This window comes from Myiozetetes cayanensis, unplaced genomic scaffold (assembly GCF_022539395.1).
Source record: "Myiozetetes cayanensis isolate MyiCay16 unplaced genomic scaffold, myiCay2020 scf4, whole genome shotgun sequence".
In the NCBI taxonomy this organism is placed as follows: domain Eukaryota; kingdom Metazoa; phylum Chordata; class Aves; order Passeriformes; family Tyrannidae; genus Myiozetetes; species Myiozetetes cayanensis.
Window position 1 is genome coordinate 54,461,251 of NW_026087631.1, and position 121,896 is coordinate 54,583,146.

At 37.4% G+C, this 121,896-nt stretch overlaps 1 protein-coding gene across 2 annotated transcripts; it reads right to left on the reverse strand.

The window, feature by feature from the left end:
- Positions 1–16,491: 16,491 nt before the first annotated feature.
- On the reverse strand, positions 16,492–120,149 carry RFX3 (regulatory factor X3). 2 transcript variants are annotated; one of them, XM_050328513.1, is made up of 17 exons: positions 119,894–120,149; positions 70,818–70,942; positions 64,928–65,025; positions 54,359–54,617; positions 45,647–45,721; positions 41,571–41,752; positions 40,898–41,017; positions 37,369–37,490; positions 36,022–36,134; positions 35,228–35,343; positions 34,472–34,626; positions 29,604–29,701; positions 29,168–29,317; positions 27,519–27,727; positions 26,387–26,540; positions 24,295–24,337; positions 16,492–23,365 (listed from the first exon to the last, which is right to left on the reverse strand). In XM_050328513.1, the coding sequence occupies exons 2-17, from the start codon at positions 70,932–70,934 to the stop codon at positions 23,127–23,129; spliced, it is 2,250 nt and encodes a 749-aa protein (XP_050184470.1). In that variant the 5' UTR covers positions 70,935–70,942; positions 119,894–120,149; the 3' UTR covers positions 16,492–23,126. The 2 variants fall into 2 exon arrangements, with proteins under 2 accessions (XP_050184470.1, XP_050184471.1); XM_050328514.1 differs by lacking the exon at positions 45,647–45,721.
- Between the last annotated feature and the right edge of the window lie 1,747 nt (positions 120,150–121,896).

A 121,896-nucleotide genomic window follows, 5' to 3' on the forward strand; every position in this document is an offset into this window, starting at 1 on the left:
CCCTCGGCCCCGCAGTCCCCAGTGCCCTCAGTGCCCCCGGTCCCCTCAGCCCATACCCCAGTGCCCTCAGTGCCCCCGGTCCCCTCAGTCCCCACCCCATACCCCAGTGCCCTCAGTGCCCCCGGTCCCCTCAGCCCATACCCCAGTGCCCTCAGTGCCCCCGGTCCCCTCAGCCCACATCCCAATGCCCTCAGTGTCGCCAAATGTCGGGAAGAATAAAACTCTCTAACACTGTAATTTCAGGATTAGAAGGGGAGGCATTACTTTATTTCAACACCACCAGTGTGGGGGAATCACTCCCAACACATGCACGCGATGTTTCAAAGCTGTCATTTATCTAGGCAAACCATATATATATTCATTCTAAATTCTCCTTTCAGGAATTATTTACATAGATAAAACTGTACACCTTAATAGCTGGGCTTGCTCATACAATTTGGGGAATGGTCTTAAGAGGGTCTCTGGTGGTCATTTGGGGAATAGCCCCCACCTCACTTTATCCTTTCATGGTCACAAGTCGCCTGAGAACATGACTCTAGAACTGGCTCATGTCCTGCTGGCTTGGTTGAGCAATTTGTCTCCTGGGTCAGGAAACTTTTTTATGGTTTATTAAACTTTAAATAATGGGTCTCACTTTCTCTTGTCTCAGTTGAGATACTGCAAACAATATGCCTTTTGAGTATTTATGTCATCAGTTCCCCGCAGTCCCCTCGGCATCCCCAGGCCACATCCCAGTGCCCTCAGCCCCTTCCTGGTGCCCTCAGCCCCTGCCAGCCATCAATGTCCACAGCCCTCACCCCAATCCCCTCAATCCTCCCTTCTGCCCTGGCCATCCCACAGCCCCCAGCCTCCACCATTCCCCTGAGCCTCCTCGGGGACCCACCATCCCCTCAGCTTCACCGTCCATTCAGCGGCTCTCTGCTCCCTCAGTCCCAGCATCCCTAGGAGGACGGTGCCCTGGTGCCACCAGCAGCTCCCACTGCTCGCATGAGGGGATGGGGGGGCCCCAGCAGGAAGGGGTTCAGATCTAATGGGACCTGCAGAAACTGTTTGGCAGCCCCCGTGCCAGTGAGAGGGCATCACTGCTGTGAGCATGGCAGGCCTGCTGTGCTCACTCCGGTGAGGTGCTGAGCACCGCGTGGGCCGATGGTAGCACAGCTCATCGACCGCTCCTCAGGCGCAAAGATCACCTACGCCAGGTGCATCAGAGCATCACCTCTGTCTTGAAGCATTGCTGGTCAGTGACTGCAGATCCTCATTAGAGCAGGAAAAAAAAATAAGCAAGGAATATTCTGTGGCAGAACAAAGGGAATAGGAGTGAGATGGTCACCCTAAAATGGGTTAAGGGTCTTTCATAAAAGCCTCAAAGACACTTATGCTTTTGATTCAGAATGAGAAAGCAGAGTGGTGAAACATAAATCAGAAGCTGGTTTCAGTGTCTGGGGTAGAGTTATCTTAATAAAATGCAACACAATTGCTGGAATGCTGTATGGATGACTAATTGCCTCTGTTACCATGGCATATCTATTTGCTAGGTGCTGCATATTTATCTATCATAAATTACTCTGGAGCCATAATTATGAAATTATAAAGAAAGGCTCATAGACCCCTATTTTAATGCAATTGCTGTGGGTTTGGTAATCAGAACCTGCTTTTATGCCTTGATCTTCCAGATCTTAAATGGTTTTTGTTTGTTTTGTGGTTGGTGGTTTGTTTTTTGTGCCTTTTTTTTTGTTTTTCTTATTGTTTTATAGTTGTTGTTTGGGGGTTTTGTTGTTGTTTATGTTGTTTTTATTGTTTGGGGGTTTTTTTTTGGTTGGGTTTTTTGTTTTCTTGGGTTTTGTTGGTTTTTTTGGTGGTAGTGGTTTGTTTGGTGGGTTTTTTTTGCATGCATGCTGACTAATTTTGGGATCAAAGGTAAATTCTTTCCATAATATGGGGTATGGAAGAGACTGGCCTGCCAATATGTCAGTGAGACACAGTTAAGCCATTATTAGTCAAAAGAGGAACAGCCCAGTAATATGTGGGCAGTCTCTGGCTGAAATTCAGTAGAACCAAATTAACCCAGATCGACAAGAAGGTACTGAAGAGTGAAAAGTTTAATCCTTTGGTACAGTATTGCATGGACTTTGGGATCACTATCATCGCAAGTAGTTTGTCCTTCCAGCAGAAGAGGTCTATGTGCAAAATACACATGCGGTGGGGACAGCACGTCCACTGTCATCTGCAAATATTGTGGCTGTCTGCTCCATTTAACCTTAGCTATGTATAGTTGTAGGGACTGTGGGACTAAAGCTTACAGAAGAATATCTACCAAACAGTCTGCCTGGGCTAGCACTTTTGCTCTTACCCTGAAAAAACTGATTATTCCCTGGATTCACAGCAGGAAAATCAGACAAACCTGCATAAACACTGCTGACTGCTGTCCTCTGCTCTGGTTCCAGCCAGAGAGGGTGGAAGTTGGATAAACTCACAGATGGATTTTGGGCCAAGTGTGTATGATGATTTTGCCTGCAGATGTGGAGCAGGAGGTACAATGGCTCTACAGCTGGCGGGAGTGAAACAGAGCAGCAGCCAGCATGAGTTCCGGCAGTGAAATTTTACTAAGAACAATTGCTCTGAGTTTATAAACAGTTAGTCTGGCACAGGGCCAGTGCAGAAATGCAGCTTTGCTGTCCTTCCTATAAGCCATATCACACAGTGGCTTGCAAGTTAGAGCCCCACTGATGATCCCTGCGAAGTTAGTCAGGGAAAAGGGTTCAACTGCTTTGTGAGAAAGAGGCCTAACAAATTGTCAGAGGTCTCATAACACTATTATGTCATGCTGGCGTTCTCACACATGAGGGGTCTTTAACAAAATACTCACTTAAACAAAATAAGCAAACCGAGCATGGTCAGGCACACGCTGACATCTTCAAAGGCACTGAGGTGTCCATTACAATCATCTGGAAGCAATGTCTGAGACTTTTTCTAAGGGCTAATCAAAAATCCCTGATTTGCAAACTGTCTTGTTTGCAAATTGCTGCTTACTCAGGCAAATGCTTGGAAACTGATTGCACATTACTATGGTATAGCTACATTCAGATTTACCTGTGGAGGTCATTTATCACCTCAAATAGCTGCAGAATCATAACAGATGTCTGGAATGCCAAAATCAGGTTAATTTTACTTATACTGTAGTTCACAGCCTTTCAACAGTCCTTTCTTCTCACGTGCCCTGCTGCCCCTTCTTTGTCATTTTACAAGAAAAACCAGTCACTAGTCTAATGGCAGAAGGTTCCGAAAATCAACCTTCTTGTCATAACGAATAGTAAGCCACAGCTGTGTCATCCCTCAGTTTCTTCTATAAAATGGAGATCATTGCATTTTCTTATTTATTAAGGCCGTTAAGATGAATACAGGAAGGGGTGGAAACATTCCACTCAGGTGTTATCAAGAGATTGCACAAGACAACTATATTTTCTTGCTGCTGTACCAGTCTACATTTCAGAAGTCTGAACACATCTGAAAACCCCCCACTTCCACAAAGAACTTCCACTCTGAAAGACTTTGTGGCTATCCACATCTCTTGTACATGAGATAAAACCTCATAAAGATATGATATCAATAAACTTTAAGAGGTCATGATAATGCCTAGAGGAATGAGATCTAGATAAGGCATTGATCTAACTTGCATGGATTGCAAGATGTGGTTACTCACAAGCCTTGCAATGAAGTAATCCTTGGCATGGTCAGCCCAAGCCACACTCAGAGCATGCATGAGAACTACATGCTTGTCCTGCTGCTCTGCCTGTGCTGCTCCCACATCTCTTCTGACAACCCCTGCTCAGCCTCATCACTCACAGCTCCACATTTCCCCAGAACACTGCCTTCTGGAGAGTGACAGACAGGCTCATCTGTACTTGAAATGTCAGTATAAAATCAGTAGGAAAAGCAAGAATGGAGCCCCTTATCTCTCCTGTACCTTTGCCATTCTCCAGTGGACACTGCAGGCTGCTCCAAGCCAGGTCAGTGCCTGTGGTAAGGACATCAAAGCACGGTAACAAAGCCGATGTGTTGCGGTGCAATGCTCCCCAACACCTCTGCTGGACTTGCAAGTGTCTGCCAGGCAACACAAACTTTGGACACCTAAGGACAAGTAACAGGCAGCGAGATCCCACTGGGCAGCTGTAGCCGAAGCTCCGGCTGAAACTCCTCAAACCAAAGACAGAGACCGTGACCTGTTGGCCTTTGCTGGAACGAAACCATGGGAGCGGTAGACAGAGACCTGACAGGAGGATGAGAAACTGTGATATCGAAGGACACAAGGAACTGAGTTGCCCATCTGTGTAAACACTGTGGCTTGCAAACCTATAGCAGTTGCCAATATACTAAAACAGTAACTATATACAGAAAAGTACCGAGAAGGGTATAAAAGGGGAGCTTGCTGTATCAGTAAAGGTCTTCTTTTCTCACTGCATGAGGAGTCCACGTCATAATTCGCCACAGGCAGCTGCGTCGGTTGTGGTAGGTGCAGAGCTTAGGGAGGCAGTGACTCACACAGAGTCCCTGCACAAGTGGTCACTCGCATCCACCTCAGTTGCCATAGCAGAACCTAGATGCCTAAAGGACATTCACCTGCATTGCTCCACACCCCTCTGCTGAGGGTCCTTTTCCAGAACCTAGAAGACAACCAGGAGCAGAGCAGGCATCCTCAGCAGTGACACTGCCGCTCTGCTCTGTTTTGCCCTTCTCTACCCTTGCACAGACTCAAGAGGGCCAGTCCTACCAGTCTGCACATTTCACAACAGAGGTACAATTCCCCTCAGGAGCAGACTGCTGCCAGTTTGGCTCATATGAGATGCCCAGGGGATTTGGAACTAGATGATCTTTAAGGTCCCCTCCAACCCAAACCATTCTATTACTCTGACTATATCAGTGCTTTTTTTTTTTTTTTTTCCTGCACTGCAGACCCCAAATAGGATGTTTATTCAACTTGGAGATGGCTTTAGGAGGAACCTAACACCTCTGTGGAGGTCTTTGAGAAGATGGAGCCAGGTCCTTTACTGAGGTGGCCAACAGAAGAATGTGAGACTGTGGTATAGCTAAAACAGAGGGCCATTACCCCCATCAAAGCTGCACTAAACTGATATGGACTTCTTTTGAACTCAGACAAAAAGCACATGGATCCACTACAGCTGTATATGTGTCTTTTTATATAACCTGCAAAAAACCAGTATTGCCATTGGTATTAACTATCTACAGGTGTTAATGCAGACTATGCAAGGCTAGATATATATATATATATCTACATCTCCCTTTATATATATATATATATACACACACACTCACAGCCCTCAGAATTATTTTTAAATATTTGACATTTTGCATGAAGAATGAGGATTAATGACTGCCTCCCTCCATGTGTAAGGTCTAAACGCATAGATTGTTATTCCAAAAACTGTGCAGAAAAAAAGTGTTGGAATTAGTGCTGGATCAAAGCCAACTTCAAATTGTATCTAAAAAATCACAACTTCATTGTAAAAAAAAAAACCGAAAACTTACTCTGTATCTATTTCAGTTTACTTTAAGCTTAGTTGCTTTACTGTTTGTGAGTCTCTATGTTCAGGATGCTTAACTTTCTCAAAGAGACTCCTGCATAAAGTCTCAAACCCATTTGCCTGAAGTTATGTAGCAAGAGTCCTGCACAAAGTGAGAGCTCCTTTCTCACCTATAAAACCCTTTTGGAAAACCAATACACTTGTGGTAAGTTACTTTAAAAAGCTAAGAAATAAACTTATTACCTTCAAAAAAAGTCCTAGTTTCATCAAAATCTAGTATTGGAAATACAACAGATGCAGTGGCCGTTCATATGGCATAACTGATTAGGAAAACATCTTTTGAATGAATATTTACTCTGGAGAGTAAATATAATATTCCAAAGTATCACAGAATGATTTGGGTTGGAAGGGATCTTTGAAGCTCATCTAGCTCCAACCCCCCTGCCAAGGCCAGAGACACCTTCCACCAGACCAGGCTGATGAAAGCACCATCCAACCTGAACTTGAAAAGTTACTGGGTTTATATTAGAAAAAACCCGCCAACATTATGGATCTTCTTTTTCTTAGACTACTGCTATCTCAGTGGCAAATATCCTTCAACACTCAGAAGCATGCCTGTTTAAATGAAATTACAACAGCTGAAATAATGTTCCGTACAAATTATAACAAATTTCTTAAATTTATGAAACATAATGACTAAATGCAATAAAGGTTCAAGAATAAGAGGATATTAAATTAGGAAGAAATAAAAACAACAATTCATATGATAATTTTACATACTCACTTGAAACTAATTCTTCTCTCCATAACTTTTCCTAATATTAGATGATTGCTATTTAGTTAAAACATTTAATCACCAGAAAAAGGCATTTGCCTCACAGAGTAACTTATTTTTAAGTAAAAGCAGTCTTTCCTAACAGCTGCTGGTGTTTTCCTGCCAGTTTTCCTCATCCTCTCCATCAAGTCATAATACTTTTTTTCTGAGGTTTTCCTGGCCTTTGTGGTTAGGAAGAAGATGCTTAAATTAATGTTTACTAGTTACTACTAAACAGTTTTAGAACAAAGGTAATCTGGCACAGTTACCTACTCCTACATGTCTTTCAGGTTTTGTTCCCTACAACTGTATCACATTTTAAAAACAGTTCAGCACCTACTGCATGCAGGCAGCTCATGCGAAAAACAAATGTCCAAGCAGTTCACATCCTTCAACATCATCTTGTCTTTTGCCATTAATGAAAATACAAAATGAAAGAAATACAGCCTCACCAACAGTGGGCTTCAAATATGCCTGCTTACCTATCACTTACACCACACCACCTATTCCTTCAGCTCATTTGTGACACCCCTTCAAACACCAGACACAACAAAGAATGCTCACCCCATATGACTAACTGCAATGTAAACATCCCTCAGTAACAATTAACCAAGGCTGGTACATTCATAAGGAAAAACACATTTCCCAAAGACACTGACTCAAGCCTGGAAGTTATCTACAGGCAACACGTCTTGGGTTAGTGAGTCATCTGATCTTTGAAGGCACAGCTACTTGTTTCCATGCACCTGTCAGGGTCCTGGTCTGGTAGTCTCAAAACAGAGCTCTACTTTTATTTGTAGCCATGCAGCTTAACAAATAAAACATGTAAACACAAGCAGATGCAGAGTCACGGACTGCAAGCACTGTAAAAAGAATACTGCGGTGTAGAAAAATGGCTGGAGGTCCTGTGGAAAGATGTTTGGGGGTAAAATCAGAGAAAACTGAGAAGCTATTCCACATCCTAATGGAAGTTACAATGGTACAGAAACTACAGAATAAAACAGAGCTGCTACTCTCTGGATGAAATGTGGTTGGCAGCCCCAGGGTGATTCCCCATACAACAATAAGCATTTGCTATGGGGGATGGAATGAAGGGTGGAGTACAGTGGAGACACCATGGCCAGGCTCTAGAAATCCTTGCAGGGAGAGGAACTAGATAGTACTTTGTAGCTGATAAACCACATAGCACCTGTCAGCCAAGGGAGACAGGAGAAGATTGGCTGCTGGCAAAATCTCTCTTCTTGGATGAACTTGGATCATTAAAGCCTAACTGTACTATTAACACACACCTCCTTTCCAAAGTTACCCACTTCCAAGGTATAACCACCCCACACTTTACTTTTTTGACTGTATCTTTAAAAGGGAAGTGAGAGAATTTTATACCAATCAGTCATAAAGGTATGCATCACTAAAGTCACTCAGGTTCCACCTAAAGAAATAGTATGAAAGTAAGTTGAGAATGGGGGAAAAGTTAGGGAAGACTCCTCCATAACTGCTGGGATCAGCTGACAGGCTAAGCCTATCCTCCCTCCACAGGAACATCTACTATGTAAGACCCATACTCTGTGCAACCTGAATACCTTTATTGGAGATTACATCTTGTCTGTGTATTCCTCTGAATGCATTTTTGCAATCAGATACTATCACTGGTAACCCTTGAACCTTAACCTGTCACAATTTTGTATTAATAGTGTTATCCCATAACCCATTAATGTGAGTCCTCCACAGGCGCTGGCAACCACCAGCAGTGGGTAACATGCACAAATAAAGTGGGAAGACCCACTCAGGAGTCTCCCTTATATTGCTGGTGTATTTCCCTGAATAAGGCAACCGAATCACTGATCCAGTGGGACTGTTCGATGAAGGGTCCCACTGAATGGGACACTCACAGACTGGTTGGGCACAAGGGTCTCAGCTTGTGCACTGACAGACAAATAAAACAATAAGGGCTGAGGAAAACTCTCCACACTAAGGGTCAAGGAAATCTCCCCTTTTCACACGATGTTTTAAACAATTTTTAAAACAATTTGTGCCAATTTTAAAAGATTATTGCTATATATTCAGTCAGCCTCAAGACTGTGTCATGCTGCAATAACAAGTGACTAGAACAAGTTTCTTCTTGTAACAACTGATGTAACAAACAGACACATCCAAGTTTCAAAAGCATAACTTCGTTTATAAAATATCTTGAAAGGGAAGAACAAGTTTGTATTTCGAATTATGTGATCTAACATTTTCTGATACACAAGCCACCTCACCCAAACAACCACCTCTGCCTGCGACGTGGTCTGACACTCCATTCTGTACCTTCCCGGACGGAGCAGCTTCCGAGAGCTGAGCGGCGCTTCTCCACCGGGCTCGCCCCTTGTTCGGGACAGCCGTGCCGGGACAACGCCTGGCAGGGCCGCGATCCCCGCCCAACTCTCCTCTGCAGCCCCCGAGTGCTCCTCGACACCGCTGGAGCACCATCACATCCCCAGGCCGCCCCGCGGAGCCCGGCGCGCCCGAAGAAAGCCCCTCGACAGCCCCCGCTCCAAGGGCCGCACTGACCCCGAGGGGCCGCGGCTGCCGCTCCGAGCCCGGCGCTTCCCGGGACAGCGGAGCCCCAGGACTGCGCACACCGGGGAGACGCGGCCGCGGGCAGCACTTGAGGAAGGCGAGGGAAGGCAGCGGGAGCCTCTGGCACCGCGGCGGGGCTGCGAGGGGCCTTCCCCGCCGAGCCGTCAGCGCGGAGAAGTGCCCGGTGCCCTCCGGGACCAGCTGCTTCCCGGCGGGAAAAGCCGGCTGCGGTGCTCACTCGCGTGCCGCAGTCACGCCCTGCTCTCTCCTCTCCAGCTGCCCGGCGCTCTGGCCGGGGCTGGAGACCTGCGGCCCCGCCGGCAGCCCCTCCCTGATGAGGAGCATCCTCACCCTTCAACGCTGCGCCGTCCTCTGTCCCCCCTGCCCGTGTCACTCCGCCTGCGAAGGCAGCGGAGCTCGTGTGGCGGGGAGGCAGTGACGCCCTGCCACCCTCCCTTCGTCCCTTCGTCCCTCCCCGCTGAGCGCCCGCGGCCGGGGGGAAGGGTCGTGCATGGGCTTAAGGGCATCCCTGCATTGGCACGGAAACGCGAGGTTGGTGGCAGCGACGTGGGAGGAGGAGGTGCCCGAAACCCTGGAGTTTGGCTTCTCCCTCCGTGGCGTTTCCCCTTCAGCTTTATTTTCGACGAGCGTAAGGTGTAACTGTGATACCCAGCAGCGGGTGTCGCTATTTTGCTACAAAAGTTTTCGCTGGATTATTTGCTTTTTGTAGCGGTGAGGTCGTGCTCTCATTTTTCTTGGGGTTAGCTCGTGCTCCCCCCGTCCTGGTAAAAGTTAAAAGAACCCCCAAAATTAAACCAAACGCTGCCTGTTACTTTTGGTGTGTATGCCTCTGTGTTAAAAAGACACTGAGAAGGTTAATTAATCAGTATTTGAGAAGTGCTGTTGAGTTTAAAGGTACCATGTGACGTTTAAAAATCACTTGAGCTCATTCTGTTTCCAGACTTTTTTGTAGGATGTATGCCACCACTCTCTGGACCCAAATGGTGACTTGGGCTATCCTGTCTAGTTTTCTGGAAAGGAAGTAGATGTACCCACCTTGACTGTGTTCAAAGGACTATATGGTTGTTCAAAGAGAGGATTTCCCAACTACGCTGAGACAGCTAAATGAATTAGTGATTACAAAAAACCAGCTTAGGATATGAGAAGTGGTGTAACAAAGAACTAGGTTTCAATTTCACTGTCTTTTTCAGTTGGGCTGCTTTTAAAGCAGTTACAGTCCTGCTTAATGTGTTTAAAGGTATCAGATCTGGTGGTGTTAAAGAAGTTTTTTGCCTGGTGGATATCACAACAAGATTTGTCTATAATAACTACTTGATCACTTTTTTACTTTTTAAAAGAAGAAAATTCCACCCAATATCTAAGGCATTTTAAATCAATAAATACTCTTCAATAGGAAAAAGGAAAGCTTAGTTATGGCACATTATTCAGCATAGATATCATTAGGTATTCTGGCGAGATTTTCAGCAGAACCATCCCAAACCAAGACATTTTCTTGTCTAACTCTAATGCAGCTGGTGTAGTAGAAGCATGGATTTGGATTTGCCAGAAAGCAGATGGAGGCAAAGTGTACAGGTAGAATTATGCTTCCCACACAAAACGGATCATCTACCAGAGGTTCACGGGAAGGGAATGGCATCATTTATATGGTGATGATTAGGGCCATTTTTAACACGCTTCTCTCTTACACATTTGCTATGTTTATTGCACATTTCGATTTTGGCTGTTTGGCTTTCTTGGGTGAAACTGGAAGAAGGAGGGGAGTCTAAATTTTTCTTCGGCATCAGAAACTGTTGAAGACCAGGGAAATAAATGGATAAAGTGATTGCTACCACTCTGAGCAACAGTTACCTTGTCACTCACATGGAGCAGTAAATTTATTGCCTGTGTTGCAATGACAATGTGTTGTTATAGCAACTTCTTCAGCTGTTTCTGACATCTTTCAATATTGGTGGAAGACAATACAACCTAAAATTATGGATTCTGCAAAGGACTGCTTAGCAAACCCTTCTTCTGAAGTACCTACTAAAGGGTATTCACAATACTCTACTGCTTCCAGTAGCTCTCTTAAATTGTACTTTAACTCAAATATTGTCAATATGCTTCTGCCAGTAATACTTCATGAAAGAAGATAAAAATCCAAGCACTCTTGTGCTTTCAGCAAGCTAACAGGGCTTGCTAACCAACAAGTGTTTCCAGCAGCAGAGACAGTAATACAGACCACTTTTAGTAGCAGTTTGGGCTATAAACCAGAACTGTGGCAGGACTCCCTCTATTAGTGTGACTACATTGTGGAGAAAGGTAATATCCAGTTGCAGAGAAAAAACAGCTTGAAACAGCAATTGTTTTATACTGCTTCCATCTAGATCTCTGAAAGTATGTCTATGTTATTAACAACTAGTTTACTGAATAAATACTGACCTACTATGTCTGCTCTCAACTCTGATAATGAAAGCAGCAGCAGGCCTTGTGCACAATTTGCCTGTAGAAAATGCCTGTACACAGAGTTATTCTTATTAGAACAGTTCTGTTTATAAAATGACTAGAATAAACTCTCTGTAGTAGCAAATTTTAGTCAAGGAGGAGTTGTTCTGTTTTTTGAACAGAAAAGTCCTACATGTTCCCTTAATTCATGTATTGGGGAAGTACATGTACAATGAAATTTAGCAAATTTTTGAAAGAGATCAGCAGAATCAAGTAAGAAAAAAAACTCTCTTAGCTTACTGTTAACAGAGCCAAAAATGGATCAAGGTTTCTTCCTTGCCTTGGTTAGATGCCTTTGTGGAAAAATAACTGGCTTATATTTCATGTGGCTTTGAGCATAGACCTTGATATGGGATTAAACAACTGATACACGCTGGATTACTGCAGGCTCTATGCAATTTTACATAATAGAAGTCAATGCTTTAAGTAAGTAAAATTAAAAACAATTAAAATAATGCAACGTAGAATGTATCTTATTTGCTATCATTAACATTGTGCAGAAAATTACCTTACAGAAGTAATAAAAGTAAACTTCATTTATTATCCCTCTCACAGTCATGTTTTCTTACAGTACCCAGTATTTTAAAATTTCTCCTACATTTTAGCTATATTTCATTCTTTGAGGTCTGAGTTTAGTACTGTGGGATGCTGAACTGAACTTTCATTGCTTAACTAATTAAACCAGTGCAATTAATATCAACAGCAACAGAGGTAGAATTCTGCAGGGTCTTCCTGGTAACAGGGTCAGTAGAAAAGAGATGAGCAATGTAGGCTGCTGGCTGTATCTAGAGTTGGCTGGTGTGAGATCCCCCTGCAGGTTGTTTTCCTGTGCATGTATGCTAGAAGAAGACCTCTGTAGTCTCAGCAAGGCACCCGCTGGAGAAGGAAGACTCAGTTTCAATTAGCAAACCAATCAGGATTATTCTGTAAACATAGAATAGGATGGGAGAGCACTGTTAGGCAGTGATTTGATTGTGTTGAATTTGATGATGATGAAGATGATAAGGTTGGGAGCCTATGGGCAAAGACTGGGGGAAGGTCAGCAGGGTGGACGTCATGTTGGGGGTCTATTACAAACCACCCAACTACAAACAGACAGGTGAGGCAATCTACAAGCAGCTGGGAGAAGTCTCACATTCACCAGCCCTTGTACTTTTGTGTGACTTCAACTTGCCAGATGTCTGCTGGAAATACAACACAGCAGAGAGGAAGAAGTTCAGGAGGTTCTAGGAGTGCGTGGAACTGGTGAAAGAGGCCACCAGGGGAGGTGCCCTGTCAGACCTGCAGTTTGTGAATGGACTGGTTTTGGCTGTAGTAAAGTGAACTTCCTTCACTGTAGTAAAGTGAACTTCCTTCACAATGGCTGTGTGGACTGTGTTTTGGATTTGTGTTGAACACAGGGTTGATAATATGGAGATGTTTTTGTTGTTGCTGAGCAATGCTTGGATAGGGCCAAAGCCTGTTCTGCTTTCTATACTGTCATACTGGTGAGGAAGTTGGGGATGCAGGGAAAGTTGGGAGGAGACACAGACAGGAAGGTGACCCTAACTGACCAAAGGGATATTCCAGACCATGTGGCATCATACTCACTACATAAAGTGGGGGGAAGAGGGAGGAGTGATGGTGTTTGTCTTCCCAGGTCACCATTATGTGTGACTGGGCCCTGTCTCCTGGAGATGGCTGAACACCTGCCTGCCCATGGGAAGCAGTGAATGGATTCCTTGCATTGCTTTGCTTGTTTGTGCAGCTTTTACTTTCCCTATTAAAATGTCTTTATCTCAACCCATGAGTTAAGATAAAGTTTTCAACTCTGAGATGAGTTGAGTTTTCTGGCTTTTATCCTTCTGATTCTCTTCCCGATCCTTCTGGTGGGGGAGTGAGTGAGTGGCTCCATGGGGGTTGGTGGCTGGCTGGGATTTAAACCATGACAGTGAACTAAGAAAGACTAGTGGGTGATGTGGTGGTCAGTGGCCGTCTTGGGCAGAGTGACCACAAAAGGTTAGTTTTCAATATTGGGTAAAGTAAGGAGGGGCATCAGCACCCAATTCCAGTGGGCAGACTTTGGTTGTTTAGGACACTGATTGATAGAGTCCCTTGGGAGTCAGTCATGAAGGGCAAAGGAGTCTAGGAAGGCTCAATGTGCTTTAAAAAGGAATGGTTAAATTTTCAGAAGCAGGCTGTCCCCGCGTGTAGAAAGACAAGTCATCATGGAAAAAGACTGGCCTGATTAAACAGAGAACTCAGGCTGGAACTTAGGGCAAAAAGGAGAATACATGGTCTCTGGAAGGAGGGTCAGGTAATTTGGGAGGATTATAAGAATGTTGCAAGATCATGCAGGGAGAACATTAGGAGGGCCAAAGCCAAACTAGACCTTGATTTGGCCGCTTCAGTATTTATACAACAAAAGTTTGTATAAATACACTGGAAGCAAAGGAGTGTCTCCATCATTTGTTGAATGCAGAGGGTAGTGTAGTGACAGGGGATGAGGAAAAGGTGAGATACTTAATGCTTTCTTTGCCTTGGTCTTTAATATCAATACCACTTGTCCTCAGGGTACTCAGCTTGAGAAATTCCTAGAGCTGGAAATTGGTGATGGGAAGATGAGCGAAGCCCCCATAATCCAGGAGATGGTTAGTGACCTGCTATGCCAATTAGACACAAGTATATGGGTCCCAGGGGGGGAACTAGCCTAATCCTTCCCTCATCCCTAATGAGGGAGCTTGCAAAAGAACTTGCCAAACCACACTCAATCACCTACCAGCAGTCCTGGTTAACTAGAGAAGTTCCAACTGATTGCAACAGCAAATGTGACGCCCATTTACAAGAAGGGTTGAAAGGATGATCCAGAGAACAAGAGGCCTGTCAGCCTTATCTCAGTTCCAGGCAAGGTTGTGGAAAAAATCCATAACCCATAATACATTACACAGCACATGCAGGACAACCATGGGATCAAGCCCATCCAATATGGATTTATGAAAGGAAGGTCCTGCTTGACCAACGTGATCTCCTTCTATAAAAAAGTGACCCACTTATTAGATGAGGGGAATGCTATGGCAGTTTCTACTGGACTGCAGTAAAACCTTTGATACCATTTCCCACATTTCCTCCTAGAAAATATGTCTGCTTGCAGCTTGGATGGGTGGACTCTTTGATGAGTAAAAAAGTGGGCCTATAGCTGGGCCTAGAGAGGGGTGGTGAATGGAAATAAATCCAGTTGGTGGCTGGTCACCAGTAATGTTCTCCAGGGCTCAGTATTGGGCCTGCTCCTGTTTAACATCTTTACTGATGATGTGGACATGGGAATTGAGTGCACCCTCAGTAAATTTACTGATGACACCAAGTTGGGTGGCAGTGTTGATCTGCTGGAGGGTAGGAAGGCTCTGCAGAAGGATTTGGACAGACTCGATCAATGGGCTGAAGGCAATGGTAAAGGTTCAACAAGGCCAAGTATCAGGTCCTGCACTTGGGTCACGGCAACCCCAGGCAGCACTACAGGCTGGGAGAGGAGTGGCTTGAGAGCTGTTCATCAGAAAGGGACTTGGGGGTTCTGGTTGAACAGCAGCTGAACATGAGCCAGCAGTGCCCAGGTGGCCAACACAGCCAATGTCATCCTGACTTGTATCAGAAACTGTGTGACCATCAGGGCTAGGGTAATGATCATTCCCCTGTATGCTGCATTGGTGAGGCTGCACCTTAAGCATTGTATTCAGTTTTGGGCCCTCCACTTTAAAAAAGACATTGAGGTGCTGGAGCGTGTCCAAGGAAGGGCAACAAAGCTTGTGAAAGATTCAGATAACATGTTTTATGAGAAACAGCTGAGAGAGCTGGGTTTGTTTAGTCTTAAGGAGGCTCAGAGGGGACCTCATCGCTGAAAGGAAGTTGTAGTGAGGTGGGGGCCGCTCTTTTCTACAGTGCCTGCAGTGAGAGGACAAGAAGAAATGGCTTTAGCTGAGACAGGGGAGGTTCAGATTCGATATTATAAACATTTTTTCACCATTAGGGTGGTCAGGCATTGGAATAGGTTGCCCAGGGAGGTGGTGGAATCACCATTCCTGGTGGTGTTTATGAGGTGTCTGGATCTGGCACTGGGTGCTGGTTTAGTGTTCAGGGGTTTCAGTGTTAGTGCTGGGTGGATGCTTGGATTGGATGACCTCAAAGATTTCTTCCAGCCTCAATGATTCAATGACACTATAGGTGTGACTATGGGTCATTGCTGAAGTTATAGTCTTCTTTGGTAGGATGCATTGCAGGGACCAGTACTGTACTTTACTAAGCTTTTGGTCTTCATTTGAAATTAAAGAATAAGCAATAACTGGACCATAACTTACAGCTGAACTTCCTGAGAAAAGTGAGCTTTAGGATGCAATTTTTCTACTTTTACCACACTTCCATGTGAAATGCAGGTTTTAAGCTTGGTATCCAACAGCCATTTTGATGTTCTAGCATTTCCTCCCCAGTTAAAATTCTGCATTTCTTTATATGAAACTGTACCTGCAACTAGAGCCCTGTAAGATACATTACCCAGTAAGATTAGGCCTTCATCTATGTTTTGTGAAACTGTCAAAGCATCTAACACATTAACATATTGCAGAATATGTAGTGCAAAAACTGCAGAATATTTCGAGCAAAAATTGCAGAAATAGGTTCCGCTGGTAACAAACTGACATCACTAATTCTCAGAGGCCAAAGTCTGTGTGCCCATCACTGATAGCTGTTAACAAGCTAAATCTGTAATGGGAAATTACTGTTAATATTGAAATTAATAAAATATTACAGTCTATATTTACTGTGAATGTGACAGCTACTTAATTGAACTGACACTTCTGAGGTGACCCTGTCTTGGCAGGAGGGCTGGACTAGATGATCTCCAGAGGTCCCTTCCAACCCTAACAATTCTTTGATTCAAAATACTTGCTTCTTTTGCCATCTGAGACATACTTGTTACTTAGTTCTGTTGCTGCCAAATAAAAAAATGTGTTCTTATTTAGAAGGCATACATTGAAATTATTTTTCTCTCAAAATCAGTAGTACAACAATCCAAAATATCTGGCTATATAAAAACTGAAGCAATTCAGATATGTTTGTAACAAGAAAACAAATTTATTGATTTTAAAAGACAAGACACAATTTTGTTTTGAAAAACACAAGAAAGCTAGCCTGAGTTCAAGTCTGAAATATTCAGAAAAATCCTACTGTCTTTAGTATGTTCCAGTCATTTTTTTTAAACAACACACTAAAAGTTAATATATATTTTTATAATTATAAAAGGTCCCCAGTTATTGTACAGTACACAATACAAATTGCCCACAAACTATTATTTAGCTCCTGCCAGTTTTGAGAGGACATTATATACTAAAAGATTTAGCATTTGTCACAAAAATCACATCAGGAAATACGTATTTACAAAATCAAATACATTATACAAAAAAACCATCACGTTATTCTGTAAAGATGTCTTCTTTAAATAATTAAAAAGTATATTCAACTGTAGCCCAAAAACTGGAAAAGAACATTACATTATCTCACACATACAATCTACAAAAAGTTGCTTACCTCATTTACATAATATATTCAGTCAACTGGAAAATAAGTTTGAATATGTCCTAGTGTTATGATGTTTCTGTGCTGTGGGACTGGATAATGTAATCTGCCACTTACTAAGTGAAATTTAAATGATGGCACTTAAAAAAAATACAGTATAAAATAAATGCAACAAAGGAAGTTTCCTAGAAGGTAAGAAAGCCCTGAGTGATGATAAAATTACTGATTGGTAGCTCTAGAATTAACCTAATTAAAGTTTACCACCTCAGGCACAATTTTCCAAGTTTTTGAAAGGCACTCAAAGTTTCTTTAACAGCCTCATTGGTTATTAACTGTAAATCCAAATTTTCAGTGGGGATGAGTGGAGATGGGCAACTTGCTTTGGTACAAAGTGGTATTTTCCTAACATATTTTAAATTGCTTAACTGGGTTACTCTAAGATGGATATTTAATGTTTAAATACAAGGCAATCACTTTAATATTGTATGGAAGGAAACTTTAATTGGGGAACCCATTAAGTATTCTTTGTGTAAAAAGATTTTGCTGGTATCAGTCAGTCAAAAAAACCTTGAACTGAGTTCCTGGTAAATACCAATCCATGCAACGTTGTTCTTCTTAACTCTAAATTCCTTTTACAAAGACATTTATTATTTCAGAGTAAAATTAATCCAGAACTAAAACTCCTGTTAGATGTTTGCACCATAATCAAGAAAGTCCTTAAGAACAGACAAAGAACATTTTCCTGAATTAGTATTAAGTGAGGCTCATTTGATGCCCATAGGCTCGTTCTGGGCCTTGTTTTCTACAGTGAATTTCAGCCTTAATGAGCAATCTCCAAGAACAATTCTTACCAAATATTTAACTACTCAGGGCTTCCAATCCCAAAATGCTAATTTATTTTTTCAATACGAAAAGGAAAAAAAATCAGAATAAAACAACAGTTAAAATGAACATTTTCAAACTAAGGCGTATTTTACTTCAAACAAACACTAGGCAGTCACTTTGTAAGTGGCTTTTATTATTTCTTCTTAGTTAAACTGGTAAATTAAACTCAGGTCTACTGGCACATAAAATCACTAGCAGCAATGATCAAGGCATGCAAACTCAGAAGCATTTACAGTAAATTATGAATAAAAAAAAGTTGTTAAATTAAAACCCTTTGAGTATTGCATTTCTGTTATTTAATTATGCATTAATTTGCATTAACTGACTAAAAAATGTTACAACTTACTTGCACTATCCTACTGATGTAATTCCCTTAAATAATTTAAAATGATACCCTTTCTCCTTGCCCTCAGCTAGACTTAAATAAGTAAAGCTGCTTTAGTGTTTGCTGACTGATTGATATTGCAGGAAACCAGTAGAAAATGTATTCTCACTTAGTAAGGTGGCATCAGTATCTCTAAGTTAAAAGAATCTTTACTTGCTGCTATGCTTGTTCCCTTGTTCTTGTAAGCGGTAATTGTAAGAACATAGGGGCTTTCTAGAATATTTGCTTGTGCAATTTCTAGGTTGCTCTTAAAATTCTGACATTCAGCAAGGGCCATCCAAATTGTACCCTTGCATGTGAAATTTAACAAAATACCTTCACCTTTTAGCTAGTCATTATTGCAGTGACTGAGTTTTAAAAGGAATATCAATATAATTGTGCACTTTTTGTTCCTGTTTCTCAAAAACACTGACAAGAATTTCAATGCGAACACATCAAATATTCTGCAAAATTTATTATTATTACTAAGCCTTCTTTTAATCCTAAAGATTCTCTTTTACAGTACCAGAGTACTCCAATACTAACCTACCTCAGGAGATTTTCAAAATAGCTGAATATATTTTCTAAACCTTTATCTTCTAAAGGCATCTTAAAGTAGACAACTTTTTATTTGTAGAATCATATGTTTGATTTTCTTTATAAATATATGCAACTATGAAAACCAGGGAGCTGAAGTACTGTTTTCTAGTAGACAGTACACATCAATGGCAGTGAATTTTGCCTACATCTATTCAGCCTCCTAGTAATAAAAAACATCCCCATATAGTATGCAAGTATTTACTTAGACATAATTAAAAAAAGTTTACAACACTATCAGCTATTTCAAAGTATATGCTCAACGGACTAATTAAATTATCGAAAAATCTTTGTTCCCATCATGTTCCTTACAATTCTCAAAGGGTTAATGCAAGGCATTTTATCAAATTAATTTTCTAATACTAGAACTAAGCACTGTGTGTTTATGCTTCTATTCCAGTTTTTATTGGAATTTATATCTGTTAAATCACCAAACCAATTAGCAGAGGTACTAGAATTCTGTGTATTGATTTGTTTTAAACCATATGCAAAGACCATGTCCTGTTAGTGTGACAAGGGCCCAATTTTCAGAAATTCACACTGCTCTCTGAAATTAATATTTTAAACTCTGAAATTATTGTTGTATACTTATATTACTAATAGATCTTTTTTGTCAGCATGTTTATGGCTCTCAGTAGTTGCTTTTGTTTTGTAAAAGCATTCTGAATTAAACTGGACTGTAGTGCATCTCTAATATAAAGCTTTCTCTAAACAGTGCAGATGTAAATTGGTGGGAATGACAATGATATCAGATCATTTCTCCTAGGAAAAACAGGGTGAAAAAAGTGTTTCAGATATTTAAAAATACCTCACTTTAAATTAAATTTGTATATAGACCTATGCATTTCTGAATGACAGAACACTATCTATTTTCTTTTTTTTGACCTAAAGGCCTTAATGCTGTAATCATCATTTTATAGGCAAATAATTTAATATCTATATTCCAAATTTTTATGGGACTTTTTAAAATGAAGGTGCTTAGAGCATGCTACAGGACTGGAGAAAAAAAAATGGAAAAAAAGAAGAGGCTTTAAAACTAATTTACCATGAGGAAGATGGAAATGTACCAACAAATTTTAATAAATGTAAAACTTTTGAAAATTGGGCCCTGTGTTTTGAAAAGGTAGTTCAATAAGACCTCTTCCCCCACACTGTTCACTGTGCTATTTGTGCTAATGAGGGAAATGCCTCTAAAATAATTATTCTGGATTCTATTTCAAGAGTGGATGAAACACATAAATCATGTCAGCTCTCATAATGTCTACCCTGTGGACACATGCTACACCTCTCCACAGCACTGACAACAGACTCCAGAGCTGGTGTGGCAGTGCAACCACGTGCTACACATTATAGAAGACGGACTGAGGTATTGGTATCTCTGTAGTTCAGTGAGTACTAAAACCCAACTATTAAATAGCAAGAGTGTGCAAAATGTTTTATCTGTTTGATTAAAATTTCATTAAAAATAAAACAGGAGACCCCCAAATCTGTAAGTATACAATGCAGTTTACAGTAAGACAATTGCTCTAAAAAAATCTGGTAAAATCCTTTAGAATTTAAGCATAAGAATACAGACTCCAGTAAGTTCTCCAAACCTGGGATAGTTCCAATTTGTTTTGATAACACATTGTTTTTAGAAGCTATGAAATACATTCCCTTTTTTATTCAGATTTTGTTCAGTTTTGTTTTTCACTTTGTGACAGTGAACAACTGAGTGGAGTGGGGAGCTAAATAATGAAGATACTCAAGTCCCACCATATTTAGCAATCTAGATTTACCTTTTACAATCGTACTCTTTCCTCAGCAACAACAAATTCAATGTTAAACCAAGAAAGGTTAACAATAAAACACAAACCAATACAAAAATTTAAACAAGTACTATAGTATTAAAAAAAAGCTGAAAATGAAAAAAAGCGTTGAATTATTTCACTTTATTTTACTTGTAAACATCTTATAATGCACAATGAAGGGGAGTAAATATTTATCACAGCTTAGTTTTAGTATTTTTGGTGATAGGGTACAGATGTGCTGATTTCTAAGGAAAAATCAGGGCACACTGAGTGATATATGTGGCAACAAAATCTATAAGGAGGTTCAGTGCATTTATGAGTTTAGAAATAACGAATATAAACCTCACTTTTACTTTTTACTGAGGCAAAAGCCATCTACTGACATTAGTAGGAATTATGCCTACACAGAATGAGCTGTATGGGTTCACAATTCTGCAAAGGAATTAAAATTTATTTTCGTGCACCAATAATGTTAGGACATTTCCATTTATGTGCAGCTGTATTTGGAGCACATGTAAACTGTAGCAACAAACTTGTTTGCTATAAATACACTCACTGTTCCATTTTACATGCTCTTCTCCCATTTGGTATATGTGATTTTAAAGTCATTGTCAGACACAGTAGTTAACTAGAATAAAAGAATCCTAATTTTCTTACATAGTCTTTTCTGTAAAGTTGATATTTTTGTGTTCTCCTTTACTTTTTGGCTTTTTTTCTTGTTTAATTCCACTATTTTAGTGTAGCAAATTCATGTGTCTGCTTAATGAAATGTTTATGAAGAAAAACTTGAGTTCTTTAATGTCAATTAATATGGTCTCTATAAACTGATATTATTTAATAATTAAAATGTAATATCGGGATGATAACCCACAAAATATAGAAATTGAAAACATGCACTGCATTATGTACCTGCTCATTTATTTCTTTTTAGTTTTTTAAATTAAAAGTAGGCAAGGGTTTAGAAAATATATAATTATGCTTGGGACTATGGTCAATCTATTTTGACGTTTGAAGTTGGTATTAAAGCTAGTTTTGCTTTCCAAATTCCCAAGCAAATTTTATTTGTATTAAAGTGAAATCGAGCTAGAAACAAGAAAAAATAGGTTTATTGTCATTCTAAGCGGGATATTAAAATCATTTAATAATAAAAAAATCCTTTTATTCTTTTGAAGGCTATGTAACCTGTCCTTACTTCTTAGGGAATTTGAAAATGACAGGCACACCTTGTTGAATTAATTTAAGAGTTAAGAATAACAGAAAGTACTAAGTCTTAGCTTCAGTTCTGTTTAAGGCACCATGTAATAGCCGAGGTACAATGATCCCTGATGTACATTCTTAAATGGCAATGGTCCATCTAGCCACCTATTCAAATTCTACACAATTGGGAATAAGTACAAGTGAGGTGTGCCAGTTACACTGCCTTGTCTAATTTTTGTAAAAATTTAAATCCACTTTAACAACAAGGAAAAGTTTTTGAAAGGAAAATGATGCAGGTTGCTACATTCCTTGCATTCTATAAATCATCTTTTCTAAGAGCAGCAGATTGAACCACTAGTAGGAAAAGATCTGGAATAGAAGAAAGTCATCCAAATGGAATGTTTTCCTGTATGTCCAGTTCAGTATAAGTAGCACATACACTTAAAATTAATAATAATCAAGTCACTTCTTTTTTAGCTTCAGTTTCTAACAACTACAGTGCCACTGAACAGCATCTGTTCAGTGGCCTCACATATAGAATCAGTAGTCTTCAAAAGAGAGGAACTGGTATGCAAATAATATGTGGAACTGTTGATTTTAAAGAAAGCTTGCATTGTTTACATCATGGTCAGATAATTAGGTACGTTTATGCCATACAGATTACCACATTCGTTACATTTCTGTCATTGAAACACGCTTCTTTCTCACAGAAAGACATGTGATCTTCTCAACCCTCCAGCATTATTACAAAAAAATCCCCCTGAATACTCACAATTTTATCAAAATAGTGTCTTCTCGTAGTATGATGAAAAGCACCTTTTATAACAAATTTGATACATCTGCTGTCAAATAAGTATGCCTCCAGTGTAAATCAAAGAAAATAGTTCTTTTGATATTTCACAGAAGTGCATCTAATTAAAAACCTATCTATATGAAATCAGCATCATAACTAATAATTAACATTAAAATATTTTTTTTAAAACTATGAAAAAAATTAAATTATTATAAGAGGACAAAACATTAACATTAAGCTTTGCAAAAATCTTGCATTTGATAAGAAGAAAACCCTCGCTACTGAGTGGCCAATGTAAAATGAATCTGTTTACAAAAAAAATTTATCTTTTTTTTCTGACAAACATATACCCATTCCATTTAACACTCCAACAAAATAATGACCAGAACAGCTAAATTTGACAACAGTCAACCTTCGGACTTATTATCTTTTTTCTTTTTCCTTTTTCTTTTTTTTTTTTTTTTTTTGAAGTTTTTTAGTTTTTTCATATTAAACCTAAAGGACTAATGCAATGGGGCGTGTCAGAGGCGAGGGAAGTTTCACATTAGACTGCAGTATATGTATTTCCAGTAGCACTGCATTGTCTGATAGTCTGAGTAGTTGTAACAATGTGCTCATTATGAATTGGGTTCAGGAGGTTCTGCTGTACTCCACTCTCGAGCACTGGCTGCATGCAGCCCACCTGGAACGCCTGGTTTAGCTCAGTTTTCTCTCTCTTGGCTTGTGGCTCTCCGCTTTCATCCAGCTCTTCATCTATTTCACTTTCAACTTCACTGCCCTCATCTGCACAAACAAACCACCATGTAACTAGCACAAAGGGAAAAATTCTAATACAAACATCTGTATTTTGCAAATAATAGTTGAAATACAAAAATACAAGGAAGACTAGCAATCTGATAACGCAGAAATTGAAAATTTTAAATTTTAATGGAAAAGGTCAACTATCATCCCAAATAGGTGAATGGACTCTCAGCTTTGATCATGTGAGTTACACACCATTGATACAGTATGTGGAAAAAACAACTGCAATCTCAAAGAAAAGCTCTAACAAATTCATATTGCAAAATGCCTCATTTCTAACACAGGATGAACAAAAGAGTTGTTACTGTTAGTTACAGATTGGGAAACAGAGGTAAGGAGATTTGTGGTGACTTGATCCCAAATTTTGACATAGGTTATTATACTCACTAGTTGAGTGTTCTGAGGTTAAGTCAGCCCAAATCACTCAAGTAGTCAGGGTAAGAATGTCGGTCAAAAAATGGCATGAAGAGGTTATAAGGAACTCATTCCTTTCTAAATATTTGGATACAATTCTGCCTTCTTTGCTTAGCAAAACATTCACTACAGTTAAATACACTAAAGCATACTCTTGTCTTTCTTCCCACAGCTGTTACTCCCCTCTGTCCTACCAGATACAAGAAAATTCTGCCCAAGACTTGGAATTTTTTTTTATGACAATAAAAGACATCTTTAAAATAAGGTCTTATTTTAAAAGAAACCTATAATATCTAGTCATCGTTACATGTGACATATTACATTGACAGCTATCGTATCCATATAGTAACATATCTATATAACACATACATGCACTTTGGAGGATGATAAAGCTCTAAAGTCGGTTTTACTGTGTTTTTAAGACATAATGACTTCTTTTGCTCAGAGACACACCACCTCTACAAAGAATTATACACTGGAGATATTAAAATGCTTACCTTTATCCATATTTCCAGGGGACACAGCATTTAAATCACCAAACTGTGAAATAAACAATAAAAAAACTGGACACAGTCTTAAGCAAATGTGAACTTAGGATATCTATGATGTAGCAAATCTGTGCTCCACTGGTTTCACACTAGCATTCAAACACATGATCTTAGCTGCAACCATATCCATTGCAGAGCAATTCTGTTCCCATTCCATCTCAGTCTTGCGCTTATTAAGACAATTATCACTAAGTAAACCCTCAAAAATTAAAACAGAGAAGTACAAACATTTAAAACATTCATAAGGGCCTTTGTTGCTTGAAGCGAGCTATTTCTGTGCTTTATAAAGCCAGAAATTATGATGGATATACATTCTGAACTGCCAATATTTTAACAAAAACCTTTTTTAAAAATTTCCCAGAGACAACTTTAATTATGCTTGAACAAAAATGAAGCTGTGTCACAGTTGCTAATCTACCTGTAAGGTAGATGAAAAGCACTGCTGAGAAAGGGTTTTTAACATGACAGCTGATTTACATCGAAATCCAGACCTCTTAAAACTAGGTGCTCATAAGCTAGGAACCTAGCAAAATGCTACAAATGAATCTCAAATGAAAGGAGCACACTATTTAGAAAAACACATTTCTAACAAAAAATGATGATACCAGTCTTTTTTAGAAGAATGTCCAAAGGTGGGAGAAGAGGAAGGGAGAAATATAAGAATGCTTTTCTCAGCTGCAACATTATACTGTCTTACAGTGTTCATTGGGATTCTAGTCTTCCTCTTTTGTTTCAGCCACATAGCCACTGAATACACAGAAATACACAGTAATGCATTTAATGCATTACTTCTATTTTGCTCATCACCTCACCTCCAAAAGTTTTGCAATACTTACTTCCTTATTGTATTTCCATCTTCAGTCTCATGAACTTTTTAGAAGACCTTATGCTACATTTATGTCTAACACATACAAGTCTGTTAAGGCAACAAGAATATAGTAACTATATACTTGTGAAGTAGTTACTGCAAAGTAAAAGTAGGCAAGAAATGTAAGAGAAAGTATACTGATGGTGGTCACTAAGCAGAAATGTTGTTTAGTTTTTCTGAAACATGACACATAATATAAAATCATTTGACAAATAAAGTTGAGACATTTTCCAATTTCCCTTGAAAGTATATAGTCTATTTATAGTATTTAATGACGCTATCAATATATCCTGAGGGAAGAATGATAACTGCTGCCAAATCAGCTAGCAAAATGACTTGCAATTTATCGGTAACATAGAATAGGATAGTGACTCCCAAGTGTAAAAATGTAACAAATCCATCCTATTAACTACCATATTTTTAAATATATCCATTTTCCAGTACTTTTGAAGCATAATTCTTTGGTAACAATTCATGTATTTCTCACTAGCCCACTAGCCACTCAAAATATAAGGTTAGGTGGACTACTGGAAAGAAGAGGGATAAAATACACTTTGCCTTGTAGATGCCATAGATGAGTAAAAAAAAATGTTATGAATTGAGACTCTAGTTCTGTTTTTTAAACCAGTAATCTTTGAAACACATGTATGAAAATCAGATTTATTGCAAACCCCATGTGTGTCTGCGCTGGTTTTATTACATGTATGTGAACAGTACTGTACAAGCCAAAATTCTGCATGTAAACCACCCTTCTTAAGTCAGTGAGGGTATATGTTTTGCGTGGGAATTCAAAACACATGCAAATGCTTTTAAACGGATCCACAGAAGTAAAATTTTCCTGTTATTCTGCTCTTTTTTTATTTCCGCATAAATATTCAGTTCTCAAAAACTGGAAAAAGATTGTACAATGATCAACGTTTTTCAAACTGTTCACATGAATCTGTGTGCAGATTTGAAAAAGAGCAAGTTCATTTAGAAATAATTGGTTTTCAGAATTCATTGTGGTTTTAGTATTCTGTCAATGAACTAGTGAAACTTTGAAACTTTGTAACCCAAGCTATTGTTAAACTGCAGAACATCCTACCACTCCACAAAAATTTTTAAAAATTTGCAAAGACACTTCCCAAATTCACCACTAAATCTATCAGTCTAGTCTCTTACATATTATCTTACCTCTCCCATAACTGCAATAGGTGTCTCTCCTGTTGCCTGAGCAACACGATGTTCTACTAAGTAAAACATGTATTCATCGTAAAGCAAGCGGATCAGATGAAAAGAGCCAAAGCTAGCAGCACTGCGCAAGGTTAAATCTCGAATCACCATTGAGCTATTCAAAAATAAAAAATATATATATTTATGTATTATATTTCACAGCCATTTTAACATTTATCCATGTACACATTTCACCTCAAAACCAGTATTCTCAAAAGTAACATTATCCACAAATGTCTCACTTATGGTATCTTTGGAAAGAGGTGACCCGGAAAGTCAATAATTTGTTTTTCTCTTTCTCTGAAGGTACTGTCAGACACCAAACTACAAAAGAAATAACCAGACTGGTTTGTTTTCTTTGCATAACTACCAAAACCTGAATAAGTGTAAATCTTAACTTGAAAGAAACGTTGTTGAAAACATAAACAACTAAAATGGTAAGAAAAATATTTGATTTTAAAACCAAACTATTGCTGAACTAGTGTCTCTTGTGTCCACCTTCTCAGGATAAAGGTTTTAATTGCCACAATTGGTTTCAAACTTAAAACTTTGAAAACTTTGAAACTTAAAACTATAAGAAATAGACTTGCATCCTAATATTATACAGACAAATTCAGATATCTTCATCAAGCAGTTGCTACAGTGATGTTCAAAGAACAAGGTTTACTCTGATAACTGTTTCAATAAGCAGCTAACATGGAATGCTTGTCTTAATGTTCTTTTCATACATTAAAAGCAGGTTTTGTCTTCCTTACCTAATTAACATAGATGTCATAATGTTTTAATAAATAACACTAAAAACAGTGGCTTAATAATTGTGTAGTTATTCAATCAAAAATTTTCATATTATGTTTCTAACTCCAGACAAAATTCCACCTGCACTCCTTTGGGGATGGCCTTTAAAACAATAAGCAACGGTCGTTTAAGTCCCTGCTCATATGCAGACAGCTGAGTTCAAGGTTAACAACAACAACACTCTGAAAAAAACCCCATGTTTTTCACAATTTACTAAGCCGCTGTTGCCAACCTTACTACAGTGCACAATTAAGCAAATAATAAAACAATCAGAATGTTTCAGAAGTCTATTTACTACCTGTAGAAAGACCATTTTAACAGAAATTGCCGTGCTGCTTTAGGAAAGCTGGGTCTTCCTTCATATGGTTTCAACGCTTGCATCATTACATTATCAAGCCAGGCAGCCCACTGCTCCAGAGTGCTCTGCTGTTGAAGAGTCATCTTGAAATCTGTTTCTAGTCTCTGAACCATGTTGTCATCACACTGGCACACCCAGGAAGCCTGCTCCTGTTACAGCACATGGCAACTCTTGAATTGACAATACATAAGCCAAAGCACACAATGTAGTTATATCGCAAAGATTAAGCTATTCAATGGGTGAAAAGGACAAAATCCACTTACTAGACAAAGAAGCAGTTTTTATTTTTATGTTCTGTTGTAACTTTGTTGAAAGCAAATGGGTAGGAAAAGCATAACATGTAAGAGCAGATATCAAATACAGAAATTAGAAAAAACAATGGAAGAACACAAGTTTTTTGTAGTTTTCCACATGCATTTGCAAAAAAGGCTTCTACTTTCCTCATTTTTCTATTGAAATATTCTTGATTTGTCTTTTTTTTCTGGGACTTCAGGCAGGAAGAAGAGTTAAATGGGGGGGGGCTAAAGTAATACAAGAAGTAGCAAGAAATCAAGCGCAAGGTTTCTTTTGTTCTGAAGAAGGTAAGCTTAAAGGCAAATTCTGTATTATAAAAGTAACTTCATATGAAAACATGGATTGTTCTGTTTGCTGACTTTCGGCAGTAATAGATCACACATTACTTGGAGTACAACATAAACTGCACACAAATGGAGAAACACACTATGCATCCAATAATCCACAATTTAGTCAGTGTTACCAAGCTTAAATAAAGTTAGTTGATCAAGAAACTGAGACAAAAATGAGGGCTCACTAACTGCAAGCCATCTCCTTAGGCTCTAGCTTTCACGTGCCAAGTTAACACCTCATCCACAGGCTCTGCCTCCATGTCCATCTATACTTAATATATTTTGTCTTTGGTCAAGAACTCTTGACTGACTTCTGTAAGACTGCTAACAAGTACCAAAGCACTCCTTCACAAAGAAAAGAGAGAAACAGAGCACTACCAGGAACATAAAACCGTTCACTTTGCTGGCTGAAAGGATGAAAATATTTTTTCTCAGAAGAGCAGAAACATGTACAGAAATCAAGCTTAGTAAAAATATAAACTTCTGTTCTACAGATTCTCATCTGTACTAGTCTAATCCATTATTCAGGAGATCTTGTAATTTGAAGCATAGGTGCTTAGATAAAATATACTAATGGTATGAGTTTTTAAATAATGGAGGCAGTTTCTACTGAAAATGTTGTACATGTAATAGCTTTAAGAGACATGCAGAAGATGCGCTACTGAGATCTAATCCTAAAATATAAGTTTTGCTATTATTATGACATCATTCATGGTATCCATTCTAAGAATGTATTTGCTTAACATTTGCATAGAAGTTGGAAGAATACGTGTGTTTCAAGACAGTAAATGGAAACAGAAAATGGTTTTGAGTCATTACACTTGGACTGAATCACTACATATATGAATAAGCAAAATGTTTCCACTTTACTTTCTTGAAGAACTGACAGCTAAAAATAAAGTCCAAAATCACAGGAGAAATAACACACAAAAAAAGCGCCTGTTATTTAAAACTACATTTTACCTGAACATTGGCAAAATCAACACGGTTAAGATCATTGAGCATCTGGTTGATTTGAGAAGTATTTTGAAGCACAGCACGAGCTGCTTGAGCCAGGTGATTAAGAGATGTGTATCTTCGCAGAGTCTGGGCAAAGGCACTTACAGCGGCAACCTATGAAAAAATTTATTTGTTTTTAAATACCATATTCTGTATCTGTAGATTAATTCTACAGATTGAACCTTTATTTGCATTTCAATAGTCTTTATTAATGAGTTCTCATATTTGAATTATGTCCATGTAGCAAACCAAATAATCTTATTTCCTCTCCCATTATTTGATGCATGATGCTAAACATGAAATTTAGTATTAAAGTTAAAATGCTACTGCTTTTAAGTTAAGATGCTACTGTCCACTAGGTTTGACATTGCAAGAATAATATGGCAATAGTTTTGCCTACCTTGGTTTGTATCATCCTCTGTGGAATATTGTTCATGGCATTTGAAAGCCAACCTTCAAGGCTTTTTGCAAAATTGCGAATGGCTTGGGTCAAGGCACCTGTGCATTAGAGAATAAAAACAGAATGAAAAGAAAGCAGTGCACCTGTATTGGAATGTTTTGCATCCTCAGAACTCCCATATTCAAGTTTCAGGTCCACTGCTTTTAGTTTCTAAAAGACAAATCTAGTTCAGGTTCAAAATGCCTCATTGAGATAAAGATCATGTAATAATGATTTTAAGTTTGGTTTAATAAGCAGTTCTAACTTCTCCACCAACAGTCTTTTAGGAAGTTTGTGACCAGCATTATTGTTTTGGGCACTCCTACAGAAGAACAACAGTAACTGCAGCAGATGTGATGGAAATTTCCATCACTAACTTCCAGCTTTCCATTTCATCTAAGCACCTCTTTTAAAAAGCAAAACTCTTCTGGGGAAAGTTTTCTTTGGGAAAACTTTGGGGAAAAATCCAGATATTGGAATACTGCAGTTTCCTTAAAAAAGTACAAAGTAACCTTAAGCCATGTCATAGTGCTGCTTATTTCAGTTTTAAAGAACAAATTCCAACATGCAGTGCTTAATGATATCATCAATAAGCAGGATATAGGAGAGTGCTTCACTGACAGAAAGTGAGATTATTCAAATGACTATGTAATCTGTCTGCATTTTTGTTTCTTTTCTATAGCACCCACAGGAATGCTGCGAGGCTGACAGAGATTCAGAGACAAATTGAACAAGCCCCTACAGCAATCTGCACTACTAAAACCAGAAGTTTTGTCTTTTTTGAAGAAGAAGGACAGAAAATATTGTCCCAAGGAGCTGTGCCTGGAAAAAAGAAAATCATATTGTCTTAGTTGTAGAAACCTTGCTTTCCCACACCTAACACATTCACATAATAATATCCACTCAAACTGTTGCAAAAATCAGGAGACAAAAACTACAGCTTTCTGAAGACTAGTACAGAATGAATGCAACTACAAAAGTAAAGAGGAAAAAACTAAAGGAAAGAATACCTTTTATAATAAATCCTTTTTTAATAATACCTTTTTAAATATAGCTTTAACAGAAAAGCAAATTTACTAAAATAAAATCTGTATTCTTTGTGATCTCCTTTTCACAGGTCTTCAAATTTGCAGTGATAAGCAGTAGAATCCAGACTGGTAATTCATATAATTCACCACACATTGGAACGCTTAGCTGACCACAATTTGTATCTACCACAAAGTATCGGTATTAGCTGAGCCCTCTTATGGTATCAGGTTTTCTCCTCCCTTGAGGCTTACACGGGAAGAACAACTTTTTTTCTTCAAGCCTGTCAATCACCTAGCTCACTTGTGCTGCTTTGTAAATTATTTCTGTGCACTTACTAATTGACTATGTATTTACTTACATTTTCTTACCTACAACACAAGAAAATGCAAAGTGGAAGTAATAATGTAAATACTGTATAAATGGTGCTTAGTTAAGGAAAATATTTCTGCTTTTTCACTTCTAATGCGCTTATTACTCTTTTTCATTCAAGAATATATATTACAAAATCATTCGCATCACTGATGCTGATGTCCTTTAAAAATAAATATGAAAAAGCAGCTCAAGCCTTAAGAAAGGCCTTTAATGAGGAATTAAAATGAAAAAAATGAAAGAATTTCTAACCTCTGAAGAAATAAAACAGCTAAAATAGATAATCAGGCCTCAGTATCGTATAGAACAATCACAAATTTCTAATGAGCTCTGGAGATGTATTAAATAGAGAATTTGTCTCATACCCTATCCTTAAGCATACATCTCACCATTACCAAAACCTGAACTACCCACGTCCTTGAATCCTTCTTTAAGTGCATCTGGCTATCACAGAAAATCAAGAAAACTCTTTCAAAGAATCTTTGCATGAGGAGTGTGGTGCAAAGGAAATCACTAAATGTTACGAGACACACACTAAATTATGTGGCAACAGCAACTGAAAGTTTGACTTGGATAAGCACCTAAAAAGCTTGACTTCTGAACCAAAAGCCCTCTGACATGTGCAAAACTAGGCTTTACAGTCTTTCCAATACTTTACAGTACTTTAAATTTTTGTCTGTCTGGAATTGTGTAACACGGTGTGGAAGTATGTTTTGCATAAATTCTTGGCCTATCATAGCAACTAACTCACAAACAAATTTGTTACTGTCCATTCTGGCCCTTCTGAAGATGCTAAAATTCCTTTCTAAAAATAATACCTCTGGTCTGCCTTGCCAAAGACACTAGATAAGTATGGCCTTTATTCCTGACTCAAATGGACAGAGCATTTCACTTTTCCTAGGAAAAGGAATTTTGCTGTTTTATACACAGCAATTCTTCATTCATTCTGTGTGTGTGTTAAATATTTAAGCTGACAAATTTGACATAGAGGTTAAAAATAAAACCATTTTATTCCTCAATGGTCTTTCTTTTCTATTCCAGGAATACAGCTGGGTAGCACAGTAAGACTTACCTAAAAGAAAAAACATTGAAAATCCAGATTAAAAAAAAACAAACTTGAAAAAATCATATGCTTTCTTCAAGCCCTTTCCAAATTAATATTTTTCCCTATTTTGAGCAGCTGTTGCTGCTATCTTTCCATCTTTCAGGCAAAAAAAGCCACATCGTAAATGAAGCATTTACAGTCCTAGCTCCTCTACAGAGTCCAAACTTTCCTATCAACTGCTATTTTGCCACAGGGGTGATGAATTTATCTGCTTCACCCAGCTCCATTACTGTCATAGTCAACCTTAAACTATCCTCTCCATCTCTTGTAATGACTGGAGATGCTTTTACTCTAAGGGAGGAGTTAAAAAAAAAAAAAAAAAAAAAAACTTGGATGGACCATCATTACAGGAAAGCTGACCAGAAAAAGTAATTTAGTTAGCTGGTCCTAAAGACAAAGTAAGAAAGTACATTAGATGTCTTCCAAACATAGCTCAGTAGTGGACTTCTGAACAAAAACTACTGGACTGTTTACAAAACAGAGGCAGAAGTCTCTTGGGAAATATTTATCCTGCGATGTGTTTGCATGAAACAGTCTGATAATCATCCCCAAAACAGGAATGTCAAACCCAGTAGGGATCAATTATTCAGATATGACTGGTAGTTCAAGAAAATAAGAAAATAGCTTGGAAAGGACATAATGCCTGTAGTTATTGATATTAAATGATTGTGTCCCATTTTCTTGAAATCCTGTACTGGTAATACACAGTGCATCTTATGAAACAAAGCAGGAACACCGGAAGCTATACAGCTGTCATTTAAACACTTCTGTAGACACTGCCAGGCTGTGCAGTACAAACAACTGAAAAGGAAGATGAAAAGCAAGTTTGATGAAAAAGCTTGTTTGCATCATCTTTTTATTCAGAAATGAATGTGCTTTTGCAAGTGTGAGTTCTAATTCTACCTATTAAATGTTGCAATTAAATTTTTGTAGTTTTTATCACTGCCTAACTGCTTGTGATACAATATATTACTCTAAAATCCTACCTACTGGCATTGTCATTAGAGAAGTAGAACATTAAAATATAAGCCAATGCAAAATAATTTATACAAGTAATGGTTATCAATAATTGCATGTATTTAAAGAAACACTTTTCCTTTATTCTCCTATACGGGTTCACAGATATATTAAGTCAATCTCTACCAAGAACTTACTCTTTCTTAAAAAAAAGGTAAAACTAGCTTTGAAAAAGGCAAACTTTTGGATTTTATACATTTCAAGTTTAAAAAAAAATTTGCATTGTACATAATTTGCTAAAACCTAAATTCCACAGACAAAAAAGGACTCAATAAAACTTTTTGTCAGAGAGTACCTGCAAATTGTCTTATGGAGTGTGTATACTGCTGGAGTCACTATAGCAGAAGAGGTGTTCAGAGCATGACAAAATAACTTTGTTAGTTGCAGTACTACTTAAGGTCCTAATTTTTAAAAAAATATTAATCCAACTTTATAAAGTGAATACTGTTTTTTCATGGAAAGGAAAGAATATGTAGGAGTTATGAGGTTTATAGTGAGTTGTTAAAATGATTTTGTTACAATATCTAGGAGAGCATATGGGAGATAATAAATACTTTAAGGAATTTAACTTAACACAAATTTTTTTTCTACCAAAAATAGCCATAAAAATACATTGCTGGAGCAATGATGGATTCCAGTAAAATTAAATTTGTAAAGAAAGCTGTACTTCTGGTAATGGTAGAATGACTGGACAAAAACTGACTCTTTCATGCAGGATGTGTCAGAGAAAGAACAGTAGGTGAGAATAACAAATTGGATTAAAAATTTATGAGCTAATTTTCATTGCCTTAACAGACATTAGAACTGATTTCAGCAGTCCTGATAAGGACCAAAAGACTAATTGTCCAAACATGGAATCACAATACCCACATTTTTTTCCCAGACCAATTGAAGTTTAATATGTGATGCTTAAACTGAAAACTACTGAATGTAGTGGAATGACTGACTGACATTAGTGCACATTGTCTCAGGGCCATAGGACTTCTATCAGGTAGCCTAGAGCCAAGGTAAAAGGAACATATTTTTACCTGAAGATATAACACACAGAGAAAGAAGGACCTTTAATACAAAATTATATCTTGAAAACTAGTTCTTCCAACTGCACTAAAATCCTCATGTACATTTCAAATACAAAGCATATGTCAATTCTCAGCATAATTTCTTACACAACAAAATTAAGGACTGACACACAGTACTTTTGTAACTTCCAAACTTACTCCTTAAGTTGCCTTGTGAGGCATAAGAACACCTCCACCATATACATGCTTGCAGAAGAATCCTTGCAAAATGTTTTAGGTGTTCAACTTACTAGGAATAGGTCTAAGGACGTCAGGAATGAGAATCTCCACCAAAGCCTGGTACATCACATGGTCACAGTTACACATCCATTTCAGAATAGACTCATTCTTGCACAGAGTAATCAGCTTTGCTTTTGGAAGTCGACTTTCTATTTCACTCAGATTGCTGGTGTTAAAAAAAATGAATAAATGATAACGCATATATATGGCACCTCGGGACATGGTTCAGTGGTTAACACGGCAGTGCTAGTTAACAGTTGAATTAGAAGATCTTAGAGGTCCTTTCTGACCTTAAAGTTTCTATGATTCCATGACTTACAGTAAGTAAAAATCTGAAATGGGTGTTAAAATGTATTTTTTCCTGAAGATGTCACAGATTTCTCAGCTACACCCAGTATAACTTCTTTAGACGTTATGTCACATGGAAACGGATTTAAGAAATGCTCCACAGTTCTCCTGCAGCTCGTAAATTGTGCAGACATATGGATGATCCTTTTGGCTTAAAAGAAGTGGATTGAATACTGGGAAGAGACACCTTTACTGTAGTTCTCCATGCAAAAAACCCAATGGATAGCACAACTGTTCTGATACTGACCTTTGGCATACACCCCAGCTATACAAAAATGCCACACACCATAAATTTAACTTGGAAGATTATCATAGGAGGAAAAATTATTACTACTCAAGTAAAACTAATTAGGTTTTTTTCCCCACACTTGTATTATATTATCATGAGACACATTAAACAAAGAAAACCATTTACTGACCTTGGTTCAGTGACAGGAGTGCCATCAGGTGGAGCAGAGGGAGAATAGCGCCAGAAAGTTTGCCACAATTTTTCTATCAGGCTGAATTGAAGATTAACAACCACATCCAGTATTGCCTGAGAAAATAAAACATGAGATCATATTGTCTTGTACCTAGCTTCCCCCCCGACTTCTAACTCCAACTAGATCTATAGCTTTTTTCCTTCATCATGTAGTGGAGCAAAGAAAAACTGTACATTTCTCAAGTTAAATTATCCATCACTATAAACTGCTGCACACAGAGACCTGAGACTCCAGAAATTAGTATGGCCTATGTAAACATACCAGAGGAATTTTACCACAGAAAATATTTACTGTTACTGCAAAGAAGAAGGAAACCTCACACTTTATTCACTTCCATAATTCAATGCAGGTTTGAAAACACCTAAAAATAATTCTAAAAGACATACTGTTCAGTATCAAATGTGGCTTAAATTTCTTGATGTTTCTCCACATGAGAAAAAGTTACTGCTTTTAGTGTTAAAAAAAAAAAATTATAATTCAACTTGATTTCCATTTCCTATTGACTAAATCAAAGATCTGCATGTACAACCTATAGTCTAGTTTCTCTAACGTTCTGAAAACATACAAACATAACATGTCAAAAGGACCCTCCAGAGAAACATTTTTGCCATCCTTTTCAATGAAATAAGTAAAATATCCTGGGGGAAAGTCACGTACCACTATCAAGGCTGCAATATTTGGCTTTATTGTCTTGTACTGGCTTTCAGAAAGAAATCGTTTATAGGAAATACCTCACAGTGCTCTCGATAAAGACTCTGTAGTGATTTGATGTCCTCAAAGGTAGTACCATCTGGCAGAGAAGAGATTTCAACTTCTCCAAACTCTGGCAGTACTCGAGATGCATCTGTTGTCATGACAACATAATGAAAGAGGGCTGTTGTGAACAGTGCCAGTTACAGTACAATTAAGAAAAAAACTCAAGGATTATACAAAGAAATAAATTCCGAAAGGTCACAATATTCAAAGAGGAAAGTCTTTCACACTTGTATGCTAAAATCATAAATAAATTCAGTCAGTATTTTTTAATAAAAAAGAAACACAAAATTATTCTTGAAGACATTGAAAACATGTAATGTACATACTACACCTATATAGAGAAGCTAACATGCACTTTTTCAAACTATTACAGGATGAAGAAAAATATCTAAGCCAGTGTGTGAAAGATTAATCACTGAATTATTTTTTTATTGTTCAGCTGAAGAGTTTCTATGTAGCCAGGTGTCATGGGGCTTAATAGGCTCAATATACATTTTTACTTGACATTTACTAGACTTTCAAGTAGAGCCAATGTGTGCTTTTACTGTTTGTCACAAACGTTTCCGAGAGACAAGCTGATAAGATAAAAATGCTGGGCTGAAAGGTACCCAGAAAGGAAGATTCAAAACACTTTATTGCTACCCTTATGTTCCAAATGGTTTTAGTAAAAGCTTAATTGGGCCAAAGGATTTCGTCCCTGAAAATCCCAGCCAAGTAAGACTACACCTTCTCTAATAACACAGCCAAGGAGACTTTTTACCTAAACAATTAACTAAATTACAATTTGTTTCCATTACTAAAATACATGCTTAGCTGGATCAAAGAATGTTCCATTTGGATATTTTTAAACATGACTTTGGGGTTCCAGTTGAAACTATTTGTCTCTTTCCACTTACAACACTAGAACACACTACCAAAGCAGCCCACAGGATGGCTAACCTGCAACAGTAATGCAGTGCCATCCCTCTACCCCACCTTTTATAAAATAAAATGCACAGTAATGCACATGCAGGAAACAACTTTCACAGCAGGAATTTCAATATGCACATTTAACATAACTTTGAAAAGCAACTGCATTTATGTAATAATAAATATATCTCACAAATACAGAATTTGCATGTCTTTCCTTTTATGATTACATGATGCATATTATATATTACATAAAGCTCATGTGTAATTTAAGTGCCTTTTTGCTCACTTGTAAGGATTTTAAAGAGGGTATGATAATCTTGGAAGCAACTACTGTACTTGTGTGAGTTGATATTCACAGTGATAATGAAGCCCACCTTATTTACATAGTAGTATAGAACCTGCTTTCATACCTAGAAACTGTTGATGATGTTGACTTTGGGCAATTACAGTTTGTTCAACAGATGTGCCTGTCTGTTGACCACTTCCTGTGAAGCCATCTGCAACTCCATCCACTTTCTGCATTGGCTTATACCTACAAAAATATCAAGTACAAAATTATCCTTTCTATTTACTTCTTCATAAATGGATCATAGAGAATGATTTCTCCATAGCAAAATCTTGAGGAAAAGCAACAAAAGAATTTAGAGATTTTTATTTATTTTTTCAATAACAGAAGAAACAACCACAAAGGGAAGCTATAATATTAACAATGCATTACAGAATTCATAAAGGTGATATGAAAGCACCACTAGCAATTTCTGATGGAATTTAGCTTACTAACAGCATACCATAAAACCAGAAAATTTACACCAAAAGGAATCAAATCCTTCCCTTTCCAAATAGTTTGGTTTCCCAGTAATTTTGTAATTAAAAAATAATGTTTCATTACCTTAAGAAGAAATGACACTACTGTCTGAGGATAACAAAAGACTTCAAATCGAACAAGAGGACTTTAGGACATTGAAGTTACACAAGTAGAAAAGGTGCAAGTAAAAAATTAGGAAAAGGAATGAAGAAAAATGATCTGCAGCATACACTCAGTTTACAGCCTTTGCCAAAAAGGACTAGAAGTGTCAATCCAGTAAGATGTGTCTGATAGAGATGGTGGAATTGGTGTAACTATACAGAAAAAAATACACTGACTTCAATTTGCCACCAATTTAAAAGACAAAGAACCACTAGAAATATTAATAAAGCTGACCAAAGAGCAACGTTACCATAATCATGCAAATTACAATATCCAGTCCTTTAGTATGAATGGGTGTGTGCTTGTGCATGTACATGTGTGCACATGCAAAACATGGGTTAAAGGAGAAGTATGCACTAATTGCTACACAGTGCCATATGTGTAATTTCATTCAAATATAATCAAGGAACATACTGACGTAGAGTTAAGAAAATGCAACCAAACATACCTAGGTAAGGAAAACAAGGGAAGTATGTAAGCAAATAAAAATATCCACTCCTGACAGTTACATAATGAAATCTCAAAATCACTTTGTCATTGTGAATTAAGAAGAAAAGAGATGTGACAATGTTTAGATAACTGGCGTAATTTTTCCAGAAACAATTCTAGTTAGATCACTGTGGTATATGTCTTGGTACAATACATGTAATTTTGAATGTGAATGAATGAAATCTCTGAATGAGATTAAGTATCTTAAAATTAGTTTCGTTGGAGATTTTGTAAATATCTATCATCTGTTCTTACTATATTATCCTGTGATGATTTTTGTAACAGAATTTTCCACATAATCATATTGTAAGATGCAGGGTGCTTCTCTCAGGCTCGTTTAGACAAAGTTGTCTATGTTTTAAATTTTTTGACTTTTCCTTTAGATTCTCATTTTCCTGCCCTCTTTTTTGCATTTTTCCACTTTAGTGTCTTCTCAAGTCGTGACTGCTCCTGCTCCTGTCCACGTGTGGGACTTGGTGTCTGGACAGTGGTCCAGCCTTCATCAACTGATAACCCGTGGAAAGGGTTATGCTTGTGTTTCTACAGATAATGGACCGCTGTGAGTTCCTGCTCAGTGTGGGTGTTGTGTTCTGTCCCAGGGAGACCAGCACTGACGACTCCTATGCAGAACAGCTCAAAAGCCTCAGCCCAAGGAACAGCAAGAACATCTGGGTGACCCTGATAAAAACACTGAACAAAACTACCTTCTGCGCCTCACTGAGGCAACCAGAACTGCCTCTTCATATGTGCCTTGTTGGAGCACCTGTAAATTTACAACTCTGATCCAGTGAAACTTGTTTCTAATGTTACATGATTATCTACTTTGTCAACAAAAGCTTGTAATGCTTCTGTGCTAAGCTGCATTGCAAACTTGCCACTGATGTAGATAGTGTAAGACTCTACACTGCAGAATCATGCTGCTATTGACTTCCTGCTGCTTGCCCACGGACGTGGTTGTCTACTTGGGGAGTTTCGGGATGGTTACCATCTTTGCTCAAAACGGGGATCTTGATTGTAGTGATGATTGTAGTTGTGTTTGTAATGTTGCCATGTTTGGTGTTGTGTTTGCAAAGTGCCCTGCAAAATACGACCCAGGCAATTTTCCTACCACAGATATAAAAAGGGGGAAATGTTAACAGAGGGTCTGTTAGCTCCCTGGAAGAGGAGATTGACTTGGGAAACTTTCAAGTGTGGCCTTGAAGATAAGTAAGTTTTACACAGAGGCTAACTGGGGAGTGAGGGTGGACTGGGAGTCTGTAGATTTGGTATGTGAGAACCACAGCCTTGTCCTTGGGCATCTCCAGGTGTCTCACAATTGCTGCCAAGTGTATCAGTAGCGATGAGTGGCCAACTAGGATGTTGTTGCTTGCTTGCTACTTGCTTGCTGCTTGCTTGCTGCTTTTTGAAAATGATATAAAAGGAGCTGGGATTTAACAAAGAAGAGGCCTTTTCTTATGTTGCCCTGAATCAGCCTTCTTGTGTGTTTTTTATTGGACCGTCACCACTTAACGGCGACAGTGAGACATTTCACGCTCCCATATGATCTCAGCAAAAGATAGTTAAGATCATATACCTTAGTATGAATTTGCATTCAGTGCTGTAACTACCTCTGGAAATGACAGTAAAATAATTTCAGATAAAAGCGATCTCTGTGTTTGAAGTTAAAGTTTGATGTTGTGTTTTCCATATCTCAGTTGTGTCCAAGGCCACAAAATATGTTTGGTACACTGTGCCAAACTGTTCATTCAATTGGATTTTGGGGGGGTAATAGCTCTAAAGGTGTCTTGCTTGATATGCCACTCTTCTACCTATGAGTTTCATGAAATTATGCATCTTACACATTTTACTTTAGGGTAACATGGGAGGCTAGTGACATAAGTCAAATAAAAATTAATTTCAAATAAATTTACTAATTTCAATTTTCCCCCCTAAAATTTTATGTTCAACATAGTTTCTAATATACATATTTACACATTCTTTCACCACCAGTACAGCCCTGTGCCACTGCTTTCAAATACTTCTGTGTTTCACAGGCTCCTCAGGAACAACAGATACTAAGGGAAAATACTTAAATCAACTTATAAGCAGACCTTTATGGTCACATTAATTCTTCACAGGAAGAGGAAAGAAATACCAAATGATGTAACAATGAAAACAAACAGAAATATTTGAAATTCAAGCTCTTACTGCTTTTCCTCAGCTTGTGCGACGAGAACTCAAGATAGTTGAGTTTGTTAATATTATAGGTCACTTTATTATTATTTCCTTTTTGCAAACAGATGACAACTTCTAGGTAAATATTCTTTTACATCGACTGGTACCTAAGTTTACTGACATCAACTTGACACCCAGCAAAGTTTTATTTTCACAGCAGAGAAGCTGAACAAAAGTTGCATCAGAATTTCAACTTTTCCATGTAAGGAAAAGTAAGATTGTATGAACTAGAAACATTAGTAAGTAGTTATGCTCATTTCACACTTTACCTCTGTTTCTGCTGCATGGGCTGTTGTCTCATTGCCATATATTGCATGTCCTCTTGTAGCCGATTAAGAGGAGAGTCTGGCTTGACACGAATCCCATAGTAATGATACTTGGAGTTTCCCCTTTATGAAAGAGCAAGAATTGAAAGAACAGTAACACTAGTTTTATGGATTTAAATCACATTACTTTACAATTTACACTGACTGGAAAATAATACAAATCAGGTCTGACTCTCCTGTAATACCTATTTTACAGGCATGTCGTTTTACCACCTTTGGGAAATCAATTCACTTTCTCAAACAAATATTATCAGCATTTTAACTTTTCTTACTCCTTTTGAGTAAGAAATATAAAATGCAAATAAAAACAACTTATCTGGTTATGAACAGACAGTATTCTTAGTGATTTCTAAATAGCAAACTATGTTTTATTCGTGATGTTAAAAATCTGCAGTGCAGTTATCAAAAAGTAAACACATAAACTGTCAAAACCAAAGGAAATAAACTATAAAGCATCTTGAAAATGTATACAACTGTTTAACATTAAAAAATAGAACTGACAGAAAAACACTGTAATATTTAAATGCAGGTTTTGTTTATTCTTTTCCCTAGCAGGGAAGTTTCTTACTCATTACATGTATTTTCTATTATAATTCCAGATTTCAGTAACACAAACCTAGTTCCAAGTCTTCTGGTCCGCAGTCCCATGAAGATTGACCGTATGAGTTTTCCAAAGGAGGCAGCATTGACTGGATCCAATTTGTGTTCCTGACAATGCCGTAAGTAATGGTTGTAAAGGGTACTTCTTGGAAGGCTCACTCCTTCTGCAGTTTCATAGTTGTCTAAAAGCCACTGAAGCTATATCACATACAAAACAGAAAAGATATTTATTATTATATACTTCATTAAAAATACTGTAGCCGTGCAATATTAACTTCTGACAGTCCTGGAACCACTCTTCAGGTCTACTGAACAATTACTTCCTTCTTCAGAGAATCCTTAAAGGTTAGTTATACCATAGTGCTTTAGGATCTTCAGATTACTAGGAAGCAGTAGAACTCATTGCACTTGTGACCTCAGCTAAGCACCCATTTCCTAAAAGATTTTTGATTCAGTACCAATACTTGATAAAGGTATCTATGCTTTGGAGACAAACTGTGAGTACCACAAAGAAATAAAGTAATCATGAATGTAATTCACATAAATTGCAGAAAAGAAACTCCTTGGACTAACAATAGGTAATTAATGTATTTGTAAACCTGGAATACTGTACTGTTTCTCTTTGCCCATTAGTAAAAAAACGTAAGAAAAAGGCTACTGCATTTAAGTCAAAGAGCAACCTAGGTAACATTGAAAATAACTGGTACATCTATAAATCATTGAGGGTACCAAACCTTTCAGCTATAGCCTGCTTGCCTTTGACTGCCAGGAGGAACTGAATGAGTTTCTTGGAAAAATAATCTTTTCATGTAATTGTGGTAGGTAATTAGATACATGCAAGGAGATACTTCATGTAATATCACTGGATGTTTTACAAAGAGCACACTCATAAAACACCTCTAGCTGTTGCTAATATACAAAAAAAGTAAAAATGACAATTTAACACTCCTAGATTTAATATTATAGGAAAATGACAAAATAAATCAAAACCAATAAATTTTGAGAATGCACTTAAAGTCCACTGTCTGATAAGCTAATATTTTCCTTATCTTTCCCAGTACTTGTCATGATTTTAGATCCCTGAAATTTTCTAAGCTCTAGAAAAATACAGAAGTAAGATGCAAATGCTTTGAAAATGTAAAACTTTTAGCTCAGTTTGCAGGTAGTTTTGCATTTCAAATAAACAAAATTAAAAAGTACAGTTAATCATCAGTTATCATATAATTATTTTATATTTTAACATTCAAAAGTGCTTCCAAACTGAGCATCTGTCCTTTTGAAACAAAGCGGAAGAAAAAATGTAATTGACTTTTATCTGTATTAAACTTATCTCACTAATGACCCAACGTAAGCCTGTCTGGGCTTAGAAACAAAGGTAATTATATCTTTCAGTCTATCCATACTTAAAATCTGCTATTGCATCTATATTTCATTAATACATTTATATAACATTTTTCATATATTATTACATTTAGAATTTAATCAGAACAGATATGGGATGTGAAGTGTTTCTGTTTTCCCTAAAGGGAAAAACTCTGTCAGTCCCAAAAGACTGACTAACAAAAAAATAACTATTTTGCAATTAAGTTCTGTATGTACCATTAAAGACATTTTCACCAGATGGTTTCCAACCTATTATTAATCACTTCAAGTGCACTTCATCAATTATATGAATTTCTAACAGATGTTATTTCAAACATAACTTGCATTATTCAACACACAAAAAAACCAAATCAAAAGTTAAGTGCAATATAAGAACTTTTGCTTAGTAGCAAGGGCCTGAAATTATTACTTGATGGATTACCTGGAAAAAAATTGCAGTTAATTCATGCTTTTAAAAGAAAATTATCTTCAACCATTATTGTAAACAATTTTTTAAAGAACCCAAACATTTTTCTACCAAATTAAAATATAATTCTCAAATAGTTCAGGTATGAATCCTGGCTTTTAAATTTACTAAATAAACTGACTATGCTGTAGAAGTAGGATGGGGAAAGGTATGAAATATTTACAGAGCCAGAACTGTTAAATTGAGTGCAACTTCAATTGGGCTGCAATGTTTATAAAACATTCAACTATCAATTAATTAAGTCAGTCAATCTCACACAGAAATAAATCAAGAAAAAAAAGAAAACAGGAGAAATTACAAACTCCTTAAAGTGAGCACTCATGTATTTAGGAAAAAAATCCTATAAAACTTCATTGTGGTATCATAGGAAGAGTGAAATTTCAATCCCAAAAGTAGAATTTCCCCACAAATTATCATCAGCAGAGTGCAAATTAATTTAACACAAAATGTAGGATTCTATTTTAAAATCTATTATGACAATTATTTTAATAAATGCCAACCAAACTATTAGAAGTCAAAATCAGGACAAGTTTAAAGAGACAAAGACTAAACCCACACTTAAATTTCCTCCATACTGTTCTTGAATTTAAAGACAATAAACATTGCTTTAAAAACACCCAAAACATCAAATATGCTTGATCTAAAACTAAAACTTCTTTCAAAATGACCAAAAACTAGGAAATACTTATTGCCACAAAAATATGCACAAGGATTTGTTTTTTGGTTTGGTTTGCTTTTTTTCTCCCCCACAGTGTCAAAGATACATCCCTATCGAATAACTTTGAAAAACCTTCACACTCAAGAAATATTATAAGTCTTTACAGCTGGATGCAAATCTCATTATTAGGAACACATTGTGAATAGTGCCTAGAACCAAAATTGAGTGAAACACAGTTTACTGAGGCACTGCAGCTTATCTTGTAATTTTTCATGGTTTTATATCAAGATTATGGACTTTGTAACAGGATTACACACAAGCTTATCAATAGTTCTAGTGTTCCAAGTCTTAACGCAGATTTTTAAAACTGTGACAAAAAACGGTATGATACCTTTAAAAATGACATTTAAACAATGATTTTGATATTATCTGTCCATTACTGTTATTATTTAAATAATAATTTTGACACTGCCTAATCTTCAAAACAATTATTTTGTAAACACACAAGGTGAAATCTAAAAGTATATACTCTGTATATGGTGTTCCAGTTTTAGGTTTTCTAGAGAAATAAAAAATTTGCCTATATTTTCCACAAAACATTTCTAGTTTTGACTTTGACATAACCAGACCCCTACAGGAAAAAAAAAAAGCCCCCAATCCTGCTGAAACATAAGTTTTTAATTTGATTTCTGAGGGACAATCTCTACCATGTATATTAAGACTGCAAACTAAATTTAAATTTCTTCTGTAAAACAACAAAGGAATTTGAATTTACATAGTAAGTAAAGCTGAGAAGGAAAAAAGTAGTAAGATGAATATAAACCAGTCAACATGGCAAAAAATGCAAAATGCAAACCCACAAATATCAATAGAAAAAAACATTTTAGGAAAGACTAAAAACCTAAAAATTAATTTTATTATTTATATAATAAGTTTAAAATTGACTTTGGGCCTTTTTCCTTTATTTTAACATTACACATCACTATAAAGTTACTCATCACTATATTTGGAGATCATGCTTTTTCCCAAATATCTTTTAGCTTTGTTTATGGTAATTCTTAACTGTAAGACTTGCAAGAGTAAGAATAATGAAACAGGCAGCTGAACAAGCCATTTCTGTGTGCTTCAAATTAAGGCGATGTTTTCAATTTTTACCAGGTCATAATAAGGTATTATTTAGGTTTGCTGTTTGATGTTTCTCTTCCTCTTCATGTGCCCCAAAAGTAGTATAGCATACACAGATCTTACTTTGTAGACAACTTTATTTAAAATGGCAAAAGCCAGCTACTTTAGAATTAATTGAACCTTAGCTTGACAGTTACACTACAACCTGCAGAACAGTCAAATGTGTTAACTTGTCTTAACACAGGTGTAGAGCATAGGAAACAGGTAACACTCTGCTATATACCATAAAGACATTTAATCTGACAAAATAAAGCCATGGGAGGTGTAGTAGAAGATTACAAGCAACTAAGATGGGAAGATTAAGAGCAAAAAGTAGTAATAAAATAAAACAAACATTTAGAGGCAGGCTAAGCATGCAGAACAAGCAAGAGAGAGTGTATGTGAAGAAGAGACAACTTACATGGCTGTTGAGAAGAGAGCTTCTGTGAGTGGACAGACCATCAGACTTTTGCAGTGTCTCAATCGCCATTTCAATCTGATAATAGATGTCATTAAAAAAAGGACTCAAGACGGGATAGTAAAAAAGCCTGATCAGAGAAGTTTTGACAGACTGCTAACAGATCATTAGAAATGCCTGCTTTATTCCTGGTTAGGGCATATATTCTACTTAAAGGCCTTATTCCAGAGTCCCAGTGAAGACAAACCTCCTTGAGGTCAGAAAGCCATTTTGCTTGCATATATACTGCAGGATCACAGCCTCAAAGTCCATTTTACCTTCCAAGCTACTCAGAATGAGCTCAAAGGAGTAGAATTATTGGTGAGCTGCATTGAAATAAAAATAAGCCTGATTGAACAAAAATATCATTAATAAAGTAAAAAAAAAAAAAAAAAAAATCCCTGAACGGTTTTAAGAAAGGCCTCTATATGCGTTCCTTTCAATTAGATCAGGAAGAGACATGCAGAGTTTGCAATAGGAATTGAATTAGAAACAGAACTTTAACTCTCTGAAATCACAGAATCAAATCCCAAACCAAAGTAATTCAATAGGTTTTACACCATTAACTTCACTGGGACAGGACATCAACCCTTACTGCTGCCAGCACCCTCTGAATATTCCCAGCTGTCAAAGTAAATGGAAAGTCAGAAGTTAAACAGACTGCAGGATCCAGCCCTTGGAAAAGCAGATTTGTTTACAATAATTTTGCTTTTTAAAAGGAAAAGAAAACACAGTACAACTAAAATACAAAATAGAATTTCTTCAAATGCAAATGTACAAATATTCTCACACCCATTTTCTTTCTCTACTTTTTTAGTAACGATATTTTGATTTTTATCAGTTTTGTAACAACATTAAAGAAAAAAAAAGAACCTAAGTGTAATTTAACTGGGGCTAGAAGAGCAAAAACAACAACAAAAATGACAGAGACAATGGGATGCACAGTAAGAAAAGGCATACAATTAATTAGCTACATTAAATGGCCAAAGTGAAAGCAATGGAAACCACCATTATACTTTTTAAAAACAATTATAATTCTCAGTGTAGACATTTTTAATGAGCCCTTTCTATTCTCCTTCAAATTTCACAGTACTATCCATAATTTTAGTGACATCATTTATCCATATTGGCTGAACTCTCTGTATAGCAGGAAGTGAACTGAAAAATACTAAAACTGGTATTTGAATTTACCATACATACAAAATCAGCTTCTTTTTTTACGGGCAATTGACAAGTATTTTATCGTAATAATGCGAGGAGTCTTTTAACTGTTTAATATTAGCTTTCCAGGTTTTTTTTTAAAAAGTACATTATTAAAAATACGCAGTTATTATGAAGAAAACATACTCTTACTTGGCAATAATGTTTTTTCTTTAAATGAGTCTGACTTCTTCGCTGACTTGCTTCAGTAGAAACTACTATGAGGTCAAAATATTCAATCACACAGAAAAGATCAAATTTTAAAGGCATGCCACATGATAAAAACTGTAAGCTGAAAAGATGATCATAGTGAGGTCAACTTGCTATATGCTGTAGTCAGAGAACTTCCCTTTCTAACATAATGCTAAAATCCAACAATGAAGACCAAAGACTTTCAAATTCTAAATCTGAATGTTAGGTTACTTGTTCCACAATTCTCAGTCCATAGCAATACTGTACACTGAGGTTACACAGCCTGCTGCTCATTCCCACTACTACACAATTCTCATTTTGTTGCTGCAACTTCTGGTCTTGTTTGTTCAGAGAACCAGTCTGTTAAAAAGAAGTAACTGCACTTAAAAAGAAAAGTGGCATTACAGATGACACTCATTCCTCACTGCCACATTGATTCCATGCGTTTTGGTGCTAACCTTCCATCTTTTTGGTGGGATTTTTTGTCATTTGACAAATTTTTGTTGATGGAATTTCTTTTAGTAGATTTCACCAGTATGGTCATTGAAGACAATGAATCTCTGTTTACTTTTACTGTATAACATAAGCCAAGCAGAATTGTTACCACTAAAACATGTCAATTACTTTAATACATGTGATCTATATTTAAAATGAGTCTTCATCATATTCTAGTAGGACAAGCTTAAAAAGAAATTTTTCTCACTACCAATTTTTTTTTTCACTATTTTTAGTCTAAATTTTGATAAAATGAACTTTCACCTTTATCTGACAGATATGTATCTCTTTAATGACAGAAACCTTCTTCCTAGGTAGTTTATATAATCGCTTCTTAAGTATTTTTGAGCATATAATATGATTCATTTGAAGACAGATTCTCTAGACACAAAATCATTCATTTGTCCTTTCTGAAAACTTGCAGTTACCTCTTGGTTTACTTTATTGGTGCCTTGTAGGGCTCAATTCTAGGGCCAGTTCTGTTTATACTTTTATGAATGATCTGAATCAGTAAATTTGCTGACGAGACCAAACTGTGAGGTGCTGTTGACTCTCTTGCTGGACAAGAGTCCCTGTAGAGTGGGACTCTGGATAGAGTGGAGCACTGTGCAATCACCAATGACATGAAAGTTACAAGTCAGAATGCTGGATTCTGCACCTGGGATAGAGGAAGGCCAGACACAAGTCTAAACTGGGAGAGGGGTGGCTGCAGAGCAGCCTTGTAGAGGGGGCTTTGGGGTGCTGATCAGCAGCAAGCCCTGCAGCAGCAGCAGCGTGTCCTGGCAGCAGCAGATAGTCTGCAGGTACCTAAGGCATGCATACTGACTATTTAATACAGCACGTTCTCTAGATATTACAAAAGAACATATCGAGTCAACCTAGAGAGAAAAAGCACACCTAAGAGTCATAGACTAGAAAAATAAAAAATTCTTAGAGTTAAGTCAGATTACCTTCTCCTACCCAAATTTTCAAATGAAACACTGCCACCCAGGTCCCAAGGGACCATGTCTGAAGGGACCTGGACATGGCTGAGGTCAGCTGATGCAAACCTCATGAAGTTCAACAAAGCACAGGTCCTACACCTGGATTGTGGCAGTCTCAGGCCACACTTACAGGTTGGGCAGAGAAGTGACTGAGAGCAGCCCTGTGGAGAAAGACTTGGGAGTGATAGTTGACAAAAAACCTCAACATGAATCGTCCATTGCATTCACAGCCCAGAAAGCCAAAGAAATCCTGGGCTGCATCAAAAGGAGCGTGGCCAACAGCTCAAAGGAGGTGATTCTGCCCCTCTACTCTGCTCTTGTGAAACCCCACATGGAGTGCTGTGTCCAGGTCTGTGGCCCCCAACATAAGAAGGGCATAGCATTGTTGAAGGAGGACCATAAAGTTGATAAGAGGACTAGAACACCTCCCCTGTGAAGACAGGCCAAGAAAGCTGGGGCTGTTCAGCCTGGAGAAGAGAAGGTTGCATGGAGACCTCATAGCAACCTTCCAATGTCTGAAGAAGGTCTACAGGGAAGCTGGAGAGGGAGTCTTCATCAGGAACTGCAGTGATAGTTCAAAGAGTAAATGGGTAAAAATTGAAAAAGGGAAATTTAGGCTAGATTTTAACAAAAACTTCATTACTGTGAGGGAGGTGACACAGTGGAACAGGCTGCCCAGGGAGGTTGTGATTGCCCCAACCCTGGCAGTGTTCAAGGCCAGGTTAGATAAGGCCTTGAGCAATCTGATCTAGTCCAAGGTGTTCCTGCAAATGGCAGGGAGGGTTGGGACTAGATGACCATTAATGTCCTTTCCAACCCTTAAAATTCTATGATTCGGTGTTTACTTTCTTTGCTAAAAGTTCTCAAACAAAGGGTCAAACTGACCAATTTACTATTTCTCCCCAGGATCATCCAATTATTTGTATACCTCATTCCATTATACATATCTTCAAACATATTCTAAACTTTTTTACTTTGTGGTCATTTCCCTCATATTTGGAAAACAAAACAAAAAAAAATCACTTTTCAAGTTCATCGTGATGACTTTTAGAATATTTACATTCCACCTAACACTGAAAAACACATACAAACATATCAGAGTTACCCCAGAAAATCCAAACAGAGAAACTAAAAAGAAAGTTCAATTCAGATTCCCATTAAAAGCAAATCTGAAAACATTTATGGCATGACAGCCTTAGACAAAGGTAGAGTGACCATATTAGAACAAGTGCGTATTTAATAAGAAACAAAAAAACCCCTAGCCCTTTAGAAACATGATGCATCTATGCCATTGATAATCAGACTGTTGTGAGAACACCATGGTAAGTCTTCTGGCATCCAGCTTATTATGTATTTTTAAATAAAAAGAATTAGCAGAAATTCTTCTCACGGATTCAAAGATACTTATTTTTATTATCTTCTAAATATCTTATTCAAAAATTGTGTTTCCTAAAATCTTTTTGATTTGGTAATTGACATTGGCATAAACTGAGTTTCCAACAACTTGTTTTGATACACAAATACTAGAATAACTATTAAACTGCCAAAAGTGGAAACAACCTGTAGTTGTTTGAGGGGTTTTACGCAGAAAACACATTAAAAGCCAATGAAGCCAGCCTGTATCAGAAAAGAAACAAGGAGTACAGGTGGATAAAGCCACAATGCAGTCATGGTAGGTGAGGCTGACCTTAGCAGGGTCATTCTCCCTTTCCTCCGCATTCCTTGTCTTGTGAAAAGGGCACAGTCTCAATGCAAGACTTTACAGTAGAGCAGCAAGGCACTCAATAGGACAGAGAAAGACATAAGTTATTTTGGTGACACTGCTACACTGAAACCTCTGGAAGAGAGAGGGAGAAGCCATGATGAAGATCCACAGCTCTGAAGGAGAAACCACAGCGGGAGGAAAAGCCTTGAACGCAGAGGTGCATAAAGGCCCGTGATCTAAGGGCTGTTTTTTTCCTACAAAAATGTCACTGTGCTCAGTTCAAGAAATCATAAGTAAATACCTTGCTTGAATAACATGTTAGACCAAATGACCCAATAATCTTTTAGTATAAAAATCTGTGCATCTTTTATTTGATAAGAAATGTTTTGTTTTATGCTAAGATGGATCCACTAAATGAAAATTGCCAGAAAAGTTCTTTCTACCAAGAAAGAGATTAGTAAATAAAATCTCATCTCAAACTTTTCTCCAAATGATAACCCCTCTGCCTTTAATGGAACATTTAAACATCTGTTATTTTTTCTTAAAATTATTACATTACTTCCACTAAAATTGTATTATCAGGATACGGTATTTCTGCTTGGCCGCCTTCTTGTTGTTGTTGTTCTCTCTCCAATAATTACAACACATTTTTGGCAGGTACCATTCTTCTTTTAAAGTTAACAGCAACTTTTGCACACTGTGCTTACTACCAGAACTAATTATTTGTGGTGATACATTACATCAATATTAATTTTACTTTTATTTTCATGCACATTTAGATTTGCACTGAAATATGATGAATTTCTGTAGCAGCATGACTGGAGACCTCCTGTAGTTGGTGATGACTGACGAATGACAACTGTAAATTGAAGAACAGTTGTAAAGCTCACTCGAAAACAAGACTAATAGATGGGAGCCTCTCACTGACTGACAAGCATAACAACACATTTATTACTAGAAACTGTATGAATGTTTTAACCTTGTGATATTATGAAATATGTTGATTAGATCACTCTGTTTCATCACAAGAACACTCAGATGTTTACATATGGGGAAAAAAATTGGAAGGTGATTTATATTTCATTATTAACGTGGAAATCCAATTTTCTGGAGAGTCTCTTAAATGTAGCTGCTCCTTCTTTAATGAGAGCTGCCAGTAAACCAGATGACTCTTTCATCCAGCTTTCAACATGCAAATTCATTTCAAATAGACATTCAGCTAGGATAAATCAGTTTGTGCTCGATGCAATCACAATCTAGTCGTGACCAATCCACATATATTCATATGAAAATGATCATTTTGGAAAGCTGTTTATCTACTGAGCATCTTACATAGAAGGTCTTGTGATCTAAATCCCTTTCTGTTTTAGTGAAAAAGTCCCTTCTGGCAGGTAGAGAAGTAGTTTATTAGGCTAGCAAAGAATATAATAGGAAGAAGCAATGGAATCAGTGGAAATAAAAAACAGAAAAAGATAGCAAATATTCTTCACATATGCTAACATAAACCACCACTGTAGATATGTTGGAATAGTTTTAATAGTGCACAAATCCTGGTATTTTAGCTATAAAAACAGTGCTACTGCCTGATATAGCTTAAACAGGACAGGTTTCTGTTGAAATGTTAAATGATAAAAATTAACATTAATTAAATACTACAACCAAAATATTAGCTCTTTATTAAACCTGAAGCAGAATTCAGAATTATATTAAACCACAATGAAAATAAAGTGAAAATAAACTTTAGGTAAAAAGTCTGAGTATCTTTTACTGAATTCTGCATAAACCAAACAGCATACCTGGTGAAAAGTAAATTAGATTTTGAATTTAATTTATATAAAAGACAGTTAATAAAATTGACTTGTTTTATACATTTGACTTTTAACCTGAAACTGTTTTGTTTCTTTCTTTCTTTTAACTTATCAGAAAGAGATAATATCAATTCTACAATTAATTTGCTTGTTACAGAATGTAATGGTTTGATCCATGAGGGTGATAAACAACAAAACAAATAAAGTTACCAGTTGAAAAGAGTAAACAGAACTAGTACCTATATAGCAAAATAAAGAGAACTTGTGATGACCATATGTACTAATAAATAAACTCTTATTAATTTCTATATCCTTTTTCTGCATATGAAGATTCTCCAAACTAATTCAAAATTTGGAAAAATTTTTGGCATATTATGCTATCAAATCAGTATGCATAAAGGTTATTTTGATGACTCCAGTAAATTCTCTATACAAGAACGAAAAGAGTTATGATGGTAAAGACCAAAGGAGGATCAAGTGAAACAAGCTCTTCCTATCTAAAGTGCAATCCAATTAAAATATTACATAGTTCTATTTTACATAGTTTAATTATGCCCTCTAGTAAAATTACAACAGACTTAGTGCTTTAAAGTAAGTTTCTACTGAACCTTTAGTGTTTCAATTAACTCTGGAATATTTCAGCTGAAACACACACACCGAACCTAAAATAATAAAATCTAAAATTACTTTATGTCCCAGTTCTTTAGCAAGAAATGTACTTCTAATATACTCTAATGTATCATACCTTCAGAACTATACTATAAAGAATAAATACCACCCTAAAAAATAGGAAACTATTTTAGTGTAAAAATGCAATTTAATAATTGCCATTTAATGAGAAGATTTTTCTCTATTCTTAAAAATGAGTTGATACAGCAGTACAGAACTAATCTTTAGCAACTAAAATAGGCTGTTTTATTGACACACTAAGCAAGAGAAAGATGTTGCTGAAGTCATGAACCTTAGATTTTGTTTAATGTTGGCAAATACTACTTTTATTTTGGTAAAAAAAATCAAAAAAGTTTTTAATCTGCAATATATAGCATGGAGTTTTGATATTCAAGTCATTCTAGGATTTCCAGTTTCTAAGTAAATCAACTACCCTTTATTTGTGTTTACTGAATACATTTAAGCCTCACTTGTTTCCACATTCAGTTAAGCATCTGAAATCTGAAAGAGGAATTATGCTTTTTTCAGAAACTCTGTTCCTCTACTAAAGTCATGCAAAATACAGGCAAATGTTAATATGCATTCTTTTTTGAAATTCAAAAATAAAATTCTTTGTTGCTAGCTGAAAGCTCCCCCTATGTTTTAGTGGGATATTATAGTACTCATGAATTAATTTTTACAGTTCTTGTTCTCAGAAAAGAATACTGCATAGTTTTTTTTATGAAATAATAATTTCTGCCATGGTACAAGAACTTTCTATTTGTCCATATCAATCACCTTAAGAAACAAAATCGAGAGAATTTATCGGATCATCTAAATTATCCAATGCTATTGGATTGGTTACTAAAAGCTAGGTCCCATAATTTCATTGTCTTTTTGAATACTGGTGAATCTATATTAATAATGATGCTTTATCTCCTCTCTATATTTTTCAAGTCTTGCTACCCTATGTTTCACAATTCTCTTCCCCATTACTTCCAAATCTCTATGTCCAGACCAGAATACCCAGAAGGATGAGGTAAAAGTACTCATTAGGGCTATGCAGCAAAGTTAGACAAGTATAAACACATTTTCCTAGCTGAAAATACAGGCTGATTGAGCAAGCTCTTCAAGGAAGGTTCTGTGCTTCTGTTTACGTATCTGCAATATTATCTACCACAGTTATAACAGAATGCATCTTCCCAAAGCACGTCAGACATTTTCACAATGAGATTTTAATCTGGAACAGACTTTGGAGATATACCATAGATAAGTAAATAAGTAAATAAAGTATTAAAATGTAGTAGCTCAGTATTCTGAACAACTGGAAATATTTTGAAATAAGCTACCAAACCTATACTAATATCGGGTCAACAAAATGAAAAAATACAGGGAACTTATCCTCATAGTTATCCTCAACAATACTGTACGTTCTTATGTTTTCAGAAAAATGAAAAATATTAAAATTTAAGGTATAAAATGCAAATATTTGCAAGCTGTCTTTAAGTTTTCATAGTATTCTTACTCCTGTATCTGGCAACATAATACTCCTATCCATTTTGTCACAAAAACCGTCAGTCTGCAAGTATATCTGAGTGACTAAGAAACCAGTCTCAAAGATTTTGCATCAGTCTGAAATACTTACTGTTGCTGGGGAGGCCCGCGTCGTGTGAGTCACCGTGTGACCAGAATTTTCCATTGAATTCCCAATCAGATAGGTCCCTCCTGAGCTGCTAATGAGTTGTCCTCCTGTTACGCCCATCTGAATCCCTCCAGTGCCCACCATGCTGTGAGACGAGACCACTGTTGTCACCTGTGCAGAACTTCCTTGAGTATCAAAATAATTTCCCCCAGTGTTTTGAGTGTACATCTGGGTTTCTGTGTAAGGGTAAGTTGTTGATCGGCTTCAAGAAAAGAAAACAAAACGAAAATACATTATTTGTATTTCATTTAGATGAGGGAAATGTTATAATTCTAGAAATGTCTTTACAATAGCTAAAACCAAATCAAATAAGATTGGCAAACAATTCCTGCCTCCTCAAAGAATAACATTTAATCAAGTCAAAGCATTAAATAATCAATTCAGTGTCAATGTTAAACCAAGTATCCACCAAACATTACAGAAATATTGTCAGTCTTCTGTGAAGAGGAAAAGAGAAGGGAAGTACAATAAAAATTGGAGATGGGTAGACAGTTTATAAGTTTATAAAGTTCCATATGTATCAATCTTTTTTAAAATCTGAAAATAAAACTTTGATTTTTAGTCAGATGTTACATATTTGCATAATGTGCAGTTTGCAAAATTACAAACAATTCAAACAAATGTCAGCTAACAGAGTTCAATGTTCAAGAATTTTATGCTAACTATTGTTTTTAAATTCACTGAAGCTCTTGACTGAAGCTTGAAATTCTGAGTTCACTGGTGTTTTGGGAAATGCACTTATTTTTAAAGGGCAGGTCAATATTGGACAGGAATTCATGTTGTGATAAAAAACTGTATTTAAGAAATAAAACTAAAACAGAACTATGACTTCTAAAAGGACAAAAACATGAAAGAAGTTAAAGATTTTTTAAAAAGTTAACATTTTTAAAATCACTTTCATGTGTGAAGCATTTATGTGTAAGTTTACCCTAACGGAATACTCAGCTACTGAAAGCTTCTATCATGATTCATGTTCTTATTTACTTATCTTGAATCATTATTCTTCATATGCTATAATCTATTTATGATTTCTGAATGTGTATTTGTTCCCATGTATTAAATTTGATCGTTATATCACTGTATTTCATGATTTTTAAGTAAATATTGGTCATTATTTCAAAGACTGAGCTTTGTATCTTGACAAGTATGACAAGAAGTAAAAACCAGTCTGTTTACCCAACCAATAATTTTCTTACTTAAGTACAAAAATCTAAAATTTCTTGCAATCCACAGGCAATACCACTATTTTTAAACAACTGAAGAATGTATAGCACCTTATCAACAACCAAAGTCAGAACTTCTGCTGTATTCAATATAGCTGCAACAGTTTCTCCTTTCCTCTTCAGAGACTTTCAGAAACTCCAAAACTTTAGTTTTAGAATCCAAAATGTTTCATAAGCCTCATACTACGTTTTTTGCTCTCATCCCTCTTTAAGCTTAAGTATTTCAAAAGTCTCAAGATCAGTTGCAGGAAACTTAAGTTAATCTAAAAGAAATTCCTTGCAGTCTGCTGAAAACAAAACAAAACAGTTATTTTAGAGACTAATACTCAAACAGACATTTAATCTATTACCCTTTCTTTTGGAGATTAAAATCAGTTGACCTTTGCATTGCAATAATTTATGCATGCCTTTAGGTGCTGTGGAAGTCCTGATTTATCTGTTCTCTCAAGCCAAGGTATCATAGTGATACCTTGTGATACCATAGTGATGTTATTTATCTGAAAATAAGAGATTAAAATCTGCGAATTGTTAAGATTGGAAAAAAACCACTGAGTCCAACCATCAACCAAACACGGACTTGTTCACCTCTAAATCATGTCCCCAAGTGCATCTAGAAGTTTTGTGAACATTTCCAGGGATGGTCTCTACCATTTCTCCAGACTGCCTGTTCGAATGCTTGATCACTCTTTTCAAGGAAGAAGTTTTTCCTAATATCCAACCTAACCTCCCCAGGTGCACCCGGAGGTCATTTATCTTGGAATAAGTGCAATAACCACTATCAGACTGGAAGTTGCATCTGTCTTTACACAGTGTGAACAATGCTATGCAGCAGAGGACAAATTTAGGGAACCGTGATGCAGGTTCAGGGGAACCTTCATGGAAATGATCACTAAGTGACTGAACACTGTAATTTCTCCCAAAAGAGGAAAGAAAAACCTTGTATCAGGTGTCAGTAAGGAAAGGAATGAAAGTTTAAGACCATTGTTGACAGCAAAAATAGACATGGCTAGAGGAAATACACTGTACAAAAGATGTGAGGAGAAAAAAATCTCATTTGCAAAAGTGGAGTTGAATCTTTGAAGCAATGCAAACCCTAGAGAGTGTTCCGAATTTCAAAGAAAATTAGGTCACGGACTTGGTGTGGAATACGGGAGAAAATGAATGTTTGTTTGCTTTTGCCTTGTTTAGGTATACCTGTATATCATACATATAATCTATAAAGCTGTGTATCATGCACAGTCTCTAAATAAGGATTCAGTGTCACACTGCACCTATTTCTGCTTATAACAGTACTCTGTATCAGTAGATCAGAGTATCAGTGGGATACATCAATGGGCTACACTCCAAAATAAACACACTCTTCCCTTTGTTCCAACAACCAGCAGGTTCTTCTAGAAGAGCAAGTTCTAGATTTGGTGATGATTTAGCAGACCTTTCACAGCTGAAATCAACTGGGTAATTAAAAGTGAGATAAAACCATTATCATTACATGCAATAATAATTGCAACTTAGTGAAGAGCCATTTAAATTAACCAAAACATAAACCACTTTATCTGAAATTTAAAAATGCAGCTTGATGAGATAACATTTTGAGAGCAGTTTACAGCAATGTTAGAGATGTTTTAGAAAGCAGACTTGAAAGTTTTAAGGTCCTTGCTCATGGTAATATGACCCTTTAAAATAAAATTGTAGCAAAGAGGAAAATATGGTGTTACACCCTTTAGACAGACTTGAGGGATAACTCCAAATAAGGAAGTGATCTTCTACTTCTCCACAGCACTTGTAGTACAAATATGTAATACTTTCTCAAATAGCTTGACACATATCATAGTCAGTTCTTTTGCATTCCAAAGACAGTAAAAGCATTCTCCCCTTCAACAGCTGCATATAAAGATCTTACAGGGACTAACCCTAGTGTAACTAAAGTCATCTTGCTCTTTATGAGAAAACATGGATGATATACTCTTGCTTGAGATACAAGGTAGGTAACAGAACCTAATAGTTCTTCTTACTGAAATACTGTGAAATCTGATGTTTACTAGAATGATGCATTAGAAAATTCATCAGTTACAAATAAATCTAAAATCTAAGCAGTTAGGCTGCAGAATCCTGGTTTCCAGAAGGTTGTGCAAACTAGATCACGTTTACCCTGAGAGCAAGTGACACAAAGTCAGACATTGCATGAATTTAGAACAGGTGTCTGATGTAAAGATCCCACACTGGAAATTAATGACACCAGCAAGAGTTGGACTAGGATTGTAAAGTACAATAATTACAGGCATTACCTATTATGCCTTATTGCTTGCTTATGTACATTTCATAATGGCTTACAAAATATAACGATTTAAAACAGAGTTGTGGCATCAAGTTAAGAAAACTATTTTTTTGCTCATGAAAACAGAAAATAACTAATTTCTACATTCAGTAAGCACCAGTATTACCACATAAATTAAGTGCAATGTCTTGCACTACATTATGGACACTAATACAATGTTACTGAGCCCAACTTTCACAGACACTTAAAGACACTGACATTCTGAAGAAAGGAGACAAATAAAAGCAATAACACAGAAAGAGTAAACTTGTTGTTGTCCTTCCTTAGTTTTCAGTGTGCACATACACAGATGGAAAATCATTTATTCCCAGCTGCATCTGTGATTTGAGTCAATGTAAATATCAAGAACCTGATCTATTGACTATTATGAATCTCTGTTTAAGCCATCCTATCATGTCTCAGTGGTTTACATTGGCTGATCACGGTCCCAAATCTTCTTCAAATTACATTCCAGTAACTTTTGTATTTTGCAAAATAAGTAATTAACTACAAAATTCTTATCACAAGCTGCAGGTACCAGCTTGGAAAATTCAAGTGTGCTAAAATGCACACCCAATTTTTTACTTGAAGACTGTACTGGGTTTGGTTGAGATGGAACACATTTCCCTATAGCAGTCCTTACAGTGCTGTGCATTGCATTGGTAGCTAGAAAGGTGTTGATAACACACCAGTGTTTTGGCTACTGCTGAGCAGTGTTGGCACAGCATCCAGCACTGTCTCTCAACATTCACTCCCCCGCCCAGGTTGAGGGCGTGATGCTGGAAGAGGAAACAATCAGGCCACCTGACCCAAACTTATCCATACCATATGACATCACCTCAGATATAAAAGCTAAGGAAAGGAATAGAAGGCTGGGAGGCATTCATTGTTTCCAATGGCTGCCTGCTAAGAAACCATTATGCATGCCGAAGTTCTGCTTCCCAAGACATGGCTGGACATTGCTGCTGATGGGAAGTAGAGAATAAACCTTGTCATTTTCCTCTTCATTTGTGTGTGTGCAAACTTTCCCTTTTGCTTTAGTAAACTGCCTTATCTCAACCTACGAGTTGTTTTCCATCTTATTCTCTCTCCCCAGTCTGGTTGGGAAGGAAGGAGATAGAGCAGCTTGGTGAGCACCTGGTGTCCAGCCAAGGTTAACCAACCACAAAGACACAGACCTTTTATACTGCAACTAGAAATATCAGTATCCCTTCATAGTGTCTGTACAAGAACAGAATCCTAATTCAAATAAGAAAACCACTCTTTATCTTGTTTTTCTGTAATTCTAATTCAAACAAACAAGTAACTTAATAATTACTATCTTACTCAGCAACTAATAGCCTCAGAATTACTCCTGTGGGTTTTAGTATGGCTTCCTTACACAGCTTAGCAGGTAGGCATGCAAATATTTTTTTTCACTGTCGAGTCTTTTATGGTACTTAATTAACCAAAGTATTATTTCCTGGCATAGAAATATAATAAACACTGGATGAAAGTCAGTATTTCAAGATACAGTTATTTATATGCAGATTAGCTAATGCTCTTGATAATGCTATGGTATTGCAACATGTTAGAAAACCTCCAGGTACAAAAGCCAAGAAGCTCTTTCATGACAGAACAATATCCTTAAACGCCTTTAAGTTTTTAGGATAATCCTGTGGTCCTTAAAGTAACAGTGAGCTTTGCAGAAACTACAGAGAACACAATCCTTTGTCTTATACTGAGGGAAGGCCAATGCATTGGTGCAGGCTCTGGAGGTGATGTATTCTAAGCAATGGGAAGAAAAGGAAGTGCCACATATCCTACACTGTCACAACAGCACCTGATACAGCAGTCAAATGATAATGGAGAGGGCTAGATTACCTAACCCACCTTGTCTCATATAACCTCCTTCCCACAAAGAAATTTACTCCTGTAACCAGAACATTGATTCACCACTTTTTAAGAACAAATCAAATCCCAATGGAGCAATAAGCTTCTTCCACAAAGGTCTTCCCAGTTGATCTAAACTGTTAAGACAGGAAGTTATTATTTTCTATCACCCTTCCCATTTATCAAGTAAAACTGCTAAACACAAATATCAAAACTATGAAAGGGCAATTAGTGCATCAATAACCAGAGAATGAAAACTCAAAATAAGTGATTTCCTCTGTAATAGTGAATGGTTGACCTGCTTTATTCCTATACATTTTCTCTATATGGGCAATTTAAAACGCATCATTTAGAGAAAGCTTTATAAAATTTAGCTAAAACAGAGTTTCAATTTGCATATAAAACCCAAAGTAAATATGTCACTGACAGGCATTTATTAGCCATAAAAAAGAACTGAGATCTTCAACACTCAGTCCAAGATTGTTTCCCACATGGAAACAAAGCAGTAAAAGCACACAAAATGCACAACTACAGAAAAATCCATAAACCAGGGACCATAATATATGAAAAGAGAGGAGCAATTCTATATATTCTTTTCTGAGGACCTGTAAGTTAGACAGGTAAGAAAACCTTAATTTTCAGATTTCTAAAAATTCTGATTAATTACTGCAGACTTATATTTGAAGAAATATAGCACTGTTAGGAACATGTCACAGGGCTCATACTAAATTTGCAAGACCTCAAGAGTTGGGTTTGTCAAGCTTTCTTTTAGACTTGTCCGTGCTAGCCTAGAGCTTTGTTCTTGTAGTAATTGTCAAACAATCAGATAACTGTTACTTAATCTGTTTCCAATTTAGCTCAGTTTTCTAAGATTATGTGATATAAAACCTATAATCAAAATGCTCATGCATTGTTTTTTCTAATAGAGTAACAGCAAATAGCTGTTCTGTATAGAATAAACAATCCATGACCCCAGATCAAAAATATAGTAAGAGGATCATGGTATAACACATTCAGGAAATATCCAGCAAATGTAAAACATGTAAAGCACATTCAGATGTAATAAGGACATGCAAACCAATGAAGAACGAATAAGGTGTAGACTATGTTAGAACACATTAAAAATGGCTGCAAGTAGATACAGAGTGAATAGAGACCCCCACTACTCATCATACGTTTCCAGACATAACACTTGTGATAGTGCTAAATTGATGCAACTCTCTGTAACTCTTTCTCAGACAGAAGCCATTCACCTTAGTATGCAGAACGTAGTAAAAGGGTACAGTGAATACCAGAGAAAAATGGAGAGATCCTATTAAGTAGTAGGAAAATAACAACCTTAACTGTATTAATAATAATATTTTTTTTTGACAGTTCAGATTTCAATTAATAGTACTGTGGTGCCTGGCTGAATGCCAGGAACCCACTAAAGCCTCTCTCTCTCACTCCCCTCTGCAACTGGACAGAAGAAAGAAAAAAAAAAAACAACGAAGGATTCATGAGCAGAGATAAGAGCTGGGAGAGGTCAGTTACGGATCCCCATTGCGGGCAAAACAGACTCAAAGTGGGGATAATAATTAAATTTATTACTAAAAGGCTCAGAGCAAAAGAATGAGAAGCAATATAATCTTAAAAATAGCATCCCCCTGTCCCTTCATCCTTCCAAGTTCTACCTCCTCCCCTGGAGCAGTACAGGGAGACAGAGAACAGGGGTTATGATCAGTTGTTTCTGTCACTGCTCAGAGAGAGGAGTCCTTCCCTTGCTTCCCATGGGGTCCCTCCCATGGGAGACAGTCCTTCACAAGCCCCTCCAGTGTAAGTCCATCCCACAGGTAATAATTCTTCCCAAACTACTGCAATGTGGGTCACTCCTCCATGGGGTGAAGTCCTTCACGGATGAGCTGTACTGATGTGAGTCCCCCACAGGGCCAGGAGTCCTATAAGGGAAAAACCTGCTCCTGCGTGGGCTCATCTCTCCATGGGTTGCAGGTCCCTGCCAGGACTCTTCTCCGTTCTGGGCCTCCCATGGTCCCATGGGTCAGCCTCCTTCGAGTATCCACCTGCTCTGGTGTGGATCTCCTCCATGGGCTGCAGGGGGATCTCTGCACCCCGATGGTCCTTCATGGGCTGCAGGGGCACAGCTGCTCCACCATGGGCTGCACCACAGGCTACAGGGCCTCAGCTCCAGCATCTGGAGCACCTCCCCTCTCTCCTTCTGCACTGATTCTGGTGTCTGCATTGCTGTTCACATGTTCTCACTATGCTCTTCCCTTGATGCAATTTTCAGCTGCTCAGTAACTTTCTTTCCGTTCCTAAACATGTTATCACAGAGCCATTACTATCACTCCTGATGGGCTTGGCCTTGGTCAGTGGCAGGAAGCCCGACGTGGAGCTGGCTGGCATTGGCTACACCAGATGCAAGGGAAGCTCCTAGCAGCTGCTAACAGAAGTCATCCCTGTAGCCCCTGCCTCGCTACCAAAAACCTGGCCACAGAAACCTAATACAAGAAAAGATACATTCTTGGGCATGCATACACAGTGTGTTTTGCCAATATAAACCACACAAACTGTTGTACAACAAATTCATAAAGAATGATGTTTGGATGCAATTGCAATTCTTCGACAATCCCAGCAATTAAAACCCTCTTTGTCACATCAGAATTAAAGGTATATGGCTACATATCACAATTTATGTAGGAAGAAAGTTTATGTCTAATATGTGGAACCAACTGGCTTCTTACTATAGGTGCAGCCACAACAGTCTTAATATATTCTAAACAACCAGGTAAGCCTGAACATGTCATCAATGTCAACAATGCATTTTTATTTCAGGACAGAGTGACATGCTTGACAAGCAAAACTGTTGTTAACTTAAAGAGACAAATGTAGATTACATGGTTCAAATATTCTCGTATCATACAATGTATATGACAAGTTGAGTGTTACACCCCTTGTATTATCATATTGCCTCCAACTATAATAAAACCAAATAACTTTTAAGTGTAGACATGATACAAAATGCGTGGGAAGAATTGTTATAAGAATAATGTATTATAAGAATACAACAGTTACGAATGACTAAGACTGTAAAACCTGACAAAATTCTTACTTTTATAATGGAAAGAATCAGGTAACTTTTTCTTCATAGATATTCTAATGGTATTCTTTGTTGCTATTGCATATGGATTTTGAGTGAATTATTTTAAAATAAAGGATAATTCTTTCATAAAATCATAGAATGGTTTGGGTTGGAAGGGACCTTAAAGATCATCTAGTCCAGCCCCCATGCCACAGGCAGGGACACCTTCCACTAGACCAGGCTGCTCAAAGCCCCATTCAACCCAGCCCCAAACACTTCTGGGGATGGGGCATCACAGCTTCCCTGAACAACCCGTTCCTGTGCCTCACCACCCGCTGAGCAAAGAATTTCTCCCTCATACCTGATCTAATCTAATCTAGATCTCTCCTCTATTAGTTTAAAACTGTTCCCCATTGTCCTATCACTATCTGCCCACATAGGAAGTCCCTCTCCTTCTTGTAAGCTCCCTTTTAAGTATTGGAAAATCACAATGAAGTCTCTCAGCCTGTCTTCATAGAAGTGCTCCAGCCTCTGGTCGTCTTTGTGGCCAAATCTAGATTAGGCTCACATGCTAAGGAGAGCTTTCTGCTCTTATATCCCACTGACTGATTCAGACCCAGAAACACTATAAAATAATGGAAACCTGAAGATTCACAAAAAGCATTAGTTACATCGGCTTCTGTTTTTACCTAAGACTGCAATCAGTAATGTAGTACACCTTCTATACACTTCCAAAGGTGCAAATAGCACAAAGAAGAATTTAAAGTAATAAGTGTAAAGAGAAGCTCGATAAAAAGGTTATTTAAAAATGCCCTCTTTTGGAGGCTAACAGTAGACTAGCATGGTCGCAATGAAGTTATGATGGCACTGAGTGCTGCCGTACAGGTGTGCTGGTTTTGGCTGGGGTACAATACTTTCTTCACAGTACATAGTATCAATGATGTTTGCAGCACAAGATTGAAACACAGCCCCATACTATCTACTATGAAGAAAATTAATCTATCCCAGATAAAATCAGTACAATAAGGAAATCTAATGCATATTTAAAATACCTTGTTTAGATTTTACAAGTGAGAAGAAAATGGACAAGACAGTACATGAAAAATTAATTCACTGAAATGAGCTAATGGAAACAACCAAAGAATGCTGTCAGTGTCAACATCATAAATCTGTGACCCAGATAATACTGCTCTTTTGGATTACTTTTGGATTACCATCAAAAAATAATTATACCTTCAGACAAAAAAAAAAGCTTTCTAAATTGTACTTCTTTTAAAGCCAGTTAGACAGCAAAAATGGTAAATGAAAATTGAGGTAGAGAGGCTCCTTCCTAAGCAACACACACCTACTTTGAAGTTTAAGCCAACTTCAAAACTGGTGCTGCTCCAAGTCAGAGATTAGACTAGGTAACATCCAGAGGTCACATAAAATCTAGATTATTTTTTCTATCTTTCTAAGCTCATGTACTAGAGAAGAAACTAGGTAATAGAAAAGTATGTTCGGGGAAGCAGGAAATGCACATTTGTGCAGAAAAGAGGTTAAAGAAGTACCTTCCTCTGCTTCTCCTCATTCCTTTGGAAAAAAAATACTGATCTCATTTTATGAAACACAGGAATGAAATTACATTACTACTTTCTTTAGATAATAACCACCACTGCTGCACCTTTACATCATTTGCTACCAGGATTGCAGCCAGGAAGACAGAAGGCCCTGCCTTCTGTCTGAGGACAGAAGTTACCCATGAACTAGATACTTTTACAAACAAACACTATGCTGTACAGGTAATTTCAGGTAAGTGCAACTAAAACAATCCCAAGAATTCTATTTATACAAAACTTGTGTCTTAATAAAATCAGTGTGAATTCAGTTTTTCATCCAACAAACTACTCTGACACTAGGAGAACTCTGATTGAATAATTTTTCTTTCCAACTCAATATACAGTAGTTGACAGAATCTGCCTGAAAATATGTATTTTACTTCACATTTTAATAAACATTCAAATTCTGAACATTTGCCAACTTACATAGCTCCATTAGTGTAGACTGTGTCACTTCCCTCCACATACTGAACCTGGGTTGGGTAGACATGCTGTACCTGTTGCACAGTCTGCACTTGCTGTACCTGAAAACAAGAAAACCAGAAGTTTGGTTCTAAATGGTTTCTAAATAATATGTGATTATCTCTGCTCTCATAATTACTAAAGGTATATCAAAGCGCTAGCAAAGAAAGTTACTGTTTCTATACAATATTTGTGCTGTAAGTTTGGTAAATGGAGCCCTAACTTTGAAGATGCAGTTTCAGTGAGCATACGTATCTTTGGTGCCAAAGACATAACTAATCAGAGAACATAAAGATGAAATGAAGCGTAACACTGCTTGGCACCAAGCTGAAGAATCACATTAACTACAGAAGAAAGAATAATTTGATCATATTCATTATTTTTCTTATTCCATTTCAGTCCTAAATAATACAAGCCTTAAAATCACAGCTCAAATGTGTTGCAGTAAGTTTAGAAATAAAAGTTCACATTAAGACACTTTAGCTCTTGTTTAATGAGTTAAATTACAGTGATGCAAGTTTTTTTCCTAGTAGTGCTTTGAACCACTGTACAATTATGAAACAAATCCCCTAGTCTGAGTAACCCCTTTCCTGGACTATAATCAGCTATAACAAACTCCAACAAAACCTGGTTTTGCATCAATGATCTAAACAACAAGAGGCAGTAAGGCATGGATTATCTTCAATTATATTGCTAGGGACAGTCGCACATCAGTTCCTTTGATTCGTATACTATGTAGGAAAGTTTCAGTAAATTTCCTCTCCAGTTTTAATTTGTCTTCTGCCACAGTAAAGATGAAGAATGCCATATTTTACACCTGCCATCATTCAGAGAAGCCATATTTTGGTCCAAGAGCAGTCCAGAATCTAAAATATGCAAAAGGATTTAAGAGATTTCACAGACTGACACAATTTTACCCATGGAATCAAATCCAGAAAGTGACAATGCACTTATTTAGTGAATAGATGTAACAGTAAGTGACTGTAATTTTTCTCAGATTTATTGCTACAAGGCAACTTCAGCCTAATCCAGTTGGTTATAAGGACTGCAAACACCACAACCCCAGATCAATCTTAGTTTCATGCATTTGATAAATCACCTCCAAGAGCATTTTGAGAATATCCTAGTCTAATACCTTCCCCTCTGCTGTATTTAAAAAAATTCTGTAAATAAGCACATTTTTCCTAATTTATAATATTGACTCTGATTTTGAAATGAAAAACTCGATTTTCACAGAAACCTTCCCTTAGGTTGACATTAAACATCAAATTCTGAAAAAAGGAAAAACAGCTGAAGTTTTGAATGCATACTAGCATGATGAAAAATCAGGTATTTCTGCCCATTAGCAGCAATGAGACAGAACCTGTATATGGATAAAATAGAACTCTACATTACGTACAAACACAACACCGAAACACATTCCCCTTCCATACAAGGTACTATATTCTCCTATTATTCTTGAATATATCTGCTACCATTTCAAAAACATCATATTCAGCACAGAACTAAGATGATACTGCAGGGACAAAGTGTATGGAGTGCATCAGAGCTCAGTGCCTATTGGACAGGGAACTGAAAAATTCCAAAATGTGTTTATCTTCTGACTTGGAATAACAACAACAAAAATTTAATTTACCATAAAACAAAATATCAAAACTTGATAAAATTACAATTTTCATGGCTTCATTTCAAATTTTTGACCAACTTTTACAAAAATCAAAGTAAATTATATTCTTCATTATACTACCTCAGAGGAACAAATTAAGTTATGTTTTATCTATAAAAAAGTTGTATTTTGTCTATGAAAGTTTGTCATACTGAAATGCAGAAATTATATGGAAGAATAAAACAAAAGATAAGAGCAAAGTTTGACTTCCAAGAAAAAGTGCTTATGTACTAAGCAAAGAGTAGCACAATAGAGTAAAATATATATATATAGATAAGGATTTTTAAATTACATTTTAGAAAGTACATAAAATTATCCACCATGTCTATGCAAACAGCTTGGTTGTTTAACACTTTCTGTCCTCTGAGATAAAAATAGTTTTTGTCCTTCATTAGTATGGACCACTTTTGGCAAGTAACACACAAATACCACATTCTGTAGCATTCTAAGCACATTCATATTTATATAATGGCTAATGTCAGTTCTTGATTATGCTTTTCACATGCTAAACATGATTTTGCATTAAGAACAATTTTGATTAGCAGAAGTCTGCATCTCTAGTTATTGATAAAATGCTTTGAGAACACGATTGCCACTGTGTATGTGACTATGAACAAACAATTTGCCCAACTTCTGATGCGTGGATATACTTTAATAAAATAGCTTATATGACTATTTTTAGTTTTATTTCTCCAGTCCTTCCATACTGCACGGCATAAACTACGAAGTGAGTTTAATTTTGAATCCTTAGAAGCTTATTGCACTATGCTGAATAGTTTCTGTTGAAAAAGTGATGATGTATTAATTAAAAATCTCTGTATTTGAGGAAACAAGAGTAAGAAAATTCTTCGGGCTATTTAAACAGAATTTAATTACACTCTCACGTTTTTGGTCTTACTGTTGTTGCTTTTTGCTTACCATTCCTCTCTATCCCATCTCAGACTGACTGCTACTGTGTTGTATGAAACCAGCTGCCACTGGTGCCACTTTTGAAAGAGGAAGAATCCAGGTTCTCATTAATGGTACCTCTTTTGTTCCTATTTTTGGAGCATCACAAGCAGACTTCTATGAGCTCTGTATTCATACCAGCTATATGGAAATTAGGGATTTGTTTTAGGTGAAAATATTAAAAGTTACTCTTTTGCTGTTTCCTCAAAAGACAGGATGCTTCAGTATAAACACAGCTGAAGGGAAAAGGCTCTTAGTCTACCCTTCCACTTACTCAGTTTGCTCCTCCTCAGAGCAAAAATCTTTCATTTTGAAAAAGATACATATTTTGTGTGCATGAAATGATGCCATGAAAACAACCCCAAATTAATGCATTTAGGAGATGTCATTTAAACACAGTGTATATACAGGAATACAAACATGGGAAACAAAGACCTCCCTAGGAAAAACGAAATGCTATACACTGCTTTAATATTAAGTAAAAGCAAATTCATCTAAAATTGCATTATTCACTAGAAAGTACTAATAAATTAATGCAAATGACAATACAGAACTTTCAGTTTGCACTGAATGTTGCATATACACAGTCATGTTACAGTATCCTTTAAAAAAATCCTAGAAGTGTCTCATTGTTTTTAGCAATTTATATTTGTAACATAATATAATCCAAATGTGAATATTCCTACCTAATTTGGATACAGTTCATATTACTAAACATGGCCCTTCTAAACCATGGAAAAAACGAAACCACATATTATAGACTATACACCTAAAACCTCCTCTCCAGCTTTCAACACTAGTAACTTTAAATACGCAAAAGATAAGCCCTCCCTGTGCCATCAAAAGAATGGCTTTATTAAAATAGCCTTCTTTCTCCACATTTTCTTTAGACAAATCGGCCCATTCCTACCAAATCTACACAGAGACAGTATTAACTTAAGGCAAATGCGACCTATACAAACATAATTCCTCAGAACAAATCATACTTGCAACCCTACAATTGAAATGAACTATCACACCTATAATCTTTATCACATTTCTTGCTGGCATACTATATTCACATTTTTACTCTTTTTTTTCCTCACTACTCATTCTCTTCCATAATCAGGATTAGATCTCTCTATACAAATCTCCCATACATACGTTTAATCACTGCAATACCATTTGCACTGGATTTCCAAACATTCTTGTTGCATCTTCAAACCCTCACCCTTTAGCTTTCCTTTCTGAAACATTATGTTGATGTTGTAGTCAGTGTTAAAAGTCAACCAGAAAAATATAATTTGATATCCCCACAGGAAAAAATAATCCAATATAATGATGATGTATTCAATGCAAGGGAACACCCAGAATTAGTAGTACTAAAGGAGATGCATGTAAAGTTGATCAGGGACAGCTTTATATACTCAGGTAGTACAATAAAAATTCTGTTTGCTGTTCTTATTAAAGTATAACCAAAGAAGGAAAAACCCAATCTGCTCCTAGGCTTCTATGCTTTGACATCAGTGTTACATTATTAAGGGACAACTGGAATAACTTCAGGAAAGATATAGACAATTGGTGACAAAGATTAATGCATTATTTATGTGGGAAAATATGTTAAGGAAAGTTCCCAGTCTGACCATTCACAAGACTCTCTGGCAGTCACACTCGCAACGCCAAAGACTTTAACTGCTGGGCCCGAGGCCCCCTCACAGTGGGCATCTTCAGTCAACAAATAAGGATCCATTCTATCCTAGAAGTTTTCAAAAAGGTAGAAACTGCACAAGTAAATTTAACAAACCAAAGTCCTGCTCATTTTTCATTCTGCTGTGACAAAATGCATAGAATTTGTCCTTAGAGTTCAATCAAGACAATTATTAGAACTGCAACACTATAAAATATCCTATATGTATATGCCACTAACTGGTTACCACTCTTCAATCTCTCACATTGATCAGTACTTCACAAGTTCAGTACGTAATATTGAGCCATTGTATGTAAATCTTATATGCTGAAAACAAGCACTACCAAATTGCCATCTTATATCTGAAAAGCTGAATAAGAACAAGTCACATAAACTGCATCTATTAAACATCTGTTACCATATAGATATCATAACAACTGTTATAATTTAGAAAATAAAACCCAAACAAATCATCCAGATTGTATTTCACAAAGAAAAAAGTGTTGCACTACACAAACCTTACAAAAGGGTTACAGACAAAAATCTCCTACAAAGGTTAGCTAAGCTCATACTATAGTAATGGAACTATGAGGCATTAGAAACTGAGTCTGTGTATCAGGAAAAAAATATTAGTGAAATGTTTGAGACTCTGGAACATATACCTGAAAATGCACTGGAATTTGAGAACTCCAAAAATGCTGAAGAATTTGATTTAGAGAAAAGTGTTCTACTGGCACAGAAACAAATGTCAGTATTTAATAATTTATGTCTAGTTCTTATATGGTTGATTCTGAAACTGTAAACTTAGTTTTTGATGAAAAACAACAACAGATGTCACCCAGAGTACCCATCACATGAACAGCTAATTTCTGTGTATTCTGGAAAAGTCTTGGACAGCCATAATGGCTTTCACACTGAGTCCTCATTTTGTACCTCCATACCTTTCCTTTTTAGCTCCACATTTTCTTCTGCCACCACTCCTTCCAAAGCTCATGGGTGCTCCGTAGGAGTGACCATTTCATGTAACAGAAGAGTGCACTGTGCTGGCTACTACAAAAGTATTCTTCCTTCCCTGGCAAATGCACATTATGAATTACCAGTTGTCCTACCACCAATACTTTCATGACACTGTGCATAGATCTGTGGGGATTCAAGCCTAGAGATGCAAAGGACAATGCTTTCCATTTTCACATTTGTATTGCGCTTCCTTGGACATCCAAATGGATGGAGAAATGATACAGACAATAATATCAGACACATATCCATTATTTAAAGAAAAAAATGTAAATATTCAGTAACATACAGTAAATTTCTATTAGCTACTGTATGAAGTCCATAACAAACTACTGTTGGAACCATGTATGTGTACTACTAGAGCTTGTCAGGTGCTCTAGTTAAAGAACAGATCCTGAAAATAGCTTGCCTTTCTCTGGCTATTTTAATTTCAGCAAAACAAAATCCATAAGAGCAGAGCAAGAGTTCACTTAGCAAGTCTTGTGCAAAACCAAGTTCTTCACTACCTTATCATTCTGAATTTTTGTTTTTTAATCTTCCCAAAACTAACAGCCACGTACCTGTTGCTGAACTGGTACTTGCTGTACTACCTGTGTGGGCACTGCTGCCTGGCCAGCCACAGATGTCTGTAAAGTCACAGTCGAACTTGTATCCGCCCCAGTCTCTGATGTCTGCATTGTGATCTCTGAATAAAATTAAGACATAAAATTAAAATGTTAGTACACTGATGTTTTTATTTTATCACTTATATTAGCACTCTAATTTGTCCCTTATCTCTATTTGGATTTTAAAATTATCTAACACCAATCTTGGTATGAGCCAAAAGTTTTTTTCACCTACTAGCATATGAGTTAGTATAAAAGGGTTTTTATATTACTTTTATCTAACTTACATTCATATCTTTTGTTTAAATATGAAGAAACATATATCACTTATCTGAGTTTTGTCACTTTAGGAATAACTCAGAAAAATCAGCAGCAAATCTTCTCTCAGCTTGAAAATAATTGGTCATCCTTAAAAATACACTAAAATCGCTACAGATTCAAATTCAAAGCCAAAATTCAAAGAGGCCACAGAATTAAGGGGCCTAATCTAGAAAGCAAACTCTGAAAAGCATTTAATAAGTCATAGTGAAAAAGGAACTCAAACAACCATCAATAGAAAGCATTAAAGCAACCACTGTATTTAAAATCTGAGAAGAAACTTTTTGACACTAATATCATAGAGAAATACATACACAGTAGACAAGGGTCTATGATCACAACCCTGACATTTAAAGGGAACAATGGAAATTTGGGTAGAACACAGAACTGGTTCAAGAATCAAGGAAAATGCCTGATAAAGAAAACTTATCAAAAAGTTAAAACTTATCAAACCAAGGATGACATGGTCTCATAGGAAATACAGATTGGGAGCTGCAGATTCCTGAATTTTGCAGGGCAGAAATGACAATACAATTGACTGGTGACAAACCAAAATAAATTCAAAATTGTGAATCAGCTTTTTTCCCCCCTTCTTTTTATATTTCTCTTAAGTAGTGGATGATTAACCAGTGAAAATAATAACCAGATGAGGCAGGTTCTTCTTCACCTGGTATCTGAAAAAACAGAAGACTGTATACATCTGTGAAGAATCACAGTGAGCAAACACAACCACTAATCTGTAAACCAAATGTTCTGTAATATAAAATTTTACTGCCCTTAAGATCTCTTAATCTATATTAGCTACAAAAATGGTATTATGCATTATCATGCATAATAAAAGAGATTTATGTGCAAAAAAAAAAAATCTATAAATATTTAGAATGACCTATGTGAGTGATTTTTTTTTTTTTTTTTAGTTTAACTCATGAGACCCAGGTAGCTGAAAGAGAAGAGACCAGACTTTAATCCCTACCACCACCACCAAATAACAACCTCCCCCAAAAATCCCTACAATATTTTATTGAGACAAAATAATAGTAAAAAATTCAGGGACATACCATTATACTGGCTGTCAACAGCAGACTCCCTTTTCAGAGCTAGGTTCCACAGCAGTTTAAACTGATTTAAGGTTCGGTTTCTGCACTTCCTTCATCCAACTACCTCTAATTCATTTTGTATTGAAATGCACCCAGTGCAAAGAAGGAAACAGGTCTTTAAATATGGGATGGGGTCCAGGGATAGGATCAGGACCTTGCTAGCTGGGACCATTCTTGGTTTAAACTCCAGGTTTGGTCTATGGCACCTGAGAGGTTTAACTGCTTCTTCTGAAGTATTCAGAAAGACTGATAAATTCTTGATCAAACCTTTTTCAGATTAATCAACAGATTATCAGAGTTTCATATCAACTGAACCCTATATTTTTACGCAGTGGAAGCACTTCAGAACCCACCAAACCTGACAAAAATCAGGATACAAAAGTAAAAGAAAAGAACAGAACTTGACAGATAACATTTACATGTTAAAGATGATAATAATTACAATGGATGTGCATAGCCTCCATGCTACTACAAAGCTAAGACATAGTTGCCATTACTGAAAGTTGGTGAGATGACCCCCATGAGTGAAGTGCAGCCATCAATAGGTACAGGTTGTTCAGAAACGACAGGCAGAGGAGGAGGGATGGATGTACTGGCTTTGTGTGGCAAGGTTTAGGGTGCAGGCAATGGGGACTACAGGGGTGGTTCCTCTGAGCAGCTGTCAGAAGCTCTACCTATGTCTGACAAAGACAGTGCCAGCTGGATCCAAGATGGAATCACTGCTAACTACAGCTGAGCCCATCAGTGGCAGTGGTAGTGCCTCTGGAACAACATGTTTAAGAAGGGGAAAAAACAAGTTATGGGGCAGAAGCAAATTGTAGAAAGGAGGGAGAAGATGTGAGAGAAACAGGCCTGCAGACACATCAGTGGAGAATGAGGCACAGAAGCTGCTCCAGGTGCCCAGGCAGAGATTCCCCCAAAGTCCATGGTGAGGCAGGATGTCCCCCTGCAACCCATAGAGGTCCATGAGGGTGCATATATCCACCTGCAGCCTGTGGAGGACCTCACAGAAGAGCAGGTGGATGCTATGACCCCATAAGAAGCCCTAGAGCAGGGTTCTGGTTGGACCTGTCAGACCCATGGAGAGAGGAACCCATGCTGGAGCAGGTTTACTGACAGGACTTGTGACTTGAGGGGTCACATACTGGAGCAGTCTGAAGTTTCTGAAGCACTGCACACCACTGAAGGGACCCACACTGGAGCAGTTTGTGGAATAACTGTAGCCCATGGGAAGGACACATGGAGAAATTAATGAGGATTGTCTCTTGTGGGAGGGACCCCACAACGGAGCAGGGGAAGAGTGTGAGGAGTTGTCCCTGTGAGAAGAAACAGCAGCAGAAACAATGTGTGATGAACTGATGTTAATCCCCATTCCTAATCCCCCTGCACTGCTAGAGGGGAGGAGGTATAGAATTAGGAATAAAGTGCAGGGTGAGGGGAAGGTATTTTTAAGATTTTGGTTTACTTCTCACTATCCTACCCTGATTTGATTGGCAATAAATTCAAATAATTTTCCTCAAGTTGAGCCCATTTTGCCTGTGATGGTAATTGGTGAGTCATCTCTTCCTGTTCTTCTCTTCACCAGTGAGCTTTTGGTTATATTTTCTCTCCTTAGTCCAGCTGAGGAGGAGAGTGATAGGGCAGCTTTGGTGGGCACCAGGCATTCAACCACGGACTGCTTCCATTATTCTGGCCTAAGTCTCTATCCTAAACGCAAAACTTTATTATAGCTCGGTACACAGTATAGATTTTCCATGTAGATGCCATACAATATGTTGACAGTCAACCTTAAATATCTTCCTATTCGCTGGAAGTCTTTCTAGCACCACATCAGTGATGCAACCACCGTAATTCTTTTACATCACAGCAATACTGAGAAGTTAAAAAACACATTTTTATAATTGTGCTGGTTTGGGCTGGGGTAGAAATAGTTTTTTTCACAGTGGCTTGTACAGTGTTGTGTTTTGGATTTCTGCTTAACAGAGGGTGGACAATACAAAGATGTTTTTATTATTGCTGAGCAGTGCTTGCACAGAGCCAAGGCCTTTTCTGCTTTCCCTACTGCCATGCTGGGAAGGAAGTTGGGCTGCATTGGAAGGTGGGAGAAGACAGACTGGACAGGTGTCTGTCCCCCAACTGACCAACAGGATATTCCATAATACATGGGATCATGGTCAGTACATAAAGTGAAGGGAAGGAGGAGGAGGGGGCATATTTGGAGTGATGGTGTTTTTCCTCCAAAGTTACTGTTACACAGGATGGGGCCCTGCCCTTCTGGAGAAGGCTCAACACCTGTCTGCCCATGGGAAGCAGTGAATTAATTCCTTGTTTTGCTTTGCTTGAGTGTGCAGCTTTTGCTGTCCCTATTAAACTGTCTTTATCTCAACCCATGTGTTTTCTGGCTTTTATCCTTCCAATTCTCCCCCAATCTAACTAGTGCAGGAGTGAGCAAACGGCTGTCTGGGGCTTGGTTGCAGGCTGGGGTGAAGCCATGACAATAAATGCAGTCTCCATTTTTTCACCGACACTGCACGTTAGTAAAGGAACTGCACATGCAGTAGAAAAGATGTCATGCTTGCCTAATTGGGCCGTCAGGTGTATCACAAGAAACAGACGAATGTTTGACAAGGTCCTTTTTATTCTGTCTAATTAAGCAGTTGGACACACCCGTCTCTTAATGGTATTGCTTTGTATAGCCGGTGCTTATTGCAGGATGTGAATGTAAGCTAAACAGGCACCTTCTGAAAGACGACTAATTAACCCCTGCAAGTGGGAAAAAGATACTGTCGGGACCCAGCTGCTGAATGCAACAAGAATAGTACTTCCTCAGTCTAATGGGCAGAATTTAGGCAAAGCTACTATGCTGAAAACTACCTATTTTCTGTATAATCTGTGCAGTTTCATGTTGTGTGTTAAATTCCCTAAAGATTCTTTAAGATACACAAATTCTCAGTTTGAATCCTTCTGCTTTCTAGACTTGAAATATAGACAGAATGGTTTAAGAGTCTAACATACTCTATTACTTACGAAATGAGATTGTTAAAATGTGTCAGATAACTGTTCATTTTATTCATAGACTACTTCACATTGAACTAATTTACTTTTTCAAGCTACCAGAGTTTGCAAAGTTTTATTCAGCTACATATGCTTTATTGTCTAGATCAAATAATGTAGCAGGCTTTAATTCAATGCAGAAAATGAAAGCCTGTAATTTACTTTCAAGTGCAGCAGGAAATTTCTTTTTTCTCCTCTAGAAGGCTAAACAAAACATCACAGAAGGTAAACTGAACTAGATCTTGTAATCACATGCAGTAATGGTAGGCTTTTAATAGTTGGAATAAAAGGCTAATCTTAAGATCTTATCTATTTATAATGATGAATAGCCAATACACTAATTAAAAATTCGTGGCAACATAGTATGTTTCACAATAAAGGAAAACTTCTCAGAACATTAAGTTTCAACAAGTAATGCCAAGTGCTTGGTTCCTGAACAATAGCATAAATGGAAATAATTTTCAATAATACACTAGCTTTACATAATCATTCCAATTTTGGTACAAACAAAAATGTTATGAATAAATGCCTTCAAACAAGCATGTTATAAATTTGAAGAAACCATTTCTGTGAGTTAACCACAGAGTGGAAGAGGGGTTATACATGCTATTCATGGGGGAAAAACAAAACATTACAAATAGTTTCTAGATACTAATATAATTTCATGTTAGAACACCAGTTTCTTCCTAAGCACTATTCGATTTTTTGTTCTCTCCCAAGGGAATGCCAAAGTAGGCAGGAGAACTCTCACTGATTTTAGAATCACTTTTAAATATTTCTGTTAGCAACATGAATTTCTTTAGTCTTTTTCCAGATTTTCATAGATCTATGGGAGGAATAATAGTTAACTGAATGGCACAAAAAGAAGTTTAGAAGCTACTTCTCTGGATTCACATATACTGCCCAATAGTAAAACCCTATAATAGCAGAATAACAAACAGAAGGGTGAAGTACAGAGAGAGACACACTGGAATGGACCTGTGCAACTAGCAACTCCCAGTAACTGCTTCCAAGTAAGTTCATAAGATCAAAAAGAAATGTCTTGACAGGTTGTTAAGTACCTAAGAACATTGCTGGTCAACAACTGTCATAATGAAATTCTGTATTGACAGCATATGGATGCTTAGGATTAATGACTACTTCACAACTCTCTCACTTTGGTCTATCAATTTTACCTGCACAAACATAAAAACTGTATTTTCTCTCGGTGGACAATGTACCAGTATTACACAGCAGCCGTACACAACAATACATATCAGCAAAAAGATAACATTCAAAAACAGACCAAAACTTCTCAAGAGTTTTTGTTGTGACAAAATTAGCATGTACAACTGTTAAAAGAAACAAAATTAGTAAACCATCAATTACATTTATGCTGTTCTAAAGCATTAATCTGTCCACTGGAGATTTTGTGAATGGAAAAGTCCACGTGATGTTTTCCTTCCCCCTGGAGGGCACTGATACCGCATATCAACAGTTGGTTGTGGAACTGGCACTGGTAACAGGGCTTTGGTTTCTATACCTTTAAGACCTTCTTTGAGGGTAAAAACTGCTTAGGAGAGATGGGATCTGTGAGACACTGGACTACTATATTAATTATTGGTTTGGACCAACTCAAGGGTGTGTGGAGGGAGACGAGACTAGTTGAATTTCAGGAACGTGAGGTGATGCCCTCTTCCCCACACTTCAGCTCCTGCAAGCCTCCTTGGGAAGCACCAGAGCAGCTGTCAGTCAAAAGAAGACGGGGAGCACACCCCCAACAACACCCTCTTTTCTCCTGAAACCAGCCTCAGAATGGATAACACACCAGGAGTACTGCCCCTCACTCTGATTGAGAGCTCCAGAGTGGCCTGTGGGCTGGAAGTCCTGCCTGGGGGCAAAGATGTGGCCACAGGGGGTTCAAAGCCAATAAAAGTAGTGACATACGCTGGCCATGCATAGTTTGGACCCTCCATCTTCTGAACTCCTGTAGGTGGATCTATGCTGGATCTAGAGGTGGTAGCTATAATTCTGTTCTTCTCTCTCTTTCTTTACTACTTCTTCTACTAATCTCTCTTGATATTTTGGGTAACTTAGTACCAGGCGGATTGGATTTTGTGAAGTTGTATGGTTGTTCTCTTATTTTCTAAAGTTTACCAGTAAACATATCTCCTGAGAACACATGTGCAGCTTTTTTCCTTTGCATACTCTCTTAAGGTTTTAAAAGAATGGAAGAGTCTTCTAATAAATTTGGTGGGTGAATTTTTGGCACCTTCTATATTTTCAAAGTAAGACCCCTTTGGTGGACTTGTAGCTTGGGTATTGGGGTCTTACATTTTCTGGCATAGTTGGCATGTATTTTTGCCAGTAGGATGGGTGACCTCATAGAAAGGGACTTGAAAAGGAATGATATGGGAAGCGAGTTATCAGCAGCCCTGTGAAGGAGAGAAGTTTTGATAAGCAGTGCGTCTGGGGTGATATGAATGAAAAGCAAATCAAAAAATGAGGCTTAAGCAGGGTCAACTCAAGCATTTGCATGTGAGCAAGGGAGTGGTTACAAGGCATCTTTAAGAAGAAACCACACAGACTTTTCAGAAATTAATATACTGAAGTGCCTCTCTGAAGAACTTCTACACCAAGAGGTGTACAATGACCCCTATGAGTAGGGGTGGGAAATTAAAAAAACCCAACAACAAATCAACAAAAAAACCTGAGAGAATGATATAAGTAGAGGGTGACACATAGGTTTCACCCACTAACAACTTCACCACACTGTTCATGTTACCATGAAGGATAAAAACTGATGAAAGCTCTTGAGGGGCTTTAAGCACAGGAATTTAGAGCTTTCAAGAAACTAAAAGCAGTCCAATATTAAATATCTTTAAATTTAGAAACATCTACAGAATGAAAGGTAAACAGCTAAAAGTAAAAAATGTCATGTTCCTGTCTTGCTACATCATATTAAGAACAATAGTTCTAAGGGAAAAAGAGAGACACTTTTTCTTTTGTTCTGAACAACATTAAAGTTTGCTTCAGAGTCCATACGTCGCAAAATTATCAGATTCTAAATGACAAAAGCTTGGGATTGTTTAAGTTAGGGATATGTAAATCTCAATTATTTCGTGAGAAGTTGCAGCAGTTCAAAACACTGGAAATGGTGTTAAAGACTCACACATACTTCCCATGATTTTCATGAAGACAGCATTCATATTGATATGTGATCCTAATCCATACAACATTTAACTGAAGTATCTCGTGTATGTACTGCAGTAACTGGATAAGAGTTACTGCAGTAACTACATGATGACATCCTGAGTACACAACATCTTTGAAGTAGGTGAATTTTTGCTGGAAGTGCACTACAGTGCAATGAAAATTTTATAAAATGTTTTTAAAAAATGTTTTGGTAGTAGCACCCAACAAAACAAAGTCTATGCTAGAAAATTTTACTAATATGTTTATGTCAAATAGAACTGTTTAAAGAAAAAAAGCATTACATCTTCTGAAAGTATTACAAGTTTTTGGATACTTACTCCCTACATCTCTTATTTTTACTACATGATGCTCTTCTCTTGACTAAGATATAGAATACTGATCTTTGAGAATCTTAGTGAAAAATATTGTTGACACACTGGAAGTTTTTTTGAGAAGTATGTTCTAGACATATGAGGTTTCAGTTCTGAAAAACAGAAATTATGTTCAATTATCACAGAATCATAGATTCATTAATGTTGGAAAAGATTACCAAGATCACTTCCAGCCTTTGACTGAACACCACCACGCCCACTTAACCATACCTCGAACTGCCACGTCTGCTTAGTTTTTGAACACTTCCAGAGACGGTGACTCCAACACTTCCCTAGGAACCCTGTCCTAATGCTTAACCATTCTTTCAGTCAAGTAATTTTTCCTAATATTCAACTTGAACACCCCTTGGCACAACTTGAGGCAATTTCCCCTTGTCCAGTTGTTAATTGCCTAGGAGAAGAGGCCGATCCCCATCTCACAACAACCTCCTTTTAGGTAGTTGTAGAGAGCAGTAAGGTCACACTTCAGGGTCCTTTTCTCCAGGTTAAACAACCCTGGTTCCCTCAGCTGCTCCACATAAGATTTGTGCTTCAGACCCTTCACCAGCTCCGTTGCCTTTGGACAGGATGAACTCTAGCACCTCAGTGTCTTTCTTGGAGTGAGGGGCCCAACCTGAACACAGAATCAAGATGTGGCCTCACTAGTGCTGACTACAGAGGCACAATCATTTCCTAGTCCTGCTATACACGCTATTGCTGATACAAGTCAGGATGTTACTGGCCTTCCTCGCTAAATATGAAATCCATTCAGTTACTGAATACCAAAGTTTTTCATCCATGTTAGTAACAAGGAAGGAGATTTCAACAAGAATACAGTAACTCAGACACCAGTAAAGAAATATATTGCCTTAAAACAAACAAGCAAGCTAAGACAAATTTGTTGTCTGTTGACTTGGGAAACATGCAAACAGGCTTATAACTGGGCTATCTGCAGGCTTACCACAGGAGTAACTATATTAATCTACTTAAACAATGAAGGGAGCATATAAAATCTCACCAGTTTCTCCTATTCCTGTCTTCCTCAACCTGTAATGCTATTTTGTAAGAAAAGGATGTGTATCATGCACACCAGGGGATGAGTTAGTGACTATTTTACTCTGCGAGTGATGGGGTACCAGCTATGTCTTTCCTTGGAGCTTTCCTTCCACATGAAGGTCAACATTTTATTCTCACTCTGAGACACAAAACTGCTTGCCTTAAAACAGAAAGATGAAATAAATTCTTGTTCATCTTATACCAAGACACCTAAAAAGAATGAATTAGAATTGGAAGCACAGTATTTTATCATACTGCCTTGTGTGGCACACTTTGTAACTATTTGAAGGAAATAGATGCCCGGAAAGATGTCTGCAAATAGGTATTATCCCACTAGAAAAAAACGCAGAAAACCAACATCTATGAGACTGCCTTTGGTCAAGATTGCTCTTGGCCCACAGACAAGTGTTTAAATGCCAGTGACACCAAGTGAACCCTGAGAAAAGATTAAAAATGCCATTTCATTACAGCTTTCTGCATCAAAGAGCTCACAAGCCTGGTCATCTTGACCTCAGAGACTAAGAACCATCAAAGACTATGGCCACTGGAGTCAAAAACAGCCATCAGACTTATGGTATGGGAAGCCTATGGCTTAACTAATGTAGTTGATTGATTTTTTTATTCTTAGTTTGTAACAGACCAATCAACTAGTGGTAGAGGAAGTAACTGCTTGCCTGAAATTTGGAGACTTGACCAGTGTGTCTCAGAATATTCCCATTACAGAAGTCCCCAATTACCCAGTCATAATAGCTGCAACAATGCATACCATAGCTGCACCTGGGAATCTGCTTGGTATGGTGTCAACTCACTTGAAATAGAGAGGAAAGCACTGGGAGTGCAAGGTAATTCTGAAATACAACACTACTAAAATAGAATAAAGATGTCAACAGGCATGGAACATAGAAGAGGATAAGGACACAGTGTACCCAGACTCAACGTTATCATACTCATTTACATCTGTCATTCTGCCCCCAGCAGCTGTGTAGCCAAAAAAGCCTTGATTATCCTTATACCTTCCTCACGAATTACGCTTCTATCCTAAGTTACCCTTACCCTTGCTTATGTTTCTGCTGAAACAGCATTAAAAAGCAGGGGAAAAAAAAAAGAAGACTATAGTCAACATGCAATTTTGGCTGGAATACAGTTCATTTTCTTGGCAGTGTCTGGTATGGAGTTGTGTTTAGGATTTTTGCTGAACATGGGGTTGATAATATAGAGATGCTTTTGTTATTGCTGAGCAGTGATTGCACAGAATTAAGGTCCTGTCTGCTTTTCATACTGCCACTCAGGCAAGGAGGCTGCGGGTGTACAGGAAGCTGGGAGGAGACACAGCCAGAACATCATGCTCAGCATATAAAGTGGTGGGAAGAAGGGGGAAAAGGGGGATGCTTGGAGTGATGGTGTTTGTCTTCCCAAGTCACAGTTAACACATGATGGGTCCCTGCTCTCCTGGAGATGGCTGAACACCTGCCTGCCCATGGAAAGCAGTGAATGAATCCCTTGTTTTGCTTTGCTTGTGTGTGCAGCTTTGGTTTCCCTATTAAATTGCCTTTACCTCAGCCCACTTTTCTCACTTTTATTCTTCCAATTCTCTCCCCTATCCCACTGGCAGGGGTGTGAGTGAACAGCTGCACGGGGCTTGGTTGCCATCTGGAGTTAACCATGACAGTCTTTTTCGGCACCCAATGTGAAGCACGAAGGGTTCGAGATAATAACAGATTTGACTGGAATGTAATAAATTGAATTTATAGCTTTTAGTGCTGTTTATCTGGTAATGAAAAGGCTCCTGTGTTTGCCATGGGGCTCACTTGCCTGACTGTAGTGTCTTGCGCTTGCCAGTGGCTGCCTTTTGCTTTCACTCCTCGCTGCAGCACTGCTGCGATGTGACACTGCGCTGTGCCAGGGAACGTTCTGATGGCAACCATGGCGATGTGCCTGGGCTGGCACATGCTCAGGGTGTTGCTGCTGTTTCTGTGAGGCTGTACTGCACAGGCTGGAATGCCAGTATGAACTTGTGTAGAAGGATGAGTCCATGCAGAAGCAGGTGTCCACTTGCAGTCCATGGAGGTCCCCACCCTACAGCAACTGGATGCCTGAAGGCAGCTGTGACCCTGCTGTAAGCCTGTGTGAGGGAGGCTCCTGGTGGGACCTGTGGCCCCATGGAGAGAAGGTGGTTTGGTGGCAGGACTTAAAATCCTATGAGTGACCCATGCTGGAGCAGTCTGTTCTTGAAGGACATCAGTAAGCTTCCCCACACAGTCAGTCTTAGAAGGGGCTGAATTTCCAGATGACGCTTATGCTATAGCACAGGTTCTCAAACAGTAAGGGACTGAGACTGAAGCAAGTTCATGAAGAATTGCAGCCTGCAAGAAGGACCCACACTGGAAAACTGTCATGGAGAACTGTCGTGGTGGGCCCCCGTGGTGGAAGAGGGGAAGCAGAAATTCCTCCTGCAGCCTGTAGTGAAGACCATGGTGAGGTAGGCTGTCTCTCTGCAGCCCATGGAGATGAATGGTGGAGCAGGGCAGGAAACCCTGGTTGCTAAGCAGGGTAGGAACAAGTGGAAGAGTTCACTGCAGTGTTAAACCCTACAACCTGCCCCCAAAGGACCATGGCTAGAGATTGTAATGGATATACCTTTAAATTGTTGTAAGCCATGATTTGAATTGCATGTTGCAGGAATTACCATTACAGTAACCGCCCAAACTAATGGAAGACAAGCCATACAAGAAGCAGTTGCAGAGCAGCAGTGATCTGATCTGAGCCAGCTTTGGTGCTCAGTAATTCCAAGCAACACACCACCTCTCCTGCCCTGAGTGACCCCCAGAACAGAAGGAGCCCAAAGTCATGGACTAAATTAACCCAATGGACATTTTGCAGGGGTGGTCCACAGACAAAGGGAATAATATCTGTGTATTATATGAAAGGATACAAAGAGGGGTGGTGATTAGTGAGGTCATACTGAATAGTATGGGACCTGAGCATGATGTAGATGGTAGGACATAAGGGATGGAACGCACTGGTTTTGCCTGAGATAATTTTCTTCACAGTAGCCAGTATGGGGCTGTATTTTGAATTTGTACTGAAAACGGGGTTGATAACATAGAGATGTTTTTGTTATTCCTGAGCAGTGCAAACACACAGCCAAGACCTTTTCTGCTTCTTATACCACCCCACCAGTGAGGAGGCTGGGGGTGTGCAAGAAGCTGGTAGGGGACACAGCCAGGACTGACAACAGGGATATCCTTTCTGATTCTTTCCTCCACTGGTGAGAGAGTGAGGGAGCATGGGGTTTAGGTGCCAGATGGGTTTAAACCATACTTAAAAATATACCAAGGGATGTAAGTGCATTCTGCTCAGAAGCACTGACTGAAAAGAATAAAAATATGAAGCCATGAAGAATGAGCCAAAGTTTTGTGAAATGAAATCACTTCAGTGCAAAGCTTCTTTATTGATCACATTTAGACATGAATTCTGTGGAATGCTCTGGGCAGCCCTGAACACTGGCATAGCTTGCTCATCACAATATCATGTAGGTGTATCCTCTGAATTACCAACATTGAAAAGCATTTTAAAAATTATTTCAAGAAAATGAAACTTTCAGGTTTAAAGAGCTGACCAAATAATTCACATGAAGGTGTGGAACCTGAAAGTATTGATTTTACAATAGAAAACTTTTTTAAAAGTAGAGTTTTGAATAACTTCATGTTCTAGATGAACCACAAATTGGTGGCTTACTATTTTTGACTTATCAGAAGGCTTGTATGTTCTTAAGCCATAATCTGATATATCTTATATATGAATGGACAGTGTCTCTCTCTTCTTAAGACTATTTAAGACTGTCCCTGTCTTGATAGCATTTGCTATAGTAGAACATTTCTCTTTCAAGATAGTTTGACAGTTTTATTTTATATTGCAGACTGAATTGTTTAAAGGACTGACAGTGGAATATATATTAATTTATATCTGTGATTTTTAAAAGATACAAATTTCAGCACATTATTTCCTGTCTATTCTAATGATAATCACGGAAAAAATATTGTCATATGCTTTATTTGTGCTGATAGTTTTAATTATGCATATTAACTTGCTTCACATAAGTCTTTCTGATCTCCCTGACCAACAATACATTATAATATGTGTTAAATATTGACACGTTAAAAATTACTAAGTATTTAGACACAACTGTGTAGAGAAAATGGGAAGTGTAGATAGATATATCCTTGCAGGAAAGACAACCAAGAGCAGCCTTGACTGTAATAGGAAGGGTGTAGCCAGTAAGTGCCTCAGATCCACACTTGAGACCCCATCTGGAATGCTCTATCCAATTTTGGAAGCCCCAGTTTAAAAAAAAAGGCAATTAAATCCAGCTGAGGGTCACCAACATGATCAGAAGCCAAGTGTATTTCAGCCTTAATAAAATAAGTCTACAGATAAACAATTTCCTGAAGAAAGATGCACAGGTAAATTGCTTGCCTCTGAATTTTATTACATACCTTTATAACTTCAGAAATATCCAATAGTAAATAAGATTATTTCATTACCAGATTTTCTCTGATATAGCCTCCCCACACAGTCAGTCTTAGAAGGGGCTGAATTTCCAGATGACGCTTATGCTATAGCACAGGTTCTCAAACAAATCAGTAATCCAGTAGTTTTGCTAAGACAACCTAGACCTTGATTAAAACAGGCAGAGACACTTAAGCAGTGCCTAGATTTCTTAATCCAATCTAAAAAAATTCTAATAACCTTCTTTTCATAAATCATTTATCTCTTCTTGTCTAATATCTTGGGGAAAAAAACCAAGTAAATCAGTAGCTACTGAATAATTAACCTATATTCAAGTTAACTAGCTACTCTTGCTTAGCCATTGCCATTTTCCACATGTCAAAAGAGCAGAGATTTTGTTGGAAAAACTAGAATATTTTAGTTCTTACAGGTAGGTTCACTTACATTTATGAAGTCTGTACGGAGAAAAGTGAAAAAAAACCCATACTGACTGACTGCAGCAATGGACAAATTGATTACAGAGAGAAGGGACTCCAAACTAAGAGAAGTTACTGACAGTATAGTTCCAGATTCTGCTGGGTTTTAAGAGTGAAAACAGTTTGCATCTGACCCACTGTGGATGTACACAAAAGAATTGAGGGACCCAAAAACGATGGAAGCAGACTGGAATATTAAGTCTGAAACACCATGAATAAAAGAAAGATGTGAGTTTTTGAAGTAAGAAAATTTCCTATAAAGAATCACCCTGGATCTGTACATTATCTTCATGAATTAGAGGCAAAAAGAAAGCTCTCAGATAAAAACAGAAACATGTCAACTTTCTCTACCATCTGACAGGTGGAAATAATAAGACTTAGTTCAAAGACAGTTAGGTGTAAGAAATAACTTACCATACTTCCTAGTTCATGTAACTTTGCCTTATTAAGAAGGAACTTCACCATCCACTACATTAGCATTTGCCTTACTTGGATTACAGCACATACCTTCCTGTCTCCAGCTAAGAGACATGAGAATTATTTGTTCTCTCACTGATCAGATCCTTGCAGCATTACAGCAGCAGGCCGGTTATCCTTACTGAAAACAACAGTTTGATCCCTACTGCAACTTTCTCACAGCTTTTGTTCCATAAGAAGGCTTCATTCCGTATTTTAAGTATTCCTTAGTTTCCAAAAATGACACTGATGCTACTATGCTGGTTTCCTTTCACATGGAAAGAGAGCAAACATCCTGATGCCAACATTTGGAACTTGCCCTGAATAAACATATATGTACAGACTTTCAGTTAAAAAAAATCAGTTTTATTGGTATAGAGCTAATATTCCAAGCCTTCAGTTTCACAGCAAATAGTTCTTTACCCACAACACATGTAAGTACGGGTATTTTTATTGTAAATTTAGGGTTAGAAAAACTTGCCTGTCAGACCCCACAAATTTAGCTATGTTTTAAACAAGTTTGCCGAAGTGTTACTGCTCACAGCATATACACCAAAGCAACTTTTTTTTTTCATTTAATATATGAGATCAATTGCCAAGTATCACACTGACTACATCATCCTTGGATAAGTGCTGATTTTTTACTTTAGAGCGACTTTCCTTTAATTCTGTGGATTGTGATTCAAGTTTCTACTACAAAGTAGAATAATGTGCCAAGCAAAATTTACTTTCAGCTTACGTTAGTCAACACTGATTTATAGATTTGACATTTGCATAAGTGAAACCTGGGGTGATGAGACCTGTGACTGGAGTGCCCTGCTGGATGGTTACAGGCTCCTCAGGAGGCATAGCCACAGCAGAAGAGGTAGAGGGGTGGCACTGCATGTAATACAAGCATTACAATGTATGGAGCTCACAGCTGGCAATGGTACAGTTAAGAGCCTCTGAGTGAGAATCAAGGGGCAAACAATCATAGTGGGAATCTGCTACAGACCTCCCAGCCAAGACAATCACACCAATGAATTATTCTTTGAGGAACTAAGGGACACTTCCAAATCAACTGCCCTTGTCCTTATGGAGGACTTCAACTTGCTAGAAATAAACTGGTAGCATCACACACCTGGTATAACCTGGGCAAGAAGATTCCTGAAAAACCTGGATGACAACTTTATGGAATAGCAATGGTGGTAGAGCCCCTGTCCCTACATACTCGAGAGAGGGTAAAAAAAGACACGCAACAGCAGCTGACAAAGATAAACCACCCTGCAGATACCAAGGTCAGTGAAGAAGGGGGGGAAAGTGGTCCAGCTGCTGGAGCTGAGATTCCTGCAGCCCACAGTGAAAATAATGGTGATGTAAGTTGACCCCTGCAACACATGGAGGTCCACGGTGCAGTAGATATACATTCTGCAGCCTGCTACTGAAATACAGGACTTTCTTGATGAACATAAGAAAAAAAATTTTACTGTGAGGTTGAAAAAAAACATCAGAGCAGCTTATGGCATCTCCATCCTGAAGATCTTAAAAAGCTATCTGAATATCGTTGTGGGAAAACTGACTCTAAGTGGCCCTGTTTGAGCAGGGTTTCGGAAGAGATGGCCTCCAGAGTTCACTTCCCACTGCTGTGGCTTTCTTACCACAAGCGAGTCCTTCTCCCCTGACAGTTCTTGGAAGAGCCAAGTCAGGATGCTCCAATGGCACCAAGAGAGTCACTGGAGTTCCTTGCCTGGATTGCTGCACTGCTTGTTGCTGAGTCCTTGTGCCCAGGGGCAGTAGTTTCTCATCATGGGATCTGATGAGACTGAGGTTAATCTCAGCCCACAAAACCCTTTGGGGGTGTTTTCTGTCCTCCCTTGGTGATGGCTGTGGTGCAGGCACAGAGCCTTCTCTGGCTTCACTTCACTTCACTGCACTTCAGTAGCCAGAGCATTTGGTCCTGGCTCCTGTGAGTACACAGAGGCACTCCGCACCACTGAGGGGTCACAGACAGTTCCTCCTTCCCTGACCTCCTCCTGCAGGTACCTGTGCCAGCCTGAGTCCAGCTGGCTGTCCGGGGGCAGTGCGGAGTCGGGGGTTTGTCCTGGAATGGGGACAGTGTGCCTGGGGCAGGCACACATGAAAGGCATATGTGGAAGGCAGCTGTGGGGCTCACAGTCACTTTTGGGCCTGCAAGGAGACACTGTGGGAGGTCTTTGTCTCCTTGTGGCAGCACTTCGGCCGCATCCTGCACACGGTGAGAGCGGACGACGACTACCAGGAGTACGTGGTCCCCTCGTCCTCTCGCCAGCAGAGCCCCGCAGCCAGACAGAGGGCGCGCAGCAGATCCCCACCGCGGCGCTACCACCTGCGCCCACGGCTCAACAACAATCCCACTGCTGGGAGAAGGGGACTGGCAGAGAGGGACCAAGGGAGGGCTCCAAGGAACTCCAACACCTCTGCCCCATAGACTGCAGGGGAACGCTCAGTCGGCCCTGCCGATGGACCTGTCGTCCGCTTGGACTTGCTGAGAGCGCATCCAAGTGGCACATGCAACATGAATGAACATCCAGAAACTTTCCAAAGCCTGCATCTTTCAAAACCACTTGGTACACTGCGCATGAACCCCACTAATTAGGGGGAGGTGTAATTTTATCTCTGTCTCTCTTTTTTATTCCTTGTAGTAGCAGTAAATTATGTTTTGGTTAAATTGCTAGTGTTCCTACCTCAATCCATGAGGTTTACGTTTCCTTTCTGATTTTTCCCCTGCTCCAGGAGCGTGGGGGTAGGTGGGCATTAGCGGGGGGCAGCCAGCAAGAGGCTTCATAGTGCTTACTTACCAGCTAGGATCAAACTACTACACTCTGCACTTTTTAAAATGAGTCATGGTGGCTCCCAGGGGCAAAAAGAAGGGGTGGGATAAAACAGTACTACAGTTTCTAGAGGGCATATTAATATTTGGCAAGAATTTCAGCCTGTCTTCGGAAAAGAACTTCCTATGGACTGCAGATAGTGAAAGAAATTGCACTTAAAGTACAATATTGTGTTTTTTTAACACAAATGTTCCTTGCAGATGGATTTTGTTGGTTTCTGTTTTTATTAAGTTTCCAACAAATGCTAACAAGTTTCTACTTATAGCTAAGAAAGAAAAAAGAGAAAAAACCCACAAGACAAAACAAACCCAAGAGATATCACTGAGGAAATGAGTGATTTTAACAGAAAGCATGTACACAAGTAGTACACAAAGTGCAAAAGCAGACTGTGACCTCAATCAAATAAGAATATACTTACTTTAGCAAGCTATCAAACATTAAATTGTTACTGTGATCATACTCTGCAATAAATATCAGATAAAAATACATTTAGGAGTTAATATATTACAAAGTCACAATATATTAGCATTTTATCATTTCAGTCTTAAGAGATATTGTCTAACTTTTGCAAGAAGATTGATGTATATTTTTGATAATCAAATTAAAAAAACTTCTCTTGTGTATTAGTTTAGGATAAGCAGTACATTATTTGAAGCATTATTGTATTAAAGGCAGAAAGCAGACTGAGAGAATGGAAGGACAAGGTAATAACTAACAACAGAGACTCCGAAACTGGCAAGTACTAACTGTATCCTCTGCAGCGTGCCTCATGGACTAGAGAACCAGAAGTGATCTTTACTCAGATTCTTACGGATTGTACAGGAAGAACTAAAGCACAACAAAATATAATAGCTTAAGAGCTGATTCTGTCATCAAGTTTATAGGATGTTTGGTCACTACCAGCAATTCATTGAGACATGGTTCTTTTCAAAGCTTAGATCCCATCTAAGTTTGCAATTTACTCCAACATAATGTAGTGAGAGCTTTAAAATAAGAAATAAGGAAGGTTGAGAAAGATTTATGTAATCTCACTCATGATTTTAAGTAAATGAGAAAATTAGCTAGCAATCAATAAAACAATAAAAAGCAAAGGGGAAAATACTACTACTGATGGAAGTGTAAGCAAGGAATGTGAAAGTTAATGAAAGGATTGTGTCTAATCTGATTACAAAATGGATTTGGATAACTACAATCTTGTGTGTCAAAAAAAGTCAAAGATTTAGTACCCTCTCCTCACATCCTGCTCAAAAAGGAAATAGAGTTACTTTGGGGAAACAACTAAAACTTGGTACTATCGTGTTACAAGGAACAGAGTAACACAGCCATCATTACCGCAAAGAAAAAAATAGTGCTAAAATATGAGATTTGCAAAAAGACAGCAATGAAGATTATAACATTATGTCAGCAACTGTAGTGCACGGATAAAAGGTGCCTGGATGAAAGTTAAGAACAGTTAAGAACTGTTAGGAACAAATAAATCTGTGGCATTTAACAGGCAAATGTTATTGGAAAAGTTTATGATAAGAGGAGACTAATTTTTGACTTGTAGCTCAGAAACTTCTGTTACAAATTACAGGTAAATTTCAGATATTCATGCCTATCATAACTGCCACATTTCTTTACTAAGCACTCCTTAATCTGCTTGAAGCATCTCATGCTACAGTCCCTAATGGCTGCACATTATCCTGTTTCATACCACTGAGGGTGAAAGTAGTTCATTAGCAGATTCAGGCTACAACACGTGTTGTAAGAATTTGACAGAGATGCCTGTCATGCAACCCTTAGGAACCAGTCAGTGAACCAAGGCACACACAACTTCAAACATCTCCTGTGAGTGACAGGCATTTCGTATATACATGCAAGTATAACCTAAAGGCCTGAGAGGAAATCCTGTGACTTCGTAGGACTCAAAAGCATGCATATTCAGGTCTGAAAAGTTTTGAAATATGTATTTGGTGATACTGATATTTCAAAAGAATAACTCTGAATGGAATTTAACAAAGAGTTGTCATCTCACCAGTGGCACCAAGTTCAGCAGTCGGCCAGTCATCAGGTAAGTATCCTAACCCTAACCCTAAGGATTGATGCTGGGCACGGTTCTGTCTAATGTCTTCGTTAATGACTTAGATGGTGGAACACAGCATGTCAGAAAGCTTGTGGATGATACAAAACTGCGAGGACTGGTTTATAGACAGAGGTTGGTCGTGACTAAAAGCCATCATGCAATCAATCTTCTTTTGATTGACTTTAGCAATTTACATTCTTGCATTGACAAACAATGATAAGAATGAATAAATTGATATGATTTTAAAAAACACCAATACTTGAGTTGCAAAGTATTTTTTTGGAGACTGATATATGCTAAACAATTTTAGTCCTCAATTTAGCCTCATTTCTTCTCTGTTGATTAGGATATTGTCAATTTTCTACCAGTATATTATCGTCCTCAGATGGAAGCTCTTCAGTCTGATTGAAGAATACTCCACGCAAGAAGGATGGTAAGCCAAGACTCCCATCTCTTAAATCCTAGCCATTTCCTTCTAAATTCCACAACAAAATCAAGATGCTAAACCACAGTATGTAAAGTGTACTGACACACTCCGAAAACCCAAATTTTTGAGAGAAAAAAAACAGAAAAGAAAATCCACAATGAGAAAAACCTTTATACTAGAAACTCTGACTAAGGATGAGCTAAGAGGAATTAAGATTTCTAATTGGCTTTAGGTATGCTGGCCTGAAAAATTTATCCTGGACAAGTAACACAGACTGCAAGTTTCTAGACTAACACCCTTATTTCAGAATCTTTTTTCATTTTTCAGTACTTTTAACAGTTACTAGAGCTAAGCCTACAATTTATGAAAAATACGTCAATGTAAATCATAACCATCTCTCACAAAATAAAGCCACAAGTCCTAAATTATTTTGTTTCAAAACAATAGGTTCTTAATATATCAGTTGATTTTCCTGTGCCTTCTACTGCACTTATTTGGATTAGTTTTGGCACTGTTATTTGGTCTATTTCAAACTAGGTAAAGATATTATTTCAGATTATAAAATACATGTTCTTTTCTCTGTAATTTCAATTACTGATACTGCTGACAAATTTAAAAAACAACACAACAAACAAAAAAACCACAAAACAAACAAAACCAAACACAAACAAACAAACAAACAAACAAAACCACAAAAAAAACCCACACCACAACCCCCTCCTAATTTTCATAGTAATATTTCAACAATTACTGCTTCCATACTAAAAGCAATCAAAGTAGTAATCACTTCTTGGAGTTAACTTTTGAAACCTGAAATGTTACGGTTTATACATTTAGGACACACTGCCACACAGTGGGGTTTTTTTGTAGGGAGGAATGTACCTGTCAATCATGCTTTCTCTTGCAACACAAATGTTTTGCAGCTTTTACTTGTCACTCCCATTACATGTAATATAGGCAGCTTAGCACTAAAAACAATTTAAGAACCTGCGTAAGTTAAATACATAAATTATTATTAGGGTGACAGAAAAGGTAATGAATGCCTTGCGACTCCATTTGCTTTGTTTGTTAAGGAAGAGAAAGCTAATAATCTGCAGATGTCAACCATGAAGACCCTAGACCTATTGCGTCAACATAAGCTTTGGACAAGCTAAAATATTTTTCATATTAAAATCCATTCCCCTCACCCCATCGTTTTTCTGCAAAGCAGGATATTTTTATAAAACATTAAGTACCTAAAAAAGAGTGAACAAAAAACACACCAGGCATAAAAGCTAGAATAATTTCCTTTTTTAAAATAAACAATTCCCTGTACTATTTTGAAGGTTCATGAGCTATATGAAATAAAAATATTTTTTCATTATCACGTCTCAAATTTTAATAGTTGTAAAGAATCTCTGCATACAAAAATTTAGAAGTCATGGGAAGAGCTGTTGCAAATTTAAACTTTATGTAGCACTGTTCAATTTTTACACTAGAAGGATCAAGTATTTCACAAAAAAAACGGGAAATACTGCAATTTTTATTTAATTTCAGACTTCAAAGAGAAATCTGAAGTCTTGTTAAAGTATGAAATTATGCAGAACACTTCCTTTACAAAATTTTAAGGATGTTCACCCAATGTGTGAGCTTTTGAACTCTCTTCTTTTACTGTCTTCCTCTATCACAGTTTCTTGTCTGGAAAAGTATAAGAAAAGGAAAAAAGCAGAAAGGGGGAGAAAGGAAAGGAAGAGGAAGGAGGGGGTGCTGGATAGACAGGGAGAAAAGGATGAAAAGTGTACTTTCTGTCCTCCCTTTTCTAACTGGTTAAAGCAGAGAAGTCACTGTACCTCGAGCTTTCAGGAAATCTTACTTATTTTTTAGTACATTAGTAAAAACCTAAAAATTACTATCTTTTGTAGAAATTAATTTATGCTGCAACAGTTATCAAACTTTTCCTTCCCTACTCTTATACAGAATGTCTTTCTCACCTACATCTTAGCATGTACTTATAACATGCTTTCTCAATCCTCCACGCTGTATTCAAAATCTAATCAATTAGGCTCACCTTTCTTCATGTCTCCTTCCACAAACTCATTGATTTCCCTGCCCAAATTGATTTTTCACCAACATCTTCCTTTATAAACTGCTGTAAATAGTCAACTATCCATACAGAAAGTTGTCCAAGTAGAGGACAACAAAGGAATAGACCACATTGTCAACCTGGAAAGTGAAACTCTTGGCCACTTTGAAACATTTGTTATTAAATTGACATGACCTGCTAGTAAGTTACCTGAAGAAAAAACATGTTGCTAGAATGCTTACAAATTTCAGACATTGAAAAAAAAAAACCACAGTCCTGAAACCTCACAGTTCGAGATCACAGTGAACTGTCCTTGCAATGGTATAGAGATTCAAAGATATTTTAAACAACTACCATGTGAAGAATTTTTAAACTTCTGAAATCCTTAACAGGAGAATGTTAATTAAAATCTTGATGTCTCCAAAGGAAAATAATTATGAAGTGGGATAAAAATTAACAACTAGATGATTATTAAGTGCATTGTAGCACTTTGTACATTGTACATTGTAGATTAGTTTATGACAGTAGATGGAGAGCAGGTTACCTTTCACCAAACGCAAATGCAAGAGACTTGGGAGACCCACTGGAACACATACAGAAATAAAATTTCAATGCTTTTGCAGGACAATAACATGATTCCAGAACATGTTATTGTTGTTTTTTCACCTTCTAAAATGACACATGTACTTAAATTACATACATACATACACAAACTAACAGGATTAATTCCTGTTAGAACCGTTGGTCTTCACGGGAATCAAGAGGAACACTACTAAAATGTTTAATTCTACAGAGGATGAAAGGGAGGCAAATAGTATAAGCAAACCAAGTTGTTCTTTTATCCAAGAATTTTATGACTACAGAATATTTACAGTCAGAAGTCAAAATTCATTCCTCTATTATGTCTGCATATTCTTCTGCTAAGACTTGTATACCTCCTTGCTTTGCTTTTCAAGAAGTTAAAGTAACATTATTTTTATAAATTAATTGAACCAATAATTCTACTATCTTGAAGTGTATATAGTAAGAACAGGAATTACAAGTTATGTCTTTCCCTTGTTATCTGCTTACAAAAATTCAGAAAAAACCAAAAAAGGATAAAGATAAGGTCATTAATAGAAATTTAAGTGATCAGCTTCCCAGAACACTTTATGCCAGAGTTAAAACACTACGAGGTGTTCTGTTCAACTTCAGCTCTAAACCCAAAAATTACTAGAAAAACAACTGCAGAAAAATCCATGTTGAGAAGAGATGCAACTGTTCTTCTCCAGGAAATAGAGGAAGAATTCATTCTAGAAAAAAAACCCTAAATTGGCCCACAGGGTGGCACAAAAGACACACACACACAAATCCAAGAAAAATTTTTAAATCACATTTGAAGAAAAATACCTAGTTTTCGTAGCACTTCAATTGAGGTAAGGTAAGGCATCAGTTTACTCATCTGGTTTCCTTACACATTCATTATAATGAGGAAAACCAGGTAAGCAGTATATTATAATGTTGTAACCACAGAATTTCAGAGTATTTCCTATACTGTTTCTAGAAGAACTAGTATCTAGAGATGTTATTTAGTAAGCACAGCTCTTTCAGAAGTTCTATTCTGTCTTACCCTTAAAGTAAAAATGTGTTTATGTACTCCAGGGTTTTTGATAAATCTTCATTACAGCGAATGTTGTCTAGTTTTAGTTCTAGTCCAGTATTGGTATATTGCTATTCCAGTTCAGCCTAAAAAAATAAATTGGACTAAGGTCAAAATGTTTTCAAGCAACGGCAAAGAAAAAAGCCCCAAACAAACATATAATTTAACACTTCCTAACTAAAATGGCCATCACCACTACTGCTATGGTATATAAGTTATATAACTAAAGAAGCAGCAAAAAGAAAACCCAACAGTTATTCACATAACCATCCCTAAACAGTCAATGGCATTAAAGTTCAAAAGAAGTCTCCCTGAAACCATAAACATAAAGGGTACAAAAATACAATAAGCTAGTGGAAAGATATTTGAGAACAGGCCAATACACCAATCTTTATTTTTATGATAAGCACCTACTAGAAATACTACACACACCTAGTAGTTTTAAACTCCAAATGCATGCCTGTATGAAATCTAACATCTGATTTTTTCCCACCTTCTCATGATTACCAACTGTGACAGACTATACCTATACAGAATTTGAAGCCATGACAAATAGTTATTTAACTTTGACTATTTTTGATTTTTCTTGTGGTAATATGTAGAAATCTTTTTAAAACAAGAAACATCTGAAATTAATGAAAGATGATGGAAGATTAATTTAAAGTATAATCACTGTTCTGCTCTTTCTTACTGACAAGTCATTTTAAATCCTCTGAGTAGTTATCTTGCTCAGACTAGATCACATTGATAAATCAGTTATCTGACTATCAAGTAAAACTACTACATTAAATGTTTCCCTACAGTGACCGAGCACGTCTTAAAATTCAGTTAATGAAGATATTAACTCCAACAGTATCACTGAAGACAAACTGATAAACCAACGTAGCTGTATTATGTTACAATCATGGCTAAACATAAACTTCAAAAATTTCCTTAATTACATTAGCTTCTGAAATTTAATTATGAACATGTGAATTACACAGACCTAAATACACTAAGAATGTTGCTAAGCTGCAGCTAATCCTGGAAGTTCTAGTCCATGGAAACTCTACTTTGGCTGCTTACTAACTTCATTTTAGGACAAACTGTGGTGGCCTATTATGCTGTTCCAGTAGATTTGCTGATTTAGACAACTGCAAGATCATTACAGAAGGGGTGCACTGTGCAACATGATAAAAATATATATCTCAGATGATGTTAACCAATTTGTTTTGTAATTAAACTCTTACTAATCCCCTTGCCTTTCTCTCCCCTTGCTTTTTATAATGTTTAGAAATCAACACTCTAATGGGTGATATATGAGATTGTATTCATCTGAATTCAGAGCTAGCAACAGAAGTGAGTCCCTTCAGTTCTAGACTTCAATAGCATACACACCAATCTATCTCCACATATCCATTTAGAGGTCTGCATATTATATGTATTTCACTGACTTAAGGACAGAAAAAGAATCCTCAGTATATCCACTAGACATTTCATTCCCTATTTAACTTCTAGACTTCTCAGGAGTCCTGGCTCATGCGGTAAAGACCCTTGACTAAGAGTTGGAAATCTTTAAATTCAGTACCCTGCTTTCCCATATTCCTTTTGATATCTTTGATATCTTTTGTAACTTTGATATATCTCTCTGCCTTAGTTTCAATCTTCCCATCTTTAGAATTGAGGGAACTGTATTCTTCTGTCTCACACACATGTGAGAAGAGGAAATACACTGCCATATCCCATCCAGTAAGATCCACAGCAGTATACAGCACGAAATACATTATTCTCAGATTTGTAAGACTGAAACTGTTGACTGTAACAAATGAGTCCTGACAGATATCTTCTATTGAAATATGATCTGGTTAATGTTTATGGCCAATAAATCAATTCCCAAGTACCTCATAATTTAAATTCAAATATTCCCACATGAATAAAAGACAGTAATAGCAACTGTAAAACCTGCAAAATATAGATTTCCCCTTTAAAAGCAGATCAACATGGGGAATAAGCACACTGCTAAAAAGTAGATCACATGTTAAGTTATGCAATAACAATGCCACAAGTATGTTGACAAGTGATCTTTTTCATCAAAACAGCATAAATAAAAAGCAAGGAATTGTTCTATGCAACTTACTTTAGTATCTAGACTATCACTATGCTCTGGCATTCATTTCAGATTTAACTCAATAGGTTCTTAAGTTGATTAAGCTATTTAACTGACTAAATTAATGAAACCCAACCCACTGTGGACAATTCTATTGCTTTATTTACTTCCTTAAATTACTCTTTTACTAGCAGAGTCTAAACTGTCACAAAACATCCTTAATAAACCAGAACCAAATAACAAAACATCGTTGAAAGCATTTTAACTAAATCATATCATGTGGCATTCAGAATGAATTTTCTGAAACTGGTAACTGAATAGCTCAACAATCCAATGCTAGTACCTCTCTTTAGTCAGTATGGTACAAAAAAGGCAATATGAACCTAAGCAAAAGTGAACACTAGATAGATATCTAGTAATTAGGAAAAAAAAGGTTTAATAAAATGAAGTTAAGATATGTGAAAGAAAGTATAGTACTTTTTAATGAGAAAACCATTATTTTTCTGTGGTAACTGACTACAAACAGAAGCATGGATCAAAAATGCAGTTAAAAAATAACTGCCAGCCCCACATTGCACTTTTTGTGAATTCATCAACCTGAAGATGATGACAAAATGGTACGTTAGTGTTTTACACCAACTGCAGCTGTTTGACATTATATGCCTAAGTATCAATCCCTGTGACACAATACTGGTGACTGTCTTCAAAGCTGGCCTTTGTGACACTGTCCACAACCCTGTGAGCATAGCAGTTCAGCCAATTTCCAGTCCTCCTCAGTGCCCACTGATCTAACTCATACTTCAGCAGCTCATCTATGAGCAGGTTGGGTGACAGCATCAAAAGCCTTGCTAAAATTTAAACAAAGGTTTCCTGCTCTCTCCTAACCCACCAAGTCAGTAATCCCACGTAGAGGGCTATCAGATATGGTTATTGGTCAGCTATGGTTACTTCCCAGTGACCTTCTTTTCCTTTATACAGTTTGGAAATTGTTTCCAGGATTACTTACTCTATCAGCTTCTCTGTGATTAAGGAGGATGCTTATCTTTGTTTCCTTGATCTTCCCTTGAAAACAGGAGACCTCTGTTTTCTTGCAGTATTTGGGAACCTCCCCTGACCACCATGACCTTTCAAACATAAGCATGAGTGACCTCCCAGTGACATCAGCTAGCTCCCTCAGCATTCTTCTTTTACCAGGACCAGTGGATTTTTGTATGTCCTGTTTGTTTCAATAGCCATAACTATGACCCCCCAGAGGGCAAGCCTTCCATGGCCCAAGCTTTCCCACTGGTACCTGCAACTCCTGAAGGTAGATCTTACCAATACAGAGCAAGGTGAAGAATGCATTGCGTATCTTGGCCTTCAACATGTCCTTTTCCATCAGATCTGCCCCAGATTGCACCTAGAGAATCATCTTCAGTTAATGTCTGGACATTTTGTTCTCTATCCTCCTTTCTACACTTTTCTATATTTAAATGATCCCTGAAGAAAGTGTTGAAAGCAACTTATTTTTTACGATGATCTGTTGACCTTATGATCATACTCACTGCGTGGTATGCAAGACTGTGACATCACAATTGTTTTAATCATACAGCTACAGTTTGAATGACATTTTGCTTATTCAACTGAGAATTAAACTACTTGCTTTACCCATTTCACATTTGTCTCACATACTGAAGAAGAAATACAGAATGAAAGTGAAAAGTGCAGGAAAGAACTATATTGTGCAGCCAGACATGACTAATGGTACAATTTGGGAGCCAAACACTAAACGTTTAAGGCATCATTACCTGGTACGAGATATTTTTTTCAATACTACAATGGTTTCATTTCAGACATTAAAAACAGTAGTATCAAAAAAAGCTGAAATAGTACTGGAACTTATTTTGGACGGGGCGGGAGAGGGTGAACTGCACAAACTCAAACACATGGCCCAACTGACATGTTAATAAATTTGGATAAAATAACCTAGTCAAACATATTAAGGAAGTCAAGTCGTTTAAACGGACTGACATATGTCTGAACCTACACCACTAATTTTTTATACTGAGCACTACTGCAGTTATAAATTATTTTTAAATAATAACACTAGATACATCCTATCTTCACTACTTTATTTCATAAGAACACTGGCATGTCAATTAATTATTCCAAGGAAATATACTGATTTTAATGTCACATTTGTCATGTCAAAACACCCTTCAAGTTCAAGAGAGTGTCTTCTATAGAAAAGGAAAAAAACAGGCCTAGCTACCAACATTTCAATTAATTACAATATTATTTATCTAATGATTAGAGACAATCTTTTTTATTTCAATTATGTAAATAACTGCAAGATAGTATCACTACTATTCTCATATCAAGGTAAGAAATGAATGGCATATTATCTTAAGGTATGAATAACTTAGTTTTACTAACTGATTTTGGCTTGGTCAAAGAGAAAATTAAAATAAGGTTTGCCTTATAGGTCAGCACCTTCAATGACTGTAATAGAAAATACTGCAGTTCTAGAAAGACCTAGAAATTACCCAAGTTCCAAACACAGGACTTTTTGTTCTAGTATACTTCAAAAATCAAAGCATGAGAGACAGCAATTTGCGCACTGTATATGGAAAATTCTTAGAAGAGAACTCCTTAATGACAGCTTTCTCATCATTAAACTAATAGAAAATATGTAGCCCCAAGAGTTAACATTTAACATTGTACGATCATGGTCACCATTTTCAGAATAGTCAAAAATTCTATTACAAACATGAAAAAAATGAAACACAAAGAATTAGTAGATGACAGTATGAATGTAAGGCTATATGAAATATTTAACAATAATATTTGGATACTCTTATAGTTATTACAGTACAAAATGCATTTGGAAACAAAATGGCAAAAGAATATTTTTCATCTCTGAATCCTACAGAAATCTTAGCTTCTCAATTGCCAGAAATATAGGAAAATACCAAAGCAAATATGTCAAGCTTAAGCAATTCAGAATTTTCCAATACTGAAACCCTTGCAATGAAAGTAAAACATGAACATTCTGAAGAATTACTTTCCAAAAATATAAATCTGGACATAAATTTCACAACCTGAAAATTCCATCTACCTCTTCAAAAGGTCACCATCAAAGATGGTCCTCTCTAAGTAAAAGCAGGGCTGATTCACAAGAATTGTGGTTTCCCACACCTACCTTTCCCATACAAGTCATTTTAAAATCTTCAAGGGCATATCAAGAATAGAGATACGGAATACACAAATATAGCTCCAATGCACAAACAGTATTTTGTATGTGTATCTGATTAAATCCTATGTTTATGTGATGTAGACCTATTAGGTTGGGTCTCCAGTTTTTAATTAGGCAGAAAAACCTCTCACTGACATTCTTCACTCTTCTTGGCAGATAAATATGACGTAAATAACAGTGTATGATCAAACAGTGAATACTATGCATTGGTAAACTCATTCAAGAAGAATATCACGATCCAGTAGCATATAAATAGCAGTTAGGTTCCCAAAAATTAACTAGATCTTGAAGTCATTCACACAACAATTACATTTAATGCTTATATAGATTTTTGAAAGTATTCCTTACTTAAACCTCTTTCTTTACCTATTAAAAAACCTTTGTATTTTTAAACATCTTGTAATTTTACACAGCATTTCATTAACACTATATAAACTAACCTTATTGTTTGTATTTGTTATTTTAGTCATGGTTAGTGTTTTGAAAAAAGGAAGACACCACTACAAAAAATAATCAGTTTTTAGTTACTACCCTAGAACAATTATTTTTCTCTTTCACAAAAACGGTAAAGTTCTAAGAAATGCAAAATATCCTTTCAGATGCAAGTTTCACTTGGACTCCATTAAAAACACAGGAAGCAAAGAAACAGTCATTACCATCATATTTGGCACAGTGCCAAATATCTAATCTCTGCTTTCTTGGTTTGAATGAGAATAGGGATTTTTTTTTTATTTTTTAAATCATTAAACGTGCAGCCCAACAGGTTAGGTCTGGATGAAACAGAAGCATTAAACTGAAAATCTAGGTATTCAAATTTGCCCAGTAAGAACAACATTAGGAAGTAACTATTCTAAGCAATATCTCTGGTTTAGAAATAAAAGCAAGCACCAATGCAACATATAGAAATCCAGTTATGTGGGAGAAGAGGCACAGGGAGTTGAACAAAGCTAATGACCCAGTTCTGGAAAGTAAATTACATCCTTACAGAAATTCTGAATGTAATCTACATGATTTAGGAATATGTATTTGCCATAATAAATACTGGATACTATTTCTTATAATGTAAGGTTAAAACATTTTCAACGCTTCTGAAAATATCACAACTGTACCATATTTTACCACTTCTCAGTAAAAGCACCTTTAAAGGTTATCATCTATTAACTGAACACTGTAAAAGGTATGTTGCTGCATTTTTAAAATTTCTTCTTTCTATACACTACCTATTATTTCTTTATCAGATTTTAAATTTTTTCTAAGTTATAAAACTTTAATTTTCGTAAATTTTTCAAACCCTCCTAGCTCTCCAGCTGTGGCAGAAGTAGCTATCTTACTGAATAAATACCTCTGTACTGCACAAAATTAATCAGCAATCCACAAATGCAAGTCAAACATTTTTCAGTAGATATCATACTCAAACTAGATCCCACTCCTAAATAATTTTTTAAGTTTTAAATTACACGTTAAGTTTTAATTACAAACATGATACGAATTCACAATGTTGCTCAGACCAGCACTTAAATTCAAATAACAGAACTCAATTTTCAAAAACAATCCCATTATACCACCTTGTTCTATTGAATGTTTCCAAAATAGCTCTCTGTCACCATAGTAATATGCTTTTCAGTGAGAATTCTAGTGTTAAATGAGGAAAAACTTAGAAAGAAACTCTTCAGGGTGAGTTGGTAGGACACTGGAAAGGGTTGCCCAAGGAGGTTGTGGATGCCCTGTCCCTGAAAGTGTTCAAGGCGAGGCTGGATAAGGCCCTGAGCAACCTGGTCTAATGGGAGGTCCTGCCCATAGCAGGGGAGTTGGACTAGATGACCTTTAAGGTCTCTTCCAAGCTCTTAAAATTCTATTATTCTATGAAAACAGTTAAGCTGGAAAATACTACCTACACTATTAGAGCAAAGAGGTCTATTTAAAAGAAAAGTTTTTTTCAGAAATAAGTTTTTAAAATGTCTGTGATAAAACATTACTGATAAATATCTGAACATACTAAAATGTCAAAATCCAGTGAAACTTCTCAAATCTGTAACGTCTAATGCTTTACATATTTTTTCTTCCATACTGTGTAGCTCTTAAGCGTTGTCCCTTTCATTAGTATCTAAAAACACACCTTTTATACTCTTAGAACAGCTTTCCTCTACTCAGAAAAAAAAAGGTGTCATCTTAATAGAATATAGCAAGTTACAAATAACTAACTTGGGCTTTACTATGGTGACAATTCAACATCATTTCAAAAGCAGACACAGGAACTGAAGAGGGGTGTTGATCTAGTGTCAAACTACATCTTTATTCAAAAACTAGTGTTTTAATTTTCAGTTGTTAGCCAGATCAAAGGACTTAAACTGAAATGTAACCATCCAGAATTACAACGATTAATATCTTGTAAGATAATTTCTGTCTCTCATTCCAAATCACCTGCTTACCAAACACATAATAGGTCTTGAAAATATGAAATAATAACCCATTACTGACATAAAATAAACTAGTCTGGCAGTTACTCAGTTTTATTCATTACCCTTTTTACAATATCTTCACAAGATATTTCCAAACTTTTCTAAACAGCACATATACCTCTATAGTTAGGGACTTCTGTGAAGGTCCAGTACAGATCAATTTATAAAACAAGTTGAAATTTAAAAGCAATTTAGAGTGGTTACTAATACCCCTTTTCCTTAACAACTCATTCAATGTTTCTTTGTTTTCTCCGATGTTTGAAACTACTAGACTTCAAAGTCATTCATTCTAAGCAGCTTTGTCAGGGTTTCAGTACCACAATTTTCAAAATTACCTTCATTTTGCAAAGAGGTTCGCCACTTTGAGAAACAGAATCTCCCTAAATTCAACACTAGTTTATTATGAAAAGAAAACCATGACAACTGTTTGTACTCTTGCTTTATTATTACATCCGGCCGGGTCACTATTGGAAATTCAATCTATTATTGTTGCTAGGAGCCTGTTGCTATGCAACCTAAAAGGGTTATGCAGTGCTTTCAGGCTGAGAAGCCTTGAAAACACCACAGGTCTCCTATGGCTCTAACCAGTTTATTTAAAGAGATTAATACTCTCCTCAGTCAACCCCCAATTCGAGGCATACCCTTAAAAAAAGTCACAATAACAGATTTGAACACTGTAAACAAACAAAACCAGAAAAAATTACACAGAAGCAATATATCTGACTTATGCTGCATCCTACAGAAAAGCAGACAACATTTCCTCTAATCTATCATTTAATTTAGGAAAGTTAAAATCTGTAAACTCCAAACCCCTCCAAAGTTTAACTTTCATATACTAACAAGCTAGTATAATGGAGTTCCTCAACACGCTCTGCAAAGTTATTTTATAATAAACTTTTGACAGATCAATACACTAAGTTTCATATTCTAGATCACTGAGTGAGACTTTTGGGGAAAAAAAAAAGACCTAAAATTAACTTTTAAATGGCAGAATACTATTGATATTAATACTCTGTAACAAAATATGTCCAATAAGCCTGTAAGCTGGTTTCAAGATTTACAATCAAACTGAGTTCTGCCTTTGTGTGTCTTTGTCACTGTTATACATTATGCAACCTGTATTAGACACCTATGTAGATGTCTGCAGACTCATTTCTTTCAGCAACATTTTTCAAATCTGCTGGAGAATGGCTAAGAAATGACCTGCAAAAGAGCTGATTACTGTGCTTTTCATTCTAATAATCGGAGGCTGTTCCAGCCTGTACCAAAGAACAAGTTGTTCTACAGCACCAGAATTAAGAAAGCTGCATTTCCTCCAGCTTGGTCCTTTAAATGGATCCATACTACAACAAACTAGCACAGACTGTGAGTGCTGACTGACTCTCCAGGACGCTGGGAGTGCAAAATGAGTTGAAACTGCCCCTTCTTTAGTGGTAGTACACATTTTTGCTTACTTTTTCTAACAAATTATTTTGTTGGTATCTCTTTTTCTGAAGCTTCTAACCCTCTTTTGAGTAAGATGGACAGACACACCAGAAAAAAAACAAACGAAACCTGTTTCCTTAAGAGTACAAATTTAAGAAAGAAACCCACTTCCCAAAAGTTATTGCAAATATTAAGATTAATTGTCTGTACAACAGACTTAACAGCCAGCACCACAAAATGGACTATAGTAGTCAGATAAGGAAATGCAAGGATTTATCCTTCCCAAAATGCTTTGTACTACTTAGTGGCTGACGTTTTCTAGAGAAAACTTGAAAACAATAACAAATATCAACACTGTTCTGAAGACATAAATCTCAGAACACTGTGGCTAAAACAGCAAATATCAGCAGAATGCATTCATGAATTCAAAGTCTTCTAACTAGAACTTTGCTGCTTCTCCAGAATTTAAAGGTTGCACAACCTTCTTCTAAATGAAAACTAAACTTTTCACCTGTATTAGGGTAACACCCAAACCACAAAGGACTTGCCTTATCCCCTACAGTTGATGCATTTAGCCTAGAACAGTTGACAGCTGCTAATCTCGCAGGGTCTACAACCTAGTACCCGAATCAAACACCTTCCATTGACTTCTACAGCCAAACCCATAGATAAAGAATTGCTGTGTATAATCACCACTGCTAGAAAGTTTTTTATAATTCTATAAAGAAAAGATCATTGCAATATTAAGTTATCCTAGTGGTTGTGAGCTTAAAGATGGCAGGCTGCTTGGACAACAGCTAGATATAGCTAGAGGTACAGCTAGAACAATACAGCATATTATGCTGTAAAACTACATACATGTTTAGAATTAAAAACTAGGTATTGATTATCTGAACTGTTTCACAGTAAACATTTCATTAGAGCTTGTTAAGTACTTCGGTGTTGTCCAAGAACTCATTAGAGACAAGAAAGATTTTGACAAAGACAACGGATGCAAAGCTATGCCCATCTACCAGATCATTTTTTCCTTAAATGATTCTTTAAGTATGACATTTGCTTTCACTGAGGCAAATGAAGCTCGCAGACATCAGTGGTTTCTTTACACAAAATAGAATAAGGTCTTGATTTTTTTCAATCTGGTGAGACACTCTGGTTGTCTTCACTGACAGTTTAATAAAAGAAATTTGATAGAATCTGGCTATATTGAGTTTAAGGACACGGTTAGGATTCCTCCATCCTTTATCATAGAAGATAACTCAGAACTGGCCATTCAAGGACGCTACACAAGCTGAATGTTCCCTTGGTTTTAGGAGACTGTTCCACGTTACGAAGATGACTTAAGAACATAACGTTTCTCCCACAATTCTAGAATCCTATTCTTAGGATATAATTCACTACCTCCATAATTACACCAGAAAAAATGCATGTACAACTGCTCCCCTGAGCTCCCTGAAACATCAACAACAAATACACACCATCACCAAAAACTGCAAACACTTCAAGATCTTATTTTAAGATATCCTTGGAGCATTCCACTTCTCAATATGTGGGGCTATTTTCCCCAGAGCTTGGAGATTTATCTGTTGTCAGGTAGCTGGTAAAAGAAAGAGATTCTGAATTTCTCCATACAAGTTCCTTCCAATTGCATCAAATAACGTTCCTCAGAATATATTTTTTAAGTATCAATTTTGTATACACTGTCATAAAGCACGCTAAAGAACCCAGAGAGAAAGCTAGAGGTTAGCAAACAAGAAAGCAAAGTGGTTGCTGGCAAAGAAAGAATCAGGCAGTCCCTGGAAGCAGACCTCAGTACCTTGGCTATCCCTACAACCAGCTGGGTATATGTCAGCAGTGTGTGATGTTTAGCACCCTTGTCACACCTCACTATCCCAGGTAAGCTGTTAAATATTAAACTGCATGTAAGCCAGGCATCCAACATGGAACAAGAAAAAAAAACCCAAAGACCAGTAGATACTGAGTTGCAGAGCTTAATAACTAAAAACAAGCGCAAAACCCATATTATATAATAAAATATATAGTAAAATACAATTGTAATTGCAAAATATATGCAAGTAGATCTCACTGTCATCAATGATAATATAATAAGGCAGCAAAAAAGGATCATAAACTGCAAAGGAAGAAAAACTGCTCACATAAAGGAAGATTTAAAGAGTGGTATATACTTTAATTTGAAAGAAAAAAAGAAATATTTAGAAATTTAGAAACATTCAGAAATTAAGAAACACACTTACAAAATCTACCTTATTTTAAAATACTGCTTTATGTCCTGAAGACATCCTTCACTGCACCCCATCATTTGAATTTTAAGTATCTTTAGAAATCTACTGCTTTGTTTTGTATCCATATACTTGAAGTATAGTAACTATAGATTTAAAGTACAGTAACTGTAACAAGACAATTAACATTTCACTAAGTTTATTGCATTCTTTCTCTTTTTTTTAATTTAGGAAATTTATTCTCCAGAGCAAATTCAACAACAGCAATCCTACAGGAAATACACCAAAAATTATGTTGGAAGAAATGACAAAGAAACACTCTCACTCTACAAAAATTATTTTACCAAACATGCTTGAAATTTACTATCACACTGTGTGACTTTTTCCAATACATTGGCTTTCACAAGCACATATTTATTCAAGATAGTACCACAAATGGTTGATTTTGATGTCTCATGGAATGACAAAATGCATTTTTACATTAAAAATATATACAAATCCATACACACAAAAGTAAACCAAGAAAATTCTGTAAGCCAAACATACAGAAAAACTACCACATGGCTTTTTGTTCACCTTGCAGTAAGAGACACTCAGTTTCAAACAAGGCATTCTGTTCTGGTTTTCAAATCTAACAGTACTGACTACTTTACAAGAGAGTGATTTGAACAAGCCACAGCTTATATTTCCTAGATAGATATCAATACTTTTATTTTTGTTCCATGTGTGATTTAGAACAAACCACTTCAACTTATATTTTTAGCTACCAGGTATATATTTATAAACAATATTCTAAAATTATTAAATCCTCCTTATCAATACACTTCTATTAAAGAAATCCACTTTCTAAGCTCTTAGCTAAGATTGACTTTAGACAGCATGTGAAAATATGAAACTGTCAAATGAATATATGCATATTGTTTCTTATTCGGTAGGTTTAGCTACCATGGGTTTTTCTGCCCCCAAAGAAAAACCACTGAGATAGAAAAAATATGAAGCACAATGTAAAACCCAAATGAAGTGAAGAATAATGAGAAACATCAGCAGACAGAAATGGGAATTAAAAAAAAAAAAAAAAAAAAGGGGGAGGAACTCAATTATAAAAAAAAGAATTTCATTAATCAAGGTGGTACTATACAATAGGGAATACTTAGCAAATCTCAATGTTTACAGTAATTGTACTCACAATACAAATGGAATATTAAAAATGGCACAATTGGATCCAAGGCATGTTTGTTTGTTTGTTGGCTTCTAAGGTTACAAAACACTCCCAAGAGAAATTTTCATATTACCTGACAAAAAGCTTTATGCTCAGGAAGTTTAAGTAATTTCACTTTCAAAAAATGGCTTAATGAAAGGTAATGGCAACTGATTTTTATAATTATTTGGTAAGATTTGTTTTATTAGGCTGCAACCTACTGCCCTGATAGAGAATAAAAACCCAATTCAAATATAAAGAACATTCGGTGACAATATTTATTCAAGATTTATTTTATGAACAGCAGAAACTGAATTTGATTTCTGAGTCTTAAATTAAAGCCATATGACTATATAACATATCATTTAACTGTCTTCCATATTTACCAAGTAACAGGAAAATAACATCAAATAGCTACCATTGGCTATCTCATTTACAGTATGGGAACATAAAAATCTAAGCTGCGACACATACAACACCAACACTGAGTATCTATTTATATAATTTTTGAGATATGCTGACATTTATTCCATTTGTTTTCCTTATGGCAGCTCTTTGTTTTGCTCACCAAGATTTATAGCACTTTAATTACTTGAAATTCATTTTAATAATTGATTTGTAAAAGTCTGATGAGACTTGACAGGAACATTCTAAAAGACATGGACAGTAAAATAGAGTAACTTGGAAAAGGTACTGACTGTGTTACAGTGTTAGTTCTCTTAGGACACTCAAAGTTTTCACTGCGCAGAAAAAGGATTTTTCCTTGGAAAAGATTTGGGAAACATTATGAAAATCCTGCATCCCACTTCCACTTAAATTCTCAAATTCGATAGAGGTAAGTTAAGTAAATTATGAGTAAAATAAAAACACAGGTCTCAGCAATCTATTTGCTTATCCCTGCCTTAATCATTCAATTCAACTCAACTTATTAACAAATATGAAACGTTTGCATTTAAATAAAGGGATTACTTTCTAATACTGCCTTGATTATCAAAACTGTATGCATTATAATTAGTAACGTATACGTATGTTTTTCCTTATCCCTCAAGCAGTGTTAAACAAAAGTAAGAGATACAACAATTTTGCTATGGACTTTGAATGACCCACCACGATCAAACCTCAGCCAAAACTAGCAAAACACCCCCAAACAGAACCACTTCAATCACTAGAAGCATTGATTATGAAACTATTTTTCTGACTTTACCAATAGCAGTTACTGTAATATGCACTTCCTTAGACCCTTGCTCTTTATCTCCATTATTCATTTCATATTTGCAGCTATATGATAAAGCAAACTTTTTTTTAAAACAAACATCTCTTTATAGAGACAAAAACAATCATCCTTGCTTCCCAAATTCTTTTTTGGACTCAATCCAATTCTTATCAAAGTGAACACAGGTGTGTTATAAGAAAATATTTTAGACATCCTCATAACAAAAAAAAACCCTCTTCGGATTCCTGGCTTTCATGTATCTTGAACACCACTTACAAATCACCAGGCAGTTAGCCAAATACAGAATGTTTCACCAAACCCCCTGTATTTGTTTCACCAAAGACAGGAAATTATCCAATTTATTTCAAAATTCTAAATAATTTCCAGTAAAAATGTTTGTGGTGGTTTTAATCTAGGCCTTCCCTGGTGACCAGTTTGTAACCAAGGAAGGGGCAGTGTTCCCAGTATTCCATACGATTTTTACATAAATAAGAAGGGAGGAGAGGCCTTTGCTCTCTTTTCTTCCAGCGAGGTTTGGGAACAGTGGGTCCTTGCATTGGCCTCGCTTATCTAAGGCTGAGGCCTGCAGCGACCACTGGCCTGCCACATGGGGGTTCGGAAAGTGCTGGCTGTGTCTGCCAATCCTGCTTTTCTAAGGGACGTGGTGAGATTAGTTTTACTAGTTATTTTACTAGTTCTCGGGTTTGATTGCGTATATCTGCTCGGTGTCCCTTTTTTGTCTCCTTTTGTTCCTTTTCCCCTTTCCCTATCCCTTCAGGGGGTGTTTGGATTCCTTTTTGCTGTGTACATAGCATCTTAACTGTAATATACATCAAATATATATTTTTTTAAATATAACTAACTTGATTTCTGGGTTCTTCAATTTGCATAGTTTTTTTTCCTTTACCCTGGGAGAAAAAGGAAGGGGGAAGGGGCGGAGGCTGCTACTGGGGGTTTGGCCATTTGGCAGGGAGCCAAGTCCGAACCATCACAATGTTGTTTGCAGTTTTTCCTCTTTTCATTTATTTTTCTCTTTTGCCTCAACAAAAATGTGCAAATGCAATCAATTGCAACAGAAATGGCCAACAAGAAGACAAACTAGATCCCATCTAGGAACTTCTGCTGTAGAGCAAGAACCACAAGTAAAACCATAGCATAGCTTGGGCTGCCATGGATTTCAGGAGCTCCCAAGTCCAACTTACTTCCCCCAAAGCAGACTCAGACTTGGCATCAGACCAGCTCCTCCTCCTTTATCCAGTCAGAGCCTGAAAATCTCCAAAGGCAGAGATGGCAAAACCTTGCTGCCTTGTGGGGTTGTCCTCATCCTGAAAAATATTTTCCTTATCTCCAGTCTCTTGTTTCAGCTTAGGAATATTGTCTCTCATCCTTCTACCATGCACTTATGTGAAAAACCTGGCTCCATCTTCTTGAAGACCTCCTTATATTTAGGAACTAGGTATTAGGAAAGGCTGCTGTTAGGACCCCTGCAACTCTTTCTTCTCCCGACTGAACAAGCCCAGGTCCCTCAGTGTCTCCTTGGAGACGTGTGTGCTCTAGATCCTGACTGTCTTAGTGGGCCTCTGCTGAACTTACTCCAGTAAGTATGTTTACCAACATCGTTCCCACTGCCACAGGAGAGTGGGGGTTAGCGCAAAAGTAGAAATGAAGGTAAATGTTGCCTAATAAATTCAGAGAGGTGGGATAGCATTTCCCTCCATTTCCTGCCTATAGCCATGTTCATACAGCCCAAGTGACACTTTGGATTTTCCCTACAGCCAAGGCACACTGCTGCATGTTCAGGGCCTCAACAAGCCTGTAGTCCCAGCCACTCTGTCCCCAGCCTGTAATCTGCAGATTAACAGCTACAGGTCTGTGAGGCCCTTGAGAGCTGCACAGGACTGGTACTCCTCTCCCATTTGGCCAGTATATTACTGCAGAAGTAGGTTAAAAGAGTCTTTTTTTCAGTGACTGCTCTAGATTTCACTAAGTAGCACAAAATTACTGTGTTCATAACAGACAATCTGTATGTTTGCTGTAAGAAAAGATATGCTTTCTAACACCCTGAGAAGGACAGTTAACAGAGTATCCCAGAAAATATACTCAATACAGAAACGACATACCAGTCAGTGATGTGAAAACCATCAGTTTTACCCACTGCCCTAAAACACGTAACTCCATTCGACAAGGCTGAACCTCCTAGGTTAGCATGCAATGCCCTGCTAGATGATTGTTATTCCTGAGAAATTATCTGCCACATTTCTTTCACTCTCCAAGGAAAAATAGCCCAACGAGCCAAATACAAATAAACCACAAACTGCCCACCATACTGCACTGAGTACCCTAAGCATCTTCTGTTCCTTTAGCAAACAGAACTAGCAGGTTAAATGCTGTAACAAGAGTTACATAAAAAGCTTTTGAATCAGTACATGAAAGACAGAAGCACTTTATGTAAATTGAACATATTTTTAAAAACAAAATATAAATATTAGCCAATGAGAGTATATCATTGGGAGTTCAGAAGCATAACTGTAAAACAAAGTTACACTTGTGACCAGGCAGCTTGTTTTATGGAGATAACACAACTGATTTTATTAGAGGACCTAACACATTATGAATCAACATCTCAGTTCCCACTATTAACATCCAGTTATATCTTGGCCATTTTTAATGGCCAAACCCTGTTATGCTGCCTGCCATTCCTACGCTACAGACTCTGGGACAAGTATTATAGCATTTCTGATCAAAACTTCCCACACACACCTCCCTTCCCCTATCACAGATTACCAAAACTTAACTTCCATTTTCTTATCTGCTGCATAGATCTGTTTTCTTGCCTTGGACACTGTATCTTTTCCCATATAATGAAGTGTGGGAAGAGAATGTTATACTTTTAAACAAGATTAGTATTTCAACTTGAAATCAAGCAGTGGGAACCCTTAAAAGGCAATCTTCCACATGCAAGGTAATTCTAAAACTCCTCTTCATCTCAGTTGCCTGAAAAATGCTTGTAACTTGTGATTTGAGGCCACATGAAGAATCTGTCTGCATTAGGTCAAGAAAGTTGGTCACTGCAGTGCATCTAGTTTTTCCCTAGAGTCAAGAAATGTCAGTTTCTTCAGATTCAACATGGAGAAGTAAATACTAAAGAAACAACAAGCAGTGAAGATACTGAATACCTGTTAATCACTGTTACAGTGTACACTGTAACAGTGTAACACACTGTTTACCTTCCTGCTAAAGACAGGAAACTCGACTTAGTGGTTCATATCAGGATCATGGCAGGCAATTTTAATATCTGAAATTTAAACCTTGGTAGGATCTGACTCCACAAACAACTTTAGATATAAGACACTACTGATATCTGGATATCCCAGACCACACAAGTTCATAAGGTTACACAGTTTGATTACTAACTATCTGGATGACCTGAAACAACAGCATTAAAAAAACCACTACACCAAACAGATGCAACTGAACCAGCATAAACTCAGAACTTTTAAAACACTATGAGGTCTGTTCCATAAGATAGAGTCACTATTTTAATGATAAATTATGCTATTGCTTTGTAGGACCAACTCTAATTCTTGGTCTACTAAAGATAAACCTTTCCTCGGTTTGACAGAAGCGTGCCAAACAAAGGGTGCTTCAGTCACAAAATCTTAATTTTGTAAACCAGTCCCAGGTTTGCAAAATACTAAGCCTTTTTCATCTCCGCATGACCACAGACCCAGTGCACCAAATCTCTACACATTTACCTGCCCACTATTGTCCCTGTCAGGACTGTGCTCCTTATAGTACAAAAGAGTTTCAGAACTGGAGAAAACCTGAGCAACTCAGGACAACCATCAGTCAGAAAGCACCTGGAAAGAGACAACACCATGAAGAGCTGTGCTTTTATCTTAAGTCATTCACTCTTGCCTCACTTCAAAACCCAGAATCTAAGTACAAAATTATTTCCACAAAATAAGGGAATGGAACCTATGTTTTTGTGCTACTTACCTCCATTTACGAATAAATAAAAATTACATTAAATTATGTTAAATCTGTGATTCATACTAAGCATGTTTTGCTCCCTAAAACAACAGAAGAGCTTCCATGACTTTCAGAAACTCCAGCGAATAATCTTCCTGATATTACAGGGTATTGATATCATAGGGTATTGCTATTACTGTGATACAGAATCAACCCCGAGGAACTAAAAACATACTAGAGTCTGTTAACTAAATTTGACAGGAAAACAATACAATGAATGTAGAAGAACTACTTATCAACTCCTTTGCAAACTGCAACTCAGATGAAGTGGTTTAACACAGTGTGGACAAAATAAAATAGGTTATTAAATGGTGATTATAGAAAAACTAATTTTCTAAAAAAAAAAACACTTCCAAAAGCAGGTATTGGTTTCCAATTAACGCAAGTAGTTCTAAGGCAAGGTTTTTTCTTTACTGTATCTCCCAAATTTGCTGAGATGCAAAGTAATTAACAATGAATCACAATAATAAATATAGTATATAAAACCTTAACTAGAAAAGGAAATTAACAATCCTTTGTGTATAGTCATATAATGGAAGAACTACAGTATGCATATTATCAGCAAAAATAGGAAGGAGGAAACATTCGTCCTGCATTAAATCTCTAACTCTATTGTCTGTCTTCTCAAGCCACAGAACAATAAAGAGGTAAGAATACAGCATGCATCTTACTGGAATAGAAATTAGGGTTTTAGATGGACAATTCTGAATATTTTTGCAGCAATTAAATAGAAAAGGAATCTTGATATTTATGAGACATTTAACATACCAAAGAAGTATTAACATTCACCACTGCATTCAATGGCAAGAGAACTACAATTATTTTGCTATTTTTCCTTTCACCTACCAATAGTGAGTAGACTTAGTTCTCCTTAGTAAGTACCAGTTACTTTTTGCAGTTCAACTCTCTTAGACTTGCCTGTCAATTTCACTCTCAGCTGTTTGCAATGCAGAATGCTACCATGAGATAAGGAAGAGAAAGCTCAGGTGATAAGAGTCTAGTTTTGTTTAGATGAGGCTACACAGTCCAACAGCAACATTTAAAAAATGCATTGTGGATAATCTGCAACAGATCACACCAAAAGACAACAGTTCAAATTGACAACCCTGGTCATCTAATCCACTAGCAAGTAAACCTCTCAAAAATCCCGTAAACATCCAATATCACTGTCAGATTAAGGGAAATACATAAGCAAGACTGCTCTCCCTTCTTCCCGCCCCAGATTTAGGCACATCTGGGGAGGGGGGAGAGAAAACCAGACTAAAGTTATTAGAGAAACAATATACAAAGCATCACCTGAAAATTCAGAAAATATGAGCTAGCTCATTGAAGTCAAAAATGTATTTTCGAATTTCAGCTTCACAGAAGCATAATAAATAGCTCTCTATAGCCTTAATAACTGTCTTGTAAGCAGTTCCGGCTCAGAATCCTATTACATTTTTCCAAATCCTTGCAAGGAAAGCATGGTTAACAGTACAGGAAAAAAAGAAGTTATCACATAAAAAACCACCCCCAAAAAACCAAAAAAACCAACCAACTAACCAAAAAGAAAAAAAATACACCCTCCTAAAACAAACAAACAAACAAAAAACCCACACAACAAAAACAAACAAAAACCCCACACAACAAAAACAAACAAACCACAAATCCAGAACACCTTAATTTAGGTAAAGACTCAATGGCAGCTGTAAAGTGACATACTACACACTTTAACAGATTTGCTTGTTTCTATTTCTACTTTGAAACGTTGCATGATTTAACTACACTGAGTTTAATGTTTAGAAAACATCCCTGAGGTGGTATGTAAGAGAAAGCATGGTTAGATTAATTATAATGAGGTAGTAAAACAGAAGAGAGAATCCATTTACTTGGTAGATAAACAGTAAACACAGCTTTGAGTCATTAGTTGCAGAGGCAGCATCCAAAGCTTGAACAAGATCTAAATACACGGCTCTTGCCCTATTAGAAATCAGACTTCAATAAGAAGAAAATGAAAGAAGTAATTATATTGTTTACTCAGAGATGGTCTAAGAAGCTGAGATACAGTCAATGTACTGGGTCCACGGGTGAATGAAATGACCTGTAAAAATAGTGCTAAGTATCTTTTTCCTCTCTTTAATGAATGAATAAAAGTAATAAAAGTTACAAGTACACTCAAATTCAGCTACTCATATACAGCATTTGACATTATCATAGCATTGCTATGGATGTCAAACAAGACCGGTTAGAAATAAGACAGGTATTTACACAGGAAGTCTGATTTGCTAGAAATTAAACTTTCAAGTCTCATTAAAATTTATATTGTAAACCAGGAAATTTTTTTATCAAACAGACCTTACATATAGTCTAACCACCTCTTCTTGATTTAAGGCCACTAAAACTGAAGACAGGGGACCAAAACCAAACAACTTGCCAAAGTGGAACATGAAAGACAATTAAAGGTAGTGTGCAAAATCAAGCAATTTAAGGTGTACTACCCAAGCTCCAGCCTGTACATTTTCACATGCTTCCAAAGGGAAATTACACTGAACTAGACACACTATCCATGACACATACAAAACCAATATTACCTTATTAATCTTACAGTGTATGATTAAAAAAAAGGTATTATTAAACGACAGAAGTTACTGCAATTAAATTCTAATCTAATTTATCCACAGATAAATTTTTGAACTAAAACATAGTGGTACTTGTAAATTTCTAGAGGCTGGGGCTGTTGCGGGTTTGGTTTGTTTTTTGTTTGGTTGTTTTTTGTTTTGTTTTGAATAGTAGGGGGTTGGTGGTTTTCCTTCCCAGAACTAATGATTGATGGAGAAAAATATCCTGTCTCTTTTGTAATTCAGGAGTACGTGGGTATGGTTCAATCTCAGTTTCTTCCAGGAAGAGTTGCAGTGAGAAAGAAAGAAAGAAAATCTATAAACTGCAATGCATTTTTTAAAAAGCATTCAGATATAAATAAACAAGTTACATAAAATGTGAATACAGACTTATAAATGAAAAGTATAACATACAATTAAAGTCACTCCAAAATACACGTGTCTCTCGGGCAAGTTCATGCAGTACTTCAATAAGTATACACTGTTTCAGCTATATGTGATAAAGACATAATTTACATACAAATCTTTGTTCTCTTTCAATGAACAGAGATTGTATTTTAAGTGTGTGTGTATATCTACACACACAGACATAATCAGATACGGAGCAGCCAATTTCCTCTATGATTTTTAGCATAATATTGTCAACACGCTAAGTTTGCTATATTGCACTGCACAGAGGAAAGCGGGAAAATTTCAGTAAGGTTTATTCAAATCCCATATGCATTATCAATGTATTTCAATGAAAGAACTTTTAGGATTTGCTTTTGGTTTTGTATTTCAAATAGCATAGCACCCTCTGGTGCATCTACTAGAAAGAAAACAACTAACAATAAACACCAGTCATTGTTTTCCGATAACTCTTCGGCATTTTTGTTTCTAAGGGCTTCTTTTTTCTTTTTTTTAATGTTGTCTTTTTTGTAATAAACTTCTTTTTCATGTTTCCTTATTAAAATCTTTTGTAACTGAGGATATTATAAGTACTGAATAAAAAAAATGTAAAAGAAAACTGCAGATGTGCTAATACAAAGAGGTACCAGAAAAAAAAATCTAAAACAAACAGAAGTTTGAAACTAACCCCGTGTCCTTAATAATAAGTCATTTTTATTAAAAAATATTCTAAAGTGGAATATTCTTTAAGTAAAAAAAGTTAAATAAGTTAATGAAACAAAATGTTACACCAAGCAACACATCTGCTCTTGGACTTGCAAGAATGACAATTATTAGGACTACAGCTATCCACACACTCATAAACTGCTAAATTTCACACCCAAATAATCTCTTTTCAAAGTCCACTGAGTAAAGAATTAAAAAGATGACATGACTGTACTACAGGGAACACTTCATACTCTGATATAACATTTTAACTATTAAAACACAAACTCTGATATGACACATCAAACTATTAAAATACACCTAGTCACTGGGAAAATAATCTCTTACAAAAGTACATTCTGCTAATCACAGAAGTGGAGATCACCATCTGCTTTAGGCAGCTCTTTTGTAAACCTCTGGAAGTCTCAACACAAGGCAAAAGAAATGAAAGTGACACCTGTTTAAATCAGCCATCTGTCTCTAACAAACTACATTTAGCCAAATCAGAATATGTACTGATCCTTAAATTTCCAAAATATGGGTATAATAGCATCTGTGAGAAAAGAGAAGTATTGTTATGATTGACAACCAACTGTAGGCAAAATACATAAATAATAAACTTGTGGCTAATACAAAAAAATGTCTTAAACATTAGTCTATTCATTTTAAAAGCCTCGATGATTTTTTCAGCCTCTTATTAAAAAAATCAGCACTTTAATTGATAATTTCAAAACATTCTGCTTTTTTGTATTCTAACACATTCATTTGACAAGGAGTTTGATTTTGAAATGGATCTCCAGCTACATGGATATTACATTGACACTGAAAGTTTATTTTTTATTCTATTTGTATTTGTAGGGCACTCAGAACATGTCTTTTCAACTGAAAATTATTTTTAAAAAGTATTTTAATAGTCACATGTATTTTTTAAAGCCTATTCATTTTTTAAGCATTTCTCATGACACAGGAGATACATACCTGCAAATGGTAAGCTTTCGGAGACTGCAGGTAAAAATACAACTAATTGAGAATTTTTTAAAAGGGAAGAAAGCCTCAAAGTAAAGCATGAAAATCAGAAACACTAGCTACAACACTAAAAGGAACTACAACGATAAAGCCTTTCCTCTCAATATAAAGTTTAGTAAAAATGGAAAGAAACTGCAACATTTATTTCTGTAGGCAATTTTGTGATTAACAAACTATCCTATCAGGCAGGAACAAGAAATGGGATAGTGCTAACAAAGCTGAATGTAATTATCAAATAAAGCACCACAACTTTGAACTCCTTAACAGCATTGTACCTTTGATTCCCATTTCCTATACCTACACTACATTAGTGAAAGGGTTTCTCCACAGTAGCACAATATAGGTTTAGCTCAGTAGTAATACAGCAGAGCGTAAAATCCTGACTGGCTCCTTTGGATACACTGAAAAACCATTAGACAGTTACACCATATAAGTCATAAAAACCTATGCGTTAAAAAAAATATAATCACAAGCCACCTGATTTTCAAACACTGGTTAGCATCACAAACACCAACTATTTTGTTAGCTGTGGGCATTAGAGAATCAGAATGCATAATGAAGATCTCATCTGTGGTCATCACAGTATCTCAGTGATAATAAAGAGTCCGTACTTTTCTCAGTAAAATCCATAATACTGAAAGAGATAATTATACCTAAAGTATTATTTTCCAAACTGCAGTCACTGGCTAAAGAAAATGGGTCTAAATAGTACTACAAAGGTTGCTGGTTTTAGACAAAATCATGTGCTTTTAATATGATTTTTAAGACCTGTATGTCTTCTCACAGACCTAAAACAGAAAGTTTGTCTCACACACATGCACACACTTTCCTTTGCTACCCAGGGGCCTGGGTACATGTTCTGCAAAAACAGAATTCAATACTCAGGGAATGACCCAATCCTGAGTAGTATTCTGTCCCACTCTAAGAGGACTGCTCAAGAAAGATACGGTGTAGAGAGGACATCTTCTCTTTTCAACAACAGTAGATGCCAGAAATTATTTAAAAACCAATGAACTGCAGAAAATAGTAACAAATGCATCAAGATTTAAGTGTGCCATATAACTGATACCATACTAGAACCTGCACTAAAAATTTTTAATGTCTTTAACATATTTGACAGTAGGACCTAGAAAATCAGCATGCAGTGGTTTAATCTTTGAGTAAAATAATAAAATAATGATGATGTAGAGACTTTTGATCATTACTCAAAATAATTTATTTCCTAAGTTATTGTTGGCCCGTGAAATATACATTAAAAAGAAAAGACAGATCAAATATGCCTTACCTCAAGAAATATTACTATCAACAATGCATTAACTACTTAGCAGATTTTGTAGCCGATACTCACTTTAAAAAATTGCCTCATTCATTGGTAGTTCCAATATGAGACAAAATGAGCATCTTGTAGTTGAAATTGTAATGAGAAATCCTGCATTTTACACAAGGTTCCAAAGATAAAAAACCGGAAAACAGTATATACAATGAAAATGTAGGGTTTAGATTAAAAACAAGAACATAATTTTCTTCTAATTATTTTACTAAATAAATAAGTTATCACTTCAAAAGTAAAAAAAGCCTGCCACAACAACCCACAATTTGACAAGTCAAAGGGGAGAGTGTAACTAGATACGGAGATGTTAAGAGAATTTCACTGCCATAAAAGATGCCTAAAATTCAGTTAAAGAATTCAAAAAGTGTATGAAGTGTATGATTTGACATTGCTGACAACACAAATCTCTAGATCCTAATAAGCAATCACAAAAAGGATGAAGAAAACAAGCATTTTGGACTGAAAATACAAAGCAACCACACTCATTAATAACATGATTTCTACAACATCTCCTTGAGAGGTAAAAAACTGCCTCTTCTCTCTTTTGCAAACACACTCTTGAAATACAGCAGCAATAGCAAAATCAGAGACTTTGTTTTAATACTATTTCTTGTTTTCTCCATTCTTTGCTGCTCAGCACTGAAACTTGCAGTCAGGATCTTGAACTGCCATCATTGTGGAGACTTTAAGGAAACTGAAATGGATTCTCTCCACACGAACGTAACTCATGTGCAATAAACTAGACCTACACACTCACTGTTTCATACTACACTGGCAATATGAAAGCACCATTTAAAAGACAATTCCCTGCAGAAGGAGTGTGACAAGAAAAAAAAGCACCTGCTACTGTGTGTGTGTATGGGTGGGGGTATGAATAAACAAAAACCCACTTCACAATACAAAGGAAATGTAGCTTGCACTAAAATAAACAGCAACACTAATTATGAATAAAAGTAAAAATCATACAGAAAGCACAAAAAAAAAAAGAGTAGCTGATATGACCGATAGCAGGAGACTACCATTAAAAGATACAGCAAGTTCACAAAACCCTGAAATATTTAGTAGTCACATCAAATCAGAACAAGGCCCCTATACGTGAAAGGGGAAAAACAACCCCTGCTCTAGCCGTCCTATAGGATCCGTCTCCGGCTGCATCTTTCCTCCCAAACCCACGGCATTTTTTCGGGTTTAAAGTCAGTAACCTTCGCCTGCGGCCGATTTCTCCACCTCCCGACCAGTACGATCGAGAGACTCGAGCCGGACGCACACCCACCGCATCCCAGCGATTGTCCCGGAGGTCCCGCAGCATCGCCCAGCCGGTGCCGCCGCTCGCCCGCGCGGGGCCGGCCCCGCTGCCCGCCCCGGCACCCCCGCCCGTGCTCGCGCCCCGCTCCACCCCGCGCCGCGCTCCCGGGGCCGGCAGAGACCGGAGGGTGCCCCGCGAGCACGGGAGAGCCGCGAGGGCACATCCCGGGCCTGGATGCCGCGCGGGGGAGGAGGAAGAGGAGAAGAAGGGAGGGCCGGGGAGCGCCCGCCGAGCGCGTTCACCTGTGCCGGGGCGGGCTGCGGCGGCGCTCCCGCTGTCGCTGCTGGTGCTGGCGGCGGCTGCGGTTGTTGTTGTTGTTGTTGTGGTGGGTGACGGTGAGGCGGGGGGTGCGGAGCAGCGGCAGGAGGAGGAGGAGCAGGAGCGGGCGCGGAGCGGCTGTTGTTGATGGGTAACAGTCGCCAGGACTACGGTGACTATGGCGCTCGACTCACAAGGCAACGGTTGCTATAACTCACAAAAGGGAGAGCGGGAGCGGAGGGAGGGACCGGCGGCCGGACGGAGGGAGGCGGGGGCGGTGGCGCGGCGCGCGCCCCGGAAGGGGCGGGGCTTGCGGTAACGGCCGGTGCTCGCGGCGGGGGCGGCGCCCTCCCCGCCCCGCCCGGCCCGGTGCGCGCGCCCGCCCGGCTCTGCCCCGCGTGGAGGCGCGCGCGGCGGGCACGGTGGGACGGCGCGGCGGCGGCGCGAGACCCGCGCGGGGGCTGGGGGCCGCGCGGGAGCCGCTGACGCCACTTCCGGCGAGGGCCCGGCGGGAGGGGCTCGCAGGCGCCGTCCCTCCCGCCCCAAGATGGCGGCGGCTCCGGAGCTCCCCCTCCGCCCGGGTCTGCGCTGCCATCTTCCAGCGGGAGAGGAGGAGGGGGAATGGGAACGAATGGCCGGCGGGGTTGGAGGGGGGAATGCCACCCACGCTGTGCCTGTCCCGCCGGTCGCCGGGCTTCTGCGGGGGGCCCAGCTGAGCCCTCGGCGTGCGCGGTGGCAGCTCTGGGCCCACGTGGCCTTTTCGAGCTGAGTGCGGGCGATGGGGCCGCGGGTGCCCTGCTGGCACAGTCACAGGATCAGCTGGGTTGGGCAAGATCTCTGAGGTCACCGAGTCCAAACTGTGACCGAACACGACCATGTCAACTAGACCATGGCACTGAGTGCGGCATCCAGTCCCAAACACCGCCACGGAGGTTACCACTTGGGTGTGGTAGCCGGCTTGTGCTCCTAACAAGCTGTGTCTGCTTGCTCCAGGTGTATACAGAATTGTGTAGGGTTGAGAGGGAGCTCTGGAGACCATCTAGTCCAACCCCCCTGCCAAGGCAGGGTCACCTGGAGCAGGTGACACAGGAAAATATCCCTGTGGGTTTTGAATATCTCTAGAGAGGGAGACTGCACAACCTCTGTCACCCTCAATGTATTAAGAAGTTCTTGCCTATGTTGAGGTGAAGCATACTTGAGGGATGGGAGACCTTGAGGCTGTATATGCAGTGCCCACGCATCTAGTGTCCGGTGCTTTGTATCTCTGTAGTCCCATTGTGTCCCCATCTGCAGCCCTTTACTATCCAGCAAAGTATTTCTGAAGCTCTGTACACAGCTGCTGCAACCTCTGCAACCAGTAATGCTTGCCTGTAATCCATGTAAACCATGGCATTTCCTCATGACAGTTCCTTGTGTAGTGGTGGGTATCCTCAAATGTTCCACCAACCCATTTTACCAGTCTTGACATCTTTCTCACACCTCTTGCTGCAAGAACTCAACCTTTGTATGACATACCCTACAACCACCCCACTTCACCTGTCCCTACAGGAACAAACTGAAATTGCTTTTACATACCACAGAAGCATTTTCAAAACATTGGTAGATTTACTCTAATTGCAGGACCCTGTGTAACCATTATAGCTGTAAAAACTGTTTACTAGAAAATACTGAGAAAGATACTAAGTATATCTTTAAGTATATAACAACAGTTTAACTGACAGAGATTTGTCTATAACACAACAATCTTGAAATAATAAAACTTACATCATTAGCCTTTTCAATCAGAAACACTAAAATGGGAAACAACTATAAGCAATATAATTTAATAATGATACATAGCAATGCACTTAGTTTGATAGCAAAAGATATTTTTATAAGCATCTTTCATTCTGTCTATCCAGCAAATACGTTTTTGTAGCTGGTATGCTAGTACATGGAAATGTTTGAGGTTTGAGTGTTTTCATTGAATTTTAAATCTCATATGAAC

Coding starts and splice junctions, on each gene's coding strand:
- RFX3 (XM_050328513.1), bottom strand. CDS start 70,934: ATGCAGACATCAGAGACTGGGGCGGATACAAGTTCGACTGTGACTTTA. Junction 45,722..54,358: donor CGCGGGCCTCCCCAGCAACA/GTAAGTATTTCA, acceptor ATCTATTATCAG/ATTGAAATGGCGATTGAGAC. Junction 24,338..26,386: donor CTATTGCAGTTATGGGAGAG/GTAAGATAATAT, acceptor TTTATTTCACAG/TTTGGTGATTTAAATGCTGT.